At 42.0% G+C, this 136,828-nt stretch overlaps 4 protein-coding genes and 55 non-coding genes across 73 annotated transcripts; 2 read left to right on the plus strand and 57 right to left on the minus strand.

The window, feature by feature from the left end:
* The first annotated feature begins 18,986 nt into the window (after positions 1-18,986).
* On the plus strand, positions 18,987-29,385 carry LOC115107639 (5'-nucleotidase-like). The gene is made up of 9 exons (XM_029631103.2): positions 18,987-19,416; positions 20,530-20,752; positions 21,024-21,212; positions 22,264-22,461; positions 23,184-23,338; positions 23,429-23,537; positions 23,724-23,873; positions 25,800-26,000; positions 26,279-29,385. Exons 1-9 carry the CDS (start codon positions 19,087-19,089, stop codon positions 26,443-26,445), a joined length of 1,722 nt encoding a protein of 573 aa, XP_029486963.1. The 5' UTR covers positions 18,987-19,086; the 3' UTR covers positions 26,446-29,385.
* LOC115107638 (sorting nexin-14-like) lies at positions 28,417-49,089 on the minus strand. Of its 6 annotated transcripts, none has more exons than XM_029631099.2 (30): positions 48,910-49,089; positions 48,579-48,729; positions 48,234-48,354; positions 47,855-47,928; positions 47,545-47,623; positions 47,375-47,418; positions 47,165-47,252; positions 46,885-46,969; positions 46,595-46,751; positions 46,300-46,375; positions 45,972-46,016; positions 45,803-45,883; positions 45,327-45,441; positions 44,895-45,050; positions 44,650-44,774; positions 42,588-42,646; positions 42,178-42,204; positions 41,055-41,184; positions 40,518-40,704; positions 40,184-40,267; positions 39,920-40,020; positions 39,289-39,400; positions 38,774-38,814; positions 38,473-38,589; positions 33,474-33,594; positions 32,218-32,382; positions 31,812-31,907; positions 31,435-31,526; positions 31,266-31,322; positions 28,417-28,735 (listed from the first exon to the last, which is right to left on the minus strand). In XM_029631099.2, the coding sequence occupies exons 2-30, from the start codon at positions 48,713-48,715 to the stop codon at positions 28,697-28,699; spliced, it is 2,811 nt and encodes a 936-aa protein (XP_029486959.1). In that variant the 5' UTR covers positions 48,716-48,729; positions 48,910-49,089; the 3' UTR covers positions 28,417-28,696. The 6 variants fall into 6 exon arrangements, with proteins under 6 accessions (XP_029486959.1, XP_029486958.1, XP_029486957.1 ...); XM_029631098.2 differs by having other exon boundaries at positions 40,184-40,264; positions 47,138-47,252; XM_029631097.2 differs by having other exon boundaries at positions 47,138-47,252.
* Positions 49,090-49,494: 405 nt separating this feature from the next.
* LOC115107640 (heterogeneous nuclear ribonucleoprotein Q-like) lies at positions 49,495-59,379 on the minus strand. Of its 7 annotated transcripts, none has more exons than XM_029631111.2 (12): positions 59,238-59,379; positions 58,294-58,486; positions 57,410-57,528; positions 57,213-57,320; positions 56,849-56,962; positions 56,394-56,570; positions 55,020-55,155; positions 54,645-54,850; positions 54,084-54,233; positions 53,856-53,977; positions 53,298-53,679; positions 49,495-51,725 (listed from the first exon to the last, which is right to left on the minus strand). In XM_029631111.2, exons 1-12 carry the CDS (start codon positions 59,238-59,240, stop codon positions 51,693-51,695), a joined length of 1,743 nt encoding a protein of 580 aa, XP_029486971.1. In that variant the 5' UTR covers positions 59,241-59,379; the 3' UTR covers positions 49,495-51,692. The 7 variants fall into 7 exon arrangements, with proteins under 7 accessions (XP_029486971.1, XP_029486970.1, XP_029486969.1 ...); XM_029631110.2 differs by having other exon boundaries at positions 49,495-51,728; XM_029631109.2 differs by having other exon boundaries at positions 53,156-53,679.
* Positions 59,380-64,070: 4,691 nt separating this feature from the next.
* LOC115108803 (small nucleolar RNA SNORD50) lies at positions 64,071-64,142 on the minus strand. Its single transcript, XR_003860394.2, has one exon. It is a non-coding gene; the product is annotated as a small nucleolar RNA SNORD50 (small nucleolar RNA).
* A 177-nt stretch (positions 64,143-64,319) lies between these two features.
* LOC135564423 (small nucleolar RNA SNORD50) lies at positions 64,320-64,391 on the minus strand. Its single transcript, XR_010461007.1, has one exon. It is a non-coding gene; the product is annotated as a small nucleolar RNA SNORD50 (small nucleolar RNA).
* Positions 64,392-64,560: 169 nt separating this feature from the next.
* Positions 64,561-64,632, minus strand: LOC135564445 (small nucleolar RNA SNORD50). The gene has a single exon (XR_010461031.1). It is a non-coding gene; the product is annotated as a small nucleolar RNA SNORD50 (small nucleolar RNA).
* Positions 64,633-64,807: 175 nt separating this feature from the next.
* On the minus strand, positions 64,808-64,879 carry LOC135564440 (small nucleolar RNA SNORD50). The gene has a single exon (XR_010461026.1). It is a non-coding gene; the product is annotated as a small nucleolar RNA SNORD50 (small nucleolar RNA).
* Positions 64,880-65,060: 181 nt separating this feature from the next.
* On the minus strand, positions 65,061-65,132 carry LOC135564463 (small nucleolar RNA SNORD50). Its single transcript, XR_010461048.1, has one exon. It is a non-coding gene; the product is annotated as a small nucleolar RNA SNORD50 (small nucleolar RNA).
* Positions 65,133-65,301: 169 nt separating this feature from the next.
* LOC135564464 (small nucleolar RNA SNORD50) lies at positions 65,302-65,373 on the minus strand. The gene has a single exon (XR_010461049.1). It is a non-coding gene; the product is annotated as a small nucleolar RNA SNORD50 (small nucleolar RNA).
* Positions 65,374-65,540: 167 nt separating this feature from the next.
* LOC135564424 (small nucleolar RNA SNORD50) lies at positions 65,541-65,612 on the minus strand. The gene has a single exon (XR_010461008.1). It is a non-coding gene; the product is annotated as a small nucleolar RNA SNORD50 (small nucleolar RNA).
* Positions 65,613-65,788: 176 nt separating this feature from the next.
* Positions 65,789-65,860, minus strand: LOC135564425 (small nucleolar RNA SNORD50). Its single transcript, XR_010461010.1, has one exon. It is a non-coding gene; the product is annotated as a small nucleolar RNA SNORD50 (small nucleolar RNA).
* Positions 65,861-66,031: 171 nt separating this feature from the next.
* On the minus strand, positions 66,032-66,103 carry LOC135564465 (small nucleolar RNA SNORD50). The gene has a single exon (XR_010461050.1). It is a non-coding gene; the product is annotated as a small nucleolar RNA SNORD50 (small nucleolar RNA).
* Positions 66,104-66,272: 169 nt separating this feature from the next.
* LOC135564446 (small nucleolar RNA SNORD50) lies at positions 66,273-66,344 on the minus strand. Its single transcript, XR_010461032.1, has one exon. It is a non-coding gene; the product is annotated as a small nucleolar RNA SNORD50 (small nucleolar RNA).
* A 175-nt stretch (positions 66,345-66,519) lies between these two features.
* LOC135564441 (small nucleolar RNA SNORD50) lies at positions 66,520-66,591 on the minus strand. The gene has a single exon (XR_010461027.1). It is a non-coding gene; the product is annotated as a small nucleolar RNA SNORD50 (small nucleolar RNA).
* Positions 66,592-66,767: 176 nt separating this feature from the next.
* Positions 66,768-66,839, minus strand: LOC135564466 (small nucleolar RNA SNORD50). Its single transcript, XR_010461051.1, has one exon. It is a non-coding gene; the product is annotated as a small nucleolar RNA SNORD50 (small nucleolar RNA).
* A 169-nt stretch (positions 66,840-67,008) lies between these two features.
* LOC135564467 (small nucleolar RNA SNORD50) lies at positions 67,009-67,080 on the minus strand. Its single transcript, XR_010461052.1, has one exon. It is a non-coding gene; the product is annotated as a small nucleolar RNA SNORD50 (small nucleolar RNA).
* Positions 67,081-67,247: 167 nt separating this feature from the next.
* Positions 67,248-67,319, minus strand: LOC135564426 (small nucleolar RNA SNORD50). Its single transcript, XR_010461011.1, has one exon. It is a non-coding gene; the product is annotated as a small nucleolar RNA SNORD50 (small nucleolar RNA).
* A 171-nt stretch (positions 67,320-67,490) lies between these two features.
* LOC135564468 (small nucleolar RNA SNORD50) lies at positions 67,491-67,562 on the minus strand. The gene has a single exon (XR_010461053.1). It is a non-coding gene; the product is annotated as a small nucleolar RNA SNORD50 (small nucleolar RNA).
* Positions 67,563-67,731: 169 nt separating this feature from the next.
* On the minus strand, positions 67,732-67,803 carry LOC135564447 (small nucleolar RNA SNORD50). Its single transcript, XR_010461033.1, has one exon. It is a non-coding gene; the product is annotated as a small nucleolar RNA SNORD50 (small nucleolar RNA).
* Positions 67,804-67,980: 177 nt separating this feature from the next.
* LOC135564432 (small nucleolar RNA SNORD50) lies at positions 67,981-68,052 on the minus strand. Its single transcript, XR_010461017.1, has one exon. It is a non-coding gene; the product is annotated as a small nucleolar RNA SNORD50 (small nucleolar RNA).
* A 171-nt stretch (positions 68,053-68,223) lies between these two features.
* LOC135564448 (small nucleolar RNA SNORD50) lies at positions 68,224-68,295 on the minus strand. Its single transcript, XR_010461034.1, has one exon. It is a non-coding gene; the product is annotated as a small nucleolar RNA SNORD50 (small nucleolar RNA).
* A 177-nt stretch (positions 68,296-68,472) lies between these two features.
* On the minus strand, positions 68,473-68,544 carry LOC135564427 (small nucleolar RNA SNORD50). Its single transcript, XR_010461012.1, has one exon. It is a non-coding gene; the product is annotated as a small nucleolar RNA SNORD50 (small nucleolar RNA).
* A 170-nt stretch (positions 68,545-68,714) lies between these two features.
* Positions 68,715-68,786, minus strand: LOC135564449 (small nucleolar RNA SNORD50). Its single transcript, XR_010461035.1, has one exon. It is a non-coding gene; the product is annotated as a small nucleolar RNA SNORD50 (small nucleolar RNA).
* Positions 68,787-68,963: 177 nt separating this feature from the next.
* LOC135564428 (small nucleolar RNA SNORD50) lies at positions 68,964-69,035 on the minus strand. The gene has a single exon (XR_010461013.1). It is a non-coding gene; the product is annotated as a small nucleolar RNA SNORD50 (small nucleolar RNA).
* A 169-nt stretch (positions 69,036-69,204) lies between these two features.
* LOC135564460 (small nucleolar RNA SNORD50) lies at positions 69,205-69,276 on the minus strand. Its single transcript, XR_010461045.1, has one exon. It is a non-coding gene; the product is annotated as a small nucleolar RNA SNORD50 (small nucleolar RNA).
* Positions 69,277-69,456: 180 nt separating this feature from the next.
* Positions 69,457-69,528, minus strand: LOC135564469 (small nucleolar RNA SNORD50). The gene has a single exon (XR_010461054.1). It is a non-coding gene; the product is annotated as a small nucleolar RNA SNORD50 (small nucleolar RNA).
* Positions 69,529-69,697: 169 nt separating this feature from the next.
* Positions 69,698-69,769, minus strand: LOC135564450 (small nucleolar RNA SNORD50). Its single transcript, XR_010461036.1, has one exon. It is a non-coding gene; the product is annotated as a small nucleolar RNA SNORD50 (small nucleolar RNA).
* Positions 69,770-69,936: 167 nt separating this feature from the next.
* LOC135564433 (small nucleolar RNA SNORD50) lies at positions 69,937-70,008 on the minus strand. Its single transcript, XR_010461018.1, has one exon. It is a non-coding gene; the product is annotated as a small nucleolar RNA SNORD50 (small nucleolar RNA).
* A 171-nt stretch (positions 70,009-70,179) lies between these two features.
* LOC135564451 (small nucleolar RNA SNORD50) lies at positions 70,180-70,251 on the minus strand. Its single transcript, XR_010461037.1, has one exon. It is a non-coding gene; the product is annotated as a small nucleolar RNA SNORD50 (small nucleolar RNA).
* A 177-nt stretch (positions 70,252-70,428) lies between these two features.
* LOC135564429 (small nucleolar RNA SNORD50) lies at positions 70,429-70,500 on the minus strand. The gene has a single exon (XR_010461014.1). It is a non-coding gene; the product is annotated as a small nucleolar RNA SNORD50 (small nucleolar RNA).
* Positions 70,501-70,669: 169 nt separating this feature from the next.
* Positions 70,670-70,741, minus strand: LOC135564452 (small nucleolar RNA SNORD50). The gene has a single exon (XR_010461038.1). It is a non-coding gene; the product is annotated as a small nucleolar RNA SNORD50 (small nucleolar RNA).
* Positions 70,742-70,918: 177 nt separating this feature from the next.
* Positions 70,919-70,990, minus strand: LOC135564430 (small nucleolar RNA SNORD50). The gene has a single exon (XR_010461015.1). It is a non-coding gene; the product is annotated as a small nucleolar RNA SNORD50 (small nucleolar RNA).
* A 169-nt stretch (positions 70,991-71,159) lies between these two features.
* LOC135564461 (small nucleolar RNA SNORD50) lies at positions 71,160-71,231 on the minus strand. Its single transcript, XR_010461046.1, has one exon. It is a non-coding gene; the product is annotated as a small nucleolar RNA SNORD50 (small nucleolar RNA).
* A 181-nt stretch (positions 71,232-71,412) lies between these two features.
* LOC135564470 (small nucleolar RNA SNORD50) lies at positions 71,413-71,484 on the minus strand. Its single transcript, XR_010461055.1, has one exon. It is a non-coding gene; the product is annotated as a small nucleolar RNA SNORD50 (small nucleolar RNA).
* Positions 71,485-71,653: 169 nt separating this feature from the next.
* On the minus strand, positions 71,654-71,725 carry LOC135564453 (small nucleolar RNA SNORD50). The gene has a single exon (XR_010461039.1). It is a non-coding gene; the product is annotated as a small nucleolar RNA SNORD50 (small nucleolar RNA).
* A 167-nt stretch (positions 71,726-71,892) lies between these two features.
* Positions 71,893-71,964, minus strand: LOC135564438 (small nucleolar RNA SNORD50). Its single transcript, XR_010461024.1, has one exon. It is a non-coding gene; the product is annotated as a small nucleolar RNA SNORD50 (small nucleolar RNA).
* A 171-nt stretch (positions 71,965-72,135) lies between these two features.
* LOC135564436 (small nucleolar RNA SNORD50) lies at positions 72,136-72,207 on the minus strand. Its single transcript, XR_010461022.1, has one exon. It is a non-coding gene; the product is annotated as a small nucleolar RNA SNORD50 (small nucleolar RNA).
* A 185-nt stretch (positions 72,208-72,392) lies between these two features.
* On the minus strand, positions 72,393-72,464 carry LOC135564443 (small nucleolar RNA SNORD50). Its single transcript, XR_010461029.1, has one exon. It is a non-coding gene; the product is annotated as a small nucleolar RNA SNORD50 (small nucleolar RNA).
* Positions 72,465-72,633: 169 nt separating this feature from the next.
* Positions 72,634-72,705, minus strand: LOC135564454 (small nucleolar RNA SNORD50). Its single transcript, XR_010461040.1, has one exon. It is a non-coding gene; the product is annotated as a small nucleolar RNA SNORD50 (small nucleolar RNA).
* A 175-nt stretch (positions 72,706-72,880) lies between these two features.
* On the minus strand, positions 72,881-72,952 carry LOC135564442 (small nucleolar RNA SNORD50). Its single transcript, XR_010461028.1, has one exon. It is a non-coding gene; the product is annotated as a small nucleolar RNA SNORD50 (small nucleolar RNA).
* Positions 72,953-73,133: 181 nt separating this feature from the next.
* Positions 73,134-73,205, minus strand: LOC135564471 (small nucleolar RNA SNORD50). Its single transcript, XR_010461056.1, has one exon. It is a non-coding gene; the product is annotated as a small nucleolar RNA SNORD50 (small nucleolar RNA).
* A 169-nt stretch (positions 73,206-73,374) lies between these two features.
* LOC135564472 (small nucleolar RNA SNORD50) lies at positions 73,375-73,446 on the minus strand. The gene has a single exon (XR_010461057.1). It is a non-coding gene; the product is annotated as a small nucleolar RNA SNORD50 (small nucleolar RNA).
* Positions 73,447-73,613: 167 nt separating this feature from the next.
* LOC135564431 (small nucleolar RNA SNORD50) lies at positions 73,614-73,685 on the minus strand. The gene has a single exon (XR_010461016.1). It is a non-coding gene; the product is annotated as a small nucleolar RNA SNORD50 (small nucleolar RNA).
* Positions 73,686-73,856: 171 nt separating this feature from the next.
* On the minus strand, positions 73,857-73,928 carry LOC135564473 (small nucleolar RNA SNORD50). The gene has a single exon (XR_010461058.1). It is a non-coding gene; the product is annotated as a small nucleolar RNA SNORD50 (small nucleolar RNA).
* Positions 73,929-74,097: 169 nt separating this feature from the next.
* On the minus strand, positions 74,098-74,169 carry LOC135564455 (small nucleolar RNA SNORD50). Its single transcript, XR_010461041.1, has one exon. It is a non-coding gene; the product is annotated as a small nucleolar RNA SNORD50 (small nucleolar RNA).
* Positions 74,170-74,346: 177 nt separating this feature from the next.
* LOC135564434 (small nucleolar RNA SNORD50) lies at positions 74,347-74,418 on the minus strand. The gene has a single exon (XR_010461020.1). It is a non-coding gene; the product is annotated as a small nucleolar RNA SNORD50 (small nucleolar RNA).
* A 169-nt stretch (positions 74,419-74,587) lies between these two features.
* On the minus strand, positions 74,588-74,659 carry LOC135564462 (small nucleolar RNA SNORD50). Its single transcript, XR_010461047.1, has one exon. It is a non-coding gene; the product is annotated as a small nucleolar RNA SNORD50 (small nucleolar RNA).
* A 180-nt stretch (positions 74,660-74,839) lies between these two features.
* On the minus strand, positions 74,840-74,911 carry LOC135564474 (small nucleolar RNA SNORD50). Its single transcript, XR_010461059.1, has one exon. It is a non-coding gene; the product is annotated as a small nucleolar RNA SNORD50 (small nucleolar RNA).
* Positions 74,912-75,080: 169 nt separating this feature from the next.
* On the minus strand, positions 75,081-75,152 carry LOC135564421 (small nucleolar RNA SNORD50). The gene has a single exon (XR_010461005.1). It is a non-coding gene; the product is annotated as a small nucleolar RNA SNORD50 (small nucleolar RNA).
* A 177-nt stretch (positions 75,153-75,329) lies between these two features.
* Positions 75,330-75,401, minus strand: LOC135564435 (small nucleolar RNA SNORD50). Its single transcript, XR_010461021.1, has one exon. It is a non-coding gene; the product is annotated as a small nucleolar RNA SNORD50 (small nucleolar RNA).
* Positions 75,402-75,572: 171 nt separating this feature from the next.
* Positions 75,573-75,644, minus strand: LOC135564456 (small nucleolar RNA SNORD50). The gene has a single exon (XR_010461042.1). It is a non-coding gene; the product is annotated as a small nucleolar RNA SNORD50 (small nucleolar RNA).
* A 180-nt stretch (positions 75,645-75,824) lies between these two features.
* Positions 75,825-75,896, minus strand: LOC135564422 (small nucleolar RNA SNORD50). Its single transcript, XR_010461006.1, has one exon. It is a non-coding gene; the product is annotated as a small nucleolar RNA SNORD50 (small nucleolar RNA).
* A 169-nt stretch (positions 75,897-76,065) lies between these two features.
* On the minus strand, positions 76,066-76,137 carry LOC135564457 (small nucleolar RNA SNORD50). The gene has a single exon (XR_010461043.1). It is a non-coding gene; the product is annotated as a small nucleolar RNA SNORD50 (small nucleolar RNA).
* Positions 76,138-76,304: 167 nt separating this feature from the next.
* On the minus strand, positions 76,305-76,376 carry LOC135564439 (small nucleolar RNA SNORD50). Its single transcript, XR_010461025.1, has one exon. It is a non-coding gene; the product is annotated as a small nucleolar RNA SNORD50 (small nucleolar RNA).
* Positions 76,377-76,547: 171 nt separating this feature from the next.
* On the minus strand, positions 76,548-76,619 carry LOC135564437 (small nucleolar RNA SNORD50). Its single transcript, XR_010461023.1, has one exon. It is a non-coding gene; the product is annotated as a small nucleolar RNA SNORD50 (small nucleolar RNA).
* A 179-nt stretch (positions 76,620-76,798) lies between these two features.
* LOC135564444 (small nucleolar RNA SNORD50) lies at positions 76,799-76,870 on the minus strand. The gene has a single exon (XR_010461030.1). It is a non-coding gene; the product is annotated as a small nucleolar RNA SNORD50 (small nucleolar RNA).
* A 171-nt stretch (positions 76,871-77,041) lies between these two features.
* Positions 77,042-77,113, minus strand: LOC135564459 (small nucleolar RNA SNORD50). Its single transcript, XR_010461044.1, has one exon. It is a non-coding gene; the product is annotated as a small nucleolar RNA SNORD50 (small nucleolar RNA).
* A 169-nt stretch (positions 77,114-77,282) lies between these two features.
* Positions 77,283-77,354, minus strand: LOC115108804 (small nucleolar RNA SNORD50). The gene has a single exon (XR_003860395.1). It is a non-coding gene; the product is annotated as a small nucleolar RNA SNORD50 (small nucleolar RNA).
* Positions 77,355-81,845: 4,491 nt separating this feature from the next.
* Positions 81,846-90,084, plus strand: LOC115107641 (mitotic checkpoint serine/threonine-protein kinase BUB1-like). Of its 4 annotated transcripts, XM_029631112.2 has the most exons (23): positions 81,847-82,037; positions 82,237-82,296; positions 82,690-83,028; positions 83,101-83,144; positions 83,251-83,330; positions 83,443-83,489; positions 83,583-83,767; positions 83,998-84,134; positions 84,231-84,760; positions 84,960-85,006; positions 85,119-85,238; positions 85,466-85,582; positions 85,820-85,901; positions 86,011-86,086; positions 86,218-86,386; positions 86,595-86,664; positions 86,828-87,747; positions 87,856-87,956; positions 88,159-88,320; positions 88,639-88,796; positions 89,012-89,189; positions 89,279-89,385; positions 89,547-90,084. In XM_029631112.2, exons 1-23 carry the CDS (start codon positions 82,015-82,017, stop codon positions 89,740-89,742), a joined length of 3,948 nt encoding a protein of 1,315 aa, XP_029486972.1. In that variant the 5' UTR covers positions 81,847-82,014; the 3' UTR covers positions 89,743-90,084. The 4 variants fall into 4 exon arrangements, with proteins under 4 accessions (XP_029486974.1, XP_029486975.1, XP_029486972.1 ...); XM_029631114.2 differs by lacking the exon at positions 89,279-89,385 and having other exon boundaries at positions 81,846-82,037; positions 89,547-89,660; XM_029631115.1 differs by lacking the exon at positions 89,547-90,084 and having other exon boundaries at positions 81,846-82,037; positions 89,283-89,379.
* The last annotated feature ends 46,744 nt before the right edge of the window (positions 90,085-136,828 follow it).

Consider the following 136,828-nt stretch of genomic DNA (forward strand, 5'->3'; position numbering starts at 1 on the left):
TGGAGGTCATCATGATTAAAATAGTAAAAGTCACATTTAAGTAAGAGCTCTCTGCAGCTTTATCACACAATTTTAAGTTAATTTGAAATTGTGCTCATTTGCTACATGTGATTGGCCATGCTGTGGTGGCACTAAATATTTAAAGGACCCCCAATAGGAAGTTGACGCCACTATTTCAACGTATTTTCTAGTCCGAGAAGGGAAATTCACGTTTATGTTCCACCCACGAAGAATGACGAAGGCTACTTATACATATTCACAAATTGGGTGTGGGGAATTTCCACGTGGAGTTGATAAACATCAACAAATAAGACACTGACAGCTGTCAGTGTCGCTAGCTATCATGCTAACATTATCTAGCTAGCTATCTTGCTAACCTTATCTAGCTAGTTATCCTTCTGACCTTATCTAGATAGCTAATGTTATTTGTTGTTGCTGTTTTTTTTTTACTACCCCGTATTGAAAAGATTAGTCAGTTGGCTCTATCGCTGTTTCTGGAGCTGGATTTGTCATCAACATTGATTTAGGGAAAACTTTGCCACAGATGGAACCCACTGGCATATCTTTGACTTTGCCATCTATTGCTATGTCCAAAGTTATGGCATTTCCATATATTGCAGCCACAAATCCGCCATGGAAAAATACTGAACAAAAATATAAACGCAACATGGAAAGTCTTGGTCCCATGTTTCATGAGCTGAAATAAAAGACCCCAGAAATGTTCCATATGCACAAAATAATATTATTTCTCTCAATTCTTTCAGCACAATTTTTTTTACATCCATGAGCATTTCTTCTTTGCCAAGATAATCCATCCACCTGACAGGTGTGGCATATCAAGAAGCTGATTAAACAGCTTCTTCACCTGAGGGACCGTCTGAGACCAGCCAGCCGGACAGCTGGTGAAACTGTGGATTTGCACAACTGAAAAATTTCTGCACGACAGAAACAGAAACCGTCTCAGGGAAGCTCATCTGGGTGCTCCTCGTCCTCACCAGGGTCTTGACCTAACTGCAGTTTGGACTCGTAACTGACTTCAGTGGGCAAATCTTCATCTTCGAGAGATACTGTACAGAGATACTGTGATGAGATCCTGAGGCCCATTCTTGTGCCATTCATCCGCTGCCATCACCTCATGTTTCAGCATGACAATGCACGGCACCGTGTCGCAAGGATCTGTACACAATTACTGGAAGCTGAAAATGTCCCAGTTCTTCCATGGCCTGCATAATCACCAGACATGTCACCCATTGATCATATGTGGGATGCTCTGGATCGACGTGTACGACAGCATGTTCCAGTTCCCGCCAATAATCAGTAGCTTCACACAGCCATTGAAGAGGAGTGGGACCACATTCCACAGCCTGATCAACTCTATGTGAAGGAGATGTGTTGCGCTGCATGATGCAAATGATGGTCACACCAGATACTGACTGGTTTTCTGATCCACACCCCTACCTTTTTTTTAAGGTATCTGTATTTCCAGTCATGTGAAATCCATAGATTAGGGCCTAATTTATTCATTTCAATTAACTGATTTCTTGATATGAATTGTAACTCAGTAAAATCTTTGAAATTGCTGCATATTTTTCTTCAATGTAGTTAGAAAAAATATGAAGCTCCGGTAATATGGATAACTATTGAAAGATAGCTGATATGTGTTTTTCTACATTGTAATGGACACGATGCTTTAGCTGCGGAACAGCAAAGCCAAGTCAGCCCATGCTCGTGGTTCTCACAGGGGAAGTGAAATGATAGGCTACAATAACTTTGCTCATGATCATGCATCCCGCAAATGACATGTATCGAACTTCCTTGAATTTTCTTTCACCTTTTCATTATCTGGTTTGTAGCTAACGTTACACCAGTCAAAACTTTAGCTGTCAAAACCCTTCATCTTGGGGTGACGGGGGGAGCGGGTTTGCAAAGTGCTATCATATCACACAATTATTCTAGTTATATATTTAAAAAAAAAATATATATATATATATATATATATATATATACACAGACTAGCTCAAAAACAAGTGGAAATTGCTAAATTATCCAATGGATTATGATACTTTTCAGGTCAAAAAAAAGTGGAGTTGCAAAACGTTAGCAGCCCTTGTTTTAATTTACTCCATGGCCCAGGCTACCAAGTGGACACAAGGCTGTTTGACTCATCTGTTTTGCAGAAAGGAATAAGTTTGCGGCTGTTTCTGATTAGCCCTGAAATTAAATGTAGGCTGAACATATCATGTAGGAAAAGATTCACTCAGATTTGCACGAAGTGGGCATTTCAAATTTGTCACTTCAAGCCCAAATATGTCATACTTTGACTAAAATGATGACTTATTGACTTAAATTGTGTGCAACATCATGGGTATGCTCTGGCCATCGCTCAAAAAAGTGGATTTCTACTGGGGTGTGTGTTTAAGGAAAAGTTAACATGAAACATTGATAGCCTGAGAGGACGTGACCTTATTTCCCCTCCTCCTGAAGCAGTGACCAAATTGAAATGACCTTTCTCCGGTTTTCCAAATGGGCCACAAATATATTGACAACATTAAGAAAAAGTAACTTCCTCAAAGTGATGAATAAAGTGCCGAGGTGTGGCTCTCTATTGAGTGGAATGTAAGACGGGCATCATATTGGGGATTGAATCAGTAGCTGACTGCTAATTAGCCTCTCATTTCCCATTGGAGATATGGACTGGGGTAGTTGGACACAGATGGCCACTGAGGCGTAGCAGACTGAAGGAAGGAGCCGCCTAGTGTAGCTAGGAGCAGGGACCGGGAAATTGCAGTCAATCAGAGCATAGCCCAGGCGTCCGACTTAACGAGGCTCGGTCTGTCATGTTCAAGCGGCATCACTACAACTAGAGGCCTTACCTCTCTGTGTTCTCTGGACTGTGTCCTAAATAGCACCTTTGCATTCCTTCTATATTGCACACTAGTGTCCTCGTCAAAAGTAATGCACTTTATAGGGAATAGGATGCCATTTGGGACGCACACTGAGTCTGTCACTGTATAGAGGCATCACAACTAGACACCTTCCCTCTCTGTGTTTACTGGGTCTCCAGTGCTGTCAGGGTCTGCTGAGCAGTGAGACAAGCGTTTAAGCTGTTTAAGACCGAGGGACAGCCCTGTTTTAGGACGCTCCCTCATTAAGTAGTGGACCTTTATACCCTCCTCTCTGATATTGGCTTTCTCCACAAATCACCTTTTCAATCAGGTTGGAGGATAGTTGTATCACATCAATCATAACCGGTATAACCGACACATCATAACCGGTATAACCGACACATTCCATTTGTTTGGTGCCTCCCCATTAAGGCTGAGTAGCAGACTAGCAGTGTATACAGTACCTCTGGGTGTGAGTAGGGCTCAAAGTGGTATGTTTGAAATGACTGATTTCATTCTGAAGTGCTCATTATTAAGGTTAAGGGACTCTATCATTCCAATCTCTCTCCTTATCCTTAATCTCTGTATGTGGGCCAGTAGAAAATAAGTCAAGTAGTGTCACCTTGGACTCCACACATACCAAGGCAAAATGATTGTAAAAACCTTCAAAACATCTAATGGGGCATGAAACAGAGATGGTATTGTTTCACTGGTTTGATCATTTGGTTTATTGTTTTGCTGGTTTTTGTCCTTTGGAAATGGCAATGCAAACATTTGGCCCATGGAGAGAGTGTGTATGACAGAGTGGACAGAATTTAGAGTGTTCCAAACTCTGCGGTCTTCTCCACATACTGTAGAAAAGGTATTTTTATCCACCATGCTCTCATAAAAGCATGCCTCGTAGGACTAAAGAAGTAGCCTACATTTATGACTATAGTAGAGCTGATGTCAAAATAACAGTAAAAAGAGATGATTCAACAACAAATCTGTAGATTTCCATCTCTGTAGATCCGAGAGTCATGGAAGTGCACGTTTCAATTTCATGACAGAATGTAAGATCTGAGCTACTCTTATATCAACAGTTTTCTATATAACTAAGGTTAAACAATTCTATAGATTTTTTTTGTTCAAGCATCTATCTTTCGACTGTTATTTTGACATCAGTCTCAAAGTTAAGTCAACATACGTTTACTACTACCAGACTATCCTATATACAGAATAGGAACATGGAGTGTGTGAGGGGTTGTCACTCATCCACTCTAACCAACATCAAACAGAAGAAGAATTACATCCTTGATTAATCGGTGCAATTACTGGCATGGGTAGATTGATGGGTCTTGTGAAGAATTTAATTTGGCTGTAGGAGTGCTTCAAAGATTCATGAGGGGGGAAAGGGCTGGGGACTATCTCTATTGAAGCAGACTCTTAGTATTCCAGCCACATCCAGCCAGAGGAGAGGAGGCAGAGCCAGCACCCACCCATATGAGGACAGCAAGCTCTTCTGGTGAGCTCAGCCGAGCGCCTGAACTCTTAAATCTGGGCTAAATCTCCTGGCCTCCACACAGGTCAGTCGCTCGCTAGGGGATGGGATGGCCTTGGTGACAACAAGTATTTTTGAAGATCACCTGAAAAAGCAACCTGGTCTCAGAACATTTAGTATTATTCATTATGTAAATCCAAGACACTCCATTTACTATGATATGTTATGTTTTGTATGATATGTATTAATTTGTGGATGTTCAGCACCCATTATGTTACAAATTACAAATCGTATTATATGTTACGAATTTGCAAAATGTACAATATGTTATGAATTAGCTAAATGTACAATATGTTATGAATTTGCAAATGTATGATATGTTACGAATTCTAGCTAGATGGCTAGGTGCTAACGTTAGTTAGCTCGCTAACATTAGCAAGGCTAGAGGTTTGGGTTAGGGTTAAGTTTAGGGGTTAGGTTAAAAAGGGTTAAGGTTAGGCTTATATGAAGGGTCAGCTAAAATAATTAAGGTTAGGGTTAGGGGAGGGTTTAGCTAACATGCTAAGGAGTTTCAAAGTAGCTAAAAAGTAGTAAGTAGTTGAAAACTTGCTAATTGGCTAAAATGCTAAAGTTGTTCGTGAGATTCAAACTCGCAAACTTTAGATTGCTAGACGTACGCGTTATACGCCCACCCATCAACCCCAACCAAACACCCTAAGTAACCATCTGTCTTATGTAATCATACCAAAGGTAACATATCATACTAAATGGAATGTCTCGGATTTACGTACAGAACAATATGTAATGATCTGAGACCAGGTTGGAAAAGGATGCAACTAGGATGCTGCTTTCAGTGGCTGATAGGTAAAATGAGACAGATTGAGACATGAATGGTTTTGGTTTTGAACTATCTCTCCCCTACTTTTCCTGACGCTGACTTTTAGGAGTCCTGAAATGTTCCACTTTTATTCTTAGCATCGTTCTTTTATTAACCACTTTTATTAACCTCTTTATTAACCTATTTAAAGGGATCTGGTCATGTAATTCTGACTGTGGTAATAGGCCAATTCTGCAATAAATACATTTTCCTAAGAATCCCACGTACTCTCAGTTTTTGTGTTTATTTTGTGTTTTTCAGTTTGTAATTATGTAATCTCTCGTGGGAAGATCTATGTTAACATAACTGGTACCATATCTGTCTGGAAATAATTTGGGATGCGTGGGGTAACGAGCAGCAGTAGTTCCAAGGTTTGGGTTTGTCATTTGGACAAATCACGTGTTAGCATCTTTCGAATTTGGGAATGGGAGGGGACATTTGGCCGATCACTTGCCCGTAACTTGCAAAGCGAGACGGTCGCATCTCTTAAATCCTTCTCTTAACAAGTAGGAACCCAGAACATAATCGAGCAGCTGACCAATTACTTAAGACTTTAGTTCTGGGTTTACCGATTCGTATGTATGTGCTCCCTATTGCCTCCTGCCAAATGAATAGCTTCTAGTACCTCAGAGGTTGATTGAAGTAGCAGTGTTTGAGAAACATTGAGAAACAGTTTCATAACACTCTGTTTGATTCAGTGTTGATGTACACCCACTTCTTCATGGAGAAACAACATACAATCCTTCTTTCGTGTATCCATCCCTGTTTATAATTGAATGGGCGACCCCGAGCTAACATCAAACAGAGCAAAGGGAAATGCAATAAACAGTGCTGTGGTGAATGACGCAGTGGTGGGCTGAGTGGAGCGGCTATCTGGACAGCTCAGGCCTGGCTGGCACAAACAGGGAGTGTTTGATTGCCATACTCTTTTGATGGCTCTGTCCATCACTCTCCAGATGGACTCAGTCGTCTTGATAAATAGAGAAGCAGAGAGGCAGTCAGAGGAGAGGCTCTTCCATCACACAGGACTGGAGGTCTCTGGGGCCGAGGAGATGTGGATGACTCAGAGGGAGGGGGGGTAAGGACATCTTGTCTGTGTGGCTTGTACGGGGTCTGAATACACACCAGGCACCCAAGGAGTTACAATCAAGTGTTTGATGTTTTTCCTCATGCTAAGAGATTCTATTCACCGGTTCATAGTTTAATCAGTGAGTAATGGCACCGGAGTGGATGCCTGCCATTTTATGGGCTCTTAACCAACCGTGCTATTTTGTTTGTTTTTTCGCATTGTTTGTAACAGATTTTATACATAATGTTGCTGCTACTGTCTCTTATGACCGAAAAGAGCTTCTGGACATCAGAACAGTGATTACTCACCTTGAATTTGACAAATAATTTTTCTTTAATGAGTTGGACGAGAGGGATTTATGCCACAACTTTGTCCCTGACCTGTTTGGCGAGCTCTTTGGACTTCATAGTGCCACTTCCTTGGTGGTGCCCCTTGTTTAGAACACCAGTCTCAATGTCAACAGTGAAGAGGCGGCTCCGGGATGCTGGCCTTCTAGGCAGGGTTGCGAAGAAAAAGGCATATCTCAGACTGGCCAATAAAAATAAAAGATTAAGATGGGGAAAAGAACACAGACACTGGACAGAGGAACTCTGCCTAGAAGGCCAGCATCCTGGAGTTGCCTCTTCACTGTTGACGTTGAGACTGGTGTTCTAAACAAGGGGCACCACCAAGGAAGTGGCACTATGAAGTCCAAAGAGCTCGCCAAACAGGTCAGGGACAAAGTTGTGGCACCACAACAAACCTGCCAAGAGAGGGCCACCCACCAAAACTCACAGACCAGGCAAGAAGGGCATTAATCAGAGAGGCAACAAAGAGACCAAAGATAACCCTGAAGGAGCTGCAAAGCTCCACAGCGGAGATTGGAGTATCTGTCCATAGGACCACTTTAAGCTGTACACTCCACAGAGCTGGGCTTTACGGAAGAGTGGCCAGAAAAAAGCCATTGCTTAAAGAAAAAAAAGAAAACATGTTTGGTGTTTGCCAAAAGACATGTGGGGGACTCCCCAAACATACGGAAGAAGGTACTCTGGTCAGATGAGTAAGATTTAGCTTTTTGGCCATCAAGGAAAATGTTATGTCTGGCGCAAACCCAACACCTCTCATCACCCCGAGAACTTCAGTCCCTGCCGATGAAAACATCCCCACAGCATGATACTGCCACCACCATGCTTCACTGGGGATGTTTTTCATCGGCAGGGACTGGGAAACGCATCAGAATTGAAGGAATGATGGATGGCGCTAAATACAGGGAAGTTCTTGAGGGAAACCAGTTTCAGACTTACAGAGATTTGAGACTGGGACGGAGGTTCACCTTCCAGCACGACAATGACCTTAAGCATACTGCTGAAGCAACACTTGAGTGGTTTAAGGGGAAACATTTGTCTTGGAATGGCCTAGTCAAAGCCCAGATCTCAATCCAATTGAGAATATGTGGTATGACTTAAATATTGCTATAGACCAGCGGAATCCTTCCAACTTGAAGGAGCTGGAGCAGTTTTGCCTTGTGGCTAGATGTGCCAAGCTTATAGAGACACCCAAAGAGACTTGCAGCTGTAATTGCTGCAATAGGTGACTCTACAAAGTATTGACTTTGGGGGGGTGAATAGTTATGCATACTCAGGTTTTCTGTTTTTTTGGTCTAATTTCTTGTTTGTTTCACAATAAAAAATATTTTTTATCTCCAAATTGGTGGGCATGTTGTGTAAATCAAGTGATACAAACCCCCCAAAAATAAATGTTAATTCCAGGTTGTAAGGCAACAAAATAGAGAAAATGCCAAGGGTGGTGAATACTTTCGCAAGCCACTGTAACACTGAAACATGCGTGAGAGCATCAGCTGTTCCGGACAACTGTGTGATCATGCTCTCCATAGCCGATGTGATTAAGAACTTTAAACAGGTAAACATTCACAAGGCAGCAGGGCCAGACAGATTACCAGGATGTGTACTCCGAGTATGCAATGACCAACTGGCAAGTGTCTTCACTGACATTTCCAACCTCTCCCTGTCTGAGTCTGTAATACCAACATGTTTCAAGCAGACCACCATAGTCCCTGTGCCCAAGAACACTAAGGTAACCTGCCTAAATGACTACCAACTCGTAGCACTCACGTCTGTAGCCATGAAGTGCTTTGAAAGGCTGGTCATGTCATGGCTCACATCAACACCATTATACCAGACACCCTAGACCCACTCCAATTTGCATACCACCCCAACAGATCCACAGATGATGCAATCTCCACACTGCCCTTTCCCACCTGGACAAAAGGAACACCTATGTGAGAATGCTATTCATTGACTTCAGCTCAACACCATAGTTCCCTCAAAGCTCATCACTAAGCTAAGGACCCTGGGACTAAACACCTCCCTCTGCAACTGGATCCTGGACTTCCTGATGGGCCGCCCCCAGGTGGTAAGGGTAGGTAACAACACATCCGTCATGCTGATCCTCAACACAGGGGCACCTCAGGGGTGCGTGCTCAGTCCCCTCCTATACTCCATGTTCACTCATGACTGCACAGCCAGGCACGACTCCAACACCATCATTACATTTGCAGATGACACAACAATGGTAGGCCTGATCACCGACTACGACGAGACAGCCTGTAGGGAAGGGGTCAGAGACCTGGCTGTGTGGTGCCAGGACAACAACCTCTCCCTTAACGTGATCAAGACAAAGGAGATGATTGTGGGCTGCAGGAAAAGGAGGACCCAGCACACCCCCATTCTCAGCTACTGGGCTGTAGTGGAGCAGGTTGAGAGTTTCAAGTTCCTTGGTGTCCAAATCACCAACAAACTAACATGGTCCAAGCACACCAAGACAGTCATGAAGAGGGCATGACAAAACATATTCCCCCTCATGAGACTGAACATATTTGGCATGGGTCCTCGGATCCTCAAAAGGTTCTACAGCTGCACCATCGAGAGCATCCTGACTAGTTGTATCATTGCCTGGTATGGCAACTGCTCGGCCTCAGACCACAAGGCACTACAAAGGGTAGTGCGTTTGGCCCAGTACATCACTGGGGCCAAGCTTCCTGCCATCCAGGACCTCTATTCCAGGCGGTGTCAGAGGAAGGACCGGAAAATTGTCAAAGACTCCAGCCACCCTAGTCATAGACTGTTCTCTCTGCTACCGCAAGGCAAGCAGTACCGGAGCACTAAGTCTAGGTCCAAGAGGGTTCTAAACAGCTTCTATCCCGAAGCCATAAGACTCCCGAACATCTAATCAAATGGCTACCCAGACTATTTGCATTGCCCCCCCTCTTTTACGGTGCTGCTACTCTCTGTTTATTATCTATGCATAGTCACTTTAATAACTCTACCTACAGTATATGTATATATTACCCCAATTACCTCAACTAACTGGTGCACATTGACTCTGTACCGGTACCCCCTGTATATAGCCTCGCTATTGTTATTTTACTGCTGCTCTTTAAATATTTGTTACTTTTATTTCTTACTTTTTAGGTATTTTCTTAAAACTGAATTGTTAGTTAAGGGCTTGTAAGTAAGCATTTCACTGTTGTATTCGGCGCATATGACAAATAACATTTGCTTTGATTTAATAATTTAGTCAAAGTAAGTCTGAGGAAAGAGTCAGATGTGGGAGGGTTTCTAATGCAACTGACTCTTTAAGTATCACTAGTCACCTGGCTGAGTGCTGAAATGTTGAACGATGCAGAATCATTTGGGCACTATGTGCTAATCTTACCTCCTGTCATACAGTCAGCCCCTATAAAAGACAAGTTAATGGATTTCTGTAATTGTTTCTATCTTGACTCTCTGACACCGCAGCACTTACATCTCACAATTAAAATATATCAATGTTCTCCACACATGTGCAGCGACAAGTACAGATGGTCCCAGTCAAAAGTGTATGCTTTTTCCTGCTCCTTTTAAAATGTGTAGTGTAGCTCCTAGAGTCTAGAACTAGCTATGATGAAAACACAGGTATTTCTTTACTGATATACTGAACAAAAATATCAACGCAACATTTAAAGTGTTGGTCCAATGTTTCATGAGTTGAAATCAGAGATCCCAGAAATGTTCCATACTCACAAAAAGCTTATTTCTCTCAAATGTTGTGCACAAATTTGTTTACATCCCTGTTAGTGAGCATTTCTCCTTTGCCAAGATAATCCATCCACCTGACAGGTGTGGCATATCAAAAAGCTGATTAAACAGCATGATTATTACACAGGTACAGATACAACTTGTGCGAGGGACAATAAAAGGCAACTCTAAAATGTTTTAAGGGAACGAGCAATTGGCATGCTGACTACAGGAATGTCTACCAGAGCTGTTGCCAGATAATTAAATGTTCATTTCTCTACCATAAGCCGCCTCCAACTTAATTTTAGAGAATTTGGCAGTATGTCCAACCGGCCTCACAACAGCAGACCACATGTAACCACGCCAGCCCAGGACCACCACATCTGGCTTCTTCACCTGTGGGATCGTCTGAGACCAGCCCCCCGGACAGGTGAAGAAACTGTGAGTTTGCACAACCAAATAATTTCTGTACAGCCTGTCAGAAGCTCATCGTCCTCACTAGGGTCTTGACCTGACTGCAGAGTGGCATCGTAACTGACTTCAGTGGGAAAATTCTCACCTTTGATGGCCACTGGCACACTGGAGAAGTGTGCTCTTCACGGATGAATCCCGGTTTCAACTGTACCGGGCAGCGGTTTGCTGATGTCAATGTTGTGGACAGCGTGCCCCATGCAGGCGTAAGCTACGGACAATGAACACAATTTCATTTTATCGATGGCAATTTGAATGCACGGAGATATCTTGACGAGATCCTGAGGGCCATTGTCATGCCATTCATCCGCCGCCATAACCTCATGTTTCAGTAAAATCTTTGAAATTGTTGCATGTTGTTATATTTTTGTTCAGTGTACTTAAGCTCTCAAGGAGAGTGACACGGGGGTTAGGAGAAACACTTTAAAGTGACACCATCTCTACCATGCTGAATAGGTGGATAGAACCATAGAATTAGAATGAATAGAACTTAGAAGTGAATCAGACAGGGGATATGGAACTCCCAAGCCTGATAATGAGATGCATAGAGTGAGAGAGAAATTCCATTTCTCTTCTCTTTTAGGAAATGAGGTAAGGCTATATCTGATAACATTTCATTCAACATGAAATGAAATGATCCCCTCCGACTTCATATGAACTTTTGTGATTTGGTTCTGGGGGGTTCGGTTTTATGCTCGCATAGAAATTAATATGAATCAACATTGTAATAGGACTTTGTATCAATCCTCATGTGTACTGCTTTCTGCTTAGAATTGTTTTAAATGTTGATGACATTGTCTCACCTTTAATTCAGATACTGATATGTAATATGTGCCGGGCGGATAGGATAGTGCCGTTCCACTGGAGTTCTGAATCCTTTTCCATCACAGAACTCATGAGTCTCAGCTTTTATCTCCTATTCAACCATTTCATTCAAATATAATTAAACAAAATCTCCATTGATTACAAAATACGCATTTGAGATCTCAGTTAGTTTGCAGCCCACTGAGAACCTTATTTTTCAGACCATTTATGTTCTACTAGTTAATTTCTGCTAATAACTTTTATATTTTTCAGAGTAGCATCTGTGTACCAGTCACTGATTCATGCTGCTACCCACGAGGGTGCTAGTGGCTTAATAGTTGGCAAGAAGATCAGGCAAGGCAAGAGGGCTAGTTTCCCACACCACCACCCCCATGTTCTGTAGTTGTGATGATGCCAAAATCACTGCTTACTTTCTCCCCTTTTTTGATGTATATAAAACATATAGTATCCCCATGGTGACAGTCTTACTGGGGCCCGACACATAATGAAAAAGACATTACAGACAAAATGTACATACATTTAAAACATTAGCATGTGGTGTGTGTGCATCTATCAATTACACATACATGTCAGTACATACACACAACAAGTAGGTCACATGGGGGAGAGGCGTTGTACCGTGAGGTGTTGCTTTAGTCAAACAGTAAAAGTCTCAACTCAGTTAGTGATTTGAGAGGTTCAAAATCCCAAATCATAAAAAGCTGTATACAATTATATCATCCATCATTTTGTGACCATTTCAAATTAGGCTAGTAACTGATATCACTGAACTTCTCCACATGGCCAAAAGTTATTTATCCCCAACATGTGTTCATTAAATCACGGAATGATCACGGAATCAAACAAAACACAAGTTCTTCAGCTGGAAAGCTGTGATGAGGTGTCTTGAAGTCACAGCTGGCAGGTTGAAAACATATCTTCAAAATGCCTTTCATGAAGAAACGGCACTAAATTCACTCCATTTCAATTCACCTCGGAAAATAAAATCACAGCAGATCTTTAGAAAAGGACGCCATCTGGCATTTAAGACTTCATTGAGAGGGAGCTATAGTCTTTTGAGAAAGTTATTGTGTCAAAACTGTGCATACATTTTTTTCAGTCTTTATGGAGAAAATTACAGCAATGCAAAAAATGACTTCTCTCTTTGAATTTAGAGGGTCTTAGAACAAATTGTAAAATAACAGCTTTGGTTTCCCTTTGACGACATGTTCCTTTTCAACTCCTGTCTCAATCTCACACCCTTATAGCCCCTCCAGCTATAATTTCTGACAGTCAGAACCTCATCACTCTATCATTCCTCCAACCCCTTTACCTTTTGGAGAGTTCTGTTTCATCCTCCCTTTCCACCCACCCAGGTCTGGATGGGGGACAAGAACAAGAACGTGCAGTAATGCACAGCAGGTAATTTCATCACTCTATTTCAACCCATAGTTCCCTAGGAGCCCAGCAACAATTTCATTCCTCACCAAGTGCTCTTCGTCCTGTGGTCTCATCAATCATCATTCATATCGAGCAGGTCCTCTTCCTCACCTATTCAGAACAAGGCTTATGGGCCCTGGTCAAAAGTAGTGCACTTAAAAGGTATATGGTGCCATTTGGGAAGCACACCATGTCAAACAACATGGGGTTCATCTTCGACTGAGGACATGGACAGGTACGTGAGGATAACAGGCCTGCTCTTGACTGGTAAACCCATTCATGATTGGCTACAGGGCCTTGTATGAAATGCCATGGTCATTCATTCATTGTTTGTAAGATTGGACCACTGACCCTTATCACCAACACTATCATTATAGGTAGTCATATTAAGGCTGGTGTATGAGAGGGTTGGCCAATGGCCATCAGTACGAAGTGGAGTTACTTCTAATGGAAGGACTCCCTCTCCACATAGTGCCTCCACTCTCTCTTTCTCTCTCAGTCTCAGCCTAAAGTGAAACGTACTCGTGCAGGTCTTTGGGTTTTTCATTTGTCATTTGTGTTGAATGTGAAGTGGGAAGGTGAGAGAGACTGTCAGTGTGCAAGCCCACACACACAGATCATCATTCATTTGGTGAGCAGCTGTTATAGAAAAACAGGGACTCTTGGGAAGCTGTCAGATGTTCTGTGAATTGTTTCAGCCATTACATTTGTCATCTAACATCAGGCTTGACTTTCATTTCAAATATCCAGTGAAGTAGTAGTCTCTATTATTTGAACGGTCACCATATCTGGTGGTATCTGGTGGTGGAAGGTGCTGGTACGACACGGTTGTTAGCCCTGTAACACATCAAAACAGTCCCACATGCAGCGTACCTCATCTCTGGGTAAAGCTACATATCTCCATGAATTAATGTTTACTGCCACCTTGTGCGTCAAAGGTGCCCCTGCAGTATGTCTAACTAATAACACTATCATTTCTCTACGATTTTCATAGTATTGGAACATACCAAATAACGGTTTAGTTAATGTGTAATAAATAGCCACAGAAGAGGTACTGGTGACGGATAATGGGACCAAAATGATCTTAAAACACAGGATTATTATGGAAACAATGATGTGTTTCCGGTTTCCAAGACATAGATTAAGCCTAGTCCTGAACTGATAAGAATGTCCAATGGAGAATCTCTATTGAAAGTGTCATGGTAATTGACCCTAAAGGTCTACAACATGAAAAAAGAGCCATTCCACTGGAACCATTAACAGCAGAGATCCACATAGCACGTTGGGGGCGATGAAACAACAGAAGCCCATTCATTTTAAATTAAGGAAGCCAAGTGGGTGGGGGGGGGCCGTTGGGCCATGCGAGCATGTGCGAGGGACTAAGGTTGGAGAAAGTTTAACTTTATTAAAATATTCTGCAACATCGTGTCTGGTTGCAGTCAAGGTCACTACAGCTTCCAGCCCCTACTGGGCTGGCTGTTTCCACTGGGCACAGACGTCAGTTCTATCATTCAGCCTACAGTAGCAGCCAAGTGTGGTGTTCAATGTATGCCTACATTCCATGAGACTTTTTTTTTTAAACATGCAGGGCTTGACATTAACCTGTTGACGAACCAGACTTGTGGAGGTCTACAATTATTTTTACTGAGGTTTAGTTCTTCAGACAAGGAGGTGACTGAAAATGTTGCTGTGTTGTTTGATGCAAAAAACCACTTTACAAAATAAAATGCATTATTATTACCATACCATTATTACAGAGAATTCGACAAGTTATGCTACCCTCTGCCTATTGGCTACTTGGCTTATTCAAGCCTGTCTCAAAATACAACAGTGCCCCTTTAGACAAAAAAAAAACTCTACCCAACTCGCTTTTCAAAGATGTCTAGAAATGTACACATTTTGTGCTCTTGTAGGAAGCAATCACTCCCCTATTACTGACTACAAATTATCTATAACTGGGCTAATAACTCACTAACAAGCAAAGGATATGAACAAATATGCACAGGCGCATCTACTCACAACCGCTCATGCTGTAAACAGTCCAGTTCAAAGTGAATGGCACAGATCCATATATGGCAATGGTCTATTTGCATATGGGTCTGATTGGTTATGCCGCACCGGTCTGTGTATGTGTGTCAATGCAATAGAATTTTCCTTCGATGTGTTCTGCCAACAACAAAATGTCTTGCATTGTTAGTTTTGCATACTAAATCTTGCATAATTAATTTTATTTTGGTATGTTCATTGAAAGTGGCTAATACTGCGTTGATTCAATCATAATTCCCACCTTAAAGGGAAACGTTGATAGTGTTAACTAAGGCGGAAAACTCTAGCGTAGCTTAGAGGGAACATTGGTCCCAAATGGGCCCTGGTCAAATGTAGTGTACTACATAGGGAATAGAGTGCCATTTGGAACGCATCCACCCCTGCTACTTCTTATTCACTGATAGAAAAAACCTTTTGTGTTACCCTACTCATCAGCACATACTGTAGCCAACTCTCCTGTTATGATATCACCTCAAGCCCAAGACAAACTATTACTGGTAGTTCTGGTCCATGTACATGATATGCCTCTGTCAGCAGACATAAGAGAGAAAATGTGTTTGTGAGCAATAATTGTAGCAATACAGCAGCATGCAAGGAGTATGATTATAGCCTCCACCGTTTGTGGTGATGAGTTTGCAGACTTTGTTATTTTTAACTACGTGGCACTGAGTATCTGGTATTTAAACATAAATATTTATTGGGAGTTGTACATTTTTTTAAAAGTGACTCTCCCTGTACAGCAGTGGTATTCAAACTTTTTCAGCGGGGACCACATTTTTTCCACCAGAATATATATTTTTACATCAATAAATAACCTTCAATTCATCAAATGTTAATCTCTTATCAAAATGAAAAGAAACCTTTTTTTTAACTCAATAACCCCACTGCAGTTCCTCTAGGGGGATACGACCCCGACTTTCAAATACCACTGCTGTATTTAACAAATTAAGCAATAAGGCTTGAGGGGGTGTGGTATATGAACAATATACCACCACTAAGGGCTGTTCTTATGCACGTTGTTGTTAAATGCGGAAGACACATTTCAGTTGAATACATTCCGTTGGACAACTGACTAGGTATCCCCCTTTCCCTTTATATTGGCCATATACCACAAACTCCCAAAGTGCCTTATTGCTATTATAAACTGGTTACCAACAATAGAACAGTAAAAAAAAAAGTTTTGTAATACACGCGGTATTTGGTCTGATATACCACGTATATCAGCCAATCAACATTCAGAGCTCGACCGCCCAGTATATAATGTTTAATCTATTATTCTAAATGAGTATACCAGTAGCAGCCCACACATACAGTTGAAGTTGGAAGTTTACATACACCTTAGCCAAATACCTTTAAACTCAGTTTTCATAAATCCTGACATTTAATCCTGGTAAGAATTCCCTGTCTTAGGTTAGGATCACCACTTTATTTTAAGAATGTGAAATGTCAGAATAATAGAAGAGCGAATGATTTATTTCAGCTTTAATTTCTTTCATCACATTCCCAGTGGGTCAGAAGTTTACATGCACTCAATTAGTATTTGGTAGCATTGCCTTTAAATTGTTTTAACTTGGGTCAAACGTTTTGGGAAGCCTTCCACAAGCTTCCCACAATAAGTTGGGTGAATTTTGGCCCATTCCTCCTGACAGAGCTGGGTCAGGTTTGTAGGCATCCTTGCTTGCACACACTTTTTCAGTTCTGCCCATATATTTTCTATAGGATTGAGGTCAGGGCTTTGTGATGGCCACTCCAAAACCTTAACTTTGTTTTCCTTAAGCCATTTTGCCACAACTTTGGAAGTATGCTTGGGGTCATTGTCCATTTGGAAGACCCATTTGCAACCAAGCTTTAACTTCCTGACTGTTGTCTTGAGATGTTGCTTCAATATATCCACATAATGTTCCTCCCTCATGATGCCATCTATTTTGTGAAGTGCACCAGTCCCTCCTGTAGTAAAGCACCGGCACAACATGCTGCCACCCCCGTGCTTCACAGTTGGGATGGTGTTCTTCGGCTTGCAAGACTCCCCCTTTTTCCTCCAAACATATCGATGGTCATTATGGCCAAACAGTTCTATTTTTGTTTCATCAGACCAGAGGACATTTCTCCAAAAGGTACGATCTTTGTCCCCATGTGCAGTTGCAAACCGTAGTCTGACTTTTTTTTATTTTATAGAAAAAAACCTTGTTTTCTCCCCAATTTCATGGTATCCAATTGTTTAGTAGCTACTATCTTGTCTCATCGCTACAACTCCCGTACGGGCTCGGGAGAGACGAAGGTTGAAAGTCATGCGTCATCCGATACACAACCCAACAAAGCCGCACTGCTTCTTAACACAGCGCGCATCCAACCCGGAAGCCAGCCGCACCAATGTGTCGGAGGAAACACCGTGCACCTGGCAACCTTGGTTCGCGCGCACTGCGCCCGGCCCGCCACAGGAGTCGCTGGTGCGCGATGAGACAAGGATATCCCTACCGGCCAACCCCTCCCTAACCCGGACGACGCTAGGCCAATTGTGCGTCGCCCCACGGACCTCCAGGTCGCGGCCAGTTACGACAGAGCCTGGGCGTGAACCCAGAGTCTCTGGTGGCACAGCTGGCGCTGCAGTACAGCGCCCTTAACCACTGCGCCACACGAGAGGCCAGTCTGGCTTTTTTAATGGCGGTTTTAAAGCAGTGGCTTTTTCCTTGCTGAGCGGCCTTTCAGGTTATGTCGATATAGGACTCTTTTTTACTGTGGATATAGATACTTTTGTACTTGTTTCCTCCAGCATCTTCACAACGTCCTTTGCTGTTGTTCTGGGATTGATTTGCACATTTCGCACCAAAGTACGTTCATCTCTAGGAGACAGAACGCATCTCTTTCCAGAGCGGTATGATGGCTGCATGGTGTTTATACTCGCATACTATTGTTTGTACAGATGAACGTGGAACCTTCAGGCGTTTGGAAATTGCTCCCAAGGATGAACCAGACTTGTGGAGGTCTACAGGTTTTGGCTGATTTATTTTGATTTTCCCATGATGTCAAGCAAAGGGGCACTGAGTTAGAAGGTAGGCCTTGAAATACATCCACAGGTACACCTCCAATTGACTCAAATTATGTCAATTATGTCAATTATCAGAAGCTTCTAAAGCCATGATATCATTTTCTGGAATTTTCCAAGCTGTTTAAAGGCACTGTCAACTGAGTGTATGTAAACTTCTGACCCACAGGAATTGTGATACAGTGAATCACAAGTGAAATAATCTGTCTGTAAACAATTGTTGGAAGAATTACTTGTGTCATGCACAAAGTTGCCAAAACTATAGTTTGTTAACAATAAATTTGTTGAGGTGTTGAAAAACAAGTTTTAATGACTCCAACCTAAGTGTTTGTAAACTTCTGACTTCAACTGTAAACATATACTGGTTAGGGGAGGGAGAAAGTGGAGTGACTGCAAAGAGGAGTGGTGCATGTCTAAATGTCTGCTTAGTGTGCTTAATCTTTATGCTGTAATGCATGGCAGCTGGAAGATGTTTTGGGGTGGGGGTGCTGTCGATTGTTTGGGGTGGGGGGAATTTTTGTCAATTAGTATTTTTCTCTGCTCATAATGGCCTAGTGCAGTAATTTGGTGAGAACATTTTTTATGTTAAATTGTGATCTATCAGGGGGTGCTTCAGCACCCCTACATTCTGCAGCTATGCCATAATTCAGTGTGTGGGTGGTGATTGAATTGAACAATTCAGATAGCGAGAAATGTTTTTTATATGCTGTATACACCTCTGTGGTAAAAGACACTACAATATTATAACTTTAGAATGTGTAAATGGAAAGGCACAATATTTTGCCCAAATTACTCTCTCTCTCTCTTAAATGCTACGATTGGAGAAGAACAGTGCCCACGCCTTCTGGTGCAGTCACTGAAAGTAGGGGGATAACTTCGGTGTTCTAATACACTGCGCGGGCAACGAGCAGATAAAATGGGAGTGCGTGAGCAGGCGAAGAGCATTTTATTATACCTCTGCATCTGTAGTCATGTTTGTACTGAAGAGTGGGAACTCACGCTGCTTCATACCAACGATGTCCACGCACGGGTTGAGGAGACAAGCAAGGACTCCGGCAAATGCACCAAGCCTCCGTGTTTTGCCGGGGTGGCACGGAGATTTACGAAAATAAAGGAGATCCGGAACCGAGAGAAAAATGTGATGCTGCTGGACGCAGGCGATCAATTTCAAGGAACCGTTTGGTTTAATGTCTATAAGGGAGCAGAGGCTGCACATTTTATGAACAAACTTGGCTACGATGCAATGGTAAGCCGTTTAGTCCTAGTTGGGTAAGAATTAATATAAATATGGGCTAGTGTTGGGGTATTCAACTACTATTTGAGAAAGTCCGGTCACACACATTTCCTAGGTGGCAAAGGTCCTGATAGATATTGTAATGTATCGGTGTAGTAACTTATGATACCTGAGTGACAGAATCAATGGGGGCCCCCTGCCAGTCGAGGCCTCTGGGCACATAATCTGGCAATGATAACTACAAGATTTAGATAGCTAGTTAGAATAACCAGCTAACATGGGCTGGTAGTTGATCCACTGGACATTTCTGACAGTTTATGAAAAGCTCTCTAAGTTCTATCAGTGAATGAGATAGCAAAACTGCCCATATACTACCACATTTGGTCATTTTACCTTGTGCATTCTACAATACAACTCTCAATAGCAGTAGCCTAAATTGAAAGCCCCCCCATCAACAAGAAAATATACAGGTACAACGGGGACATCTGTGATGTACAAGGGACGGGTAACCTGGAGTAAGGTGTCAATGAGGTAGTGGGTAAAACTAGTCCTGACAAAGGACTACTATTCCCAGTGTGACACTGGCCCGGGAATAATTCCAGGCATCTTCATATTATGTTTAGGAAGCCAACCCCAGGATATGTCCAATCACAGAGATGTTTTTAATTCCATCAGTTGTTACTAGACATGTAGCCTCTACTCCTATACTCCACTAACCGGGGGAGGTGACAGCCTGTGGCAGAGGCTAGTAGACATTAGATGAAGACAAATATTACTTTTGATTCGATTCGATTAGATATACTAATCTAAAAATATGTTTATTGGTTTTCTAAGATGAACTTGGCAGCACAATAACTACTGAACATTATGGCTGATTTGTTGCACACTTTGTTAACAGGTGAAATATTGGGGATGACTTTTACCTTTGTTTTGATTACACAGGAGGTTGGTGGCACCTTAATTGGGGTGGATGAGCTTGTGGTAATGGCTGGAGCGGAATAGATGGAATGGTATCAAACACATGGTTTTCATGTGTTTGATGCCATTCCATTTACTCCGTTTCAGACAATATTATGAGCCTTCCTCCCGTAAGCAGCCTCCTGTGGTTTTGAACTATCTTTATAGGCTCTGGGGAATCATGAGTTTGACAATAAAGTGGAGGGACTTATCAAGCCGTTTCTCCAGGAGGTGAAGTGCACAGTCCTCAGTGCTAACATCAAAGCAGACGACACACTAGCACCTCGCATCAGTGGCCTTTATTTCCCTTATAAGGTATTTGATGTGGACTCTAAGAAAGTGGGCGTGGTGGGATACACATCAAAGGAGACGCCTGCTCTGTCACAAACAGGTACAATTGATTGAAGTTCTAGCTCTTCATCTGTCTTCCTCTCTTAAAATCTCTTTCTCTTTTCCTCAATCCCTCTATTGAGCTTCACTTAATACATTGTTATTCATATTCAGGCATTGTCTCCTCACAATAATCCATATTGATCACTTTGTCCAGGTTGCTTCATATTTGCTTCCTATTATTGTCTTGGAGCAAATCTGATTTTGAGATGCCTTTCCATACGTAGCTACATTTGAGGATGACCCTGGTGTAAAACCATTTTTTGTTCCAGGACCTAACTTAGTGTTTGAGGATGAGATTGATGCTCTCCAGCTCCAGGTTGACAAACTAATCACTTTGGGGGTCAACAAGATTATCGCCCTTGGTCACTCTGGCTTCGTTACAGACAAAGAAATAGCCAGAAGGGTAAAGGGTGTGGATGTGGTCATCGGAGGACATAGTAACACCTTTCTGTACACAGGTATGCATAATGTTTGCTATAGGCTACTTTTCTTATTTACAATCATAGTAGCTAGCCACTGTAATTCTTCAGAACACCATCTGGTAAACTGTCATCGTTTTTGTAAGGAGCCTACAGTTGATTTATTCCAGAACTGAACATGTGTCCCTTGCTGTCTTCGCAGTTTTCAAATCAAATCAAACTTTACTTGTCACATGCGCCGAATACAACAAGTGTAGACTTTAACGTGAAATGCTTACTTATACAAGCCCTTAACCAACAGTGCAGTTCAAGAAGAGAAGTGATCCAAGAGTGAAATCAAGTAACAACAACAGACTGGAAATGTAAATGAACGTGCCAGAGGTTTCCTTCTAACCTCAGCACCATAGAAAGTCCAAAACAACGTAGCATGTTTTATGTCCAATCAAAAGGACATAAATTATTCTTCCAGTCCTGTCAAGGAAGTAGGTCCACTAATAGCTCAGCCAACACACTAACCATGCTGTTTCTGCCACACATGCAGTAGATGTTTGTACTTTATGCCTCAGCAGCTCCTGGCTGTGACCATCTCATCCTTAGTGCGATTTCAAAAAGCTGAAACGATGAGTATCTGCCACCTGCCTTACCTGTTCTCCGGTGATGCCAATCATAGCCTTACTCTTTGTTAACTTGAGCTGTGCTAATAACTGATTTTTCCACAGCAGCAGCCATGATTAATGTTGGAATGTTTTGTTAAACTGTCTGGTTCCCACACCTGCACGTTCAATAAACTGGAGGGGAGAGTGGGTTAAGTTGAGCCAGAGAGGACTAAGTGACTAAGGGAGGGACTAAGAGTGATTAAGTGATTGCTACAAGGTTTCCCTTTGAACGGAGGCCTATACAGTTCACTTATGTGGTGGGAAAGCACAGAAATTAGCAATGCAAGAAGACTGCATTGAATCTTTATTCACCCCACGGTCATTTAGGCGTTGTATAAATTGCAACACTGTTTTCGTACGCATGACTACAATGCAACTGATGACTGATATTAACAATGTTAATCAATTCAATGGTTTACATTCACCGTTTCTAGGAAAACAGCCTTCCTCTGAGGTCCCGGCAGGTCCCTACCCGGTCATAGTAAGGTCAGAGGGTGGGCGTGACGTCCCTGTGGTGCAGGCCTTTGCCTTTGGGAAATATCTGGGTTACCTCAAGGTGACGTTTGACGAAGCTGGCAACGTGCTCCAGTCCACAGGCAACCCCATCCTTCTGGACAGCTCTGTACCAGAGGGTGAGTACAGTACTGCTGAGTAAAATGAGGGGAAGTTGACAGTAAGTGCATCCCAAATGGCACCCTATTTCCTATATAGTGCACTACTTTTGACCAGGACCCATACGCAACCTTTCTTCAGAACACTTGCATCTGGTAAAACTGTCATATGTTTTTGTAAGGAATTATGGAGCCTAGAGTGGATTTATTCCAGAACTTAACATGAAAGCAACAACAACAGGCTGGAAATGTAATTGAAAGCGCCAGAGGTTTCCCTCTAACCTCCGCACCATAGAAACTCCATAACAACGTAGCCTGTTTCTTGTCCAATCAAAGCACATCAATTCTACCTCTAGTCCTGTCAAGGATGGAGTTCTGGTCAAAAGTAGTGCACTATATAGGGAATAGGATGCCATTTGGGACGTAAACAGTGAAATGGACTTCAGATTCCATCAGCAGTGAGTGCATGGTGATATACAGTAGTTGTATACTTGTAGTGCATGGTGATATACAGTAGTTGTATACTTGTAGTGCATGGTGATATTTTATTTATACTGTAATATATCAGTAGTATGTCTCTTTGTCCACTGTCACTGTATCTTAATACAATGATAAGCATGAGTTCACCATGAAAACGTCCACACTGTTATTATCACTATCAGGATCATTATAATCTACACACGCATTAGAATTCTTATATTGTATGGAGTATATAGGAAGTGTATATGATTCCGTCTTGTCAGATCCCAGTATTCTGGCTGAAGTAAATGAGTGGAAAAAGGCCCTGGCAAATTACTCCTCCCAGTATGTGGGGGAGACCCTGGTGTATCTCAATGGAACGTTTGAAGAGTGCAGGTTCCGAGAGTGCAACCTGGGAAACCTAATCTGTGACGCTATGGTAAGTTAGTAGTATTCAGAAAAGCTAACCAAAGGAGGTACCTTTGGGCCAGTCTGTAACCTACTGAAATCCTCTGTTTTTTCGCTGTAGGTACACCACAACATTAAATATGCAGATGAGCTTCAATGGAACCATGTTAGCTCCTGCATCCTCCAAGGGGGATCGATACGGTCATCCATAGATGAGAGGAGTCGAAACGGTGTGTGTGCCTTTATGGGTCCGTTTCCTGGACACAGATTAAGCATAATCTTGGACTTAAAAAAAACATTTTCAATTTCTCCAGGACTAGTCTTAATCTGTGTCCAGGAAACCGGCCCTGTGTGTTTAAGAGAGAGAATAAACTCCCGCAAATGCTGAGGAAACTGAGTGAAATGTCTTTTGTTAGGTTCCATCACGATGGAGGACCTCATTGCTGTTTTGCCGTTTGGAGGCACCTATGATCTGGTTCAGCTGAAGGGATCTACTCTGAGGAAGACTTTTGAGCACTCCGTCAGGAGATATGGAGGGAACACAGGGGAATTCCTTCAAGTATCAGGTATCAGACACTGTTTTATTTGAATTGGTACAGAGGGTCACAATATGACATCATGCAGGGGCAGTTACGCTGAGTGTACAAAACATTAGGAACATCTTCCTAATATTGAGTTGCACCCCCCTTTGCCCTCAGAACAGCCTCATTCGTCTGGGAATAGACTACAAATGGTCGAAAGCATTCCACAGGGATGCTGGCCAATGTTGACTCCAATAACTGATGCTACTGAGCCAGATGTCTATGTGTCAGGGCAGAAGCTCCAGGTGGTATCTGATTTTAAGTACCTTGGTATCATACTTGATTCCAACCTCTCTATTAAAAAGCAGGTGAAAAAGGTCATTCAAATAACCAAATTCAACCTAGCTCATTTATGATTTATACTTTTTTTTTTACTACAGAGGTAGCAAAACTGTACTTCAAATCTATGATACTCCACCACTTAACATACTGCTTGACTAGTTGGGCCCAAGCTTGCTGTACAACATTAAAACCCATTCAGTCTGTCTACAAAAAGGCTCTCAAAGTGCTTGATAGGAAGCCCAATAGCCATCATCACTGTTACATCCTCAGAAAGCATGAGCTCCTGAGTTGGAAAAATCTTGTGCAATATACCGATGCATGTCTTGTATTCAAGATCGGAAATGGCCTGGCTCCCCCTCCACTCAGTACTTTTGTTAAACAGAAAACCCAAACATATGGCTGCAGATCCACAAGGTCTGCCATGAGAGGTGACTGTATAGTTCCCTTAAGGAAAAGCACCTTTAGTCAATCTGTTTTCTCTGTGAGAGCTTCCCATGTCTGGAATACACTGCCATCAGACACACATAACTGCACCACCTATCACACTTTCACAAAAAACATGAAGACATGGCTAAAGGTCAATCAGATTTATGAATATTATCCCTAGTTGTGTATTGTCGCTTTCCATGTTGTCTGTAGCTTATGAGGTGTGGAAACACTTTGTTGCTTTTATGGATTTTGTCTTGTTGCTTTTTGTGCTATTTTGCTCTGTCTACATCTTGCTTGTCCTATGTTGCTCTGCATGTGCTCAATGATTGTCTGTATTATTGTAATTGTAAATGTTTTTAATAACCTGCCCAGGGACTGCGGTTGAAAATTTCCCGGCTGGCTAAAACCGGCACTTTTACTGAAACGTTGATTAATGTGCACTGTCCCTGTAAAAATAAACTCAACTCAATACTTCCCACAGTTGTGTCAAGTTGGCTGGATGTCCTTTGGGTGGTGGACCAATCTTTTTTTTTTTTATCTTAAAAACATACAATCTACCCGCAGTGAAGCAGCTCAACATTTACATTACATTCAGTCATCTAGCAGACGCTCCCATCAGAAGCAATCCACAGGAGCAACCAGGGTCAAGTGCCCCGCCCATAGGCAAATCGACAGATCCCCCCCACTTTGTCAAATCGGAGACCTGAACCTTCCAAGATCCCCCCACAGTTCCCTGTGAGAGCTACCCCTCAACGATCCAAGACTCCCCCACAGATCATTCTTGATACACACAGGAAACTGTTGAACATTATAAGTTGACACAAACCGGTGTGCCTGGCACTTACTACGATACCCCATTCAAAGGCACTTAAGTCTGTCTTGATCATTCACCCTCTGAATGGCACATATACACAATCCATGTCTCAATTGTCTCAAGCCCTAAAAATCCTTCTTTAACTTGTCTCTTCCCCTTCATCTACACTGATTGAAGTGGAACACTCAGTGTGTCTCTAATAGTTGTCTATCCCCAAGAGCCTGTGCACCTTTATTGAATTTAGTTTTTGTTACATATTGGTTACATATAAGTTAGGACCAGCAACAGATTGAGGAACCTACATGAGGAAGAGGAATGAGGACAGGTGTTTGGTCTCCCGCTGTGTTTTGGACTGATTTTATTTCACTCTTGTACAATCTCAATAGGATTTCATGTAGAGTATGATATGTCGAGGCCCCCTGGGGAGCGTGCTAGGAGTATTAGTGTGCTCTGTACGGACTGCCGGGTGCCAGTCTATGAGCCTCTGGACGACAGAAGGCTATACAAGGTGGTCCTGCCCTCATACATGGTGGAAGGAGGAGACGGATTCTCCATGATTAAAGAGGAGAACCTGAAACATGACAGCGGTGAGCTCACAGAACTGAACAGATTACAACACAATGGTTATGTCCTAAATGGTACCCTATTCCCTGTATAGTGCACTACTTTTGACCAGCGTCCCAGTCAAAGGTAGTGAACTACATAGGGCACAGGAAGGAAAGAGTACCATTTGCGACACAGACAATCTATCGCTATGGGTTGTACAACCATTACAGACCAAGCAATGTTGGTGAACTGTTGCCTGAGGGTTGAAAATTAAAATGTTCTTGACGTCACAAAGAATCTGTGTCTGTTTCTCTTTCAGGTGACATGGACATATCGGTGGTGGCCAGCTACATTGCTGAGAGGAAGAAGGTGCACCCGGCTATAGAGGGACGTATCAAGATTTACAACTCAGCTTCAGGGGGGCCTGGTCACATGGCTCTGTTAATCATGCTGGGGCTAGTGATGGCTCTGTTTGGGAGACTATGAGCGATCCCTGGCTGCAATCATGATGCAAAGCTCACCATTGGATATGTTCTTCTCACCAACAGCATTCAAGGGAAGAGCTCAACTCTAGTTAGTCTATTGAGTACAAATTGAACAGGGATATATATGGTGAATGGATATTTCACCAATGCTCTCAGATTTTTCTTTCTAAATACTGCAGTTTGATATGAAATTCGCTATTGAAACTTCAGGGAAAATACTGTAAATGTATTATCCTATGGCTAAAACTAGAAATGATGCACTGGTAAGTCTCGTGTACAGTCGCTGCTGTCAAGCTCTTGGTCTGCGATCCAGTTTGAGCATAAACATACATTTGCTTATGTACTCTAACAGATGGAAACAGATGACCGGTGCTTGTTTAAGTGTGTGCCCCTGGCAGAGCCTGCTTAACCAGCATTAGGACTGAAGCGTTACAGGTTTTGGGTCATTTCCGATTGAGCCGACATATGCAGTCTCCGCTAACGGGGGACATTGCCTTTAAATATCAATCACGCTGTAACACCGAATGTCCATTATACGGATAGAATATACTTTGTTTATGAGATAGGGTGTCCAAACACAGAGCTCCGGATAGTTGTCAATATTTTGAAGCTCTTTTAGAAATATAATCTCTCAAGGTGGGATAAACAAGTAGTGATCAACCTTTTGTAAACATTTAGAGAACTCTATTTACAGGACATACCCACTCAAAGTAACGAGGTAGCAGGAAACCGATACACTTGGTATTCTTGATTCACACAGGAAACTGTTGAGTGAAAAACCCAGCAGCGTGGCAGTATTTGACACAAACTGGTGCGCCCAGCACCCTATTACCATACCCCGTTCAAAGGCACTGAAATATTTTGTCTTGATCATTCAGATTGAAGTGGATTTAACAAGTGACATCAATAAGGGATCCTAGCTTTCACCTGATCATGGAACAGGTGTTCTTAATGTTTTGTACACCAAAGAGGGAATGTTTTTCTCTGAGTTGTAATTCCTAAATAGCCTATGATAAATTGTGACCTAACATTTTAGATTTGGTGTTGTGATATTGCAACAAGGTTGGTAATAGTACAATATACTGATGATATGTACCTAAAGCCTGAAGGTTATACAGGTAAATGAACAAATTGTTCTCCTTACTGTTTTTTGAACGTCTAGCAGCCATTTCTGCATATACAAACTAGTCACCAACTGTAACAATTCAACAGTAAAAATACCAATAAATTGTCATGACCAAAAAAAAAAAAGAGCTCATCTTAAACTCGTTAAAAACAAAGAAAAACACATGAACTATGAAATGCCGCCCAGGCGTAATTCCATTGAATGTAGTATTTCTCAAAGGAAAGAATTACATAACATCCCTCACAGTTACTCTTTAACTTGTGAGTGGTGTAACCTTGAGCTTTGCTGCTCTCACTATTCATCAGATCTCTGTCAGGGCCACGGGGTAGAGTAGTATTCTGAGGACAAGGACCATTCTGTCTCTGGATTGCTCACAGAAACACAAGCTTTATTGTTCACAGGGGCCAGCTATTAGTCTCCACTGATGGCTCTGACCCAGCTGGCTCTGACCAGTGGGAATGTACATGGTGTTGCCAATTACCACATCCACGGAACACTGCATGGAAAGTATCTCCTTTTCACAGTGGACTAAAACATTATCAGGGCAGAAATGAGTCTCCAAGGAGGGAAGGGAGATGGAAATCACATTAGGTCATATGCAGGACACAAAACAAAACAGGTCTTAGTGCTCAGCTTATTGCTCCAACCTGCTTCTCAGCTGTAAAATGACACAAATGAACCTACAGTTACCATACAAAATACAGAGACTGTTTAAAGACTAATTGAATCTGCCATCTCACTTGGAGAAGGGAAGACATCAAAATTGACACATCTAACTAAAGATGGACCAGTTTGCAGGCAGCAAGGCATTATTATATCCAATAAGTAAAATATTTGACCACCCAGTAAAATCTATAAATATATTTTTATTAATGCATTATTATACATTGGAATGTTGATATATGCTCACAGAGACATTGGAATGTTGATATATGCTCACAGAGACATTGGAATGTTGATATATGCTCACAGAGACATTGGAATGTTGATATATGCTCACAGAGACATTGGAATGTTGATATATGCTCACAGAGACATTGGAATGTTGATATATGCTCACAGAGACATTGGAATTTGCTGTATTGCACTTTGGCTCCAGGAAAAGGAAGCAAGCTGTTCTCTAAATTCACTGGTTACTGTCTGCCGACGGCTCCCCTTGTCCCTTCTGAAGAGACAACATACAGTATCAGCAGGGAGGTACACAACCTACATCCTGTTACCGTTCTACTTTCACTTAATTTATAAATGTCTAAATAGTTTGGAAAAGACATCCGGTTGATTACCCCCTAGTTGAAACACAAAGTGAGTGTTTACTTTCAGGGGCCCTATGGCAGAGAGATGCTTAAGTTAAATACAATATACAGTGCCTTGCTAAAGTATTCAGACCCCTTGGATTTCATTGTGTTACAAAGTGGGATTAAAACAGATATAATTATATTATTTTTGTCAACAATATACACAAAATGTAAGGAACATTTTATTTCTTTATTTTTTATTAATAAAAAATATATATAACTAACAGTTGTATCAATCTGCTTGAAACACTATGGCAACACTTGAATTGCTGTCTAGCCATGATCCCCAACATCTTGACGGAGTATGAAGAATATTTATAAGGAAAAATAAAATAGGCAAATATTGAACAATCGTGGTGTGCAAAGCTCTTAGACACTTACCCAAGAAGACTCACAGCTGTTATCGCTCCTTAAGAGTTTCTAACATGTATGGACTCAGGGAGCTGAATACTTATGAAATTACTATATTTTATTTATTACATTTTTATTAATCAAAAATAAAGTTTGTATTTTTCAGACACTGACAGAGTATTGTGTAGATTGTTGAAAAAATATATAATTAAATCAGTTTTAATTACACTTTGTAACGCAATAAAATGTGAAGAAATCCAAGGGGTCTGAATACTTTTGCAAGACACTATCTAAAGCTGTGTTTGGTAACTTTACATTTATTTGTGTAATACAAGCAAATACACAGTAACGTCATTAACAGAATCTGGCCAGTTTACTTTTAAGAACACAGCTAAGGTGAACGTATACAGCACAATAATTGCATTGTAGTAAGTAGGCATACATATTATGACAAACGTATTACGAATGGTTGCCCTGCATACAGTGGCTTGCAAAAGTATTCACCCCCCTTGGCATTTTTCATATTTTGTTGCCTTACAACCTGGAATTGAAATATTTTTTTTTGGGGGGTTGTATCATTTGATTTACACAACATGCCTACCACTTTGAAGATGGAAAATATTTTTGGTGAAACAAACAAGAAATAAGACAAAAAACTGAAAACTTGAGCTTGCGTAACTTTTCACCCCCCCCAAAGTCAATACTTTGTAGAGCCACCTTATGCAGCAATTACAGCTGCAAGTCTCTTGGGGTATGTCTCTATAAGCTTGGAACATCAAGCCACTGGGATTTTTGCCCATTCTTCAAGCTCCAGCTCCTTGAAGTTGGATGGGTTCTGCTGGTGTACAGCAATCTTTAAGTCATACTTCAGATTCTCAATTGGATTAAGGTCTGGGCTTTGACTAGGCCATTCCAAGACATTTAAATGTTTCCCCTTAAACCACTCGAGTGTTACTTTGGCAGTATGCTTAGGGTCATTGTCCTCCGTCCCAAGTGAACCTCCGTCCCAGTCTCAGGTTTCCCTAAAGAATTTCCCTGTATTTAGCGCCATCCATCATTCCTTAATTCTGACCAGTTTCCCAGTTCGTGCCAATGAAAAACATCCCCACAGCATGATGTTGCCACCACCATACTTCACTGTAGGGATGGTGTTCTCGGGTGATGAGAGGTGTTGGGTTTGCGCCAGACATAGCGTTTTCCTTGATGGCCAAAAACCTATATTTTAGTCTCATCTGATCAGAGTACCTTCTTCAATGTTTGGGGAGTCTCCCACATGCCTTTGGCGAACACCAATTTATTTCTTTAAGCAATGGCCACTCTTCCGTAAAGCCCAGCTCTGTGGAGTGTAAGGCTTAAGGCGGTCCAACAAATACTCCAATCTCCACTGTGTAGCTTTGCAGCTCCGTCAGGGTTATCTTTGGTCTCTTTGTTGACTCTCTGATTGATGCCCTCCTTGCCTGGTCTGTGAGTTTTGGTGGGCGGCCCTCTCTTGGAAGGTTTGTTGTGCCATATTCTTTCCATTTTTTTTTATAATGGATTTAATTGTGCTCTGTGGGATGTTCAACGATTCTGATATTTTTTTATAACCCAACTCTTATCTGTACTTCTCCACAACTTTGTCCCTGACCTGTTTGGAGAGCTCCTTGGTCGTCATAGTGCAGCTTGCCTGGTGGTGCCTATTGCTTACTGGTGTTACAGACTCTGGGCCCTTTCAGAACAGGTGTGTGTATACTGAGATCATGTGACACAGATTGCACACAGGTGGACTTTAACTAACCATGTGACTTCTGAAGGTAATTGGTTGCACCAGGTCTTATTTAGGGGCTTCATAGCAAAGGGGGTGAATACATACACACACCACTTTTACATTTAAAAAAATAAGTACTTTTTTTCACTTCGCCAATTTGGACTATGTTGTGTCTGTCCAATACATGAAATCCAAATACAAATCTATTTAAATTACAGGTTGTAATGCAACAAAATAGGAATAATGCCAAGGGGGATGAATACTTTTGCAAGGCTCTGTATAGCTGATTCTCAGAAGTTTACCTTGCCGAGTTCTGGAAACAGTTCTTCGACAGCAATATCCATCAGAACGTAAGTCATCTTAGGGGAGCCAAAAGACAGAAACAAGAGGAGAGAAAACAGTTAATATCGCCATGAGACCTTGGCTGCAGAGAAGCTGTTACTCGTCTTCATGTTTGCCTTTTAGCTTTACCTGCTTGTTGAGAAGTGGCTGCTGGAAGCCGTCAAAGAGAAGTCGGATGCCCTCGTACTTGGCCTCCTGTCCAATGCACTTTTCCATAAAGTCTACAAGGTGAAAAGACAGACACAGCAATACTGCACAGCTGAACTGAGGCCAATGTTATCTGCCTTTGCCATTAATGGGACTGATTGGGGAAACTGGAATGTTTCTACAATGGAAAATATCTGGGATAAGAGGAATCTCTAGGATGATCCCAGAGTTTCCGACTTGCAATTCCGTGTTGGATGATCGCTCAAAACAAATTTTTCCCACTCAGAGCAGGTGAATATGGAAAAAGAAAACTACTGAGTAGAGATAATATTAATAGTCAGCCAAAGCCTGGGTCTAACCTGGCAGATAATTCATCATCTCTTCAAATGCCTTCTTGGCTCTTCTCTGCTTGTCTCCTGTGGTGCGTTCCTCACTGTTCTCGCAGAACACAGCATCTGAAATTTGGCAGAAAATGTAATTATGAGTTTAGGAGAGCTGGATTAAGTAGGGCAGGGCAATCCCAGACCTCAATGGACATGGGATAACAAACAATATCATGGTGATTGGATTTGGATGAGCACTGAAGTGAAACAGCACATCTACAGTGATTGTATGCTACTCTTAAACTTTGGTTGAGCCTTAGGAAGGAAATAGGAGGGGTTGGGGGAGAATGTCAACAAAATAGGATGCGTTACTGAAGGAACATACACAAGCGACCGCACGCACAAACACACACACGGAGAGAGACCAACACACACACAGTACCTCTGAGCATGGTGACGAGAGACACCACACGGTGCTCCTGCAGGATCATCTCTAGTTTGTGTTGAATGTAGCTATCCATGTAGGCCTCAAATGTGTTCTTGAGCAAGATCCGCCCCCCTGACAGGATGTGATGCAACCAGTCTGGCATGTGGAACACGACTCGACCTGTCCATCAAACACAACACCAAACACAATGAAAAGAATCATGACTGGGCAACAGGTGTGTGTCTGACAGTCAGGATAAGCAAACCATCCTAAAAACTTTCTATCATGACAAACACTGTGGTGGCCATCACTGGTAGTGCTAAAACTCTGGATTAACTTGCACAAGATGAGCGTTGGACCGAAAGGTCACTGGTTTGAATCCCCGAGCCGACTAGTTGAAAAATATGTCAATGTGCCCTTGAGCAAGTCACTCTGGATAAGAGAGTCTGCTAAATCAGTGTTTCCCAACTCCAGTACCCCCAACAGCACACATTTTTGTTGTAGCCCTGGACAAACACCTGATTCGGCTCATTGGGGGCTTGAGGATTAGTTGACAGGTTGAATCAGGTGAGTTTGTCCGAGGCTACAACAAAAATGTGTGCTGTTGGGGGTATTGGAGGACTAGAGTTGGGAAACACTATGCTAAATGAGTAAAATGTAAAAATAAAAAGTCTATTGGCTGAATCCTATAACAGTTAGTCATATGTTACAAGCTTTGGCTTTTCCATTTATGTTTTGAGGTTGGTCTTTAGCTCTTTATCACGTAGGGCGCACCAATTGCTGTCACCTCGTTAGTCAGTATGTGTTACACTTGTGTTGGTTTCCATCTTGTTAGTGGGAAGGTGTTTCACCTGTGCTGGCCCAAGTGCTATTTAAGAGTGGCTGGCCCAGTGCTCCAGTTGTCTTGATAGATGCGGAGGGTTAACACCTTTAGTTGACGCTCTCTATTTTGATTTTTAGACAAACAATCCGTTATCTGACTTTGTTTCACACCATTAGTTTGGTGTGGGTTTTTCTTTTGTTAGCTTTTTCTTAGGCAAATTTAGTGGGCACTCATGGTGGGTCTCTTAGGTTCCAGTTGTTGTTGCTAGTCAACTTTCTGTGGACACCCCCATGAGTGTCTTTCAGAACCCCTCCCAAAACCCCACTTGTTTTGGTTGTTGTCAGTGACTCATTGTTTGTTCTCCCTTCTGTTTGAGTGCTGGGGAACGTACCACATAGTTCAGTTCTTCTCTATGAAAGGGAACTACTACTTGTGCCTGGTCACTTACCCATAAACATCATGTAGTCATACATCCCTTCTACCGAGATCATCTCCATAAAGTAGTTCCGGTTATGCGTCTCCAGGGTCTCAAACAGATTAGCATCGTTTTTGTAGAGGTCATTGGAGAACTAGGGAGATCGGAAGGGACACTATTTTATTGACAGAATGAAAAATACAACTGTCAAGCCATCTTCTAACATCTTTAATTAGTGGCTTGCAAAAGTATTCATCCCCTTGGCACTTTTCCTATTTTGTTGTCTTACAACCTGGTATTAAAATTGATTTGTTAGGGGTTTGTCTCATTTGATTTACACAACATACCTACCACTTTGTAGAAGCAAAATATATGTTTTTATTGTGATACAAACGAGACAAAAAAACTTAAGCGTGCATGACTATTCACCCCCCCAAAATCAATACTTTGTAGAGCCACCTTTTGCAGCAATTACTGCTGCAAGTCTCTTGGGGTATTTGACTCTAAGCTTGGAACATCTAGTCACTGGGATTTTTGCCCATTCTTCAAGGCAAAACTGCTCCAGCTCCTTCAAGTTGGATGGGAATGTACAGCAATATTTAAGTCATACCACAGATTCTCAATTGGATTGAGGTCTGGCCTTTGGCTAGGCCATTACAAGACATTTAAATGTTTACCCGTAGGCCACTCAAGTGTTGAGTCATTGTCCTGCTGGAAGGTGAACCTCCGTCACAGTCTCAAATCTCTGGAAGACCCGAAACAAGTTTGCCTCAAGAATTCCCCTGTATTTAGCGCCATCCATCATTCCTTCAATTCTGACCAGTTTCCCAGTCCCTGCTGATGAAAAACACCCCCGCAGCATGATGCTGCCACGACCATGCTTCACTGTGGGGATGATATTCTCGGGGTGATAAGGTGTTGGGTTTGCACCAGACATAGCGTTTTCCTTGATGGACAAAAATCTAAATTTTAGTCTCATCTGACCAGAGTACCTTCTTCCATATATTTGGGGAGTCTCCGACATGTCTTTTGGCAAACACCAAATGTGTTTGCTTAAAGAAAAAAATAAGCAATGGCTTTTTTCTGGCCACTCTTCCGTAAAGCCCAGCTCTGTGGAGTGTATGGCTTAAACTGGTCCTGTGGACAGATACTCCAATCTCCGCTGTGGAGCTTTGCAGCTCCTTCAGGGTTATCTTTGGTCTCTTTGTTGTCTCTCTGATTGATGACCACCTTGCCTGGTCTGTGAGTTTTGGTGGGCGGCCCTCTCTTTGCAAGTTTGTTGTTGTGGTGCCATATTCTTTCAATTTTTTTTTTTTAAACAATGGATTTTAATTGTGTTCTGTGGGATGTTCAAAGTTTGATATTTTTTTATAACACAACCCTGATCTGTACTTCTCCACAACTTTGTCCCTGACCTGTTTGGAGAGCTCCTTGGTCGTCATAGTGCTGCTTGCTTGGTGGTGCCTCTTGCTTAGTGGTGTTGTAGACTCTGGGGACTTTCAGAACAGATGTATGTATACTGATGTGACAGATCATGTGACACTTAGATTGCACACAGGTGGACTTGAACTAACCATGTGACTTCTGAAAGTAATTGGTTGCACCAGATCTTATTTAGGGGCTTCATAGCAAAGGGGTGAATCCATATGCACGCACCACTTTTAAATTTTTCAGGGATTAAGGTCTGGGGAGTTTCTTGGCAATGGACCCAAAATATCGATGTTTTGTTCCCCGAGCCACTTAGTTATCACTTTTGCCTTATGGCAAGGTGCTCCATCATGCTGGAAAAGGCATTGTTCGTCACCAAACTGTTCCTGGATGGTTGGGAGAAGTTGCTCTTGGAGGATGTGTTGGTACCATTCTTTATTCATGGCTGTGTTCTTATGCAAAATTGTGAGTGAGCCCACTCCCTTGGCTGGCTGAGAAGCAACCCCACACATGAATGGTCTCAGGATGCTTCACAGTTGGCATGACACAGGACTGATGGTAGCGCTCAGCTTGTCTTCTCTGGACAAGCTTTTTTCCAGATGCCCCAAACAATCGGTAAGAGGATTCATCAGAGAAAATGACTTTACCCCAGTCTTCAGCAGTCAAATCCCTGTACCTTTTGCAGAATATCAGTCTGTCCCTGATGTTTTTCCTGGAGAAAAGTGGCTTCTTTGCTGCCCTTCTTGACACCAGGCCATCCTCAAAGTCTTCACCTCACTGTGCATGCAGATGCACTCACACCTGCCTGCTGCCATTCCTGAGCAAACTCTGTACTGGTGGTGCCCCGGTCCCGCAGTGGAATCAACTTTAGGAGACAGGCTTGGCGCTTGCTGGACTTTCTTGGGCGCCCTGAAGCCTTCTTCACAATAATTGAACCGCTCTCCTTGAAGTTCTTGATGATCCGATAAATGGTTGATTTAGGTGCAATCTTACTGGCAATAATATCCTTGCCTGTGAAGCCCTTTTTGTGCAAAGCAATGATGACGGCATGTGTTTCCTTGCAGGTAACCATGGTTGACAGAGGAAGAACAATGATTCCAAACACCACCCTCCTTTTGAAGCTTCCAGTCTGTTATTTGAACTCAATCAGCATGACAGAGTGATCTCCAGCCTTGTCCTCATCAACACTCACACCTGTGTTAACGAGAGAATCACTGACATGATGTCAGCTGGTCCTTTTGTGGCAGGGCTGAAATGCAGTGGAAATGTTTTTGGGGGGATTCAGTTCATTTGCATGGCAAAGAGGGACTTTGCAATAAATTGCAATTCATCTTATCACTCTTCATAACATTCTGGAATATATGCAATTTGCCATCATACAAACTGAGGCAGCAGACTTTGAAAATTAATATTTGTGTGTCATTCTAAACTTTTGGCCACGACTGTACATATCAAAAGTCTGTTTTTTATATGCAGTTTCAGTGGAAAATGTTCTTCTTCCAAAAGTGATAAACCCTGGAATGACCGGAACAGTCATGGTTTATGTTTTTGGGAAGGAGTATGTAAAGATTTATCGTTCTGACATACATTTGAAGTCGGAAGTTAACATACACTTAGGTTAGAGTCATTAAAACTTGTTTTTCAACCACTCCACAAATGTCTTGTTAACAAACTATAGTTTTGGCAAGTCGGTTAGGACATCTACTTTGTGCATGACACAAGTCATTTTTACAACAATTGTTTAACAGAGATTATTTAATGTATAATTCACTGTATCACAATTCCAGTGGGTCAGAAGTTTACATACACTAAGTTGACTGTGCCTTTAAACAGCTTGGAAAATTGCAGAAAATGATGGCATGGCTTTAGAAGCTTCTGGTAGGCTAATTGTCATAATTTGAGTCAATTGGCGGTGTACCTGTGGATGTATTTCAAGGCCTATCTTCGAACTTTGCTTGACATCATGGGAAATCAAAAGAAATCAGGCAAGACCTTAGAAAATAAATTGTAGACCTCCACAAGTCTGGTTCATGGGAGCAATTTCCAAATGCCTGAAGGTACCACGTTCATCTGTACAAACAATAGTTCAGAAGTATAAACACCATGGGACCACGCAGTCGTCATACTGCTCAGGAAGGAGACGTGTTCTGTCTCCTAGAGATGAACATACTTTGGTGTGAAAAGTGCAAATCAATCCCAGAACAACAGCGAAGGACCTTGAAGATGCTGGAGGAAATAGGTACAAAAGTATCTATATCCACAGTAAAACGAGTCCTATATCGACATAACCTGAAAGGCCGCTCAGCAAGGAAGAAGCCACTGCTCTATAACCACCATAAAAAAAAGCCAGACTACAGTTTGCAACTGCACATGGGGACAAAGATCGTACTTTTTGGAGAAATGTCCTCTGGTCTGATGAAACTAAAATAGAACTGTTTGGCCATAATGAACATTGTTATGTTTGGAGGAAAAGGGGGATGCTTGCAAGCTGAAGAACACCATCCCAACCGTGAAGCACGGGGTGGCAGCATCATGTTGTGGGGTGCTTTGCTACAGGAGGGACTGGTGCACTTCACAAAATAGATGGCATCATGAGGAACGGAAATTATGTGGATATATTGAATCAACATCTCAAGACATCAGTCAGTAAGTTAAAACTTGGTCGCAAATGGGTCTTCCAAATGGACAATGACCCAAAGCATACTTCCAAAGTTGTGGCAAAATGGCTTAAGGACAACGAAGTCATGGTATTTGAGTGGCCATCACAAAGCCCTGACCTCAATCCTATAGAAGATTTGTGGGCAGAACTGAAAAAGCATGTGCGAGCAAGGAGGCCTACAAACCTGACTCAGTTACATCAGCTCTGTCAGGAGGAATGGGCCAAAATTCACCCAACTTTATTGTGGGAAGCTTGTGGAAGGCTACCCAAAACGTTTGACCCAAGTTTAAATTGTTTAAGGCAATGCTACCAAATACTAATTGAGTGTCTGTAAACTTCTGACCCACTGGGAATGTGATGAAAGAAATTAAAGCTGAAATAAATCACTCTACTATTATTCTGACATTTCACATTCTTAAAATAAAGTGGTGATCCTAACTGACCTAAGACAGGGATTCTTACAAGGATTAAATGTCAGGAATTGTGAAAAACTGAGTTTAAATGTATTTGGCTGAGGTGTATGTAAACTTCCAACTTCAGGCAGGGTAGCCTAGTGGTTAGAGCGTTGGACTAGTAACCGGAAGGTTGCAAGTTCAAACCCCCGAGCTGGCAAGGTACAAATCTGTCGTTCTGCCCCTGAACACTGTTCCTAGGCAGTCATTGAAAATAAGAATTTGTTGCCTTGTTAAAATAAAAGGTAAAATAAAGTGAGAACATCCTGGCAGAGAGCAGGGGTAAGGAGATAATCAGTGATTAAGGCTGTCCACTCAGGCAGGATATATCCATACATATAGCTAAGCTGGATGGGAGGGGTTTACATAGTGTTTCCACTGTGAAGTATGTATAGGCCAAGTGGACAGATGGGGAGTTTTGCACAGTGATTTTAACTTAGGTAAAACCAGGGAATTTGGGGAAAGTTTTGGGAATTTTGCAACCGTAGCTGACCTTGTTGTACTCAGCAGTAGAGCTGAGGGTGGTCAGCTCAGGTCTGCTGGGTTTGACTTTGGGAGATTCACAAGAGTTGAAGAAGGACTGGATGAAAGGCTCTAGGTTCTGTCCTTTCTGGCAGGCAGAGGAAACAGACACAACATCATGATTAATATCACACCACTGAGCTGGGAGGTCTGCAACACCATTGTCTGATCATATATTCTTTATTTAAGAGTGAAATAATTTCAGTGACTAACTACAGTATATCCCAAGAGATATTCTACTATTAAAATCCCATTGGATAAATGCCTCTTACCTCTTTTATAATTTTTCCAGGGACAGACCTGAATATTTTACCTGAGAAGGAACAAAATCAATTTGTCAACACAGCTACACATGATGCTACATAGCTAATCAACAATGAATTTCTCCTATATTTCTCTATGGCATCTTTAGGCCTCCTTGTATGAATGTGTGGGTTTTTAAGGATTGCATCCCAATTGGCACCCTATTCCCTACACATTGCACACCTATTATGCTCTGGTCAAAAGTAGTGTACTATATGGGAAATAGGGTGCCATTTGGGATACACTAGGCAGGGTAGCCTAGCGGTTAGAGCGTTGGACTGGTAACCGGAAGGTTGCAAGATCAAATCCCCCAGCTGACAAGGTAAAAATCTGTCGTTCTGCCCCTGAACAGGCACTGTTCCTAGGCCGTCATTGAAAATAAGAATTTGTTCTTAATTGACTTGCCTAGTTAAATAAAGGTCAAATAAAAATGATTTTTTAGTGCTCCTTGTGTTATACATAAGTGTTATTTGATGCTCCATACCCAGGTTTACATCAGGCATCATCTTGTCCATGAACTGAGTCTCCATGCTGTGAGGTGACAGGAAGTCTGCCAACAGCTGACTGTTACTCAACTCTGGGTGCTGCAGCAGTCTCTGTTTACAACACAGACATGTATTATAGTAGTTTCGATTTCATAGAACTGTATAGGTACTACAGTTACTGTACACTACAGAGCAATAGGCCTACGTACACAGTGTACATAACATTAAGAACTGCTTCCTAATATTGAGATGCACCCCCCTTTGCCCTCAGAACAGTCTCAATTCATCAGGGCATGGACTCGACAAGGTGTCGAAAGCGTTCCACAGGGATGCTGGCCCATGTTGACTACAATGCTTCCCACATTTGTGTCAAGTCAGCTGGATGTCCTTTGGGTGGTGGACCATTCTTGATACACACAGGAAACTGTTGAAAAACCTAGCAGCGTTGCAGGTCTTGGCACAAACAGGTGCACCTGGCACCTACTACCATAGCCTTCTTTAACCGGTCTCCTCCCCTTCATCTACACTGATCGAAGTAGATTTAACAGGTGACATCAATAAGGGATCATAGCTTTTACCTGGTCAGTCTATATCATGGAAAGAGCCGTTCATAATGTTTTGTAGGAATACCTGCAAATACTCCTCAAATTCTTCCCTCTTTGATGATAGGAACTCATAGTTCTTTGGTCCTATAATTCTTTTCGAAGGGAGCTGTGCATCTGCAAATGAGCCTGTGCAACAAAAAAAGTTAAAAACTACCAGTGACACATAACAAATGTGAAAAAAGGTAACGGAAGCTCACATCTACTAACCACAGGACTTCAGAGATGACAAAGCCAAACAGGTATACTTCCTCTGAAGAAATGTGTGAGAAATTACACAATGTCGTCTTACCGTGGAACTCTGTGAGTTTATTTTCTAGAACGTAGAATTCCATGTATCGTCTGAAGATGGACCAGTCCTCTGTGTCATGTCCTACTGAAACAGAAAAAAAATCACTCAAGAATCAACACAATTGAAAAACAACATCAATACTGCAGTTTTATCTTTCCCCAATTCCCACACACATAATTCATAGAACACATATATAGTGCATCCTAAATGGCACCCTATTCCGTACAAAGTACACTACTTTTGACCAGGGCCCTCTGATCAAAAGTAGTGCACTGTGTAGGGAATAGGGTGGCATTTGGGACTTTAACATAAACAGCTCTAGCCGTGCCCTCACCTTCCTTCATGTCATTGCGTTCCACGTCGATGCAGAACACGGGGACCCTCTCCTTCTTCACCTCGTCATCGTAGAAGTCAATGTAGGGGATGGTGATGCTCCAGGCTGACAAGTTCCTCAGGACACCTGGAGTACTAGCTGCCTCCACATGGGAGTCATCCTCCATCACCATAGTTGCTTCCTCAACCTGCAACACAACATGGGATGTCAAAAAGGCACTTCATATAATAAATTAAAATTCCTTTATTTGTATGGCATGTTCAATGATGTGTTAGTGTGTGTAAATTCAAGAACGATATTGGAATTGGAAATAATTGTTGTGTGATACTTTAAAGTGTCATCCCCAGTGTATTTTTTGAAAACTGTACTTACTACTAAAGTAACTGACAATTCAATCAAAATCACTATTGAAACCCAGCCTGTGGTTGCAATATGCAGGAATAGAAATCCCCCATTCATATGCATGGTGGAGGATGGGGATGTGATTGATCATAGTTTCGGTGTCAGTGTTCGTTTTGGGCGGGGGGGGGTTCTCACCGCTTCATCTTCAGCGTCGACCATGGAGTACGGCAGCATCGCCCCCTCCATGGTGGTGCTCTTGAAGACGCCTTTGATTTTGCTGCCGATCCGGCTGATCCCAAACGTCTCCCCTCGTTTTGAGACATTCCTTCACAGGCACACACGAATACAGAAGTGAACACACACTAGGAAATTGAATGCCAGACAGGCAGCTGTGTGAAACTGCATGTGTTGTTGCTGTCAACAGTTGATGCCACTTATCCAAACATCTGAATGCAGCGATGCCCGAAATGGTGCTATGCAGATCAAAATAATTCAAAATGCTGCAAAGATGTTGAAACTATAAGTCCAAAGTCAAAATGCCATGCTGAGGTCCAAATCCAAACATGAACACACAAAGAGAGCACACATTATGAAACGTTGCACATTCTACTAATGCCAAGCAGACAGATGAGAACAGATGCACTCAAGCAATGAGAGGTAGTTTGTAGTTGTGTACAGGAGTCCATGCTTACAGACTGAGGCTCACATCTAGCCATATGTCAGTAAAGGTGGTTTGAATGTTGGATGGGCAACTTAGTGCAGACCAAATATTAGGGACAAGAAGGGAAGGTTGAAGAGGTGAAATTGAGGCCCTCCAACGCTGTCCCGACAAGGAGATCTGGCGTCCATTATACACAAGAGAACTATGGGTGCTCACACAAGACATGGATAGACCATTAGAGAAACAGTATGAGAGGAGATTAGTTATGGGGCCATGGGAAACCCCATATTTCTCCTCTTCCTCAATTCTGTGGCTCGAGTTCAACGCCAAAACTAGAAGTTAAATACTATTCAAAGCACCTGCTACCTTGAATGTTCAACAATTATTCAACTGAATAAAAACAATTACATATAACCCCAACTCTTGTTCAGTTACAGCAATACAAGGTAAAGAGCAAGTCTTAACAAAAACAACAAACGCTAGCTTGCAAAAGCCTACTGAAGAAAAGTGCTTATTGCCCCACAATGCTTTTTCTACAGCACATTTTGGTTCCATTCACTGCAGTCTGGGCTAATTATATCTGGCATGCAGCAAACTCAATGGCAGTCGGCAGCAGGACATTAACCTGGTCTGCATCATTCCCAAACACATACTCACCTCATATCATCCACACTCAGACTATTCCTGGAATAACAGCAAGATAAACAGCATAAGCCCACAGCTACAGGCTTCAAATAGTACAATATAGCTTCAGTGCCATCGTTTGTGGTGGGCGTAAACAGGCCTGTGTTTGTGGTGGGCGTAAACAGGCCTATGTTAACAAGACGCCACCCTAATGTGGAGTCTTGGCTGAGAAGTAAAGATGCACGGTGTAGAAATAGCCATTGAAACTACAAAACACTTCTGTTATGAAGAAGATGAAAGCTCTCCAATAAAGTCTCTATTTAGATGCAAATAGAAAATGTGTGTATATGTGTGAGTGAAAATAAAGAACACTAAAGACTTCAGCTTAGAAGAATATTACACCTCTTTCTAATGTCACAGTCATTGCCATCAGGAGCACAAACCTGTTCATTCTGGAGTCCCTTTTTGGAGACTCTGCCCCCATCAGCAGGTGTGTGAAATACTGCAGAGATAGAGTTATGAATGGGAAAAATATTATCAGTTAGTCAACTTGCTTTTGTATATTGAAACGTTCACGTTGTCATTGTATCATGTTCTGGCTCGCTGTAGGATAATTCCATTGAAGGCGATTAGATATGGGTGTATGATTTATGTCCACATAGAAAGTACAGGTTGCGTCCCAATAATCTATATTTTTCCAGAAATGTGCACTTGTTCACTTCCCTTGATGGATTAGAAAGGAAAATGACAGGTACAGTTGAAGTCCGAAGTTTACATATAGCCAAATACATTTAAACTCAGTTTTTCACAATTCCTGACATTTAATCCTAGTAAAAATTCCCTGTCTTAGGTCAGTTAGGATCACCACTTTATTTTAAGAATGTGAAATGTCAGAATAATAGTAGAGAGAATTATTTATTTCAGCTTTAATTTCTTTCATCACATTCCCAGTGGGTCAGAAGTTTACATACACTCAATTAGTATTCGGTAGCATTGCCTTTAAATTGTTTAACTTGGGTCAAACGTTTTGGGTAGCCTTCCACAAGCTTCCCACAGTAAGTTGGGTGAATTTTGGCCCATTCCTCCTGTAACCGAGTCAGGTTTGTAGGCATCCTTGCTCGCACACGCTTTTTCAGTTCTACCCACAAATGTTCTATGGGATTGAGGTCAGGGCTTTGTGATGGCCACTCAAACACCTAGACTTTGTTGTCCTTAAGCCATTTTTCCACAACTTTGGAAGTATGCTTGGGGTCATTGTCCATTTGGAAGACCCATTTGCAACCAAGCTTTAACTTACTGACTGGTGTCTTGAGACGTTGATTCAATATATCCACATAATTTCCGTTCCTCATGATGCCATCTATTTTGAGAAGTGCACCAGTCCCTCCTGCAGAAAAGCACCCCCACAACACGATGCTGCCACCCCCGCGCTTCACGGTTGGGATGGTGTTCTTCGGCTTGCAAGCCTCCACCTTTTTCCTCCAAATATAACGATGGTCATTTGGGCCAAACAGTTCTACTTTTGTTTCATCAGACCAGAGGACATTTATACAAAAAATATGATCTTTGTCCCCATATGCAGTTGCAAACCATAGTCCATTTTGGAGCAGTGGCTTCTTCCTTGCTGAGCGGCCTTTCAGGTTATGTCGATATAGGACTCGTTTTACTGTGGATAAAGATACTTTTGTACCTGTTTTCTCCAGCATCTTCACAAGGTCGTTTGCTGTTGTTCTGGGATTGAGTTGCACTTTTCGCATCAAAGTATATTCATCTCTAGGAGACAGAACACGTCTCCATCCTGAGCGGTATGAAGGTTGCGTGGTCCCATGGTGTTATTACTTGCATACTATTGTTTGTACAGATGAACGTGGCACCTTCAGGCGTTTGGAAATTGCTCCCAAGGATGAACCAGACTTGCGCAGGTCTACAATTTTTTTCTGAGGTCTGGCTGATTTCTTTTGATTTTCCCATGATGTCAACCAAAGTGGGACTGAGTTTGAAGGTAGGCCTTGATATACACCCACAGGTACTTGAAATATATCCTCCTTTTGACTCAAATTATGTCAATTAGCCTATCAGAAGCTAAATCCATGAGGTCATTTTCTGGAATTTTCCAAGCCGTTTATAGGCACAGTAAACTTAGTGTATGTAAACTTCTGACCCACTGAAATTGTAATACAGTGAATTATAAGTGAAATAATCTGTTTAAACAATTGTTGGAAAAATTACTTGTGTCATGCACAAAGTAGATGTCCTAACAGACTTGCCAAAACTATAGATTGTTAACAAGAAATTTGCGGAGTGTTTGGAAAAAAATAGTTTTAATGACTCCAACCTAAGTGTATGTAAACTTTCGAGATGGAAACTCCCTCTAGCCGAAGCCTACTTGACCATTACAATGTTTTAAAATGTGTGGGCAGTAGTGAACGAGCGCAAACTTCAGGAAGTAGGTGAGATTATTGGGATTCAACCAGAGAGTAGTGTCAGTGCATGGCTGGGGCTCACCCCATCGCTGTGGCAGAACATGGGGGTGAAGACACTCTCCAGCAGGGACAGAACATGCTCGTAGGCCTCAAACAGGCAGCGCATAGTCTGCAGCTTCACCACTCCCTCGTACGGCCCCTCTGCAACTAAAACAAGATACATGTTTTTAAAGGTTTATGGACTTCCAGAAAAGAGCACATCTCACATCACACTGTGTTAAATTATTGTGGTAAAATTGTGAGCACCAAGTCACTACCACAGCTTACTGTTTCGTATTTCCTCAACGATGAAGCGGTCAAAACTGATCTTGTCGATACTCTCCTCCAAGCAGTAGGTCTCGTAGACGTGCTGCACCTCACCATGCAGACGCTGCAGCTCAGCTTCACTCAGCTCTGGACACAGGATCTTATCATTGAACTCCTCTGTAATACCATGAAGGAGAAGTGGATGAATGCTGTTAGTGTTACCAGATTGATCTATGCTTTATAAAACTTTCAAATTCAAAAACTTAACTGAAAGTAAGTGGGGTTGAGTAGTACCTCTCTAAATATCACTGGCTTGACTATGGTTATTTTACATGTCCTCCTGGACTTACATTAAAAGAATCTTTGATGAATTTATATAAAAGCCTCTCAATAGAGCAGTATGCAGGAAAGACCTTACAGCCTCGTATGAGGTTCTATGAGATTTGTCCTTACCCACGGTGAGTAAGAACTGGAGCACGTGCACGGCTCCCTCCTGCTTTAGGAAGTTCATGAAGCGGAACAGAAGGTCCTGCTGCTCCCGAATCTCCTTCAGCTCCAGCTTCAGCACCTGGGAAACCAGATGGCAGGAGGAAAGACAGAGTTCAGCAGCTGTGTGTGCTCCCTAAATGGCACCCTGTTCCCTTTATAGTCAACTACTTTTGAACAGGGCCCATAGAGCCCATAGTAATGCACTATATAGGGAATAGGAGGCCATTTGGAACACATCCTGTGTTTGTCCATGCAAAACTCTTCCAATATTTCATTTATCAATCTCTTCTCTTTTTTTTTGTATTCTGTATAAGTTCATTAACTACCTTTCTCATTGTGCTTGTAATGGCTGATAGGGTACTGTACAGACAATTAATTGGTCAGTGGACTGGATATGTGGGTAACAAGGGCTTTCTGTGCCCATAGGTCTAAGTACTTACAGATGTCTTCTTGGTACGAGGGTCAGCGTATTTCTGCAGGAATGGAACCAGGCTAGATGGTGGCTCCATGGCCGGCTCAAACTGGGAAAACAATTTGAGGAATGAATCACAAATGCACGACTGCATGATGCTTCCACTAGAAGATTGGTAAAATGTGCAATTTCCTTACTGGAGTGTCATCAACGAATATTAGCACCATGTGGTTCACAGTATCCTGAAAAGCAACAGGAGGAATGCATCAGTATGATGGAATGTGTCAACCACCACAGTTACATTGCTAAAATTCCAGTTCTAAAATGTTCTGCTCGTTCATGCATTTCATTGATACAATCTTAATGCAGAGAGTTCTGAGTTTGTATAATTGGCCCATTCACTTGATTCTGCTCCTTTGAAAAACAAGGCTTGCTCAGCGCAAAGCTGTTCTTGCACGAGTCATGTGAATGGCCTTTAGCTTCTACACCCTCTATCACTAAGCACACATACATCATCATACTTACAGGATCAGCCATGAAGTCCATGATGGGGAGGAACACAGAGCCTACCAGGATCTCTTGCATCAGCACAGCTAGAGATCTGACAAAGAGTAAGACACAGGATTCCAATTGCCTTGGTTCAAAAATAAATGTTTTCCTTTCCCTTCAACAGGTACACGGTCTCTGGCTGTGTTCCAAATGGCACCCTTTTCCCTTTATATGACACTACTTTTGCCCTATGGGCCCTGGTAAAAAGTAGTGCACAATACAGGGGGTAGGGTGCCATTTGGGATGTAACTGTCTGGTTGATTTGGCCTACCTGCAGTCAGTGGCTTTGGGAGGCATGAGATAGGCAAATAGCATCTTTGTCACCTTCCTGAGATAACGCAGCTCATCTTTGCGACTATGCAGGGCAAAATGTAAGTCAGGGCCATACTCAACCAGAGCAGCCTGTTGCAATCCCTCAGTGTTCTTCACTGAAACACACACAAACACACACACACAGTATTAAACCTTGCACAGTCAGTGCACATTTAGTTCTCTACTGAACAACATCTTGCAGTGCAGAAACTTACTGCAATTTGTGTTACCAATCTACAGAAAATAAACCTTTTTGCTTGGCCTTTGCAATTATTTCAACGTGCTTCATGGCTGCTTTCATCATTTTGCCAGAAATAACTGAGGGGACATCAACCTGTATGAAACATTTTCACAGTTAGTGTAAAGCCCGAGTACATTAACAATGTATTAACCATAATCAGCAATATGTGGACCCTTGAAAAAGAGAGACTCTGGGTCTCAATGGTCTTTTCCTGGTTAAATAAAGGTTCAAAACAAAAAGAAAGAAAAAGGCATACATAACTTGAATCGACTGAGAGATATGCATCACCTTCTGAGCGCGTCGAACTAACACAGATGCAAAGAACCGAAAGGTCATTCTCAGTTCATCTACACATGCCTCATCATCTGTGATGTTCCTGTCATGTAAAGAAAAGCATAATGAAATATGCATTCACACTTCCCTCTCCAGAGAACAGGGAAGTCTGTTCAAAATTGTTCAACTGTTCCACAGTTCAAAACTGTGGTAGAATCTACTCACCGGTACCAGGGATATACAAAATTCTCCAGAACCAACTCGAGCACCTACGGGCCAAACGATAATACAAAATGGATTTCCTGATTTGGACAATAAAGACATTGACTGATTGACAATCTGTTATAATTGTGATTTCTTAACAAAAACCTATTTAAAATGACCCATTGCAATACCTCAGACATGGAAGCATCCACTTTGGAGTAGACTTTCAAGTCCAACCATGGCTGATAGTTTTCTAGGAGTAATGTTGGTCTGCGAAGGACAACATATTTCAATAGTGATGTGAAAGAGAAGCACCGACTCAGTGTCCACTAGGTGGCAGATTAACTCTGCCAAATCCTTCTTTGACTTTTACTAATCAATCAATGCCACTGCTGTTCATTGATGCTCAATACAAGCTTCCATTCATTCGCCATACATGTAAGCGTGACATTTGGTCTGTTCTCCATTTGTGCTAGGCTTATATTGAGTGGTCTGACATACCTGTGACGTTTGCACTTTACTTTCCCACACACTGCACAGCTGTGTCCCAATGGAAACAGCTCCTGTTGCTCTTGCTGGTGGAAGAATAGATAGGGAGACCCTGTAGCTACAACACTTGTCACTTACTTTTGGATATCTGACTGATGAGAAATTACCAACTGTTTACAGAAACATAATAAGCAACTCTATTACAAAACACGGCATTGCCCTCTGACTATTGGGTCATATTAATTATGGCACACTGAAGGAAAACATTTGCAACAGAAAACTAAAACGAGTGTTTAGTTCAGGAGGTTGTCCCTCCGTTTCAATCCGTATTCTTCCATTTGGTGCATAGTGAACATGACCCTTGTACTTCAGGTTTTTGGAATGTGCTTACTTTGTTCTTGGGCTTTATGGTGTACAGGATGTTGGGCAGGAGTGATTCTGGACCGAGGGAGCAATAGAACGTAATCACTCCAGCCAGGAAGGACCAAAACACCATCAGAATGTGAAGATACCTAGAATAACCAGGTCAGACACATAGATGTCTAATACCTCAACTGAAAAAAATGAAATATTCTGAAAGAATGAGTATAGACAGGATGCTATACTGACTTTACCCCGACAGTTCTGAATTGAGCAAGATAACCGTTTTAACTACTTCATATTACATGAGCATAAGGTATAACATTTGTCATTTATTCAAAAATAGACATCCACCTTGTTTGTTCACAAAACCTACCTATTAAGAAGTATAGTTAATGACAGCATGAAAACCAGAAGAAAGCAAAAGACAGGATATTGACGTCCAACTTCCCTCAAGACATCAATTTGCAGTCCTTGCTTCAGGCTCTCCAGATAAACTCGAATACATTCCATTTTACAAATGGGATCTGTTGAAGATGTGAACATTGTATTTACTCACGCTTGCGTGAAAGATGTAGCTAGCAAGTTAGTTACATGGATAGCCTACTATTTGAAGTAATAACGTTACCAGCAAAAAGTAACAGCACACCAGCTACAATTTACTAAATTATCAAGGGGCAGGCGACATTAACCAGCTGGCTACTTACAAATGAGTAATCCAGGCAGCTAGTTCTACTTCAGACAGCGAACCATGTTATACTTTTGTGTCCGTTTCAGATAGAAGAAAGTATAGCTAACTATGTCTTAATTTGAATTGTAGCTAGCTGGCGGTATTTACTATGTCAGAAAGTGTTGTTTATTTCCTTGACAGATCGACTGTTTCCTTAATCCTACAGTCGTCACTTCCGGCTCTAATCCTCGCCACTAGTAGAAAGGCGCAGCAGAACAGGGATCGAAGGATAGGAGATGCGACTGGGAAATCTTTAGTACCAGTAGTCTTTAGTTGTATTAGCGTTCATATTTTATGTAACGTTTGTTAATATACCCCTTATTATTGATAGTGAAAATTCTGCCATTTCCAATTAAACTCGTAGTTTTAATAGTGACATGATCAGTAAACAAAATCAAATCTGTATTTGCCTATTGCTGTAAATTCCAGAAAAAGGGCAGTGAATGTAGTGTACTAATTCAACTCAAACATGCTGATTATCAGTCTTTCCACCAATTACCATTACATCTATACACATGTTAGATGGATAAAGTCATACACATGGATACAGTAGCAAGAGCACTACAATCAAATCAAGACCTTTATTTTTTTTAAATAAATTACTCACCTCAATTTACAGTATAAAACAATTTATTTGCAAGACTGCAAAAAAAAAAAAAAAAACTTGTTAGCCAGCCAACAATATTTTAACACGGGTATTTTCAAAGGTTGTCTAATGATAGACTTACTGAGGGAGTCAACTGTGTAAAAAACCTGATCAAGTTGTTCAGTATCCTTTATGCAATTTTTAAAAAGCTGCCGCATCCTTTTTGAACTGGATAAAACCAGTCATATCCAGCTAACTCCGCTACTAATCATATATTCAACATGATGCAGATTGAAGACACTTGTCAAATGTGACAAAAAGGCAGCTGGTTGGATGTCTGATCAATGCTCAAGTTGTACAACATGATAAGGCAAATATCTGTACACAAAGTAGGTGGATGGCTTTCAAACATTAGTGTACGCAACCTTACAAAAGGGATGCGATTATATACAAAAGTTAGACTTCCTATCCCATTGAGCAAAGGGACACTTTAAAGCTTGAAAAATGTTGTTTGTCTGGTGTTCAAGCTTTTACAAAAGTAACATTTTCCTAAACTATAATACAACCAGTAAGTAACTACATTATCTGAAGAAGCACACCGCAAATTCAGTTCAGCCTAGATGAAAGCAAGGCTTGTTCATTCAGGCTCATTACATGAGATTATTTAACATGCAGCGTTTGACTGTTCGCAGTGTCGGACAAATAGCATGCAGCACCTATAATAAAACTACATGTGCTCTGCTGTTGCTCTTGTGCATATTTAGTAGGGCCGGGATGATACCAGTATCGCGAAACTCGTATTGTGGCAAGGAAACAAAACCCTAAAGTTGGAAAAAACATTATGGTGTCATCCAGTCACATGTATTTACTTTCCAAGCTATAGCACACAATACTTTACATACAGTAGATGTTTAAAGTAACAAAGAGTTGTCTGCTTCGTGTTGTTATTTTTGCCATGGGAAAAAAATTTTTGTGCGATACTGGTACCTTCACAGTCCTAATATTTAGTGGGTGAACAAGCCCTTCTTTCATCAATGAAGTTTTCCTATTTACAGTAAAAACAGGGCAGTTGAATCCTCTGTACAGAGGTAGTTAACCAGTGGTGTAAAGTACTTAAGTAGTACTTAAAAGTATTTTTACTTTAGTCAATTTTTTGCTTATCTGTACTTTACTATTTTTGACAACTTTTTCTTCACTACATTCCGAAATAAAATTATGTACTTTTTTACTCCACACATTTTCTGACACCCAAAACTACTTCTTACATTTTGAATGCTTAGCAGGAGAGGAAAATGGTCCAATTCACACACTTATCAAGAGAACATCCCTGGTCATCCCTACTGCCGCTGATCTGGCGGAATCACTAAACACAAATGCTTCGTTTAAATTATGTCTGAGTGTTGGAGTGTGCCCCTGGCTATCCGTAAATAAATAAAAATACAAGAACATGGTGCCGTGTGGCTTGCTTAATAAGGAATTTGAAATGTAGACTTTTGATACTGAATTACATGTTATCAATTACTTTTTATAAATATATTTAAAAACCAAATACTTACTTTTACTCAAGTAGTATTTTACTGGGTGACTCACTTTTATTTGAGTCATTTTCTAATTAACATATCTTTACTTTTACTCAAGTATGACAATTCAGTACTTTTTTCACCACTGTAGTTAACCAACCCTTTAAAATAAATTCTGAAAATAACCACCTTCCTGGAATGCCTGACTATTTACGCCAGGGGATTACGCCTTAAAACATTCTCTTAAAACCAATCCAAATCAAAACATGTCTATTCCAGCATAAAGCTGCATTAACCACACAAATGTACATTAGCATCAAGCTTCTCTGAGCCACTTCAAACTTAGACAAAGTGCAAATACATAATTACATTTCATTTCAGGATGAAGAGTCCCCTGGGAAATCTCAACATCTTCAGTCATTTAAAATGGCATACTCTTTGGGGATATGGGGGAAGGTGACAGGTTAATATAAAAAAGTCCAAGCAAGTGATTTGAGTTCTCTTTTGATCATCTTCTCCTGTAGCAGTTCTGGGAGATATGCTGCTTTAAGGCTGGAATATCATTGGACCATTGAGTTGACCTTACCATCACTTCCATTGGCAGCTTCCTGGTGTAACCCCCACATACAGTAAGTAGCAGGTCAGTCTTCATAGTTACAGGTCAGGACCGGCCTCGACCTCTTTTCCCTGCTAGTCAGGTAACAAAAGGATGCAATTAGAAGATAGACCACAACAGAAGACCACATAACATCTACACATATGTAACTACAGAAAATGGGCTACTGCACATTAAAGACAAAAACTCTTGTAAGCATTCATCGACTTCCACACCTTTCAACGTCACATGCAACAAGTCTATGCCTTTAGGAAAAGGTCAAGCAGAACAGTGGTGTTGCTGTGTTCTTTAAAAGGAGACAAGTTAAGTAGTAGGGATGAAAGATTAGGGGTTATGGCCAAACTACAAGCTCTACAGACAGTCCATGCATGACAATTATTTCCCACCATTACTCAATTAGGAATTTGAGAAACATGCAAGATCAGTGAAGGCTACCAATGACTATATAGATCTTTCTAAGACACAAAAAGCTTCACAAATTGTGCTTTCTTAATAGTCCAAGGGACAGATTTGAAGTGGCCACCAGAGAAAGATTTCACACTTGTTTTCAGGGCATGTCTTTAATGAAAATCCATTTAAATTTGGGCTACAAAAAAAAGTTAAATCAAATAGACAATGTTTGAGATATGGCGATTCATTTTTTTTAATGCTCTGATGGGGTGTCTCCACACATACGTAAAACTTGAATTGTGGAAAGATGCCGACTGCTGAACTAGGTGATAAATTTGATGGCATGCAAAAGTGACGTTGCAGCATGTGGCTAACATTGGCAAACCTTTAGTCTTTCTCTTCCACAAGGAGCCTTAAATTTGAAGGCAATTTAAAGAGAATTTGCCAAAACATGAATTTGCAACACAATTTGAAGTTTTGTACACTTGTGTGTGTATGTTTATTAAAGCAGACAAACAGCAAAGAATACAAGCCAAAATGTAAAGGCAAAAAATAGGACTAGTCCCCCCTTTTTTTCCTTCTTTTTTTTTTTACAAGACAAGCTACTTCCTAGAATTACCTTGTGTAACATACAAATTGTAATTTCATTTGTTTTAAAAAGCGAGACTACATATTTAAGAGACATAAGCGTTGTTGCTGTTACCTACTTAAGACATGGAGATCAGAATTGCTAAAAACATACATAATACTACCATAGCCAAATAGAGAGCTGGAGCACATGATTGCAAATTTAAAAATGTCAAAACATTATGGAAATCACAATCAACTTTATAAAAAAAATGTACCAGTTCGCCAGAAGCAGGCGGGATTGTGTCTACGATTCAAATCCAAGCGGATTATTAAAATATATACAAGACAAAACTTGCCAGATGTTACCAAATTGGAAAAAAGGGAGGCGACCGTATGGATTTACAACTAATCAGATCAAGCCTCTAAAAAAAATTATTTGAAATCATAGCCCTAAAGTTCTACTTCCACTGTTGCCCAAAAGAATCCTGATAAAACTCCTGGTTGTCAGATTTGTAACCATAGTTACCAGAACGATCACCACCTTGGAGCGGTTGCTGAGTAATGGGTTGAGAGCCCCAGTTCTGATTATTGGTCTGGCGCCGCTTGGAATCTGGCTGGTTGTACCCATCAGCTTTGCGCTTTCCTCCTACATTTCCACCGCGGCCACCCCTTGCACCACGTACCCCGCCGCGGCCTCTCTGCTGCACACCTCCTCTGGCACCTCGTACACCTCCTCTGCTTGATCCTGGACCGCCACGCGGTGAGAAGCCACCTCTGCCCCTGAAAGCACCTGCACCGCCTCGGCCTCTGGCTGGTGATGGCCCCCAGGCACTTCTGCCCCCTCTTCCTCTTGCGGGAGCCTGATAGTCATCATAGCCGTAGTAGGGGTCCTCGTATCCGTCACGGTAATTGTGGTAGTCATAACCATAATAATCGTAGTAATCCTCATAGCCATAATAGTCAGGGGGGTAAGCATACCCTCCCCTACCACCACCTCTACTTCTTCCACCTCTTGTGGGAGGGGGCAACTGAGGGGGGCCGTAGTTGTAATAATAATCATCATACCTATGTGGGAAAAACAAGCAGAACCATGCAAAAATGTTCAAGGCACTATACACATATGGACTTATTACTGTTCTTACGGGATTAGAACTTTGAAATGGTTGCATGACCAATTCAATTTGGGCTTTGAAAAGTGGAGCCTTTTGTAAAGAGGTGTAACATTTGGGAAGACTTCTTACATGTTAGTTTTGGCTGCTTGTCTCTGAGCTTTGCGTTCTTTCCTCTTCTGATCGGGGGGCTTTGCAAAGACTATGTCAATGTGCTCTCCCTCTAGATCTTTGCCATTCATTTCAGCCAATGCCTGTGGAGATGGTGGCAAACTACAGTCATCATACAATTACACACCTATGCACCGTCATGTACTTACAGCAGTGTATTCTCATTATATTATCACTCAACGTTAGTACCTTGACTGCACTGTCCCTCTCATCAAAGTGAATGAACGCGTAATCTTTCAGCTTTTTCACTCGCTCCAGTCTACCAAACTTGCCGAATGATTTTTCCAGTATTTCTTCCGTAACACTGTTCGCAAGGTTTCGGACAAACAAAACTTTGACCTGTGGATTGAAATGCATGAAAGGAAACCTGTTATGAATTTCAAGTACATGGTTTCCACAAAGACTTCAGTGTGATCTCCACCCAGTTAAAGACTAGCTGTTGCGTTTTGTTAAATGCAAGACTTGAGGTTGATACATTTTCAACTGCAAGCCTATGAAGCAAGACTTCAGGTGGGAAACCAACCAATGTACATCCCCTGTCCTTCAACAGAGGGATTTTTATACCCGAGATAAAGTTAAATAGGCAACATTCAGAAACCCCGGCGGCATCCCAAATGACACCCTATATAGTGCACTACTTCTGCACAGGTCCAATGGCCCCTAGTCAAAAGTAGTGCACTATATAGGGAATAGGGTATCATTAGGGATTTATCCAGTGTTTCATCACTTTGTAATAATCAGATCACCTACCTTGGCCATGACCTCCGAATCGGGTTCCTCGATGGGGTCTGCCCATTCCACAGTAACCACATTCCCCCAGACTTTCACCTTGCCACTCATCAACCTGCGTCTGGCCTGAGCAGCAGTTTTATGGTCCTCGTATTCCAAAAAGCAAAAACCTCGGTTCTTCTTTTTGTCATCCGGCTGATGGTACAGTATGACATCATTAAGACCCTCTGTTGGAAAAAGAAAAAAGTCAGTTCAGGTTTGAAGTGCATTAAATATCACATTCTCATAGCTAAAGCAAATCTGCTCTTGATGTAGTTAGCTACAACCAGAAGACATGTCATTAACTTAATAAAACGAAGAGCCCTAATCTCACCCAGCAGCAAATATGTTTCTTACCTGTGACTTTAGCAAACTCCTCAACCATCTGCTCTTTCGTTTTACTCTTGGGGATGGAGCCGACGAACAGCCGGTTATTGGCAACAGATATACACACTCCAATGTGTTTGCCGGGGCGTATTTCATGATTATTACACTACGGAAAGAGAGGAACTCGTCAACCAGGGTGACAAGCATAAATATGAAACCACCATGGCACAGAAGGTTAATATTTTAAAATTTATTAAACCGATGAAGCCTGAAAACAAATTTGAGGAATACCATAGAGCTGGGTTCTCCAACCTTTTCTAGCATGAGCTACTTATAGGCACATTTTCCTCCCTCCCCTGCAACTCTTCCCCAGGTCCTTACTGTACAAGAGAAAGTAGTGCACTGCGTTTTCAGTAAACATACCAGGTAAAATCATGGTTAATAAACAAAGGATTTTTTCTCTCTCCAAATGATGTTGTATATTTCCCAAAATTGTGTTCTCAATTTTATTTTTCCTGGTTTTAGATTTGTTTTGAAATCAAAAATTCAATTGTTCAAAGAAAAACCAAATGTGATTTTCTGAGTCTATGACAATGCTTTAAATCACACCTGAAGACCATTTTTAAAAGTCTGGAAGAAAATGAAGACATTTAGATTTTTTTGTGTAATTCTACCTTTAATTGTGCATCTGGCAGATGAGGAATATGCCATCTGATGTGCCGTTCTAGTGATGGTTCTGTATGGCTGCTGCTCAGATTTCATGGCAACGTTTGCAGGTAACAAATAATAGATACAAATAATATACTTCTGCCAGGTTAGCCTACTTTGCAGATAACATTTAATTGAGACGGCTTTGGGGAAAGCATTTCTGTCAACCCACAAGACTTATCACATCAACTAGCTACACACGGAGCGATAGAAACGCGTGCACAACACAGACAGGTGCAATATTGCTGCAAATTAACTGGCAGATATTGTGTTAGATTTAGCTTTTTAAGCCAATAGTGGCTAACCAGGGATTGAGATAATGTCAGTGTCGGGTTGATTAGATCTTAGCAGATACTGGTGAAATTTGTTTATCACAGTTTGCAGTGGAACATATAGAAATTGCATGTACTTTCAGAATTGTTTGGCGAGCTACTCATATGTGGGCTGCGAGTTACTAGTAGCTCGCGATCGACCTGTTGGAGATCCCTGCTGTAGAGGATGCCATAACTGGAGTGTCAAGGTTGGTGTTGCAAAATTCCCGGGTATTCCTGAAATCCCGGTTGGAGGATTCCTGGAATCAGGAGCAAATAATTATGAAATGTGGAATCCTACAATCAGGATTTCTGGAAAACCATGGAATTCATTTAAAGTTCCTGGAATTCTGCAACCCTCGTCAAGGCACAAAGACACACTCACCAGGTTTACTGCCTCTGAGGCAGCCTCTTTAGTGCAGAAAGTGACAAAGGCGTACCCCCTGTTCAGGCCACTAAGTGGGTCCATCATTAGACGTAGATCCCAGATAGGTCCCGCCTTCTCAAAGAGCGGCACCAGCTCGTCCTCAAACAAGTCTCGAGGAATTTTCCCAACAAATATCTGGAAAGGGAGGGAACATGTCATGAAGAAACATCTGAGCAGATGCGAAAGTGCCCGGTTATGGAAATAAATACACAAAAATTATGGAAATCAAAAGGCACGAGAAGTTTTATTTATTTATTACACTTTAGTGTTTTAAGTTTCAGCCCAGTCAGATCTTGACAGTAAGCTCTCAGAGTCTCTCCAGAACTACAAATATAATTCGGACAAACAGCAACTTGAAGATGTTTGATGGTCTCATTCATGTGCGTTTGTTCACTGAAAGGTAAAGACCTTACCTCTGTTCCAATAGTGGGTTGAGAACCTGAATACACAGACTCTGGGGGGGGGCCTCCATACTTGCGCTGACCCGTTGTCACATCAAGTGTATAGCTGGTTCTATCAAGCAGAGCCTGACATAATCAAAATGAATAGATTAAATGTTGCAACTACACAAAAACAATGCTTGATTGTCACAAATAACCAAAATATTCACAGAATTTTGGAACCTTGGTATAATACTCTTGACAAGCTAAGTGGAGTCTAGTCTGCCAGCAAATGTCCAACTACTACAATAATGCCAAGGCAGTGGGAAGAGATTGGAACAGAAATATTTCATTTCTACAAAGAGCATGGATAGTTAAGTTCCTGGTGTTGACATACCTTTATTTTTGCCTCATCTGGTCCCTTTGTGGAATCTGAAACTTTGGTCCCTTGCTTCTCCCTCTGTCTGTAAGTCTTCATTACTCCACAGAGAAATGCACTTTTGTTCTGCATGGGAACATTGGAGCTTTTATGTCCTCCGTGTTTGACTAAATCAGAAAAACATCCTCAACCAAGAGTAACGCTGCCCCACTTACTTGCACGTGCGACAGATCACTTTCCTTAAACTGAAGCAGGACTTGCAGAGCACCTTCTTCATTAAATTCTTTCAACGCTTCAATAGCCCTTTCATCTAGGTCACTGTGTGCTACCAGTCCTGTAGATGAGACATTCCAAATATAACCATTTTGTTCACCAATGACATCACAATAAGACATGGCATTATGTCCAATCAGATCTTAGCGGTAAAACATCACAGCAATGTTGAGTTGCTCTGGGATTTGAGTAATAGATATCATGTGGACAAGCAACACAAAGTAGTCAATATTGCTAGAAAAGCTTGGGTTTGTAGTGAAAACATGAATAAGGATAACAGAAACTTAAGGAAATTAACAAACATGCAGCTTATCAGAAGAGGAAGAATATCTCACTATCTGCACCCATAAGCAAGCACCACACTGTAAAACCCAAGTCAGTCAGCTGTACTTGTACAAGTAAATACAGATGTCTTAAGAGGCCTGTTATGCTTTTCTTTATATTGTCCACATTGTGCTTCTGGGGGACATCACTTCTGGGGGACATCACTTGTCCCAGTCCAGGCAGCTGGTGCCATTGTTCCTGCATATGCCATGGCCTCAGATTCCCCTTGAGACCATATCAAGACAACCCTCCCCCATCCACTCCAGTTTCAACATTTACACTAATCCACAATAGGTTTCCATCCATATTAAGCAATAGCTTCTCTACTCTGTCTTGACACATTTCATTAAAATTCCCACTCAGAAATACAGTTTTTTGGGTAGGGTGAGGATAGCTTTGTTTGTACCCATTTTGCAAATAAATCAGACAAAGTTTGTGTGGTAAATACAAACTGGTAATAGATAGAACTAAAAAGGCAGACAATTACTGTAGTTGCGCTCACCTGCTACGTAAATTGCATCTAATTTTTCAGCAATTTTCTGTGGTAAACCAGCGTCTAATAAAGTCTGGAAATGGTCTGAATGTTTAACTTCTGCTGCAGTTGTGTCCACTGCAGTTGTGTCCACTGTAGTTGTGTCCATTGGTTCTTCTGTACCATTTCCATTTACTTGATCAGTCACCATGTCTCCAGACATCTGTGTAATGCAATGAGTCAAATAAATTAGACGGGGAAATGTAGTATAGCAACAACCCTTTTATGATCATGCTAATCATTAAACTCCTGCAACGAAGAGACATGTTTTACGATGGTCTTGTTTTAGCAAGCAAACAGTGCCTTAAAAAAAAACTAAATTCCAGAGGTACCCGAATTTATACTGAACTTCGGAAATTAAGATAACCGTTAAATATAACTAACGTTAGCTACAGTATGTAGCTAACATTTGGGTGTGTTTTTTGACTCATTTAGGAACCAGCAAACTAGCGTTACACGTGTTTTGTGCGCACTGACGGCACTGCTGTAGTAGGCTTGTTTATGCATTGTAAATGCATTGTAAAGTAGCCAGTAAACTAATACCACAGATATAACTAATCCTCATTGTTCTACAATTAACGCATTTGCTAATACATTAGCTAATGTTAACCCCTTCTTCAGGAATGTGTCTAAAATATTTTCCCCCGGTTCGCTAGTAACATTAGTGAAACTAACATAGCTAGCTACTCCGTGGCCCCGGCCTGGTGTCCAGCCGCCAAATAACTAGCTAGTTAAGTTAGCGGTCTAGCTAACGACATTAGCTCTGGAATCCATTTTCAAAATGCCGGGTAGGAGTAGCTAGCTTGCTAGTTAGCTAACGTTAACCACGTTACACATTGTTTGAAAACACTACAAGAACAAACCGCTTCACCTATCCCTAGCTTGACCAGTTGGCACATCAGGCAAATATTTACCATTTGATAGTTCACTAAGGTGCACGGTGTTGATTTTGTCTGATTTCAGGGTGTTACAAAAAAAAAGAAAAAAAAATCTACGATTCCCGGGGTAGGTCGGGTTTTCACTCCTGTCCCGATAATGTAAAATGGCGGCTAGTTTACGCCGCGAGTGCTTCAACATATATGGGGTTTCTGCAGCTGCAAACCACGGGCTGGTGCATTTTGACGATGTAGACTCGAAAAGGAAGAGAGTGGGCCAACTCGGTGGGAACTCTGTCTCCCTCCAGCAGATGGCGATTTGTCGTTCTTTCGCTAACCAAAAAGCAAGGAGTTTTTGTATGGTCAGTGTCGAAATTGGTCAACAAGCAAATTAATGGCTTATTTGTAACGTGAAGTTTACTTGATCGAATATACGTTTTGTAATGCTTAAGTTCTTAAGAGTGTAATGATATACACTATATATGCAAAAGTAGGACACCCCTTCAAATTAGTGGATTCTGCTTTTTCAATCACACCCATTGATGATAGGCGTATAAAATCGAGCACATAGCCATGCAATCTCCATAGGCAAAACAATGGCCTTACTGAAGAGCTCAGTGACTTTCGATGTGGTACTGTCATAGGATGCCACCTTTCCCAGAAGTCAGCTGGTCAAATTTCTGCTCTGGTCAACTGTAAGTGCTGTTATTGTGAAGTGAAAACATTTAGGAGCAACAACAGCTCAGCCACGAAGTGGTAGGCCACACAAGCTCACAGAATGTGTGCTGAAGGCGTAACGTGTAAAAAATAGTCTGTCCTCGGTTGCAACAGTCACTACAGAGTTCCAAAGTGCCTCTGGAAGCAATGTCAGCACAGTAACTGTTTGTAGGGAGATGCATGAAATGGGTTTCCATGGCCAAACAGCTGCACAAGCCTAAGATTACCATGCACAATGCCAAGCGAAGGCTGGTGTAAAGTTCGCCACCATTGTACTGTGGAGCATTGGAAACACGTTCTCTGGAGTGATGAATCATGCTTCACCACCTGGGTTTGGTTGATGCCAGAAGAACACTACCTGCCACAAACAGAGTGCCCGACTGTAAAGTTTGGAGAAGGGACAATGGTCTGGGGCTGTTTTTCATGGTTTGGGCTTGGCCCCTTAGTTCCAGTGATGGGAAATGTTAATGCTACAGCATACAATGGATGCAGTTATAGCAGCAAAGGGCTTATTAATGCCCATGATTTTGGAATGAAATGTTCGACGAGCAGGTGTCCACATACTTTTGGTCAATGAGTGTAAGTAGGATACGTAACATCCCGGAAACTTTGAGAAAAAACACGTTATATCGGAGTTGTCGCGAGGTGGCTATGTTAAACGAGATGTATCCACCAATCCAAAGAAAGGTTAGGCGGGAGCGAGATAGCTCGCTGTGTTGTTTTGTGGACGACTCCCCACACTGTTAGGACCGGGAGCCATCTTGTCAGTATATCCATAATATTTTATAGCCAACAGTTTATTAATGTGACTGGGACTACTGGTAGCCCAATAATGGACCAAATGAGCCAGACGTTACTTCCTATAGTCCAAGGACCTTACATGTTCTGAATGTTTAAAGGTGAATTGGCTCTGGAGGACAAAACAGCCATATACTCAACCTAAACGTGAATCGATTCTCAATTGCTGTACGGTTCTAGAACCATAAATCGCTCTACTTTCATATCACATGAAAATAATTTCACACGTCTTCCGTTTACACACAGGTTTTAGGAGACGTTTTCCGTTAACCCTAACCCTATAAAAAAGTGTATACATTTAACATAGTTTTTTGTCAATTATTTATCGCTGATAAAGATATGTCCTTCCAAAACCTTACTGCAAGTGATGTGTGTTCTGACCAAGTGTTGGGGCTCTTAAGGTTAACAACTTCCCATACAGAAGACGCCTTGTCCAAGCGCTACGGCTACTAAGTGCTTTTGGCACATAACATAAGCAGTGGCCTAGTGACATTGTCCAGAACAAACAGGGAGGCATTTTTATAGGTGTTAGATATTTCAGGCATCATAGCTATATTCTTCATATGCCATCTTCATCCCTTTGTCATGTCCTATAAATGAGTTCTCACAAGAAAAGTTAAGGGCATTATCAAATCAAATTTTATCGGTCACATGCATATGTTTAGCAATGTTATTGCGGGTGTAGCGAAATGCTTGTATGGACCCAAATAAAAGTGCATGTGGACCTGTAATCTTTAGAACAGCCAGGTAAATAATCATTTCAAAAGCAATATTTTCCAAGGCTTCACAGTATTTTATGCATCATTTCATGAAGAAATCTATATTATCCTGGATGACGACCATAATTAATTATTACATTTTGCAGTGCTAGGACTGATCTTTAGCAGTCATTTCTATGAATGTGTTTCAAGTTTATGAATCAGGCTCTGGTTCAGATTAATCGGATTCAGATGAGTCATACAATTCAGATGGAGATTCAGTTATGTTAGTCTAGTCAGACGAAGAGTCAAGCAAAGCCAACAATGTATCCAATTCGGAATCCCTTTCAGACTCTGTCCCAGATAAAGAGATCCTGGCCCTTGCTTCTGCTCGATGGTGGTTGGCTTGTGGTCCTCTAGGCTTCTGACAACCAGTGCAGTTCTAGAAGCATGTTCAGGTGCATCCTCCTTTACAATTTGCACCAGTCTTTCAAGATAAATTCCTAGTAAATTACCAGTATGCTACTTTCACCCCTTCAGGGCATCAATTCCATTTTACCAGCACCTAAATTATACAATTTGAAAAACACGTTGGGGTGTTTTATAGTCCGGGATTAGAATTAATCTTTGTCCAGAAAACCAGTCCTTAAAATTGGAAGCTAATAAAGCGAAAATTGATTTATTTTAAATTGGAACCTGTGGTGAAAAACAGACCAACATCAACAGGTTGTTCCTGAGTAGGTTCTGCCTGATGCAGGTCTTGCATCCTCTGGGTGACTTCAGTCACACACCCTCTGCATGCCACTACCTAGGTATGAGCATTGCATTGCTTCAGTTGTGTTACAGTACAGGGAAAAACATACATTGCAAAGAGTCAGAGGCTCCATTTCCATTTGTCTCATCTCAATGGTCCCTCCACTCAGACCTTTTCCTATGGCTTTTGAGGATTGGACATATTGAGGAAAGATGAATTGAGAATGGGGCAAAGGTATTACCTTTGTTACATCTCTCCTCTAGCTCCATGGGAACTCTTTGAACCCACTATCACATCATTCCTGCACTTCATGACCACTTGCTCCAAGTGCAACACCATCTCCTCCAAAGTTAATTATTTAACTAGGCAAGTCAGTTAAGAACAAATTATTATTTACAATGACGGCCAGGCAAAAGGCCTCCAGAGGGGACTGGGGCTGGGATTAAGAATAAAAATGAATTAAAAATAAAACATCACAACACTACATAAAGAGAGACCTAAGACGACAACATAGCATGGTAGCAGCACAAAACAGGGTACAAACATTATTGGGCACAGACAACGGCAAGAAGGTAGAGACAAATATACATCACACCAAGCAGCCACAACTGTCAGTAAGTGTCCATGATTGAGTCTTTGAATGAAGAGATCGAGATAAAACTGTCCAGTTTGAGTGTTTGTTGCAGCTTGTTCCAGTCGCTAATGGTAAGGTCCTCGGTGGAGGTGATAGGACAAATGCACCCATAACAAATAGTCTGTCTTATGGATCTCCATGTTGTGGGCAGTAAGCCATGCTGTGGGAAACTTTCACCCGTTTAACATGTTTTGATTGTTAAGGTCCATGTTGAGAAAGCCACATGCAAAGTATTTTACATCTAACGTTACTCAAAGTTGTTAGACCTTACCTCAACAGAGCAGTCTTACTCCGTTCTCTCAAATGATAAAATTACTTAAATGAGGCCAAATTCATTAGAGCACAGGGCGGCGCAAAATTGGCCCAGCGTCGTACGTGTAGGGTTTGGCCGGGATAGGCCGTCATTGTAAACAAGAATTGGTTCCTGACTTACCAAGTGAAAACATTATTATTATTTTTAAATAGCTGCTGTCATACCACTAAGAAATTGAACATGCAGCTTTTCTTAGAAAATAAGATCTAATCTTTAGATAATTGATATTTAAAAATAAATATTTAACAATGACTGATACTGTGATTATGAGATCTGACATTATGACGCATTAGATTCCACAGGCCATCATTCACACCCAAATGAGTTGGGACAAAAGCTTATGCAGTGAAATAAAAACGAAAGACTGAATGCATTTAAATTATCTTTATTAAATTCAAACATCCAGTTACTCCACAAATCAATACAGTCCTAGGGTAGCACAGTTCCAATTTAGAGCGTTGTAAATGAAAAGGCAATAATGCGGTCTCCACATTGGTAGTGATGGCCAGCTCCATTGTATGATAAAGATCACAATGACCCTTGCGAAGACAGTCACTAGGAATTAAATAAATTAAAGAAAACACATTGTTACAACCTTTATAAAGCTATTCTCCCCATAATCCTGCTAACACATTTGGTTGCAAATTGCATTTCAGCAGTCAGGTCTGACAGTGTTGTTAATCATGTTCGGGATAGTGTCATCCTAAATACAATCTTGCAACAACTTCACAAAATGCAAGTGTAACACTGTGTCCTTTTCTGGTCTGCTGTCCCCCAACCTTGAAGCCCAGGCGTCCCTAGTCAACGAGACAATTTGGAAGAATGGAGTCACGACTAGCAGTGCCCTGAAAGACAACCAGGAAAATTATTTAACAATACACCCTTTTGCATGTCAAAATATTAACATGAAGTTTGTGCATGCATGTTCAAATGTATCATGATCAATTATGCTAATTGTATTTCAGAAGTCAGATCCGACAGTGTTGTCAATCTTACAGGAATCAGGTTCGGGATAGGTTCATCCTAAATACAATCTTTGCAAAAAACTAGGAGTAGACAACAGATTCTTACAGGCGTTACAGGAGGCCATGTTCTGGTGTAGAGGATTCCATTTCTGATCTGCATATCTAAAAAAACGGTAAGATGAACAGTTTCATATTAAACCCTGGTCCATATTCAACTGTGGTATCAGAAATCTGCAAATGGTATTTCAGAAGTCAGATCCAATAGAGTTGTCAATCTTACAGGAATCAGGTTCGGGATAGGTTCATCCTTAATACAATCTTGCAACGAGTTTGCACAAAACTAACAGATACTTACAGCTAGCTACAAGTTGTACTTTCCCCATCCATTCTGGTCTGCAGTTCCCTGAAAGACAGTAGTCAAAATATTAACATGAAGTTTGTGCATGCATGTTCAAATGTACCATGATCAATTATGCTAATTGTATTTCAGAAGTCAGATCCGACAGTGTTGTCAATCTTACAGGAATCAGGTTCGGGATAGGTTCATCCTTAATACAATCTTGCAACGAGTTTGCACAAAACTAGCAGACACTTACAGTTGTTAGCGACAGACTGTATTTTTCTCATCCATGTCTGGTCTGCAGTTACCTGAAAGACAGTACAGTCAAAATATTAACATGAAGTTTGTGCATGCACGTTCAAATGTATCATGATCAATTATGCTAATTGTATTTCAGAAGTCAGATCCGACAGCGTTGTCAATCTTACAGGAATCAGGTTCGGGATAGGTTCATCCTTAGTACAATCTTGCAACGAGTTTGCACAAAACTAGCAGACACTTACAGTTGTTAGCGACAGACTGTATTTTTCTCATCCATGTCTGGTCTGCAGTTACCTGAAAGACAGTAAGGTAAAAAAAAAAATACCATTAACTTTATTGTGCATGGATGTTCAAATGTATCATGATCAATTATGCCAATTGTATTTCAGAAGTCAGATCCGACAGGGTTGTCAATCTTACAGGAATCAGGTTCGGGATAGGTTCATCCTTAATACAATCTTGCAACGAGTTTGCACAAAACTAACAGATACTTACAGCTAGCTACAAGTTGTACTTTCCCCATCCATTCTGGTCTGCAGTTCCCTGAAAGACAGTAGTCAAAATATTAACATGAAGTTTGTGCATGCATGTTCAAATGTACCATGATCAATTATGCTAATTGTATTTCAGAAGTCAGATCCGACAGGGTTGTCAATCTTACAGGAATCAGGTTCGGGATAGGTTCATCCTTAATACAATCTTTGCAAAAAACTAGGAGTAGACAACAGATTCTTACAGGAAGCCATGTTCTGGTGTAGAGGATTCCATTTCTGGTCTGCATATCTAAAAAACGGTAAGATGAACAGTTTCACATTAAACCCTGGTGCATGTTCAACTGTGGTATCAGAAATCTGCAAATGGTATTTCAGAAGTCAGATCCAATAGAGTTGTCAATCTTACAGGAATCAGGTTCGGGATAGGTTCATCCTTAATACAATCTTTGCAAAAAACTACGAGTAGACAACAGATTCTTACAGGCGTTACAGGAAGCCATGTTCTGGTGTAGAGGATTCCATTTCTGGTCTGCATATCTAAAAAACGGTAAGATGAACAGTTTCACATTAAACCCTGGTCCATATTGAACTGTGGTATCAGAAATCTGCAAATGGTATTTCAGAAGTCAGATCCAATAGAGTTGTCAATCTTACAGGAATCAGGTTCGGGATAGGTTCATCCTTAATACAATCTTGCAACGAGTTTGCACAAAACTAACAGATACTTACAGCTAGCTACACAATGTACTTTCCCCATCCATTCTGGTCTGCAGTTACCTGAAAGACAGTACAGTCAAAATATTAACATGAAGTTTGTGCCTGCACGTTCAAATGTATCATGATCAATTATGCCAATTGTATTTCAGAAGTCAGATCCGACAGGGTTGTCAATCTTACAGGAATCAGGTTCGGGATAGGTTCATCCTTAATACAATCTTGCAACGAGTTTGCACAAAACTAACAGATACTTACAGCTAGCTACAAGTTGTACTTTCCCCATCCATTCTGGTCTGCAGTTCCCTGAAAGACAGTAGTCAAAATATTAACATGAAGTTTGTGCATGCATGTTCAAATGTACCATGATCAATTATGCTAATTGTATTTCAGAAGTCAGATCCGACAGTGTTGTCAATCTTACAGGAATCAGGTTCGGGATAGGTTCATCCTTAATACAATCTTGCAACGAGTTTGCACAAAACTAGCAGACACTTACAGTTGTTAGCGACAGACTGTATTTTTCTCATCCATGTCTGGTCTGCAGTTACCTGAAAGACAGTACAGTCAAAATATTAACATGAAGTTTGTGCATGCACGTTCAAATGTATCATGATCAATTATGCTAATTGTATTTCAGAAGTCAGATCCGACAGCGTTGTCAATCTTACAGGAATCAGGTTCGGGATAGGTTCATCCTTAGTACAATCTTGCAACGAAACAAAACTAGCAGACACTTACAGTTGTTAGCGACAGACTGTATTTTTCTCATCCATGTCTGGTCTGCAGTTACCTGAAAGACAGTAAGGTAAAAAAAAAAATACCATTAACTTTATTGTGCATGGATGTTCAAATGTATCATGATCAATTATGCCAATTGTATTTCAGAAGTCAGATCCGACAGGGTTGTCAATCTTACAGGAATCAGGTTCGGGATAGGTTCATCCTTAATACAATCTTGCAACGAGTTTGCACAAAACTAACAGATACTTACAGCTAGCTACAAGTTGTACTTTCCCCATCCATTCTGGTCTGCAGTTCCCTGAAAGACAGTAGTCAAAATATTAACATGAAGTTTGTGCATGCATGTTCAAATGTACCATGATCAATTATGCTAATTGTATTTCAGAAGTCAGATCCGACAGGGTTGTCAATCTTACAGGAATCAGGTTCGGGATAGGTTCATCCTTAATACAATCTTTGCAAAAAACTAGGAGTAGACAACAGATTCTTACAGGAAGCCATGTTCTGGTGTAGAGGATTCCATTTCTGGTCTGCATATCTAAAAAACGGTAAGATGAACAGTTTCACATTAAACCCTGGTCCATATTGAACTGTGGTATCAGAAATCTGCAAATGGTATTTCAGAAGTCAGATCCAATAGAGTTGTCAATCTTACAGGAATCAGGTTCGGGATAGGTTCATCCTTAATACAATCTTGCAACGAGTTTGCACAAAACTAACAGATACTTACAGCTAGCTACACAATGTACTTTCCCCATCCATTCTGGTCTGCAGTTACCTGAAAGACAGTACAGTCAAAATATTAACATGAAGTTTGTGCCTGCACGTTCAAATGTATCATGATCAATTATGCCAATTGTATTTCAGAAGTCAGATCCGACAGGGTTGTCAATCTTACAGGAATCAGGTTCGGGATAGGTTCATCCTTAATACAATCTTGCAACGAGTTTGCACAAAACTAACAGATACTTACAGCTAGCTACAAGATGTACTTTCCCCATCCATTCTGGTCTGCAGTTCCCTGAAAGACAGTAGTCAAAATATTAACATGAAGTTTGTGCATGCATGTTCAAATGTATCATGATCAATTATGCTAATTGTATTTCAGAAGTCAGATCCGACAGTGTTGTCAATCTTACAGGAATCAGGTTCGGGATAGGTTCATCCTTAATACAATCTTTGCAAAAAACTAGGAGTAGACAAACAGATTCTTACAGGCGTTACAGGAAGCCATGTTCTGGTGTAGAGGATCCCATTTCTGGCCTGCATATCTAAAAAACGGTAAGATGAACAGTTTCACATTAAACCCTGATGCATGTTCAACTGTGGTATCAGAAATCTGCAAATGGTATTTCAGAAGTCAGATCCAATAGGGTTGTCAATCTTACAGGAATCAGGTTCGGGATAGGTTCATCCTTAATACAATCTTGCAATGAGTTTGCACAAAACTAACAGATACTTACAGCTAGCTACACAATGTACTTTCCCCATCCATTCTGGTCTGCAGTTACCTGAAAGACAGTACAGTCAAAATATTAACATGAAGTTTGTGCCTGCACGTTCAAATGTATCATGATCAATTATGCTAATTGTATTTCAGAAGTCAGATCCGACAGTGTTGTCAATCTTACAGGAATCAGGTTCGGGATAGGTTCATCCTTAATACAATCTTTGCAAAAAACTAGGAGTAGACAACAGATTCTTACAGGCGTTACAGGAGGCCATGTTCTGGTGTAGAGGATTCCATTTCTGATCTGCATATCTAAAAAAACGGTAAGATGAACAGTTTCATATTAAACCCTGGTCCATATTCAACTGTGGTATCAGAAATCTGCAAATGGTATTTCAGAAGTCAGATCCAATAGAGTTGTCAATCTTACAGGAATCAGGTTCGGGATAGGTTCATCCTTAATACAATCTTGCAAAAAAGTTTGCACAAAACTAACAGATACTTACAGCTAGCTACAAGTTGTACTTTCCCCATCCATTCTGGTCTGCAGTTCCCTGAAAGACAGTAGTCAAAATATTAACATGAAGTTTGTGCATGCATGTTCAAATGTACCATGATCAATTATGCTAATTGTATTTCAGAAGTCAGATCCGACAGTGTTGTCAATCTTACAGGAATCAGGTTCGGGATAGGTTCATCCTTAATACAATCTTTGCAAAAAACTAGGAGTAGACAACAGATTCTTACAGGCGTTACAGGAAGCCATGTTCTGGTGTAGAGGATTCCATTTCTGGTCTGCATATCTAAAAAAACGGTAAGATTAACAGTTTCACATTAAACCCTGGTCCATATTCAACTGTGGTATCAGAAATCTGCAAATGGTATTTCAGAAGTCAGATCCAATAGAGTTGTCAATCTTACAGGAATCAGGTTCGGGATAGGTTCATCCTTAATACAATCTTGCAACGAGTTTGCACAAAACTAACAGATACTTACAGCTAGCTACACAATGTACTTTCCCCATCCATTCTGGTCTGCAGTTCCCTGAAAGACAGTAGTCAAAATATTAACATGAAGTTTGTGCATGCATGTTCAAATGTACCATGATCAATTATGCTAATTGTATTTCAGAAGTCAGATCCGACAGTGATGTCAATCTTACAGGAATCAGGTTCGGGATAGGTTCATCCTTAATACAATCTTGCAACGAGTTTGCACAAAACTAGCAGACACTTACAGTTGTTAGCGACAGACTGTATTTTTCTCATCCATGTCTGGTCTGCAGTTACCTGAAAGACAGTATGGTAAAAAAAAAATACCATTAACTTTATTGTGCATGGATGTTCAAATGTATCATGATCAATTATGCCAATTGTATTTCAGAAGTCAGATCCGACAGGGTTGTCAATCTTACAGGAATCAGGTTCGGGATAGGTTCATCCTTAATACAATCTTGCAACGAGTTTGCACAAAACTAACAGATACTTACAGCTAGCTACAAGATGTACTTTCCCCATCCATTCTGGTCTGCAGTTCCCTGAAAGACAGTAGTCAAAATATTAACATGAAGTTTGTGCATGCATGTTCAAATGTATCATGATCAATTATGCTAATTGTATTTCAGAAGTCAGATCCGACAGTGTTGTCAATCTTACAGGAATCAGGTTCGGGATAGGTTCATCCTTAATACAATCTTTGCAAAAAACTAGGAGTAGACAACAGATTCTTACAGGAAGCCATGTTCTGGTGTAGAGGATTCCATTTCTGGTCTGCATATCTAAAAAACGGTAAGATGAACAGTTTCACATTAAACCCTGATGCATGTTCAACTGTGGTATCAGAAATCTGCAAATGGTATTTCAGAAGTCAGATCCAATAGGGTTGTCAATCTTACAGGAATCAGGTTCGGGATAGGTTCATCCTTAATACAATCTTGCAATGAGTTTGCACAAAACTAACAGATACTTACAGCTAGCTACACAATGTACTTTCCCCATCCATTCTGGTCTGCAGTTACCTGAAAGACAGTACAGTCAAAATATTAACATGAAGTTTGTGCCTGCACGTTCAAATGTATCATGATCAATTATGCTAATTGTATTTCAGAAGTCAGATCCGACAGTGTTGTCAATCTTACAGGAATCAGGTTCGGGATAGGTTCATCCTTAATACAATCTTTGCAAAAAACTAGGAGTAGACAACAGATTCTTACAGGCGTTACAGGAGGCCATGTTCTGGTGTAGAGGATTCCATTTCTGATCTGCATATCTAAAAAAACGGTAAGATGAACAGTTTCATATTAAACCCTGGTCCATATTCAACTGTGGTATCAGAAATCTGCAAATGGTATTTCAGAAGTCAGATCCAATAGAGTTGTCAATCTTACAGGAATCAGGTTCGGGATAGGTTCATCCTTAATACAATCTTGCAACGAGTTTGCACAAAACTAACAGATACTTACAGCTAGCTACAAGTTGTACTTTCCCCATCCATTCTGGTCTGCAGTTCCCTGAAAGACAGTAGTCAAAATATTAACATGAAGTTTGTGCATGCATGTTCAAATGTACCATGATCAATTATGCTAATTGTATTTCAGAAGTCAGATCCGACAGTGTTGTCAATCTTACAGGAATCAGGTTCGGGATAGGTTCATCCTTAATACAATCTTTGCAAAAAACTAGGAGTAGACAACAGATTCTTACAGGCGTTACAGGAAGCCATGTTCTGGTGTAGAGGATTCCATTTCTGGTCTGCATATCTAAAAAAACGGTAAGATTAACAGTTTCACATTAAACCCTGGTCCATATTCAACTGTGGTATCAGAAATCTGCAAATGGTATTTCAGAAGTCAGATCCAATAGAGTTGTCAATCTTACAGGAATCAGGTTCGGGATAGGTTCATCCTTAATACAATCTTGCAACGAGTTTGCACAAAACTAACAGATACTTACAGCTAGCTACACAATGTACTTTCCCCATCCATTCTGGTCTGCAGTTCCCTGAAAGACAGTAGTCAAAATATTAACATGAAGTTTGTGCATGCATGTTCAAATGTACCATGATCAATTATGCTAATTGTATTTCAGAAGTCAGATCCGACAGTGATGTCAATCTTACAGGAATCAGGTTCGGGATAGGTTCATCCTTAATACAATCTTGCAACGAGTTTGCACAAAACTAGCAGACACTTACAGTTGTTAGCGACAGACTGTATTTTTCTCATCCATGTCTGGTCTGCAGTTACCTGAAAGACAGTATGGTAAAAAAAAAAAAACCATTAACTTTATTGTGCATGGATGTTCAAATGTATCATGATCAATTATGCCAATTGTATTTCAGAAGTCAGATCCGACAGGGTTGTCAATCTTACAGGAATCAGGTTCGGGATAGGTTCATCCTTAATACAATCTTGCAACGAGTTTGCACAAAACTAACAGATACTTACAGCTAGCTACAAGATGTACTTTCCCCATCCATTCTGGTCTGCAGTTCCCTGAAAGACAGTAGTCAAAATATTAACATGAAGTTTGTGCATGCATGTTCAAATGTATCATGATCAATTATGCTAATTGTATTTCAGAAGTCAGATCCGACAGTGTTGTCAATCTTACAGGAATCAGGTTCGGGATAGGTTCATCCTTAATACAATCTTTGCAAAAAACTAGGAGTAGACAACAGATTCTTACAGGAAGCCATGTTCTGGTGTAGAGGATTCCATTTCTGGTCTGCATATCTAAAAAACGGTAAGATGAACAGTTTCACATTAAACCCTGGTGCATGTTCAACTGTGGTATCAGAAATCTGCAAATGGTATTTCAGAAGTCAGATCCAATAGGGTTGTCAATCTTACAGGAATCAGGTTCCGGATAGGTTCATCCTTAATACAATCTTGCAACGAGTTTGCACAAAACTAACAGATACTTACAGCTAGCTACACGATGTACTTTCCCCATCCATTCTGGTCTGCAGTTACCTGAAAGACAGTACAGTCAAAATATTAACATGAAGTTTGTGCATGCACGTTCAAATGTATCATGATCAATTATGCTAATTGTATTTCAGAAGTCAGATCCGACAGTGTTGTCAATCTTACAGGAATCAGGTTCGGGATAGGTTCATCCTTAGTACAATCTTTGCAAAAAACGAGTTTGCACAAAACTAGCAGACACTTACAGTTGTTAGCTACAGACTGTATTTTTCTCATCCATGTCTGGTCTGCAGTTACCTGAAAGACAGTATGGTAAAAAAAAAATACCATTAACTTTATTGTGCATGGATGTTCAAATGTATCATGATCAATTATGCCAATTGTATTTCAGAAGTCAGATCCGAAAGGGTTGTCAATCTTACAGGAATCAGGTTCGGGATAGGTTCATCCTTAATACAATCTTGCAACGAGTTTGCACAAAACTAACAGATACTTACAGCTAGCTACAAGTTGTACTTTCCCCATCCATTCTGGTCTGCAGTTCCCTGAAAGACAGTAGTCAAAATATTAACATGAAGTTTGTGCATGCATGTTCAAATGTACCATGATCAATTATGCTAATTGTATTTCAGAAGTCAGATCCGACAGTGTTGTCAATCTTACAGGAATCAGGTTCGGGATAGGTTCATCCTTAATACAATCTTGCAAAAAGTTTGCACAAAACTAGCAGACACTTACAGTTGTTAGCGACAGACTGTATTTTTCTCATCCATGTCTGGTCTGCAGTTACCTGAAAGACAGTACAGTCAAAATATTAACATGAAGTTTGTGCATGCACGTTCAAATGTATCATGATCAATTATGCTAATTGTATTTCAGAAGTCAGATCCGACAGCGTTGTCAATCTTACAGGAATCAGGTTCGGGATAGGTTCATCCTTAGTACAATCTTGCAACGAGTTTGCACAAAACTAGCAGACACTTACAGTTGTTAGCGACAGACTGTATTTTTCTCATCCATGTCTGGTCTGCAGTTACCTGAAAGACAGTAAGGTAAAAAAAAAAATACCATTAACTTTATTGTGCATGGATGTTCAAATGTATCATGATCAATTATGCCAATTGTATTTCAGAAGTCAGATCCGACAGGGTTGTCAATCTTACAGGAATCAGGTTCGGGATAGGTTCATCCTTAATACAATCTTGCAACGAGTTTGCACAAAACTAACAGATACTTACAGCTAGCTACAAGTTGTACTTTCCCCATCCATTCTGGTCTGCAGTTCCCTGAAAGACAGTAGTCAAAATATTAACATGAAGTTTGTGCATGCATGTTCAAATGTACCATGATCAATTATGCTAATTGTATTTCAGAAGTCAGATCCGACAGGGTTGTCAATCTTACAGGAATCAGGTTCGGGATAGGTTCATCCTTAATACAATCTTTGCAAAAAACTAGGAGTAGACAACAGATTCTTACAGGAAGCCATGTTCTGGTGTAGAGGATTCCATTTCTGGTCTGCATATCTAAAAAACGGTAAGATGAACAGTTTCACATTAAACCCTGGTCCATATTGAACTGTGGTATCAGAAATCTGCAAATGGTATTTCAGAAGTCAGATCCAATAGAGTTGTCAATCTTACAGGAATCAGGTTCGGGATAGGTTCATCCTTAATACAATCTTGCAACGAGTTTGCACAAAACTAACAGATACTTACAGCTAGCTACACAATGTACTTTCCCCATCCATTCTGGTCTGCAGTTACCTGAAAGACAGTACAGTCAAAATATTAACATGAAGTTTGTGCCTGCACGTTCAAATGTATCATGATCAATTATGCCAATTGTATTTCAGAAGTCAGATCCGACAGGGTTGTCAATCTTACAGGAATCAGGTTCGGGATAGGTTCATCCTTAATACAATCTTGCAACGAGTTTGCACAAAACTAACAGATACTTACAGCTAGCTACAAGATGTACTTTCCCCATCCATTCTGGTCTGCAGTTCCCTGAAAGACAGTAGTCAAAATATTAACATGAAGTTTGTGCATGCATGTTCAAATGTATCATGATCAATTATGCTAATTGTATTTCAGAAGTCAGATCCGACAGTGTTGTCAATCTTACAGGAATCAGGTTCGGGATAGGTTCATCCTTAATACAATCTTTGCAAAAAACTAGGAGTAGACAAACAGATTCTTACAGGCGTTACAGGAAGCCATGTTCTGGTGTAGAGGATCCCATTTCTGGCCTGCATATCTAAAAAACGGTAAGATGAACAGTTTCACATTAAACCCTGATGCATGTTCAACTGTGGTATCAGAAATCTGCAAATGGTATTTCAGAAGTCAGATCCAATAGGGTTGTCAATCTTACAGGAATCAGGTTCGGGATAGGTTCATCCTTAATACAATCTTGCAATGAGTTTGCACAAAACTAACAGATACTTACAGCTAGCTACAAGTTGTACTTTCCCCATCCATTCTGGTCTGCAGTTCCCTGAAAGACAGTAGTCAAAATATTAACATGAAGTTTGTGCATGCATGTTCAAATGTACCATGATCAATTATGCTAATTGTATTTCAGAAGTCAGATCCGACAGTGATGTCAATCTTACAGGAATCAGGTTCGGGATAGGTTCATCCTTAATACAATCTTGCAACGAGTTTGCACAAAACTAGCAGACACTTACAGTTGTTAGCGACAGACTGTATTTTTCTCATCCATGTCTGGTCTGCAGTTACCTGAAAGACAGTATGGTAAAAAAAAAATACCATTAACTTTATTGTGCATGGATGTTCAAATGTATCATGATCAATTATGCCAATTGTATTTCAGAAGTCAGATCCGACAGGGTTGTCAATCTTACAGGAATCAGGTTCGGGATAGGTTCATCCTTAATACAATCTTACAACGAGTTTGCACAAAACTAACAGATACTTACAGCTAGCTACAAGATGTACTTTCCCCATCCATTCTGGTCTGCAGTTCCCTGAAAGACAGTAGTCAAAATATTAACATGAAGTTTGTGCATGCATGTTCAAATGTATCATGATCAATTATGCCAATTGTATTTCAGAAGTCAGATCCGACAGGGTTGTCAATCTTACAGGAATCAGGTTCGGGATAGGTTCATCCTTAATACAATCTTTGCAAAAAACTAGGAGTAGACAAACAGATTCTTACAGGCGTTACAGGAAGCCATGTTCTGGTGTAGAGGATCCCATTTCTGGCCTGCATATCTAAAAAACGGTAAGATGAACAGTTTCACATTAAACCCTGATGCATGTTCAACTGTGGTATCAGAAATCTGCAAATGGTATTTCAGAAGTCAGATCCAATAGGGTTGTCAATCTTACAGGAATCAGGTTCGGGATAGGTTCATCCTTAATACAATCTTGCAATGAGTTTGCACAAAACTAACAGATACTTACAGCTAGCTACACAATGTACTTTCCCCATCCATTCTGGTCTGCAGTTACCTGAAAGACAGTACAGTCAAAATATTAACATGAAGTTTGTGCCTGCACGTTCAAATGTATCATGATCAATTATGCTAATTGTATTTCAGAAGTCAGATCCGACAGTGTTGTCAATCTTACAGGAATCAGGTTCGGGATAGGTTCATCCTTAATACAATCTTGCAACGAGTTTGCACAAAACTAGCAGACACTTACAGTTGTTAGCGACAGACTGTATTTTTCTCATCCATGTCTGGTCTGCAGTTACCTGAAAGACAGTATGGTAAAAAAAAAATACCATTAACTTTATTGTGCATGGATGTTCAAATGTATCATGATCAATTATGCCAATTGTATTTCAGAAGTCAGATCCGACAGGGTTGTCAATCTTACAGGAATCAGGTTCGGGATAGGTTCATCCTTAATACAATCTTGCAACGAGTTTGCACAAAACTAACAGATACTTACAGCTAGCTACAAGATGTACTTTCCCCATCCATTCTGGTCTGCAGTTCCCTGAAAGACAGTAGTCAAAATATTAACATGAAGTTTGTGCATGCATGTTCAAATGTATCATGATCAATTATGCTAATTGTATTTCAGAAGTCAGATCCGACAGTGTTGTCAATCTTACAGGAATCAGGTTCGGGATAGGTTCATCCTTAATACAATCTTTGCAAAAAACTAGGAGTAGACAACAGATTCTTACAGGAAGCCATGTTCTGGTGTAGAGGATTCCATTTCTGGTCTGCATATCTAAAAAACGGTAAGATGAACAGTTTCACATTAAACCCTGGTGCATGTTCAACTGTGGTATCAGAAATCTGCAAATGGTATTTCAGAAGTCAGATCCAATAGGGTTGTCAATCTTACAGGAATCAGGTTCCGGATAGGTTCATCCTTAATACAATCTTGCAACGAGTTTGCACAAAACTAACAGATACTTACAGCTAGCTACACGATGTACTTTCCCCATCCATTCTGGTCTGCAGTTACCTGAAAGACAGTACAGTCAAAATATTAACATGAAGTTTGTGCATGCACGTTCAAATGTATCATGATCAATTATGCTAATTGTATTTCAGAAGTCAGATCCGACAGTGTTGTCAATCTTACAGGAATCAGGTTCGGGATAGGTTCATCCTTAGTACAATCTTGCAACGAGTTTGCACAAAACTAGCAGACACTTACAGTTGTTAGCTACAGACTGTATTTTTCTCATCCATGTCTGGTCTGCAGTTACCTGAAAGACAGTATGGTAAAAAAAAATACCATTAACTTTATTGTGCATGGATGTTCAAATGTATCATGATCAATTATGCCAATTGTATTTCAGAAGTCAGATCCGAAAGGGTTGTCAATCTTACAGGAATCAGGTTCGGGATAGGTTCATCCTTAATACAATCTTGCAATGAGTTTGCACAAAACTAACAGATACTTACAGCTAGCTACACAATGTACTTTCCCCATCCATTCTGGTCTGCAGTTACCTGAAAGACAGTACAGTCAAAATATTAACATGAAGTTTGTGCCTGCACGTTCAAATGTATCATGATCAATTATGCTAATTGTATTTCAGAAGTCAGATCCGACAGTGTTGTCAATCTTACAGGAATCAGGTTCGGGATAGGTTCATCCTTAATACAATCTTGCAAAGAGTTTGCACAAAACTAGCAGACACTTACAGCTAGCTACAAGATGTACTTTCCCCAACCATTCTGGTCTGCAGTTCCCTGAAAGACAGTAGTCAAAATATTAACATGAAGTTTGTGCATGCATGTTCAAATGTATCATGATCAATTATGCTAATTGTATTTCAGAAGTCAGATCCGACAGTGTTGTCAATCTTACAGGAATCAGGTTCGGGATAGGTTCATCCTTAATACAATCTTGCAACAACTTTATTGTGCATGGATGTGTAGTGCAATTGTTAAGTATTCAGACACTGACTTTTTCTACATTCGGTTAGGGTACAGAATTATTCTAAAATGCATAAAATAATCTACACACAATATCCCATAATGACAAAGCAAAAACAGTTTTTATTTTAACTTGGCAAAAAATTAAAACACCCTGAAATATCTCATTTACATAAGTAATCCAACCCTTACTCAGTTTTTTATTTTATTTCCCCTTTATTTAAGCAGGTAGGCTAGTTGAGAACAATTTCTCATTTACAACTGCGACCTGGCCAAGATAAAAGCAAAGCAGCGCTACACAAACACCACAAGAGTTACACTTGGAATAAACAAATAAACAGTTAATAATACAATAGAAAAAGTCTATATACATTGTGGGCAAATGAGGTAGGATAAGGGAGGTAGGCAATTAATAAGCCGTCGTGGCGAAATAATTACAATTTAGCAATTAAACACTGGAGTGATAGATGTGCAGAAGATGAATGTGCAAGTGGAGACACTGGGCTGCAAAGGAGCAAAATAAATAACATTATGGGGAAGAGGTAGCTTGGATGGGCTATTTACAGATGGGCTATGTACAGTTGCAGTGATCTGTGAGCTGCTCCGACAGCTGGTGCTTAAATTTAGTAAGGCAGATACGAGTCTCCAGCTTCAGTGATTTTTGTTTTTTCCAGTCATTGGCAGCAGAGAACTGGAAGGAAAGGCAGCCAAAGGAGGAATTGGCTTTGGGGGTGACTAGTGAAATATACCTACTGGAGCACGTGCTACTATGGTGACAAATGAGCTGAGATAAGGCGGGGCTTTACCTAGCAAAGCAAAATGACTTGGAGCCAGTGGGTTTAGCAACGAATATAAAGTGAGGGCCAGCCAGTGAGAGCATACAGGTCGCAGTGGTGGGTAGTATATGGGGCTTTGGTGACAAAACGGACGGCACTGTGATAGACAGCATCCAATTTGCTGAGTAGAGTGTTTGAGGCTATTTTGTAAATTACATTGCCAAAGTCAAGGATCGGTAGGATAGTCAGTTTTACGAGGGTGTTTGCCAGCATGAGTGAAGGATGCTTTGTTGCGAAATAGGGAGCCGATTCTAGATTTAATTTTGGATTGGAGATGCGTAATGTGAGTCTGGAAGGAGAGTTTACAGTCTAACCAGACGCCTAGGTATTTGTAGATGTCCACATATTAAGTCAGAAACGTCCAGAGTAGTGATGATGGACGGGCGGGCAGATGCTGGTAGAGATCGGTTGAAGAGCATGCATTTAGTTTTACTTGCATTTCAGAACCGTTGGAGGCCACGGAAGGAGAGTTGTATGGCGTTGAAGCTCGTCTGGAGGTTAGGTAACAGTGTCCAAAGAAGGGCCAGAAGTATACAGAATGGTGTCGTCCGCGTAGAGGTCAGAGAATCACCAGCTGCAAGAGCGACATCATTGATGTATACAGAGAAGAGAGTCGAGAATTGAACCCTGTGGCACCCCATAGAGACTGCCAGAGGTCCGGACAACAGGCCCTCCGATTTGACACACTGAACTACTCAAGTAGTTGGTGCACCAGGCGAGGCAGTCATTTGAGAAACCAAGGCTGTTGAGTCATCCGATAAGAATGTGTTGATTGACTGAGTCGAAAGCCTTGGCCAGGTCGATGAATACAGCTGAACAGTATTGTACTTTGTTGGAAGTACCTTTGGCAGCAATTACAGCCTTGAGTCTTCTTGGGTATAATGCTACAAGCTTGGCACCTGTATTTGGAATGTTTTCCCATTATTCTCTGCAGATCCTCTCAAGCTCTGTCAGGTTGCATGGGGAGCATCGATGCACAGCTATTTTCGGGTCTTTCCAGAGATGTTCGATCGGGTTCACGTCCGGGCTCTGGCTGGGCCACTCAAGGACATTCAGAAACTTCTCCTGAAGCCACTGCTGCGTTGTCTTGGCTGTTTGCTTATGGTTGTTGTCCTGTTGGAAGGTGAACCTTTGCCTCAGTCTGAGCTCCTGAGCGCCCTGAAGCAGGTTGTCATCAAGTATCTCTCTGTACTTTGTTCTGCTCATCTTTCCCTTGATCCTGACTAGTCTCCCAGTCCCTGCCGCTGAAAAACTTCCCCACATGTTGCTGCCACCACAATGCTTCACCGTAGGGATGATGCCAGGTTTCCTCCAGACATGACTCTTGGCATTCAGGCCAAAGAGTTCAATCTTAGTTTCATCAGACCAAATAATCTTGTTTCTTATGGTCCGATAGTCCTTTAGGTGCCTTTTAGCAAACTCCAAACTGGCTGTCATGTGCCTTTTACTGAGGATGGGCTTCCATCTGGCCACTCTACAACAAAGGCCTGACTGATGGAGGCCACTGTGTTCTTGGGGACCTTCAATGCTGAATACATTTGTGTGTACCCTTCCCCAGATCTGTGCTTCGACACAATCCTGTCTTCGAGCTCTACAGACAATTCTTCCAACCTCACGGCTTGTTTTTACTCTGACATGCACTGTCAACTGTGGGACATTATACAGACAGATGTGTGACTTTCCAAATAATGTAGAAACATCAAGGACGATCAATGGAAACAGGATGCACCTGAGCTCAATTTCGAGTCTCATAGCAAAGGGTCTGAATATGTAAACAATTTCATTTTTAAAATTAATACATTTGCAAAAAAAAACCTGTTCTTGCTTTGCCATTATGGGGTATTGTGTGTAGATTGAGTTATTTATTCTAAAATGGATTTAAAAAATGAGACTAACGTAACAAAACGGGGGGGAAACTAAGGGGTCTGAACACTTTCCGGGAATGCACTGTACTTAATTGTAATGCATATATAATTGCAATTAGTAATATTAGCTAGCAACAATATATAAATACTCTATTTTCATATTTCACAAACTGAAGGTTGACAATGTTTTTAAAAATGTAAAAAAATATATAAAAAACGAAATAAATGGAAAGTTATGTAAACTGATGTACAATATTCATTCGTATTACAGGTATTTTTCAACCATTTCAAAATTATGCCAAAGTTAGAATACCTCTAATTGTTTAAATATTGTATTCAATAGTGGTATTGCTTTCCACCCTCTTATGCTTCATTCAACGCAGTTAGGTCAGCATTTTTTTAATCATAATGTAACACCATCAAATGTCATGCATATTTTTGTGCTAGCGTGTAATGATAGAAGGGGTCGACTAAAAATAATGTTGACAAAATTCTATTGTTATTCTTGTTTGGAAAAATTGGAGTGCCAATAAAGCACTGGTTCTGAAAATAACACATTTCACTCGATCATTGTTTTATACTGACTTCAATAAAACAATGAATATGATAAGAGTAAGCCAAATTTGAGGTCTTAGACATTTGCAGCTAGTTGTGCGTCTCTAACAGGGTGGAAATACCTCAAGGTCCACGTGTGAACAATCCGCCTATAAATATTAGGATTCAGGTGCTTGACCAATGTTTTTCTTAAAGTCAAACATGTCCTTTCTGTGATAGAATACTAAGAAAATAAAACAAATATGAACTTTTACCCCAAAAGTTACGAGGACCAAAAGACAATGGAATGCCCATTGACCACAAATTATTATATTTCCACTTGTATTCCATTTTGGCACTAGAATACATGTTTGACTCATATCGATGCCGTTTTCAAAACGTTAAGTTGCTTTTAGGAGCAGTCGCTCTTTTTTAATACAATCTTGAACAAAACTAGCAGCTGTTAAAATACAGTATATTCTTACAGGTTGTCTTGTTTTTGCATACAGACTTTAATGGTATGCCACACTATTTCACAAAACTAGCAGCAGTTAAATTGACTTACAGGAGTTGCATTTTTTTTTCTCCATTTCTGCAGTCCCCTGAAAGACATTCAGACAAGAATAGCCTGTTAACATGTACATTTATTGTGCATGTTCAAATATAACATAGCTAGCTAGCTAATGTAATGTAAATTGTATTTCAGTAGTCAGATACGACAGTGTTGTCGAATTTCAGAAGTCAGATTCGTCAGTGTCTACAATTTTGCACAAACCTAGCAGCAGTTAATTCATACAGCCGTTAATTTTTCCTTCGAGTTAATGTTTCTGGGTTGCAAAAGGTGCTTGGAGCGCAAGCAAACTTCGCTAACACGCGGTGTTCTACTTATGCTTAACATTATTTCACATATCATTTTTAAAAGTGATGATTGACAACTAATGTCAATAGCTATCTGTCGTGCTATCTAGGTTATAACTGCAGATGTATTGCTAATAGTCTTACTTCCAGTGAACTTCGCCAGCAAGCTAACTGAGTTAACAAGTTGGAAATTGCAGATAAAAGAGATCCCGTAAGCGTTTCGTGAAGTACTTATATTCAAATTCATCACACGATTCAAAACAGCCGATTCGAGCATTGGCGAAAATACCATTGAAATTGCGTTTTTCTCGCTCCAAAGGCGCTGATTGGCTCCATTCGGATTTGTCGCGGTGCTTTACTGATGACGTACCAGCTAAACGCGCAATTTGAAATGTACCAGCTAATCTAACTAGCCAGCTGTGAATGAATCTAGCGGAGCCATTTTTTAAAATTAATTTAGCCAATTAATTAATTTAACTTGCTTGTAAATTGCTCGTATTTGTATTGTTATAAAATTTGTTGTTCAGTACACCATGGATGTTGGTTCACATTTACAGTAAGTTCCGATTTTAGTTAGCGAACTAGCTACGCGTTAACTGTTGATTTCCCCAACCAACTAACGCAAATGATTGACAATAAGATAACTACCTAACTAAGTAATGATTTCTCCCCCAAAAAATTGAATAATATTACCTTTGATAGTTATAGATGTTTCTTTGATACCAGGGTTGTAAACAAATGTTTTGGTTTTACAGGAGTTTTGAGCAAAGCTTAAACAACTATACCGGAGACGACCCACTCGATCCATGGGACAGGTAACTTGTCAATGCATTGTGCAATATGTGTAACCATTTATTTAATTATTACATCTTCTTACTTACAATGACGGCCTGCCGGGGAACAGTGTTCAACAGAACAAGAGATTTTTAACTTTTCAGCTCGGGGTTTCGATCCAGCAACATTTTGTTATTGGCCCTTCAGGGGGGGGGACACCAACGAAAAGTAGACAATGAATGGTTATTCATCTGGCATTGATTTGACATTTTCACATGCATATCGCACTTGGTTTGAGAGGAATATAACATTGTAAAAAAAAACTAAATCAAAGTACTGATGAAGCAAGCAATTGATTGTGATTAATCATCTATGTTTTTATGGCCAGCTTAAATTTGTTGGTGTATAACTCTTTACCATTTACATTATTTCAGGTTTATAAAATATCTAGAGAAGAGACTACCTGCTGAAGACTCCATTGCGATGTCTCTTGTGCTAGATCGTCTAGTACAAAGATTTCTCCAAGAAGAGCGTTATACCAATGACATCCGATACGTAAACTACTGCATTAAATGTGCAAGTTATTACAATGAGCCCATCGAACTATACAGCCACATATACAGTAAGGGCATTGGCACCAGAGATGCAGTCCTCTATGTGGCGTGGGCTCAACAGTTTGAGCAGCAGGGCCTGCTTCAACAGGCTGACGCCGTGTACCAGAGAGCCATTGAAAACCAAGCTAAGCCAACTGACACTGTCCTTCAGCAATACAGGTAACTTGAAGTATTGTGTTTACCTTTCCATGTTGATTTTTCTATTGTTGATACATTTTAATGTATTCACAGAATGTTCCAAACCAGGACTTCTGGAAGTGGGGCAGGGGCTTCAGGTGAGACTTTTGTGTGCATTTCTTCCTTCTGTACCAGATCTTTGGTTGTGGAAATTATCAAAGGAAACTAATGTATCCACTATCTAACCTGTGTTTATGAAAACAGAAGCTGTACGGAATCCTCTTCAGAATTCCAACTTGGTAAATCAGCTGCATACCCACAGAGTGCCCAGCCCACAGTGCAAGGTGAGTTACTAACAGTTTTTGTAGCTTCAAACTTGGTATACATTGGTTAGTGGCCGTTTCTCATGTGTTGTTCATAGAAAGTGATCAATATGATTTTTTTTTTTTGCCACAGGACCCTGAACGTCTGTTCCAACTCCCTACAGACAGAACTGTTCGCATGTAAGTCACTAGACAGAATACCAATTCTTCTTATTGTCCCTTATTTTCGGAACATTACATTATATTACCTCTAATGAAATTACTCTACCACAGAATCTCCCGGTCTGAAAATGTGGTGGTAAATAAACCCAATCAAGGCCCGGTTGTGAGCCTGCAGACAGTGTCGATGTACCGTACGGAAGACCTCGTCTGCGATGGGTCTGAACTATGCTTCGAGGAGGTCAGAGCCAGACGATACTTTGTGAGACGCAAGCAAGAGAAGAAACGGAGAGAGTTTGGTAGGATCATATGACTTCTTAACCCAGCGCTGTTCCATCACACTCCTCTAAAGAGAAGAAATGTATGGCTGGATTTTAGTGTAGTCAAAGACATCGATATGAACAAGCCACATGATATCCTTTAGACACCCTTCATCTAAATCAACTGCATTAACAACTGGTTGCATAGCTCACTACCACAGGGCTAATTGTGGGTTTGGACCAATGTTTTCTTTGTGTTCTGTTACCAGAGGAACATCAGAGTTTGGTTAGAGAGCAGGAGGAGGAGGTAATGAGGATGAACCGGCTGTTGGAGAAGCTGGAGAGTAATCTCTGTGTGAGCTCTACAGGCCAGGGAAGCACCGCCAGTGTTCTACCAGTGCAGCAGGTGAGAGAAAACACATTGCCTTTTTATCTTTAGTCGTTTCTGTTATAGTTTTCCTCGTACACTTAAAAAAAACATTGGTATACACTTCTGTTTCAGACACTCTGCACACCTGCAACAGACCTGAATCCTGAGTTCCTCCAACATTCCTTAAGGCAACCTCTACTCTCGAGCAACCTCGGCATCAAACTCACTCTAGGCTTTAGACTGAACAGTGGACAGGACCCCAGACAAGGCATGGTTAGGGAATCTGAGACACACCTTCAGTGTGACAATCTCAGGGCTCCCATTACAAACACTCTGCGCTCACAGAGATCCGTTTCCTCATCTGGACAGTTGGAGGAGGTAAACACCTCCCATAGACGCTCCCTCCACATGCCAGAAGCAGCAATGGGTCACTTGTGTGAATGTACAAAAGCTCCAAAACCATTTGCAGTCGCTTCCCAGGCATATTCTCTACAAGCTTCTCTAGTTCAGCCCCAACCAGAACAAAACCTTAAGCCATTTGGGTCGGCCCCACAGAAGCCAGCAGCCTACAGATCTGACGTGCAGCTTGGTGGAGTTCCAAATCAGGGTGGTCACTCTCACCTTAGCAGCATTTTCCAGCAGCACAACGGCAGCAATCATCAGTAAGTGATAATGAGTCCTCATGTCTCCAGATTGGTTCTGGTTTTTCAGATGTGTAATTGTTCCCAACCAGACTTAATTACATATCTTATGCTGCTGCTTAGTCAGAGTGAAACGCCTCAGAGATTAAGCTAATTAATTTGTTTTTAATTAATTTGCCGCTCATCATCTCCAAGCTATTCTCTTCTTTGTTTTTTCTAGTGAGGTGTCTGTCAGTGACGCTCCTGAGTCGGAGGTGAAATTAGATGGTGAGTAAAGGATCGTAACCTGGGCCCGTTATCCCCTTCATTGGAATCCGCATGGGAATTAAAAGATTGTTTAATCACACCGTCCCTCACTCACTCCTATTATCTTTGGCAGTGTCACAGGGAGGGTCTGGAAACGTGTCCCATATCACTCCTAACACTTCTCTGGGACTGGTGCAAGCCACCCCGTCCAGGGTGCTCCCATCCCCCACAGTCAACACACGGGAGGCACTTGGTGATAAATGCATACTTTTATTGATGACTCAGTCATAAACCATGTTGTGTTTACATATTGGTGATTTAGATGTCTAAAATGCAGAAAAACCACTGTGGTGCTATCTACTACACCCAGTCCCTTTTCTTGGTGGATATATTCTAATGTATTACCATACCTGTGTATGGGAAAGACGCTACAACCAATGGAGTCCTTAGTATCTCACCGCTCTTTACCCTCACCTCCAGATGCTATCATGGACATGTTCCAGGCTCCAACCCTCCTGCAGGAGGACCAGTTCCGCAGCATGCCAATGCATCCACATCAGGCAGAGAACAGCTTTGATGCTGGCTACCAGAGAACGGGTAATTCAATTCCCATCTGATTGGAACTTCTCAAAACCTTTGTTTCAGACTGTAGGTCAAAGTGCATGTAAAAAAAATCGCATCACATTTTACAGTAAAACAAATAAATAAAATAAGAGGTAAAAGCCAATAACAGACAATAAAAGCGGCACATAATGGCGGGTCTCCCTTTTTGATTTTACATACAGTGATTAAATGGTATTTCTATAAATGTTTTTGTTGTATTATGTAATGGAGGCGACGCTTCATTCAGCAAGCCCCACAATGCAGTCCCTTTCGCCATCTTTCAGGATGAGAATGACATAAAGGAGAAATGCAGGTGAAGCATTGCATTTATTCGCCTGCATCCCTTTCTCTTTGCCGTCTCTTTAATTCAACATAGGATATTTATTAACAATGCATTATTGTTCCTCTCCTGCTCCATTTAGTGCTGCTATGGTGGACAATGCAAAGCCACCAAGGGCCCTAGCAGAAATCCCTGTATCTAAACCAGAGAAACAAAATGTAAGTGCACAATTACATGGTGATTCAACAAGGACTCAATGTTGTTGATGGTTGGGTTATTTTAAGTTGAGTACACAATGCAAACCTTTATCGTTTCGTGTGTTTGCTCGTTTACATTTTTTTTAAATCAGGAATCTCCTTTGGAATTGATACCAGATGAGAGCACTATGTGGGAAGCACGCTACAACTCCCTGGCCGCCTGCCCCAACAGCACCAGAGACTTTTCACTGTCGGCTCACCTGGTCTCCACGCCCTTCCAAAACAAAGCTCCTTACTCCTGGGACTTTGATCAGGATCAAGGTAGCCCTCTGTCTGAGCTTATACAGGATGCATCCCAACGGGTATCATAGGGCTCTGGTCAAAAGTAGTGCACTATATAGGGGAATAGGGTGCCATTTGGCAGTTCAGAAATCAAATGCCCTCACCTGGCAAAACGTGTCTGTAGTTCAGAACAACAATGCTGTCTATAGCAAGTACTTTACTTTTCTTTTCTTTTTTCTCCCTCTAGAAAATGATCAACCCAGAGGCTTTGGGGGTCTGGAAGAAGTACCTTTCCTACGACAACCCACAAAACTCAGGTACTTAACAGTAACCCCCTATTGTAGACTACCGGTAAACTGCAGTGTACTGTATGTGTTCACGTTGAATGTTTGTTGGTCCACGTTTTTGATGTGTAGTCAAGAGTGAGGATCAAACCATTGTAGTTGCCTCCATGGCGGTGATAATGACCTCCTTCCTCAGCCCTATCATAGAGCAGAGCCCACCTGATGGGTTACCTGAGACTGGCACGGAGTGCTGTATGAGAGCTCAGGGCTTTGCTGAGCAGGGCACCATCGTGGGAGAAGGGCTAGCCCTGGCCCAGCGAAGCCTGGCTACCTGCTCCATGACTGAAGTGCAGCATCATGCCCCGGCCGCACTGTCCTTCAGAGACCAGACTGCCCCCCTGACCCATGCTGAGGTGGCAGTGGCCAAAAGCCCTCCTTCCAAGGCCTCAAAGCCAGACTGGGATGTCTATGTGAGCCCAGAGCAGTCCTCAAAGCCAGCTTTTCCTCTCCCACAGCGTGCACCTGTGGCAGAAGCATTAATTTCAAAGAGGCAGATCTATGCCCTCAAATCCAACTTTGATGTTCCAACTTGTCCAAAGAAAGCCCCAACGGCTGCCTTTGATATCCCCATGAGTCCGGAGTGTGCATCCAAGTCAGACTGGTTAGTGGTCAAAAGCCCAGAGGTTGTGGTTGAACCTGACTTGGATGCCTTCATGAGTGCCCGTCAGGGTCAGAGAACAGTCGGCATCCTTCTGGAGACCGTGGACATCCCCATGAGTCCAGATCCACCTAAATTTGGCTCGGATGTGACCATGAGTCCATTCCAGTCGTCATCAAAGTTCAGAATGGATATTCCTATGAGCCCAACTCCAGAGGTGAGGTTTGGCATGGATATTCTTATGAGCCCAGACCAAGGTTCAAAGGTGAACATGGATGTTCCCATGAGTCCAGCAGCTCAAGGGGCAGCGGCTGTAGAGCTGGTCTCCGACCCCTGGGATGAGGAGCTGATTTCCTCCCTGCTCTCCAAGCTGTCCACACCACTCACCTCACAGCCTAACTTCATCACCTGGCAGTGCAAAGTCCCCAGCATTGCACCCAAGATGACCATCAAGATCGGTAAGAAAGTCGTCTATCTTTGTGTTTACAAGCAGTGACATTTAACCCCCCCCCCCCCCCCCACAAAAAAAATGACATCTGAAAATGGCTTTGATGGTCGTCACACAGGTGAAGGCTCCTTACGGGTTGACTGTGTACTTGGACAGGGTGCCTTTGCCACAGTCTACCAGGCAACTGACCTTAACACCTCGGAGAAGATGATTTTAAAGGTAAGATGGATCTTGACTTTATATTAATTTAAAACAGTTGACTCCCTTGACCCTTCAATGAAATTAGTAGTAATTATTTTGCCTCTGCCATTACTAAGGCCAGAGAACATGGCATGTTTTTATGGAGCTGGCCCTCACAATGAATGCGCTCCTATTGGGTGATTGATTCTCAATGCTTGAATGTGTCTTTCTTGATCTATAGGTGCAGAAACCTGCCAATCCGTGGGAGTTTTACATCAATTCTCAGCTGAATGTCCGGCTGCAGCCCAGCGTGCGCCACCTCTTTAATAACATCCACTCTGCCCACCTCTTCCAGAACGGTAGTGTGCTATTGGGCGAGCTCTACAACTGTGGCACCCTATTGGTGGGTAGTAACCCCTCTTCATCACCCACCAGACTTTGTCAATCAATTAAAGATCAAGGATACTTCCCAATTATATCCCATTCTTCCCAAAGTGTGTAATGTTTCACTTCCATTCACTGATTTGAAAGGACTGGTATAAAAAATATAGTGGAAACTCACTCTAGCCCATGCCTGTATCAATCTAATGCTTTTAGATTTGTGGGAAGTGGTGAACAAGTTTACACTATAGGAGAAAGGAGATCTTATTGGGATGCACCCAAGGAGAGGCCACAGCAGAGCACTGAAAGGAATTAAACATGTTTTATTATTCCCCTCTAGAATGCTGTAAACCTGTACAAGAACCTTAGTGACAAGGTGATTCCCCAGCCTCTGGTGATCTACTTCACTGTCTGCATCCTGCACATGGTGGAACAGCTGCACAATATCCACATCGTTCACGCTGACATCAAACCAGACAACTTCCTGCTGGGAGAGAGGTAGTGACGTCCCTGAGTGTGTAAAGGAGACCGATAGGAATCCTGTATCAAATGCTAAACTTAATATGTTCAACTGTGTCATTTCAGTGAGGAACATCTTTTTTTATTTGAGTATTTTCCTTCCAATCATTTAGTAGTGGGTAGATGCAGTACTCTACCAGGGATTTCCAATGTCTCCTCTTAACTGTTTTAATTGTTTGCCTGTTGTTCTTTAGGTTCCTGGAGAAAAAGTCTTTTGACCAAGAATATCTGGATCATGGCCTCTCCCTAATTGACCTGGTTCAGAGCATTGACATGACTCTGTTCCCAGAGGGCACGGCTTTCAACGCCAAGTGTATGACCTCTGGCTTCCAGTGTACAGAGATGCAGAGTGGGAGACCATGGAACTACCAGGTAAAGATTGCTTGTTTGTGTGCGTGCTCCTGTAATGATGGTGGATGTCTGATAATACCTGTTGAGGATATTAAGTTTCTTTGTTTTAGACAGACTACTTTGGTATAGCTGGAACTGTGTACTGCATGATTTTTGGAACATATATGCAAGTGACACAGGAGGGTGGCGTGTGGAAGACAAATGCAGTATTTAGAAGGTAACCCTTTTAGTAGGAGTTTTTTTACACAACCCACAACTTATTTTTTGCTCTCAAACTTGTTGACTATATTTGTTGTAATTTTGAAAACATCTCTCCACTCCACCGCAAATAGTTAAAATTCACACTATATTACCTTTCCCCTTGTCTGTCTCCTCCAGAAATCCCCACAGTGATCTGTGGACAGAGTTCTTCCACACTCTGCTGAATGTACCTGACTGCAGCTCCCTGCCCTGCCTGCGGAGCCTGCGCAGTAGACTGAGCACTGTGCTCCAACAGAACTACAGCAACAAGCTGCCGTCACTGAAGACGCGCCTGGTTATCCAGCTGTTAGAGAGCAGGACGACACGGAGATAGAACTCCCTGAGAACCTTTCTACTCCTGGGTCCTGTTCAGTAGGTATACAATTAAAGAAAGCGGTCTGAAACTGAGTGGAACTTGGGAGATACTATCTGGACTTTATGAACAACCCTAATGAACACGACCCTGGATGGATACTACTGCGATGTCGAATTTCTAGTCCATTTGTAAATACAAAAGATTGACCTTAAATTGGGTCCGGTCACTGTGAATAACCGTTTATGCATTTTAATGTTTTTTAGTGATAACCATTTGTCCATTTAAATAACAGAAATTGTGAGGTTGGTGATGTTATGGTGTGTTTAAATTTGTAAAGAATAAATAAACATTTTAACATTTCTGTCTTGCAAGTGTAGTTTATCATGGCCTTTGAATTTATTTTGGCTCTAACTTCATGCAGAAATATGTCACTAGGTGTCACCCTTGTTCAAGAAGTTGAGCAACATGCTCTAGTTTGTGAATTTACTGTGTAATTTTAAGGACAGTATTTGATATTAACACAGTATATAGTTGTGTATTCCCTTGATACTACAATGCGAGATAAATGAAGGCGAGGAAATTATTTATGTTTCAGTACCTATTGCCAGATGTTTGATGATAGTAGCTATGTTAATGCACCAGCAGAATATAGCAATCAAAAATGACTTTTCATCCAGAACAACAGATCAAAACAAATTAAGGAGGTGATGTACGAAATTAGCACAAAATGCTTGACTGGTTCCAAGCGTCGGAGCAATTCAGTTTCGAGTCATACCAAAGACTTAAAATGGAACCCGATGCCTCTGGCGCTCGGCATTAAGGACATGGATTGGGTGATGAACCCCTGTGATAGGCTAGTGTCCTGCCCAGGAGGTGTCCTGTGATCTGTTCTGGTTTGGACAAGGCTTTCTTACAATTCAGTTTGGATCCAGGCTACATATGCAATTACCACAATCTGTGCCTCTACAGTACAGTTCCCTCAGAGGTGCCTCTAGTTTTGCCACTGTCTATTCCATTGCTAGGCACCCTGTTTGACTCCCACTTTAACAGCTCTGCCCTCTGATGTCCTCAGCATTATTAATGAGCTTTTTGTTTGGTCACAGTTTTTCTGACCCCAATGGTACCCTAATTCCCTTGTGGGCCCTGGTCAAAAGTAGTGCACGGGAGAGGGAATGGGGTGCCATTTGGGACATTAGCATTGTCAATCAGAAGCCTGTGATATGAAAAGAGAGGGCGCAGCAGAGATTTGAGATTTCCCCGCAGCTGGAACGGTGATGCTGAAACAGACCAGACTTTTAGGGTGGACGCTAGAGTAAACCTCTCAAAGGGTGTTAACGATAGAAGCGTGTCTCAATCTGTTTTTCCTTTACCATCCCCTCAGGCGAGAGTGATATCAGAGACCATCAATACTAGCCTGGCTGACACGACCCATGATCAGGCCACTGATCTGACACCTTGTAATGAGAACCTAGACACCCTAATGAATAGGGAGGATTTACACATAGAACAAACCTCATAACATTGAATATGAATCGAGGCAATTACTTTTTTATTTGGTGTATTCCGGTGTGTGAGATATTAAATGTCACAAACTGAAAATTGAGTGTAGTTGTGTGGTGGCCTTAACATGCACTGTTTACGATAACACAATTTACTAGCTATCTGCTATCTGCTTTTTTATTTATTTTTATATTGAGTGAGATATCCATGGGGTATATCGTCACATTAAGGACACTTCATTACTTTCCTACATAAATCCAACATAAAAAATAACTCTGAGGTGACTAATTCAGACTGAACAGTTTGATTATTTCACAAATTCAATCTGATGCTTGCAGGTGATTATTATTTGTTATAAGAAGCTTCCATGAGGAGAACAGCCAGCAAACCTGTTCATACTACAAGCGTCAATGTCTGTCTTTTTGACTAGAGCCCATTATCCCCTTATATTCAGGTTAGTTGAACATCCATTGCTGTGACAGCAGCAGTTACAGCCCATCCATAGGGTGCCATGCACAGTGGTGGGAGAAACCACTGGTCTTCAGCAGTCCCAGTTGGGCTCTCAGCAGCCATCTAAACACCCATTTAACCCTGCAGAGCTCCACCTTGTGGAGTGCAGCAGGCATCATCCTGTCTGACAGTGTCAGCCTCATTGTCTGCCAGAGAAGAATCTGTAACTGTGACACGGCTGGGGAGGTCAAATAAAAATGTATTTGTCACCTACTTTGTAAAAAACAGGTGTGGACTAACAGTAAAATGCTTACATACGGACTCTCCCCAACAACGGAGAGAGCAATAAAATAGAGAAATAATAGATAAGTAAAAAACATAATGACAGGTACACATTGAGTAACAATAACTTGGCTATATACACGGGGGTACGAGATAGTTAACAATAGCAGCATATGCGATGTGTCAAGTGCAAAAAAGGGTCAATACATACAGCCCAGGTTGCTTTTTGGTTAACTATTTAAACAGCTATTTAGCTGTCTTATGACTTAAGTAAAATATGTTCAGGGTACTGTTGGTTTCAGACTTTGGTACCGCTTGCCGTGCGGTAGCAGAGAACAGTCTATGACTTGTGGCTGGAGTCTTTGACCATTTTTAGGGTCTTCCTCTGACACCGCCTGGTATAGAGGTCCTGGATGGCAGGGTGTTCCACCCCAGTGATGTATTAGGCCATCCGCACCACCCCCTGTAGCGCCTTGCGGTCGGAGGCAAAGCAGTTGCCATAAAAAGCAGTGATGCAGCCAGGGGCCCTGGTTAAAAAGCAGTGATGCAGCCAGGGGCCCTGGTTAAAAAGCAGTGATGCAGCCAGGGGCCCTGGTTAAAAAGTAGCGCACTATAAAACAAATAGGGTGCAATTTTGGGATGCATCCTGACTATTTATAGTAACACCCCAATTATAGTGTTCAGGTATAATTTAGCACGTGCTCCTCTCTTCCTTCCTGTATTGCTCCATGTGCCTGACATGTAGTATAATGTAGGGCTATGCGTCAGTGCGTGGGAGTATAGCTCTGTATCTCTGCTCTCCCCGTCTCCAAGGTAGTCTCGCTTTCTTCTGACATCTAGAGGAATCCGCAAGCATAGATAGACTGAAAAATAGCACAGGGGAATGAATCTACAAGTGTCATTCCCATAGGCTAACTGGGGAAAGGCCTCTGCAATGGAAATGTAAGCAGCAGTAATATTTCAAGAGGCACCACCTCAGACCAAAATAGCTCAACATGTCAGTTTGTTACTGTAAAGTGTATTATAGCATCAACATCCCTGCCATTTCACCTCCATTCAGCTGTGTTTCGCTTGTGTCTGTTCTAAGACATGTTTTGACATTGTGTATTTTAAACAGTGCACCATGATATTTACTTTTTTTCTGTAGCCTAAACTATGCATGTTGTATTTAAAACAAACCCAAATTAATAAGCCCAAACCAATAGGCATACCAAATGTATTCATTAGGAACAGACACATACTGTACTCATAGAACAAACAGAGTCAAATCATGTGAAATGCAAAACAATGTATTTGGTAGAAAGAATACATACTATTCACTTCTGAATACATCTTTAGGTAAAATATGCAGAAATAAAATGAGAGGGAAGCCTAATCAAAGGAGGCAGAGGGAGCCCGCTGGAGCTTTGGTCCTCAGTGTTGGATGATACTGCAGAATCAGCTGGTCCGGATACCACCTTGGCTGTGGCTGAGCTAGGTTTCACCTCGTGCTGTTGTGGAGCCAGCAGGGTCTTGAGCTCCACGAAGCCTCCTTCCAAACCATTCATCAGCATCAGCTGTTTAATGAGGGCAGGATGGGGTTGTGAGACAGTAGCTGTGTGGGTCGAGGTCTCTAGAGCCAGGCTGTGTGAGCTTTGCACGTGGGCCGAGGCGGTGGTCACTCCCTGGGTGTGGGCCGAGGGTGCTGAGGCGGTGGTCACTCCCTGGGTGTGGGCCGAGGGGGCCGAGGCGGTGGTCACTCCCTGGGAGTGGGCCGAGGGGGCCGAGGCGGTGGTCACTCCCTGGGTGTGGGCCGAGGGGGCAGAGGCGGTGGTCACTCCCTGGGTGTGGGCCGAGGGGGCCGAGGCGGTGGTCACTGCCTGGGAGTGGGCCGAGGGGTCCGATGCGGTGGTCACTCCCTGGGTGTGGGCCGAGGGGGCCGAGGCGGTGGTCACTCCCTGGGTGTGGGCCGAGGCGGTGGTCACTCCCTGGGAGTGGGCCGAGGGGGCCAATGCGGTGGTCACTCCCTGGGAGTGAGCCGAGGGGGCCGATGCGGTGGTCACTCCCTGGGAGTGGGCCAATGCGGTGGTCACTCCCTGGGAGTGGGCCGAGGGGGCCGATGCGGTGGTCACTCCCTGGGAGTGGGCCGAGGGGGACGATGCGGTGGTCACTCCCTGGGTGTGGGCCGAGGGGGCCGAGGCAGTCGTCACTCCCTGCCTCTGAAGGTGCTCCATGTGTTTCATGATCAGGTTGTCCTCCAGGTGCCTGAGCTCCTCCTGGCCCATGAACAACACCTTATCCCGCCGTCTGAGTGGGGCAGTGCGTTTCAGAACAACAGCGGGGGCTCCTGCCACCTGGGTGGGTTTCCTAGTTGGCTGGCTGGTTGCCGAAGCAAGGGCGGAGTGGTATGACTGGGCCACCATGCCGGGAAAGTGTTTGAGCTTCACCTCCATACACTTACTCCTCACCTTCTCCTCCAGCCAGCATCTCTCCGGGGTCAAGCTCCTCACAGGGGATGTCTGATTCAGAGAGTGTCTGGTCTGGGAGGGTTTGGTAGCGTGGGTCTCGGCTGGCTGGAGCACGGTGCTGGTGGTAGTCTTCTCCACAGGTCTGGTGGCTGGTGAGCTGTCCTTCGCTACGGCTGCAGTAGCCTGTGGCTCCTCCGCTGGCCTTGAAGTCTTATTCTTCAACCTGAACTCTGTGTTGCGGTGCGCTCGTCCAGAGAACACCGCCTGATGGTCGGTCACATTGCCCATAATCTTCCCGTCACCTGCGCTGCCGGAGGTAGGGAGCTGCTGGAGCGCAAGGTTGCCCACGTACCTGGTGACCAGCTTCGGGAAGCCCCAGAGGAGCTGGCTCTGCTTGCGGCAAACATGAGACTCAAGCTTCTCTCGGACCTCCTGGCAAATGAAGGGGATCCTGGCGCCCTGAGCGTACATCATGATGGACTTGGATTTACCCTCTAACCCTGGAGACTGGCATGGAGCCTTGGAGGGAGATGGAGGGTTGGCACCCTGAGGGCAGAAAGCTGGAACACTGGCAGTTTTCCTGGTGATCTTTGATCCTTTCTTGGCCTGAGAGGTGGTAGTGGTGGTGGTAGTGGTGGTGGTCGGGGTGGACGCAGAGGTGGAGGTTGAGCTGGTGGTGCCTCCCCTCTTCAGTCTCTCTGGGATCAACCACCTAACGATGGAGATCATCAGCACGGCAATCCTCCAGCGCTTGCGGGCCACCTTAGATTATAGATTAAATTAGATGAATTCAACTCCAAGGAGGAAATTAGACAGACAAACACCTAACCAGCAACTCATCAACTAGACATTTAACAGAAGTGGATGTCTCAAATGACACTCTATATCTTATATAGTGCACTATGTAGGAAATAGGATCAGTAAAAATGATTTTCTTTTACAGACCTTCTGTGTCACGTTGAGTTCCAAGTGTCTGCGGTGCCAGCGGCACAGGACGGCCGGGTCTCCATTCCTCGGCACAACCTCAAACAGCTGTCTCACCATTTGAATATGTCTCACAGTCGGAGTCCTGGAGAGGTCTGTGCGGCCGGCAGCTCTGTCTTTACAGCCAGTGACAGTAGAAGCAGCAGCAACAGGCACAGCGACAGGAGAGTCCAGTTTGGCCTCCATCAGAGTCCAGTTTAGCCTCCAACCAATAGCAGTACGCTGACAAGGGCAGGGCTGGTATTCAAGAGGTTGAGGGGAGCCAGAAGGAGTCACATACCTAGAGGAGCTGCAGGAGGAGCTACAGGAGGCACATGTGGAGCCATTGTGACTGTCCTTAACATCACCATCTCCTGGTAGCTTGAGGCAGGGCTTAGCCAGTGGGCTGGGACTACTTGAAGAACAGCGACTATCTGGACCACCGCCTTTCAGGAATTTAAACCTGTCAGGTGGATGCCGTTTCCGCCGTTTATTGCAGACTCGGCATGTGCTGCAGTCACTAAATCTGGAGGATCTAGAAGATCTAGAATGTGATCTAGAATGTGATCTAGAAGATGATCTGGATGAGCATGAGTCAAAGCACGATTGGGGGTCAGAGCAGGATTCCAGGTCCACCTCAGAGGTGAGGTCCTCCATATGTAACGTTAGTTCCTCCAGTCGTTGGAGGTAGCTGTAGTAGAGATGAACTCCCTCTGTGAAGTTATTGACCAGCGCTCTGCAAAAGAACATTTAAGACTGGGTTAAAATGAAGTTACATATGGGTAAAGACTGGGTAAAAATTAAGCCCAAAAAATTCAGCCATTTTCATGATTTTTACAAAAGTTTTAACCACATGAAAGATCTCTTTGAAATCCCAATGAATTATGAAGGATGAAACTTACTGGTCAATGTCGCCGAAGACATCATCCTGTTAAAAAAAAATAATAATGTATACGATAAGGATTTTGAAATATATATAAATTGTAAATTCTGTACAATGACACATTGCAAACAATGGCAAAATTAGGAAGTTAAGATGGCCGACCTTCAGCACCACTGAATGGAGAGCACTCGTGTATACTGTATATACAGTACCAGTCAAAAATTTGGACACACCTAATCTTTATTTTTACTAAAGTCTACAAAAGTCTACATTGTAGAATAATGTAAATCAAAATGATTAAATAACACATATGGAATCATGTAGTAACCAAAAAAGTGTTAAACAAATAAACATTTATTTTATATTTCAGATTTTTCTAAGTAGCCACTCTTTGTCCTGAAGACAGTTTTGCACACTCTTGGAATTCTCTCAACCAGCTTCATGAGGTAGTCACCTGGAATGCATTTCAATTAACAGGTGTGCCTTGTTAAACATTAATTTGTGGAATTTCTTTCCTTCTTAATGTGTTTGAGCTAATCAGTTGTGTTGTAACAAGGTAGGGGTGGTATACAGAAGATAGCCCTATTTGGTAAAATACCAAGTCCATATTATGACAAGAACAGCTCAAATAAGCTAAGAGAAATGACAGTCCATCATTACTTTAAAACATGAAAGTCAGTCAATCCGGAACATTTCAAGAACTTTCTTCAAGTGCAGTCGTATAAACCATAATGCGCTATGATGAAACTGGCTGTAAATGTGGACCGCCACAGGAAGGGAAGACCCAGAGTTACCTCTGCTGCAAAGGATAACTTCATTAGAGTTAGTTGCACCTCAGATTGCAGCCTAAATAAATGTTTCACAAGTAACAGACACATCTCAACATCAACTGTTCAGAGGAGACTGTGTGAATCAGACCTTCGTGGTCAAATTGCAGCAAAGAAACCTCTACTAAAGGACACCAATAATAAGAAGAGACTTGCTTGGGCCAAGAAACATGAGCAATGGACATTAGACTGGTGGAAATGTGTCCTTTGGTCTGATGAGTCCAAATGACGGCACACCCCAGAGGTGCCATCACTATTATAAACTGGTCACCAACCTAATTTGAGCAGTAAAAATAAATGCCCGTGGTCTGATGGTGGTATATGTGGTCTGATATACCTACTACGGCATTCAGCCAATCAGCATTCAGGGCTCCAACCCACCTGCTTTATAAATAGTGGTAGTCACTCTGCAGTGCTGAATGGACAGCGCCACTGTCTAGCCAGCTATAGAGTTTTAGTTTGTGGCAGGCCCATGTATTTAGAGAGTTGGGCCAGTGCGGTTTCTGCATTATGGTGCATTTACATAACACTTCAACATTCTATGGCAGCAATGTTAGCTCCCCATTAAAATTATATGGGGGATATTTTAAAAACACCTGTGTAACTGAATGTCTAGAATATTCAAAATTCTCTAAATATATAGCCCTGGTTTGTGGGCAGTTTGTCACACCCTGACACTTTGTCACACACGCGTCAAACACAATTAGACTATATAAAGAAGTAACTTCTCCCTACTGGTGGCGCGCACTTACATCGGATTCCTTACACAAATGGATGACCCAGAACAGGAGCAGGAGAATGGAGAGGAGAATCAGGAAAAGGTGAAGCCTGATGACCCCGTCAGAACCGAACTCCTCCTCGGATACTTGTAGGAGCCTGGGCACACAGAGGCCCATGTAACTTACTGCAGTGGCAAACATGTTAAAATCTTCCTTCTTCAGTCACACATCGCCATGATGACCACCCTAACGTTATTTAATGCTCTACCGCGAAACCACGAATGTAGCTTCGATCCATTTCTGTTCTGGCGGTTGCGCGTTCCAAGAGCAAACGTGGGGTTGAAGCCACATTACAATGTTACTGCTCTGCCTGATTGATAAAGTGTATCTGACCGTTACAGGTTGTTGTGAACCATATAAGCGGCATGTGTGCGTCACGCTATTATGACTCAATCATGGTGTGTAGTGCGTCACACAATCAAAGTAAACAGTTGCGAGGTACCACGAAGCATCCGTAATCGAAATCTCTATGGCCCAATATGCCTCAAAGACAAGTTCCCGTGCTCTGTCCCTCTATATGCCACTCTAATTAACCCTATGGACAATGTATGTCCCTAAGAACACACAGCAATAGTCTATATTTTGTTGTCGTGGGGTTTGAGAATTCTACAAGTTAAAGCAAAACATCACCAACCTAGAATGTTTTTTTTTCAGCTTGGGGTTTGCTAGGCTACCCAGTCTGATTTGGAAGATTGTTGACATAGGTCATCTCCCACAGGCCACACATTGTTTTATTGGACCCTCGTTGCTTTTCAAAACCCTTCAAACAACTGCAGAAACATTTTCATATTCATGCTTCCTAACTTACTAGAGAGGTGTGTTTAAGTCACAATCGTATTTGTTCCACCTCTGCATTTCATTTCCAAACTAATAATCTCTTTCAATAGTTTGTTTACCACCCCGCTGCGATCACAAAACAGATTAAGATGCTGCTCACACCTGATCTGCAATGCAGAATAAAAAGTCTGCCGTTAAAACTAAGTGGGCTGAGGGGTTTGTTTGGGTAAAGAGTAAATAAAGAGGTGAGGTGCCACAGAATATTAATTAAATGTTATGATATCATCCCCAATGTCATTTAAAGAAAAAAGAGGAGCCCCCTAAAAGAGGAGAGAATTGTAAGGTAATGCATATTAACTGATTTATCCATTAAGGAACACACACATCTATTCTCACTAACAGTACCTCTCAGTGTGAAAAACTGGTTAAAATGTTGTCATTTCCTCTGACAATCACAGTAGAATAATAAATCAAGTGCTGTTATTAAAATGTCAATATATAATATATATGTATACATATACATTATATATTGACATGTAATAATAATGTCAGAATAGCCTCAATTCGTTGGGTCATGGACTCTACAAGGTGTCGAAAGCATTCCACGGGGATGCTGGCCCATGTTGACTCCAATGCTTCCCACAGTTGTGTCAAGTTCTCTGGATGTCCTTTGGGTGGTGGATCATTCTTGATACACAGGGGAATCTATTGCTGCTCATTGGACTCTATGATCACTCTGCTACACAGCTGATGCCTGCTGGACTGTTCATTAACACGGTACTTCATTTTGTTTATCTTTTGGGCCCAGCCTCGAACTCAGGCTCTGTGTGTAGCTAACTCACCCTCTCTGCCCATTTATCGCCATTTACCCGTTGATCTTGTCTTAGCTGTTTACCCATTGTTGTCTCACACGTTGTTGTCTTAGCTCTCCCAAGCAACACCTGTGATTGCTTTATGCCTCTCTCTAATGTCAATATGCCTTGTATACTGTTGTTTAGGGCAGCTCTCGTTGTGTTATTTTACTGCGGAGCACCTAGTCCTGCTCAACATGCCTCAGATAGCCCCCATGTCTCACCCCCGACACATGCAGAGACCGCATCTAGCTTAACTGGCGCCTCCAGAGATGCAACCTCTCTCATCGTCACTCAATACCTGGGTTTACCCCCACTGTACTCGCAGCCTACCATACTTGTCTGTACACTATGCCCTGAATCTATACTACCACGCCCAGAAATCTGTTCATTTTATTCTCTGTTCCCAAAGCACTAGACGACCAGTTCTTACAACCTTTAGCTGTACCCTCATCCTACTCCTCCTCTGTTCCTCTGGTGATGTAGAGGCTAACCCAGGCCCTGTGTGTTCCCAGGCGCTCTCATTTGCTGACTTCTGCAACCGTAAAAGCCTTGGGTTCATGCATGTTAACATCAGAGCCTCCTCCCTAAGTTTGCTTTATTCACTGCTTTAGCACACTCCGCCAACCCTGATGTCCTAGCCGTGTCTGAATCCTGGCTTAGGAAGGCCACCAAAAATCCGGAAATTTCCATGCCCAATTACAACGTTTTCCGTCAAGACAGAACTGCTAAAGGGGGCGGAATTGCAATCTACTCTAGAGATGGCCTGCAGAGTTCTGTCATACTATCCAGGTCTATGCCAAAACAGTTCGAGCTTCTACTTTTAAAGATCCATCTCTCAATAAATAAGTCCGTCACTGTTGCCTCTTGTTATAGACCCCCCCTCAGCTCCCAGCTGTGCCCTGGACACCATATGTGAATTGATTGCCCCCCCATCTATCGTTAGAGTTCGTACTGATAGGTGACCTAAATTGGGATATGCTTAACACCCCGACCATCCTACAATCTAAACTAGATGCCCTCAATCTCACACAAATTATCAAAGAACCTACCAGGTACAACCACAAATCCGTAAACATGGGCACGCTCATAGATATCATCCTGACCAACTTGCCCTCTAAATACACCTCTGCTGTTTTCAACCAGGATCTCAGCGATCACTGCCTCATTGCCTGTGTCCGGTATGGGTCCGTGGTCAAACGACCACCTCTAATCACAGTCAAACGCTCCCTAAAACACTTGTGCGAGCAGACCTTTCTAATCGACCTGGCCCGGGTATCCTGGAAGGAGATTGACCTCATCCCGTCAGTAGAGGATGCCTGGTTGTTCATTAAAAGTGCTTTCCTCACCATCTTAAATAAGCATGCCCCTTTAAAAAATAAATAAACTAAGAACAGATATAGCCCTTGGTTCACACGAGACTTGATTGCCCTTGACCAGCACAAAAACATCCTGTGGCGTACTGCACTAGCATCGAATAGTGCCCGCGATATGCAACTTTTCAGGGAAGTCAGGAACCAATACACAGTCAGTTAGGAAAGCAAAGGCTAGCTTTTTCAAATAGAAATGTGCATCCTGCAGCACTAACTCCTAAAAGTTTTGTGACACTATAAATTCCATGGAGAATAAGAGTACCTCCTCCCAGCTGCCCACTGTACTGAGACTAGGAAACACTGTCACCACTGATAAATCCACGATAATGGAGAATTTCAAGAAGCATTTCTCTACGGCTGGACATACTCTCCACCTGGCTACCCCAACCAACCCCGGCCAACAGCTCTGCACCCCCCCAATCTCTGCCGAGCCCGTACGGGAGTTGTAGCGATGAGACAAGATAGTAGCTACTACAACAATTGGATACCACGAAATTGGGGAGAAAAAAGGGTATTTTTTTAAATATATTTTTTAAATGATGTCGCTCTTGCTGCGGGTGATTTTTTGATCCACCTCTACGCAGACGACACCATTCTGTATACATCCGGCCCTTCTTTGGAAACTGTTAACAATCCTCCAAACGAGCTTCAACGCCATACAACTCTCCTTCCGTGGCCTCCAACTGCTCTTAAATGCAAGTAAAACGAAATGCATGCTCTTCAACCGATCGCTGCCCGCATCCGCCCGCCCGACTAGCATCACTACTCTGGACAGTTCTGACTTGTATGTGGAGAACTATAAATACCTAGGTGTCTGGCTAGACTGTAAACTCTCCTTCCAGACTCACATTAAGCATCTCCAATCCAAAGTTAAATCTAGAATCAGCTTCCTATTTTGCAAGAAAGCCTCCCTCACTCATGCTGCCAAACTTCTCTCGTAAAACTGACTATCCTACCAATCCTTGACTTCAGCAATGTAATTTACAAATTAGCCTCCAACACTCTATTCAGCAAATTGGATGCAGTCTATCACAGTGCCATCTGTTTTGTCACCAAAGCCCCATATACTACCCACCACTGCGACCTGTATGCTCTCGTTGGCTGGTCCTCGCTACGTATTCGTTGCCAAACCCACTGGCTCCAGGTCATTTATAAGTCTTTGCTAGGTATAGCTCCGCCTTTTTTCAGCTCACTGGTCACCATAGCAGCACCCACCCGTAGCACGTGCTCCAGCAGGTATATTTCACTGGTCATCCCCAAAGCCAACACCTCTTTGGCAGCCTTTCCTTCCAGTTCTCTGCTGCCAATGACTGGAACGAATTGTAAAAATAACTGGCGTTGGAGACTTATATCTCCCTCACTAACTTTAAGCGTCAGCTGTCAGAGCATCTTACCGATCGCTGCAGATATAAGCCCATCTGTAAATAGCCCATCCATCCAACTACCAACCTCATCCCCATATTTGTTTTTGTTTTTCTGCTCTTTTGCACACCAGTATTTCTACTTGCACATCCTCATATGCACATATATCTCTCCAGTGTAAATTGCTCAATTGCAATTACTTCGCAACATTTAGCCTATTTACGACCTTACCTCCTTACTTTCTTTGCACACACTGTATACAGATTTTCTATTGTGTTATTGACTGTACGTTTGTTTATGTGTAACTCTGTGTTGTTGTTTTTGTCGCACTGCTTTGCTTTATCTTGGCCAGGTCACAGTTGTAAATGAGAACTTGTTCTCAACTGGCCTACCTGGTTAAATAAAGGTGAAATAAAAAAATAAATACAAATAAAAACTGTTGAGTGAGAAAACCCCAGCAGCATTGCAGTTCTTGACACACTCAAGCCGGATACCTGCCACCATACCCCGTTCAGAGCCACTTAATTATTTTGTCTTGCCCATTCACCCTCTGAATGGCACACATACACAATCCATGTATCAATGCTTAAAAATCCTTTAACCTATCTCCTCCCCTTCATCTACACTGATTGAAGTAACATCAATAAGGGATCATAGCTTTCACCTTGATTCACCTAGTCAGTCTACTGTATGTCATGGAAAAAGCAGGTGTTCCTAATGTTTTGTATTAATGCAATACAATTGGTCCCTTCAAATAAATAAATGGTAATGCATCACTTGAGATTAACAACTTTTTATATCACAGCAACACATGTGTTATTAATCTATCAACAACCTTCATGAAATTATCAAATGATACAGGTTTAACCAAGATAAATATTATTGGAATATCATGCTTGAAACTGAATATCATGCTTGAAACGGTGAAGTGGGTCAGAGGTGAAGTATGGGTGAAGTGGGTGAGGGTAGTCAAATTCTGTTCTAAAGGTCATGACCTTAATAGTTTTGTGTTACAGAGGAGAAACTAACTAAAAACCATTTGTGCTATCCCAAATGGCACACTATTCCATATATAGTGCATTACTTTTGACCAGAGCCCTATGGAAATAGGGTGCCACTTGGGATGCAACCATAATCATTGTAACACCCACTAAAATCTCCATTTATCCTGGCATGCTGCGAGGATACTTTTTAGCATTGTATTTATGGACTATAGAGTTGAATGTCGATAAATACATTAAAGTGCAAATGTAACAAAAAGTCAAACATGCTTCCCAAGCTCACTTTAACCTTTTGCTCTAAGAGCAGATGCAAACTGATTATAGTAAAAGCCTACTGTATGCAGGAACCAAACCTGAGGCTGTTTGAGCTGCAGAATCACAGCAAAGAAATCTCCCTCTTGTACATTACATGCAATGCCTTCTGCATATGGAGAATTTAGAACTCTATTTTACAGGAAAGTGTGTTATTTGTCATAATGAGTTGACTAAGGTCAAGCAAGAACTTTTCAGCTTGCCTGTTTTCCAAATTGTTTGTGAACTAGTGTGCACCATGAAGCGTTTGCATATCTATTCCCCTAGCACTTCTGTCTTCAGACTTGTTTTGCTTCGTCACCTGTGAGTCTGAGGCAGTGGAGGCTCCTCAGAGGAGGAAGGGGAGGACTTGACCTCAATACAAAACCTAGGGGGCTCATGGTTCTCACCCCCTTCCATAAACTTATACAGTAATTATGACAACTTCTGAAGAACGTCCTCCAACTTCAACATCATTGCACTTCCGGGTTGGAGCGAGCGGTCGCATCTGCACTCGGTCCGCAGGTAGTATTACATTTCATTACATTTCATTATAGTACAACGGTTTGATTTGTCTAATCTTATCAATTTCTTCTTAGCTAGCTACACAGCCGTCTTTGTTTCATAGATAATTGCGTAATTATCGTATTTCGTCGTCCTAACGCAGTCTACACTGCCCTGCAGCTAGCCAGCTAGCTAACGTCCACCGTTAGCTAGTCCACCGTCTACCGATTAGCAGCACAACTATTACACTCAACTGAACGACTTGATTAGTGTAGTGTTAGCTAGCTACATAGTTGTCTTTGCTGTCTTCGTACCCAAGATAATTGTGTAGGTGTGTAGTTTTATGTCGTCCTTAACATAGGAGACTCTGCTAGCTAGCCAACAGCTAGCCAACGCTCTACCGAACAGAACTTCTGCACTCAACAATCTGGTCGCATTTCGCTCGCTCCACAGGTAGTATCACATTTTTCATTTCATTTCATTACAGTACAACGGCTTGATTTGTTTGATCGTAGCTAGCTACATAGCTAGCTACACAGCCGTCTTTGTATCAAAGATAATTGTGTAGTCTAGAGCGACTTCCTAGGTTAGTTAGCCAGCTATTGTCGTTCTTTAACGCAACGTAACGTAATCAACACTGCTAGCTAGCCAGCTAGCCCCGAATAGCAGCACAGTAGAAACTATTACACTCAACGGAACGACTTGATTAGTGTAGTGTCAACAACGCAGCCAATGCCAACTAGCCTACTTAGTCAACAACGCAGCCTCTGCCAGCTAGCCTACTTCAGCAGTACTGTATCATTTTAATCATTTTAGTCAATAAGATTCTTGCTACGTAAGCTTCCAGGTCTCCGGTAGCCTCTGAACTGCCGATCTGCGGCCAACAAGGCAGAGTTCATCTCCGCCTATGTCTCCCTCCAGTCCCTCGACTTCTTGGCACTGACGGAAACATGGATCACCACAGACAACACTGCTACTCCTACTGCTCTCTTCGTCTGCCCACGTGTTCTCGCACACCCCGAGAGCTTCTGGTCAGCGGGTGGTGGCACCGGGATCCTCATCTCTCCCAAGTGGTCATTCTCTTTTCTCCCCCTTACCCATCTGTCTATCGCCTCCTTTGAATTCCATGCTGTCACAGTTACCAGCCCTTTCAAGCTTAACATCCTTATCATTTATCGCCCTCCAGGTTCCCTCGGAGAGTTCATCAATGAGCTTGATGCCTTGATAAGCTCCTTTCCTGAGGACGGCTCACCTCTCACAGTTCTGGGCGACTTTAACCTCCCCACGCCTACCTTTGACTCATTCCTCTCTGCCTCCTTCTTTCCACTCCTCTCCTCTTTTGACCTCACCCTCTCACCTTCCCCCTACTCACAAGGCAGGAAATACGCTCGACCTCATCTTTACTAGATGCTGTTCTTCCACTAACCTCATTGCAACTCCTCCAAGTCTCCGACCACTACCTTGTATCCTTTTCCCTCTCGCTCTCATCCAACACTTCCCACACTGCCCCTACTGGATGGTATCGCGCCGTCCCCCAACCTTCGCTTCTCTCTCCCCATCCCCCGCTACTCTCTCCTCTTCCATCCTATCATCTCTTCCCTCTGCTCAAACCTTCTCCAACCATCTCCTGATTCTGCCTCCTCAACCCTCCTCTCCTCCCTTTCTGCATCCTTTGACTCTCTATGTCCCCTATCCTCCAGGCCGGCTCGGTCCTCCCTCCCGCTCCGTGGCTCGACGACTCATTGCGAGCTCACAGAACAGGGCTCCGGGCAGCCGAGCGGAAATGGAGGAAAACCCGCCTCCCTGCGGACCTGACATCCTTTCACTCCCTCCTCTCTACATTTTCCTCTTCTCTCTGCTGCTAAAGCCACTTTCTACCACTCTAAATTCCAAGCATCTGCCTCTAACCCTAGGAAGCTCTTTGCAACCTTCTCCTCCCTCCTGAATCCTCCTCCCCCCCCCCCCTCCTCCTCTCTGCAGATGACTTCACAACCATTTTGAAAAGAAGGTCGACGACATCCGATCCTCGCTTGCTAAGTCAAACGACACCGCTGGTTCTGCTCACACTGCCCTACCCTGTGCTCTGACCTCTTTCTCCCCTCTCTCTCCAGATGAAATCTCGCGTCTTGTGACGGCCGGCGCCCAACAACCTGCCCGCTTGACCCTATCCCCTCCTCTCTTCTCCAGACCATTTCCGGAGACCTTCTCCCTACCTCACCTCGCTCATCAACTCATCCCTGACCGCTGGCTACGTCCCTTCCGTCTTCAAGAGAGCGAGAGTTGCACCCTTCTGAAAAAACCTACACTCGATCCCTCCGATGTCAACAACTACAGACCAGTATCCCTTCTTTCTTTTCTCTCCAAAACTCTTGAACGTGCCGTCCTTGGCCAGCTCTCCCGCTATCTCTCTCAGAATGACCTTCTTGATCCAAATCAGTCAGGTTTCAAGACTAGTCATTCAACTGAGACTGCTCTTCTCTGTATCACGGAGGCGCTCCGCACTGCTAAAGCTAACTCTCTCTCCTCTGCTCTCATCCTTCTAGACCTATCGGCTGCCTTCGATACTGTGAACCATCAGATCCTCCTCTCCACCCTCTCCGAGTTGGGCATCTCCGGCGCGCCACGCTTGGATTGCGTCCTACCTGACAGGTCGCTCCTACCAGGTGGCGTGGCGAGAATCCGTCTCCACACCACGTGCTCTCACCACTGGTGTCCCCAGGGCTCTGTTCTAGGCCCTCTCCTATTCTCGCTATACACCAAGTCACTTGGCTCTGTCATAACCTCACATGGTCTCTCCTATCATTGCTATGCAGACGACACACAATTAATCTTCTCCTTTCCCCTTCTGATGACCAGGTGGCGAATCGCATCTCTGCATGTCTGGCAGACATATCCGTGTGGATGACGGATCACCACCTCAAGCTGAACCTCGGCAAGACGGAGCTGCTCTTCCTCCCGGGAAGGACTGCCCGCTCCATGATCTCGCCATCACGGTTGACAACTCCATTGTGTCCTCCTCCCAGAGCGCTAAGAACCTTGGCGTGATCCTGGACAACACCCTGTCGTTCTCAACTAACATCAAGGCGGTGGCCCGTTCCTGTAGGTTCATGCTCTACAACATCCGCAGAGTACGACCCTGCCTCACACAGGAAGCGGCGCAGGTCCTAATCCAGGCACTTGTCATCTCCCGTCTGGATTACTGCAACTCGCTGTTGGCTGGGCTCCCTGCCTGTGCCATTAAACCCCTACAACTCATCCAGAACGCCGCAGCCCGTCTGGTGTTCAACCTTCCCAAGTTCTCTCACGTCACCCCCGCTCCTCCGCTCCCTCCACTGGCTTCCAGTTGAAGCTCGCATCCGCTACAAGACCATGGTGCTTGCCTACGGAGCTGTGAGGGGAACGGCACCTCAGTACCTCCAGGCTCTGATCAGGCCCTACACCCAAACAAGGGCACTGCGTTCATCCACCTCTGGCCTGCTCGCCTCCCTACCACTGAGGAAGTACAGTTCCCGCTCAGCCCAGTCAAAACTGTTCGCTGCTCTGGCCCCCAATGGTGGAACAAACTCCCTCACGACGCCAGGACAGCGGAAATACCTAGGATAGGATAAAGTAATCCCTCTCACCCCCTCCCCTGAAAAGATTTAGATGCACTACTGTTCCACTGGAGGTCATAAGGTGAATGCACCAATTTGTAAGTCGCTCTGGATAAGAGCGTCTGCTAAATGACTTAAATGTAATGTAATGTAAACTTATCAGAGCTCTTGCAGCATGAACACATGTTGTATACCCAATCAAACGATCAGAAAATTAATCTAGTACTGAAAGCATAAGCTACAGCTAGCTAGCACTGCAGTGCACAAGATGTGGTGAGTAGTTGACTCAAAGAGAGAGAAAGACAATAGTTTAAACGTTTTTACGCTTACTGACTGTACACTGTACTGCATGATTGCAGCAGGTTTACTAACGCGTGAGTTCCATTAGCTATGCTGACTATGATGTTACTTTAGCTAATATGGTAACAACAATGTAGGCTGTGTGTTGCTAGCTCACATAAGTTGCTAGCTCACATCAAATTTCTCAAACTAAATACATACTGCAATTCCAACCACAAATTCTCTCAGCTTCAATTTTAAGCTTAAAAAATACAACAGCTTTCTTAGCTACAGCTAAATGTTTGTTTTTGACTTTGTTTGACTTTGTTTTGATTAATTCTAATTATATTTTCGAGGTTTGGCATGTTGTAATGGCATTATTTATGTTTAACAACCAATAAGTGCTCATGCACAAAATCCAGCTGCAGATTGAACTTTGATTTTAAGCCTTAAAATACAACAAGGGATTTGTTTCGATGTAAAATGATTGGATGATGGATCATGACCCTTTAAAGCTATTGTTGGAACAATGACAAAGCAGGCACTCTGCCTCTGTTTTGGTAAATAGCTGAGGTATAGGCCTGAAGAAATGTAACCACTCGTAAATTCATAGACAGAGTGGATGCAAGGACTGACTATCATCATTACAGTTTTAACCATGTTTGAGGCTATACAGTATTTGTTTACATTGACTTTGTTTTACAAACTTAAAACAAGCTTCTATTTTGGGTTCTGATGGGATATGACAGTTGAACTTTGCTCATGGGGCATTTCTAAGTGATATTCTTCAAGAATCAATGGGTTTCATCATTTTTTATTTTAAAAAATGGATGTAGCAGCTAATGATTCTTGCGTGACCATTCGTGCTCATTAGCCCCCAAGGCCCAAGCCACCAACCCAAAGCATGACATCAGTCATGGATCGACTGGATCACCAAGAGGAAAGCCTAACCAACAACGCACACTTTTAAAATGTACACTGCAGGTCTCAAACAGTAATAGAGTAAACTAATATGACAGTTGGGACCTAATGTCAGAGAAAAAAAGCATAATTAAATTGTTGCCAGCAGCACAGTTACAGTCACCAACGCTCTGGATAACAGGAAAACCAGCTCTGCTAGTGCTAGTAAAATCGTCAGAGTGAGGTGTTCTCTCATTTGTGTCTGGAAGTAGATAGCAAGCTTGCCAACATTAGCCAGTTAGCTTGGGTGCTTGACTGCCGTTGTGTTGTCAGAACACTCAGATCAACCATATTCCTCAGCCAGAGCGTCCAATGTGCCCTCTTAATGCTCCGAGAGTGAAACGCTCATAATTTACAAATGGACAATCTGACAATGCTCGGAATTTACAAACGGCAAGAGTGCACTCTAGCACTCCAGATTGAATTTACAAACACACCCTTGATCATTTAATATATCCCCTGGCTTTTGCTTGAGTCTCTCATCATCTCTGGAATGAGCTACCTCAATCTAGGCGAGGGCCTTGGCTCGAACACATCTTGAAGACAGGACAACTCGTTTGCTGTACTGTGACTGTAATGTTTGTTTTGCTCACTTGTACTTGACTTTATCGTGTAGGATATAGGCCTACTACATGAGTGTGTTTCATGTTGTGGGTAAAAAATGTTAGACCTGTCAAATCATTGAATTCCCAAGGGAAAGCAAGTTCCATGATCCCAGGGGAAATTTGGGACAAAGTTCACCCGGAATTTAGAATATCAGCATCCTGATTCCAAATTAGTTTAAGAGGATAAACAACACAGTTTGATTATCAGATTCTGTGATAGTTACTGCACTGTCGGTTCTCAAAGATGAAATTGCATTGAATCAAATATTTTTTTGCAAAAGATGGTAAAACATTTTAGAGCCACAACATCAAATGGCATAGTAACGGTCATACTGTTAATGTCTGTTTGGGGACATTATTCTTTGCTCTTGGAGGAGAACTTGAAGTCAGAATTGGAAGGAAACTCATGGAAGTGGGCTGCAAAGAGGTTGTTAATATCATCGATCCATAACGCTTTTCTACTGCCAATTTCTGAATGGATCATTTAACACAGGCTAATTCAATTTTGGACAAAACCCCATATCTGGATGAGCCAATTATTCAGTGTTGTTAAATTCAGGATCTTTACTCATTTGGCTCTGTAAGACAGTATTTTATTACATAGATCTAAATCCTTTGTGTGATTGCCTCATTTTGTCCTCACAAGCTCTGGAATCAAGGATAATTCATGGGGGTTTGAATAAACAGAATGAGTGTAAAATCCAGCAGAAACCAGACAAAAAGATGGAGGCAAAATGAGAAATGTTAAACTTGCATACATTTTACATATGGGTGGTCCCAGGAATCAAACCCACTATCATGGTGTTGCAAGCGCCATGCTCTACCTACTGAGCTACAGAGGACCGCTATACCACTGTTTAGAACTTCCTTTCTCTGCTTCTTTTTCCTCTAAATACCATGTGGTGTTGTATGCATCAAACCACACATCCCTGTATTGTTACAGAAAGTATATATGTGCAAAGCTATAGGGACAGGGTCCCGTAGAACAAATGTAAAGCCAACAGATTCAACCTCTAAATGAGACTTAAATCGTTCTTCTAAGATGACGCACAATTCAGTGTGTCATCAGCCGCGTTTACACAGCCAGCCCAATTCGTATAATTTGCCCAATTATTACACAACCAGCCCAAAAGCATCTTAAAGGTAAGTTCATGGTTAGAATTGGCTCGCAAGGTGTTGGTTGGAGTCTGTGCAGATCGATCTCGACAAACCATTTCTGTACGGCGCTCTCTTTGTGCACAGGGACACTGTCATGCTTCCCCAAACTATAGGCACAAAGAATTGTCTAGAATGTCATTGTATGCTGTAGCATTAAGATTTCCCTTCACTGGAACTAAGGGTCCTAGCCTGAACCATGAAAAACAGCCCAAGTCCATTATTCCTCCTTCACCAAACTTTACGGTTGGCACTATTGATTCAGGCTGGAAAATTATTCTGGTATCCGCCAAACCCAGATTCATCCATCGGACTGCCAGATGGTGAAGCGTAATTCATCTCTTCAGATGCATTTCCAATGCTCCAGAGTCCAATGACGGCAGGCTTTACACCACACCAGCCAAAGCTTGACATTGCGCATGGTGATCTTATGCTTGTTCGGCCATAGAAACCCATTTCATGAAGCACCCGACAAACAGTTTTTGTGCTGATATTGCTTCCAGAGACAGTTTGGAACTCGGTAGTGAGTGTTGCAACCGAGGACAGACGATTTTTACATGCTACGCGCTTCAGCACTTGGCGGTCCAGTTCTGTGAGCTTGTGTGGCCTACCACTTTGCGGCTGAGCCATTGTTGCTCCTAGACATTTCCACTTCACAAAAACAGCACTTACAGTGCAGCTCTAGCGGGGCAGAAATGTAATGAACTGACTTGTTGAAAAGATGGCATCCAATGACGGTGCCACGTTGAACGTTACTGAGCTTTTCAGTAAGGCCATTCTTCTGCCAATGTTTGTCTATGGAGATTGCATGGCTGTGTGCTCGATTTTATACACCTGTCAGCAACGGGTGTGGCAGAAATAGCCAAATACACAAATTTGAAGGGGTTTCCACATACTTTTGTATATATAGTGTATGTTTAATTCTGGGAAAGGAGCTTTTGAAATTCACTTTTTTACTTGTGGTTGGATTGTTAGGAATTATTTAGTGTGTGAACTGAAAAATAATGCTCAAGAATATTTTGCGTAGGTAGATTTGAAAGAGAGACTTCTAAAACAATGATCTCTGAGAACTTGTTATTCTATTGCCTCTCACACCTTTCAGTTTGTAAATAACACAACATATATATTACCAATATTTACATAAATCAATCCACTGAACTGAAAATGGACAAGATGATTGGCACTCCTTAAACATAATCACGGCACTTTTCCTCTTTTTTGCACTGTCTGACTTACAGAAATGTCTATATTTAGCTGACTGTTGACTCCCTCTCCAGGTCCCCTGAGACAGAGCCTAATCAGCCTGCTGAAGCATTCCTCAGAGATGCAGCCCATATGGCCCTGGTCAAAATAAGTGCACTACATAAAGTGCACTATATAGGGAATAAGTTGTCATTTGAGACGCACACGGTGTGAAAACTACACAAAGATGACAGACTAGGCCTCTAATTACCTTCTTAGGCCCGTCATCACTGTAACAGTGGGTGTGACCACCTTTAGCTGTGGCAGCCTGGCAGACTCCCTTCTCTGGGCACAGCCAGAGGTCTAAGATACTGTATGTCAGACATGTGATTCAGAAATGAACATCCCCTGCCTCCTGCCTGGCCTTCTGTGGCCGCTTTCAGTGATGACGGATCCGGGAGCAGACAGAGTCCCAGTCACAGGACTGCAGCCAGTTTGGAACATTAGCTGCAGTAGACATAAACTCAACACCTTTAATAAGCAGGGGCTATTGCTGTTCCCTGACGGGCGCTGTCTTAGCTAGTTACTGTTAGCACGTTATCACATTCTCGCTGTAGTCACAAGTTCCTCTCTACTCTGAGGTCATATTATCCAAACATAATATGGAAAACATATCCCTAAGGAATGTTTTCATCTTCAATGCAGTGAAGATGAAAGGTTTGTGCCTAACAATGCTTATGCAGAACCACATATTTAGATCTAAATTCATGGCTCTGTGCCTATGGAATGTTTCAAAATGCTAAATGTGAGGATCCACTTTCTGAAACCACATTTCATCCCCCATTATTCTGCTCAGACAGTAATGATGAAATGTCTTCCTTTTCTGCTTTGTTAAGAAAAATAGTTGCACCCCCCCAACAAAAAATATATATTTGTCACAAGAACTTAGCTCCCTGTTATACAGAAAATACACAAGCCCTTAAGCCCTAATCTTCCAGAAAATTGGAACGGAAATGGCGCTCCACCAAACTGCAAGTCTTCCGACTAGCTTCGAAAGACACTACCATGCAATATCAAAGAGCCCTCACTGCTGCTCGATCAGCCTAGTTTTCCAACCTAATTGAGGAGAATCTTTTTGATACTGTTGCAAAGATAACTAAAAAGCAACATTCCCCAAGAGAGGATGAAGTGATGAATTCATGAAAGTGATGAAAAATCATGATTATTAGAAAGCAAATTAAAGACTTCTCTTTGAATCTGCATATTTCTCCAAAGCTCAGATGTCCTGAGTCTGCACAGAACTGCCAGGACCTAGGATTAATGAAGACACCCTAGGTTTTTAATCGTGTATCTCTTGACACATTCACAAAAATATTGATGGACTCTAAACCTTCCAGCTGCATACTGGACCTGTTCCAACTAAACTCTTGAAAGAGTTGCTTCCTGTGCTTGGCCCTCCTATGGTGAACATGATAAACGGCTCCCTATCCTCTGGATGTGTACCAAACTCACTAAAAGTGCCAGTAATAAAGCCTCTCTAGAAAAAGCTAAACCTTGATCCGGAAATGTTAAAAACTATTGGCCTATATCAAATCTCCCAATCCTCTCAAAAATGTTATAAAAAGAAGTTATGCAGCAACTCACTGCCTTCCCGAAGACAAATATTATAAATGAAACGCTTCAGTCTGGTTTTAGACCCCATCATAGTACTTAGACTGCACTCGGGAAGGTGGTAAATTACCTTTTAATGGCATCAGACCAAGGCTCTGCATCTGTCCTCCTGCTCCTAGACCTTAGTGAAGCTTTTACATCATTGATCACCACATTATTTTGGAGAAATTTGGAACCCTAATTGGTCTACACGGACAAGTTCGTGCCTGGTTTAGATCTTATCTGTCGGAAATATATCAGTCTCTTTGGATGATTTGTTTTGATGTTCCTCAAGGTGACGTTTTAGGACCACTTATTTTCACGATATATTCTACCTCTTGGTGATGTCATTCAGAAACAACTGTCACTGCTATGCGGACAACATACATGTTGAAGTCCCAAAATATGCCTACCCTGGAATCCTGTGTTTCAGACATAATAAAGTGGATGGTGGCAAATGTTTTACTTTTAAACTCTGACAAAACAGGGATGCTCGTTTTAGGTCCCAAAAAACAAAAAGATCTGCTGTTTGATCTGACAATTAATCTTGATATCAAGTCACAAGGCGAGACCCAGATGCAGACACAGGAGGCAGATGATTGGAGTCTTACAATGTTTAATAATCCAAAGGGGTAGGCAAGAGAATAGTCGTGGACAGGCAAAAGGTCAAAACCAGATCAGAGTCCAGGAGGTACAGAGTGGAAGACAGGGGCGTGGTCAAGGCAGGCAGAATGGTCAGGCAGGCGGGAACAGAGTCCAGAAACAGGCAGGAGGTACAGTGGAAACAGGGGCCAGATGGTCAGAGTCCAGGGCAGGTAAAACAGAGAGTCCAGGAGGTAAGACAGGGGCGTGGTCAAGGCACGCAGGTACAGAGTCCAGAAACAGGCAGGGGTCAAAACCGGGAGGACTGGAAAAAGGAGAATAGCAAAAGGACTACGGGAAAAACACGCTGGTTGACTTGACAAAACATACAAGACGAACTGGCACAGAGAGACAGGAAACACAGGGATAAATACACCGGGGAAAATAAGCGACACCTGAAGGAGGTGGAGACAATCACAGGAACAGGTGAAACAGATCAGGGCGTGACACTTGATGGTTGTACAGTCGTCTCAAATAAAATCATGAAGGACCTCTGCATTACTCTAGACCCTGATCTCTCTTTGACGAAGGTATCAAGAATATTTAAAGGGCAGCTTATTTTCATCTTCGTAACGTTGCAAAAAATATGCGCTAAATAAACTTCAGTTAGTGCTAGATACGGCTGATCATATTACTCCAGTGTTAGCCTCTCTACACTGGCTTCCTGTTAAGGCTTCTGGTGATTTCAAGGTGTTACTGCTAACCTATAAAGCATTTCATGGACTTGCTCCTACCTATCTCTCCGATTTGGTCCTGTCGTACATATCTACACGTACACTACGGTCACAAGACGCAGGCCTCCCTATTGTTCCTAGAATTTCTAAGCAAACAGCTGAAGGCAGGGCTTTCTCCTATATAACAAAATTTTATGCAATGGTCTGCTTATCCATGTGAGAGACGCAGATTATTTCTCGACTTTTAAGTCTTTAATGAAAACTCATGTCTTCAGTAGGTCTGGCCCAGGTGTGTGAAGGTAAAGGGCAAGGCACTGGAATGACGAACTGCCCTTACTGTCTCTGTCTGGCCGGCTACCCTCTCTCCATTGGGATTTTCTGTCTCTGACCCTATTACGGGGGCTGAGTCACTGCCTTACTGGTGCTCTTCAATGACGTCTCTAGGAGGGGTGCGTCACGTCGTGCCTGGCATTTTTTGTACTATACTCGACTTGAGTGGGTTGACTCACTGATGTGATCTTCCTGTCCAATTGTGGGCTATACTCAACCTTGTCTCAGAGTAGCAAGTTGGTGGTCTGTTGATATCCCTCTAGTGGTGTGGGGGCTGTGCTTTGGCAAAGTGGGTGGGGTTATATCCTGCCTGGTTGGCCCTGTCCGGGGGTATGGTCAGACTGGGCCACAGTGTCCCCGGACCCCCCTGTCTCAGGAGAATTACACCAGATATAACAGACCCACCCTTCCCACCTGGCACATATACTATTGCAGCATAGATACTGGAGGCTGTCTTATCTGGTGTCCTGTATGAACTTACAGTAAGTACGCTCCCTCTAATCCTCGCTCTCTCTCTCTTTTTCCCTCCCCCCGGAGGACCTGAGCCCTAGGCGACGACCATGCCTCAAGACTACCTGGCCTGATGACTCCTGGCTGTCCTCAGTCAACCTGGTTGTGCTGCTGCTCCAGTTTCAGCTGTTCTGCCTGTGGCTATGGAACTCTGACCTTTTCACCTTGTCCCGGACCTGCTGTTTTCAACTATTTTCTTCCAAGGTACATGCTTTTCTAGGGAGTTTTTCCTAGCCACCGTGCTTCTACATCTGCATTGCTTGTATACTATAGTAATTAATGTTGTGTTTTTGCAGATTGTAGTATACTCTAGTATTTGCTTTAGTGTATTTGTGGACTGTACTATACTGTAGTGTATTTGTGGACTACACTATACTGTAGTATTTACTGTAGTGTTTTGTTTATTATCTTTCACATAGAAACATACTGGAGAAATACTAAAAGATCAAATGTTCCATAACCTGTACATAGATAGGTCTGGCATCTGAACAGATAGTTCAGAGCTTCTGCTCTTTTCTATAAGCTGTAGGAACACAATATATGGACTATATTCAGCATGCAGGTTTCTAGCTTACAGGTGGCACAAATTGTGATATGGGGAGGGGAATGGGTATATGGGGCAGCAGGGTAGCCTAGTGGTTAGAGCGTTGGACTAGTAACCAGAAGTTTGCAAGTTCAAACCCCCGAGCTGTCATTCTACCCCTGAACAGGCAGTTTACCCACTGTTTCTAGGCCGTCATTGAAAATAAGAACTTGTTCTTAACTGACTTGCCTAGTTAAATAAAGGTAAATTAAAAAATATGCAAATCTAATACTGTAGTTTTTACTATTGTTAAAAAAGGGTGTAGTGTTTTTGCAGACATTAGTGTACAGTATTTTTTGTGTAGATAATACTGTAGTATTTACTATAGTATTTTACAGTATACTACAACATTCTATAGTAAGTACTACACATGATTGAGGGACACTACAGTGTGTAGTGTGGTATTCTACAGTATACAACAGTTTACTATATAATTTTATAGTAAGTACCGTAGTATTCTATAGTAAACTGTAGAATCTTTCCACGTGGCTAGGCCCTAATGAGTTCTGGGCAAGATATGGGGATGTGGAGATGTACAGTAGCATGGCCCTGGGATACATCCCAAATGGTTCGCTATTCCCTATGTAGTGCCCTACTTTTGAACAGGGCCTATAGGGCTCTAATCAAAAGTAGTGCACTATATTGGGAATAGTGTGCCCTTTGGGATAGATTCTTGGAGTCTAAGGACCCTGCACAGCTCAGCGGTTTAAAGTTTGGGGATAAACAGAGCCAGAGAACCCCTGCAGATAAACATGTGGGGAAACACTGCTGCTGTATTGCAAAGCTACTGTGCTTCTGTCATACATAATTTGCTCAAAATATGTTAACAAGGACAGAGAGGTCGTATGGTGTAATGCTTTTTTTGGCATAGTTTCAACATGCTATAAAAAGAGACCCACTCTGAATTTTACTCTGCAATCTGTTTATTTATTTTTTATCTCCCAAAGTATAGCACTCTCAGGCCTAACGTGTGAGTAATTATGATTTTCTGAAATTAAGTCTGGAAGATGATGTTTGGCTGCCAAAAACAATGTTTCTCATTCCAATAATAATTTAGAGCACAAATTAAACAGGTAAAAACATTTTAATAAAAAATAAATACCTAATTGTCTGTTTGTTGAGCTGAGCAATCAGAGACAGATTTGTTTTACCTGCTGAACCTGCCAAAACAAATCTACCAAGGCTACGTCCCAAATGGCAACCTATTCCCTATATAGTGCACTACAGTACAACCTATTTAATTCACTTCTTTTGGTCCCTGGACAAACGTAGTGCATTATATAAAGAATAGGGTGCCATTTGGGACACATTCTCTGCCTTCATAACGCTGCCAACTTGGACAACTGATCATCTGATGACCTTGGGCAAAGTTTGGAGTGAAACAGACTGCTTGTATAGATGTGTCACGTTCTGACCTTTATTTCCTGTGTTTTGTATTAGTTAGTATGGTCAGGGCGTGAGTTGGGTGGGCAGTCTATGTTTGTTTTTCTATGATTTGAGTATTTCTATGTTTCGGCCTAGTATGGTTCTCAATCAGAGGCAGGTGTCATTAGTTGTCTCTGATTGAGAATCATACTTAGGTAGCCTGGGTTTCACTGTGTGTTTGTGGGTGATTATTCCTGTCTCTGTGTTTGCACCAGATAGGACTGTTTTGAGTTTCACATTTCTTGTTTGTTGTAGTCAGTTGTTCATGTGTATCTTAACGTATTAAAAAAGAACCATGGACACCTACCACGCCGCATATTGGTCCTCTGATCCGTTTCACCTCTCCTCTTCGGAAGAAGAGGAGGAAATTCATTACAAGATGCTTGAGAACTTTTGTTTTGACAATCTTATTGTATTACTCTGAGGGTAGGGTATGCCTCCTCTCATGATAATCTGATGTCTAGAAATCCCATGGACAGTACATGAAGGTAAATTAATCTGACATCACAGGGGACTGGTTATAAACAGTGAGGATGACCTCATCCGCACCTCATCCTGTTCAGCAGTAGCCATTTATTGCGGGTTGCATCCCAAATGGAACCCAATTCCTGGTGCTATATCCTATTAAGAAAAAAAGGTGCATATCTAGAACCAAAAAGGGTTCTTCGTCTGTCCCCACAGGAGGGGTTCTACCAAAAGGGTTCTCATATGAGGACAGCCACAGGACCCTTTTTTCTAGAGTATGTTTTTGACAGGGCCCTGGTCAAAAGTAGGGCACTAAAAAAAGGAATAGGGTGCCATTTGGGGTTCAGCCAGTGTCATGGCACTCAGCCTCCTGTCCTGTCCATCCTGACCAAGGCTCTTGCTCACTTATCATCGCTGCAGAGCTTCCATCCAACAGCACAGTCAGCAACTTTAGTGAGGTGCCTTCAGAAGTATTTATACCCAATGACTTATTCCACATTTTGTTGTGTTACAGCCTGAATTCAACATTTCTATTTCTCACCCATCAAACAATCCCTCAATGCTAAAATGAAAAATGTTTTTAGAAATGTTTGAATATTTATTGAAAATTAAAAAATATATATATTTGACCTTCATTTAACTAGGCAAGTCAGTTAAGAACAAATGTTTACTTTCAATGACAGCCTAAAAACAGTGGGTTAACTGCCTTGTTCATAGACAAGATTTTTAACTTGTCAGCTCGGGGACTCGATCTTGCAACCTTTCGGTTACTAGTCCAATAACCACTAGGCTACCTGCCGCCCCATACAGAAATATCTAATTTACATAAGTATTTACACCCCTGAGTCAATACTCTGTAGAAGAGGCGATTACAGCTTTGAGTCATTTTGGGTATGTCTGCATCAGCTTTGCATATCTGGATTTGGGGATTTTCTCCCATTCTTCCTTGCAGATTTTCTCAAACTCTAAGATATACTGAACAAAAAAATGAAAAACAACATGTAGAGTGTTGGTCCCATGTTTCATGAGATTAAATAAAACATTGATGGTCATTTGAATGTACAGAGATACCGTGACAAGATCTGTCGTGCCATTCACGTCATGTTATAGACTGATAACGCACAGCCCTACCTCACAAGGATCTGTACACAATTCCTGGAAGCTGAAAATGTCCCAGGTCTTCTATGGCTTGCATACTCACCAGCCATGTCACCCATTGAGCAAGTTTGGGATGCTCTGGATCTGTATTCCCATTCATGTGAAATCCATAGATAAGGGCCTAATTAAGTTATTTTTATTGCCTAATTTTCTTATATGAACTGTAACATCTTTGAAATTGTTGCACGTTGCGTTTATATTTTTGTTCAGTGTAGATGGGGAGCAGCTGTGAACACCAGTCTTCAAGTCTTGGGCTTTGGCTGGTCCGCTCAAGCACTTTCACATTCTTGTTCTGAAGCCATCCCAGCTTTGCTTTGGCTGTATGCTTAGGGTCATTGTCCTGTTGGAACGTAAAATCTTTGCCCACCCAGTCTAAGAGTGCTTGCACTACGAAGCAGGTTCTGATCAAGGATTTGCCTGTATTTGCCTCCATTCATTGTTCCCTCTATGGTTTACCAGTCTTCCAGTCCCTGCAGCTGAAAGTATCCCCCATAGTATGATGCTGACACCACCATGCTTCACGGTAGGGATGGGTGATGAGCTGTGCCTGGTTTTCTCCAGACATAACGCTTTGCATTGAGGCCAAAGAGTAAACACTTTGTCTCATCAGACCACAGAATATTTTGCCTTATGCTCTCCGTCTTTCACGTGCCTTTTTTTCAAACTGCAGGCGTGCTGTCATGTGCCTTTTTCTCATGAGTGGCTTCCGTTTGGCCACTCTCCCATAAAGCCCAGATTGGTGAAGTGCTGTAGAGACTGTTGTTCTTCTGGCAGGTTCTCCCATCTCAGCCAAGGAACTCTGTAGTTCTGTCAGAGTGGTCATTGGGTTCTTGGTCACTTCCTTGATCAAGGTCCTTCCTGCCCGGTTGCTCAGTTTGGTCAGGAGGTCAGCTCTAAGCAGAGTCTGGTTAGATCCATTTTTTCTTCTTCAATGATGGAGATTGCTGTGCTCTTGGAAACTTTTAACACTTTCACATGCCTCATCACAATTCAAATCTCTGAGCTCTACGAACTGTTCCTTGGACTTCATGGTATTGTCCCTGCTAAGACATGCACTGTCCAAACAATTGAATTGGCCACAGGTGGACTCCAATCAATCATCTCAGGTGTAGTGACATTCAATTTGGAGTGTCAAGGATGAATCAAAGATTTAATTTTCAAATTGTTTCTGATGCACTTTCAGTTCAGCTTTTTTTTTTTTTTTAATAAGTCAAGTCTAAATGAAATATGTCTAAATGAAATATGTCTACACAATGAATGAATGGACTGCATATGAGGGCACAGTAAATACGATGACTCACTGAGCAGGTGACATCACTGAGACAATGCTGTTGCTTATCAAAGTCAAGTGTGTCAAAGCCATAGAAATAGATTGCTAGAATAATAGCATATAATCATTCAAATTCTTTGGTCATAGCTTTACTTGGTTTTTAAAGTGGTTATTTTATGCTCATAGATTTTGTCCTGCTTTACATAGAGATGCATTTTGAACTCATATGATTAATGTTTTCTCTTAACATCTATGAATTGCCCTTCTGCTACACTACATGAATATTGACCACTACCAACCTTTGTTTTCTATAAATTAATGTAGTGAATAAATTGTACACAGTCTAATGAACAGGACAATAGCAGACATATCAACCATTTTCTCTTTAGATTTTTCCACAACATTACCCGGTGCCCCAAACAATAGGAGGATTATATTTTGTGCTGTGGTGGTATATATCTCAGAACGGCATCATATTTCATCCCCACTGTGTTTTGCATGGCTCAGAGAGCTGTTAACAGATAAATACTTGAGCACATAATTCTCCCAGACTCCATTTCTTTAACAGGCAGGGACTGAATAGGGCCTTATTGTCTTTAAGCACATTCAATACATAGTAAATATCCAGGAAGCTATTGTTTTACCCACAATGCAGTGGGTCTGTGGAGATTGTTGACCTACTGCTTATTTTGTGTATTGCGTGTGTAGTGATCTTCTTCTTTGCATTCCTGGGAAGAGGACATACTACTCTATCAGGGTGAACCTACATGACCAAAGGTATATGGACACCTGCTCGTCGAACATCTCATTCCAAAGTCATGGGCAATAATATGGAGTTGGTCCTCCCCTTTGCTGATATAACAGCCTCCACTCTTCTGGGAAGGCTTTCCACTAGATGTTGGAACATTGCAGCGGGGACTTGTTTCCATTCAGCCACAAGAGCATTAGTTAGGTAGGGCACTGATGTTGGGCGATTAGGCCTGGCTCGAAGTCGGCATTCCAATTCATCCCAAAGGTGTTCGATGGGGTTGAGGTCAGGACTCTGTGCAGGCCAGTCAAGTTCTTCCACACCGATCTTGAGAAATAATTTCTATATAGACCTCGTTTTGTGTATGGGGGCATTGTCATGCTGAAACAGGAAAGGGCCTTCTCCAAACTGTTGCCACAAAGTTGGAAGCACATAATCGTCTAGAATGTCAGTGTATGCTGTAGCATAAGATCTCCATTCACTGGAATTAAGGGGCCTAGTCCGAACCATGAAAAATAGCCCCAGACTATTATTCCTCCTCCTCCAAACTTTACAGTTACACTATGCATTAGGGCAGGTAGCGTTCTCCTGGCATCCGCCAAAACCAGATTTGTCTGTCGGACTGCCAGATGGTGAAGTGTGATTCATCGCTCCAGAGAATGCATTTCCACGGCACCAGAGTCCAATGGTGGCGGGCTTCACACTACTCCAGCCAATGCATGGCACTGCGCATGATGATCTTTTGCTTGTGTGCGGCTCCTCGGCCATGAGAACCCATTTCATGAATCTCCCGACAAACAGTTCTTGTGCTGACGTTGCTTCCAGAGGCAGTTTGGAACTCGGTAGTGAGTGTTGTAACCGAGGACAGACCATTTTTACGAGCTATGCGCTTCAGCACTCGGCGGCCCCGTTCTGTGAGCTTGTGTGGCCTACCACTTCCCGCCATTGTTGCTCCTAGATGTTTCCACTTCACAAAAACAGCACTTACAGTTTTTTGACGAACTGACTTGCTGGAAAGGTGCATCCTATGACGGTGCCACTTTGAAAGTCACTGAGCTCTTCAGTAAAGCCCTTCTACTGCCAATGTTTGATTATGGAGATTGCATGGCTGTGTGCTCGATTTTATACACCTGTCAGCAACAGGTGTGGCTGAAATAGCCGAATCCACTCAGGGGTTTCCACATGCTTTTTAGTGTAGCATCTGTCTGATGCAGACTTCCATATCTAGACGAGTACTGATCCCCATTATGTTATCTGCTGAGGTCCTTGTACTGTGCTCATGCCTCTTTTCCTGATTTCCTTCCAACAGGTGGCTGATCAAGAGTTCCAAACCTCCCGTCTATCGAAAATATAACACAACATTTCTCATCTACTTGGAACTTTTCCTTTAAATGTTTTAGTAAGGAAATGTCATAGGTTCATATTAATTTCACACTCTGAGAAGTTGTGGGTCTAAAACTGTTCAAATAATTCAGCAACAATTACTAACTACATAGGTTCCTATTTGGGGCGGCAGGTAGCCTGGTGGTTAGAGCATTGGGCCAGTGTACCGAAAGGTTACTGGATTAAATCCTCAAGTTGACAAGGTAAAAATGTGTAGTTCTGTCCCTGAACAAGGCAGTTAACCCACTGTTCCTAGGCCATCGTTGTAAATAAGAATTTGTTCTTAACTGACTTCCCGAGTAAAATTAATATTATTTTCACACACTGAGAGGTCGTGGGTCTGAATCCATGTGAATAATGCAACAACATTTACTATGCTAACCTACTTATTATTTTTCTATCTGCATCTGAGGCACTTGTTAGATGTTCTACTCGCACACTGATCTATTCCACTGTCAAGTAGTGCCATGGTTTGTTGGTAATGACAGAAAAAGGGGGACTGTCAGACCTGTAACAGACCTGTAGCCTAATGACATATTCCCCCTGAGGAGCCAGAAGCTTATTAGTGATGGCCACAAGACAGAAGATAAATTAACTCAAAATATCTAAATGCATGATTTATATTAAAGACCCCTACTGTTCAAAACAAAGTTGGAGTTCTAAGGAAGCTGGGTGGAGCAGTCCTGGCACTCAAGGGCTCTAGTCTAGTAGAGCAGCTCTAGTCTAGTTGAGCAGCTCTAGTCTAGTTCCTGAGAGATAATCAAGGCAATACTTGTGCAATAGACAATGGGCTGTTTTGTTTAGCATGGTTGTGTTTAGATAATGTTACCATTATTGTGGTTTTGTTTTAGCCTGGTCATTCTTAATAGATTATCCTACACTGGATGTCCTGTTCTATGTAATGAGATCGTCGTAGATTTGGGTGATGCAAGGATACAGGAGGAGGTAGAGTAGAGAACAAGAGAACAGCCGATCAGATTTAGGATCAATTCAACTGAGGTTTTTAAAGATGAAGAAATGCCATGTTTAAACATCTTACATAATAATTATAGGTTAGGTAAGGGCTCTTCATGCACAAAATGACTAAAGCCAATAAAAAATAAGCTTGATCAGAGACCTTTACTTTGGTATGACTCAGTTGGCGGTGGACTTTTTGTAAAACCACAAATTAATTTGCATCAAATGCTGGTGATGTTGTCAGACAGTATTACTGTTTCAACTTCGAAATATAGTTTCATTCAATCTCCATGGAAACATGATGCATGGCAGCACCAATGATGACACAGTTGTGGCCACTGCTCTACATGTGACTTATTTTGATTAATCCTCAGCAGAGGAGGGTTACTAAAGACATAGAATTAGAGTAAATAGAACAGTTGTCCCCATTCAGGTCAACTATACCATAATGGTCAGAGGTTCCAAGCCTTTTCTACTCATTCTATGTCTATGCCTTAAGTATGTTCCTCTTCTGTTACATCACATCAATGTAAAGTATGGCCATTACATCATACATCATCATAAAACCAGACAAATTAAAGACGAGAATCGAAACAATCTAATCGATGTAATGAGCTCTCTTCAGCATGCCATCCCCGATGTGGAGTTAAGATCTGTATCCCAAATGGCACCCTATTCCCTACATAGTGCACTACTTTTGACCAGGGCCTTGGGCAGAAGTTATAGGGAATGCATAGGGAATAGGGTGCATTTTGGGACCCAGAAATGGGTTTAGATCACGCAATCACTCATGCACAGAGTGTGGTCTGATTGCCCTGCCAGAGGTTTATGGTTCTGTGGAATCCTTGCGATTGTTGACCCATGGATAACTGATTGAAACCTGCTGTCGACAGGTGGCATTTATCCCTATGTGGCCCTCCTGTCCCAAGTCACCCAATTAGACGCACAGAAACCTGTCGCTGACCTAATGAACCATAAAAAATAGCAATTCACTTGATAGGGATGGATGAGGGTCTACTTACAGCTTTTCTCAATTGCTAAAACACTAAAACCGATTGGCTGAACAAAGTTCTCAGTTGCCTGGACTCTCATTTAGCTAATTATGCAGTCTGTTGTCAATACCTTAAACCATTTCACATGGTAAAACACAATTTGCAGATCTCACTTAAACTTTTCAGCAAAACTCTAAACACATTCTCATTCTCAAAACACATTCTGCACTCTAATGCACATGTCATCCATACTGGTAAACACAAGTGGCAACAGTCAAATACAAATAGAAAACATATGTCATTGATTGAACACAACCACTCAAAATTGATTTAACCTGTTTCAAATGATTCGACATAACCAATATAAGCCAGTTCAGAGAGCAAACAGGTTGTTGAAGGTGGGAAGGAGAAAGTCTGATAATGGATACTGTAGTACAGTGCATTGTATGCTGTATACTGTATAATGGACAAATTTATGGCCCTGAACATTGTGCTTTCCATTTATTACAGTTTTTCTCAATTGCTAAAACACAATTTCTGAAACCTTGCTCCATTTCCTGAAAACATTCAACACAAAACGTCATCTTCAAGCACTTTTTACATAACCTCTGACTCCTCTTGCAAAATGAAACATTCGCCTCAAAACAGTTTTACCTGTGTTCAAAATCAAACACTGCTCTCAAATCATAAACAAAGTGATCAAAATGATATACACTCTCAAGCAGTCAGTAAACAATACACCGAAAAATAGAAAACACATTGTTCAAAACATACAATTCTCAGGGAGAAGTACATTTTTAATCTATTTTAAATATTTTTCCGTCAGTCTTTTGATGAATGAAAACATGTTCTATCATAGTAGCTCAAAATTGATCAGAAATTACTACTCTGCTTTGCTCTTTGCAATTTTGTTTTTTGTTCTTCCTCCTCCTTGTACCCCTATTTCTACAGTACTGTACCCTGCATCTCACAAACTTGTCCTTTGTCTCTGTAATACTGTAATTCTTGTCCTTTGTTGATATGAACCTGCAACCAGTCAAAATCTATTGGGCAGTCAGTACTGTTACTGTAATACAGTTTTTCTCAGTCGCTTTGGTGCATTTCTTAGATCAAAAGTGCACTTCTTGATACTATTTGTACAAATTCCAAATCATCTAGTCACTTGTGCACATCATTAAAGCAATTTCTTATTCATTTGAACAAATTGCAATTGATAATGTACAAGTGTCAGCTTTTTTCCACATTATCAATTGCTCATGTCATATTGATCAAAATATAGTAGATGGTTCTGTTGAATAGTCTTACCCCTCAAAACATCTAGGCATTAGTTCCTTGCATAAGCCATTACATGCAAAATTGTTGAACTATTTGTCATAAACTGTCAAGCATAGTTTTACACATTTCTATTAGACCTTTTGTACAAAAACGTGAATTAATGAATCGTGCAGGTGAAATTGACCCTCACTCACGAAGGAATGTAAACCAACAATCAACCAGTTGTCTAAATTGCTCAAAGGTGCATCTCATGAAGAATCAATTGGCAAGCATATATAGACAGACCACAACACAGAGTTGCAATTTTCCAATAATGGATGGACCAGGAAACAAACAGGGTCAACAGCCAAGAGGAGGAAGAAGAGGAGCAAGGATGTGTGGTGGAAGGCAAAATAGAGGAAGAGGCAGAAGAGGACATAGGCGCATATCTGATGACATAAGGGCCACTATTGTAGACCATGTTGTCAATCATGGCCTTACAATGGCTGAAGCGGGTCGAAGGGTGCAGCCGAATATTGGGAGATCAACCGTGTCCTCAATAGTTCAAACGTTTTGAAGAGAGAACAGGTATGTCCACCAATGTACAGTGCACTGTTACTGTATATAAGCAGTATACTGTATACTTCCTACAATGCTTCATATTACAGTAGTCCACTTGTATTTCACAGCATACAGAAATATACTCTATACAGATACATACTGCACCTTACATGCACCCACCTGTATGTTTTACAGTAAAATGTGTGTTTGTATAGTTTTTGTCTATGTGAAAGTGTGCGATGCATCACTGCATTTTTCCCCACATAGGACTGCAAGATTACCTCAAACCGGTGGCAGAGGACGCCTTTTCACACCTCAACAGGAGGAGGCTATTTGGACCATGGTCCGAGCAAACAATGCCATGAGACTCAGGGAAATACAAAGGACCATTATAGAAGACTACGATGTCTTTGAAAACATCCATACGGTTAGCATCTCAACCATCGACAGGGTGCTGCATAGAAACCAGATGAGTATGAAATAGCTGTACCGTGTACCATTCCAAAGGAATGAGGACAGAGTTCAGGAGCTACGGTACCAGTATGTACAGGTAAAACATATATCTATGTAACTACTTTACAGCAACATTTTATAGTGATACATAGTACAGTAAGCATAAACTGCACACATTTCCATTGCTGTGGAAGGAACATGCAATATATGTACATTTTATGTCACTCTTCCTTACCAAAACAAATTCAACTATGTGTTCTGGGATATAGCATATAATGGAGTTGGAATCAAGTGAACCCTCTCACAACTTTGTATACGTGGATGAGGCTGGCTTCAACCTGACCAAATGCAGAAGGCGGGGTCGGAATATCATTGGTCACAGAGCTACTGTGGATTTGCCAGGCCAACGGGGAGGAAATATCATCATGTGTGCTGCTATTTCGGAGCATGGTGTCCTAACCCATATCCCCCTTATAGGGCCATACAACACCCAGCATCTACTCAACTTTTTAGAGACTCTCTATGGGGCTCTCATCCCTTATGATGAGAGGGGTCTGTTTAGAGAGGATTTGCCAAAGTATGTGGTCATTTGTGATAATGTGAGTTTCCATCGATCAAACATCATAAGGCAATGGTTTGTGACCCACCCGAGGATGCTCATAGAATTCCTCCCACCTTATTCACCATTCCTTAACCCAATTGAGGAGTTCTTTTCAGCATGGAGGTGGAAGGTGTACGATCGTCAGCCACACACACAGATGACCCTGCTGGCTGCAATGGATGCAGCATGTGAGGACATCACAGTAGACGCCTGCAGAGGATGGATAAGGCATTACAAAAGATTATTTCCACGTTGCATTGGAAGGGAAAATATCCGGTGTGATGTGGATGAGAATATGTGGGCCGACAGACAGGAACGTCTGGATGTGTAGAGACAGCACAACAGTGCTGCGGGCAAAGTTGTGCCTTAGGGGTGGTTTCCTGTGTTTCTTTCTAATTTACTTTTTTTCCCTTTGTGCCCCTTGGGTTGTCCAGTCTCTTTCAATCAATAACCCACATACAGTCATATGTAAATAGTACTGTTGAAATTGATATATGCCATAGAAGTGCAGCCGTGTGCATTTTCAATACAGTAACTGTCATTCAAACTGTAGCCTAAGTTTACATCAGGTAATACTGTCAAAGTACACAGTTACATTGACAAAATGCCTAAACATTTTGACGACCTTGTTCGTGAACAATGACTGAATGACTTATCATTCTGATGACACTGACATGATCATTGGCATGAATATTTACTTTTGAGAGATGTTCTAAGGATTTTTAGTGACTGACTAGCTTTAGAAACATATCTATTGTTTATTTCAGTTTGTACAAATTGTTCTGAGAAATGCACTTATTATTTTGCACATGTTAGGGATGATGTGAAAAATGCACCAAAGCGACTGAGAAAAACTGTAAATGGAAAGCACAATGTTCAGGGCCATACAATTCATCCATTGTACAGTATACAGCCTACTGCACTGTACTACAGTATCCATTCCCAGACTTTCTCCTTCCCACCTTCAACAACCTGTTTGCTCTCTGAACTGGCTTATATTGGTTATGTCGTATCATTTGAAACAGGTTAAATCAATTTTGAATGGTTGTGTTCAATCAATGACATGTCTTCTCTATTTGTATTTGATTGTTGCCACTTGTGTTACCAGTATGGATGACATATGCATGAGAGTGCAGAATGTGTTTTGAATGTGTGTGTGGAGTTTTGCTGAAAAGTCTAAGTGAGATCTGCATATTGTGTTTTACCATGTGAAATGGTTTAAGGTATTGACAACAGACTGCATAATTAGCTAAATGAGTCCAGGCAACTGAGAACTTTGTTCAGCCAATGGGTTTTAGTGTTTTAGCAATTGAGAAAAACTGTAACATTACTGACTGCTCAATAGATTTTGACTGGTTGCAGGTTCATATCAACATAGAACAAGAATTACAGTATCACAGAGGCAAAGGACAAGTTTGTGAGATGCAGGGTACAGTACTGTAGAAATAGGGGTACAAGGAGGAGGAAGAACAAAAAACAAAAGAGCAAAGCAGAGTAGTAATTTCTGATCAATGTTGAGCTACTATGATAGAACATGTTTTCGTTCATCAAAAGGCAATGATGGAAAAATATGAATATTTTTTTAGATTAAAAATGTACTTCTCCCTGAGAATTGTATGTTTACTATTTTTCGGTGTATTGTTTACTGACTGCTTGAGAGTGTATATAATTTTGATCACTTTGTTTATGATTTGAGAGCAGTGTTTGATTTTGAACACAGGTAAAACTGTTTTGAGGCGAATGTTTCATTTTGCAAGAGGAGTCAGTGGTTATGTAAATAGTGCTTGAAGATGAGGTTTTGTGTTTAATGTTTTCAGGAAATGGAGCAAGGTTTCAGAAGTTGTGTTTTAGCAATTGAGAAAAACTGTCATGTCAGACTCGCTCTTTGTCAACGCTATTGCTACGAAGCACAAGCCCATTCCAAGCCCAAGCTCGTCATACACCCACTAGACCAGCTGGAGCACTAAAGGTGTCTGTCTGCTCCACTGGAACATCTCTCCATTCCATCTGGGCCACGTCAACTAGGACATGCTATGATCAGTCCTTTGTAGCTCAGTTGGTAGAACATGTTGCTCACATCAGGGCAGTGGGTTCAATTCCCGCGACCATCCATATGTAAAATGCATGCACTTATGACTGCAAGTTGCTTTGGATAAAGTGTCTGCTCACTAGCGTATATTATTTCTTAAGGGATCAAAGGCATCACTGCAGTCCGGTTCCAATGTGGACAACTAACTCCTCGCCTACTCTGTCCCCATATGAACTATTTCAAGATGAACAGTGACTTCTTAGACGACTGTTATTGAATACTTTGCAGCATATTTATTGTGTTCCAATTTTAATATCCAGTTTTGAAAGGGAAGTTAATATACATATTACTGTGAGAGAATTAAGATGCCATAAATTGACTTCCTGATACGGCTTTCCAATGAAAGTATCTCCCAAGGGATCTTATCACCAAGGTAATTCAACCATGCACATGCTGGTGGCACATAACACACATGGCCCCATGGGTAATGTATGCAAACCCAGATTTTTCAGTCCTCATATATTGTTTTACTTGGAAATAGGGATTCCTGGAGTCCCTCCAAGATGTGCTTCAATAAGCTTAATTGGATGGGGCTGAAGCAATTTTCTGGATCGAACCAGCTGGATCACTTTGATGCTTTTAAGAGTTTTTAAACCAAGATATTCATAACACCATTAACTTGTTTTTCCTTGACTGGATTGCATAATATGTGAAATATTGGGACATAATATAGCACTTTTCATTAGCAAAAGCCATCTTGCTTCAGATAATCACCAAGACATGATCATGATAATCTCATATGAGAGATGGACTAAGAGGGCTTTCTGCCTCTCCTCTCCTCTCCTCTCCTCTCCTCTCCTCTCCTCTCCTCTCCTCTCCTCCTCTCCTCTTCCATTGATTTTCAAATTACAGGGGGAAGCAGCATTTTCTTTTATTCACTTGAAAATACCTTTAAATCCTCATTTGCAATTGTAATCAGATGATGAAAAAGTTTACTGTTTAGTATTTCAACCAACATTTCCCACTGTCTCGTCTTTTTTGCGGCTTGAATATTTTCCTGCATCCTCTGCCCACACATGGGCTGTATCTTAATGGTAATACTGTAGGTAGAGGAAGTACCACAGATACACTTTAACTCACTAAGGTTGGTAAATAAGGAAACATGAGCTTTGCTTTGATTTGATTTGATTTGAGCTTTGCTTAGTCACTTCACACAATCTCAAGCTATTTCATTTTCACACTGTTAACACCCACTCATGTGAAGACCTGTTTAAAGATTATTTTTCAATAATGAGATGATGCCATGATATTAATAATGGTCTTCTTGTTTTGCTCCAATATTATCTCCCACCAGCTGTTGGTTAACTACTAGGCTGTTGCCGGATTAACATTTTCTATAAACCTACTGTGTTTCTAGATTCATTCATTTCAAAGACTTGGTCTAGAGCTTTGCTTCTCAGTAAATAAACATACAGTATGTGTTATTTTTGTTCCCCAGTGCCAAATAAATAAATCCTGGACAGTCTAATTAGCATGTTAAAGAGGAAAGTGTTATCAAAGGTCCTCCAGTGACAGGGCAATATTGAATGCCTATGGATGGACCACCTCGAAATTGTCACACTTTATCACATTATCAGCTAGTGAATGGGGATTGGTTTTTAACACCCGGCCTGCAGCACTAGACTAAAGGCAATGGTCATTTAAAAGGACATTGTGAAAATCTGAATTCATACCAAAATTCCTATATTTATAGTGCTGAATCAGAGTAGCAGGCAGTGTGTTGGCAGTGTCTGAACTGAGATACGTTGTTGTAGTATACATTAGTCTACATTCTGAACATCTGACTGAACCTGCCTCATGGCTGTTTGCTAAGCTTCAGACATAAATAATTATTGCAGAGCAAAGAGAGACATAACAGATTACAACTCTACCATCTGGAGGAATCTTTACTCAGTATGAGGCAGAGAGAGCCACACAGACACACACACACATACACCACCCAGCGGAAATATCCCTCTTATACCAGTCACAACTGATCCAATCAAGCTGACATGCCCCTGTCTCCAAGACTGCGTGACCCAGCCCAGTCACTGAAGATGTGTGCAAAAGTATTTGTTACCATGAGGCCTGACGGGGGTCTCATCTTCTCATAGCCAATTTGACCATCTGTCTGCAGTGAAGGTAGAGCAATCAGAATAAAAGCCCTTATCCTGAAACAGGGAGAAGAGAGAGGGCTCTCTGTAATGACAGATTCCTCACACAGGTTTTTTCAGGGGAAGCTAAATTGCTTCACAGACACCAATTTGCTGAAACAACTCCACAGCCTCAAGTAACCTAGCGAGCTTTGTCTTAGTACAGGAGTGGGGTGCACTACAGAAGCTACAGCCAACTAACGGTCTCTAAGAAAACCAGATTATTTAATGCCAAAATCCATGTCTCCGGTACACAGCTTTACTGCTCTGCTAATGATTGAAACTGTCTTAGTGTTGTTGTTGTTGTGGTATGTACAGGGCCGTGATGTGACATACAGTACACATCTTCTCAGCTAGCCTGGCATAGCATTCTACCCAGGACTGATGGGCAAAAGGCTGGCAGACGGCAGATCTTTATTTGTCCAATTATCTCTCTGTGCAGGGTGCCGTTTCACTGTTTCACACTCCGGCGACATGCCAGATGGCTTCATTAAGTTGGATGGGGGATGGCTCGCTGCCAGACACCTAAAGATGACTCGGTAGTCTCTAACAGTGCTGAGTAGAGGTTCTGATGACTGAACACCCTCCAGGCATTGTGTTAGAAATTGTTCCTCTTCGCACTCGCACTGTCTCATCTCTACATTCCCACAGTGGTTTGGTCGTAGCATCTCTCTCTCTTGCTGCTGTGTGTCTTTGACCTTGGGTAACCTATTAAATGGAGTCTCCTCACATCAGATATGTTACCCTTCAATGGTGACATGTTTGCTTCCAAGAATCGTTTGGTATTCAGTAAGCTGCTGCAGGGGTGCTGCACTGTGGTTGACCTTGTGCTCCAACCTATTTGTGGGGGTGGTGTATGTGTGTGTGTCTTGGTGAAGATGGTATACTGCAGAGAGGAACATTTACTTTTCCTGTGGACAACGGACAATAAAGTAATCTTCTATCTCCTCTCTGAATTGGAACTGAAAAATACAGATACTGGAGGAAAGTTCTTCTATTCTGAGTTGGATCTAGTGCCGTGTCAAATCGTTTGGGTCCTTTTAACCTTATTTCATAATCTGTGAAGAGTTACAATAGCTCAGTCCACATTCCAACCTGTAGCAGCCTGAAATGAATATCCTACTACACCAAACACACTTCTCTGGATAGCATCATATCATCCAATGTTACACAACATCGATTAATGGTGACAAGTCCCCTACTCCCCTGGCACTCCCAAGGGGATGTTTCCTGTTTGGAGCACTCAGCACACAGCCGCTACGCCACCGGGTCGGGTCACCAAGGTAGGATTAATGTGTTCTGATCTGATCCATGGCCCTGGTCTGCGTCCCAAATGGCACCCTATTCCCTACATAGTGTACTACTTTTGACCAGGGCCCAGGGGGAATAGAGTGCCATTTGGGACGCAAGCCTGGGATTTTAACGACCTGCTGGAACTCACTCACAACTTGTCGCCCTCAGCTCCCTCCCTTTCAGACCTCAAGGTACATCTCCCTTTCAGACCTTCATCTTTATGCGACGTCATTGCTGTAACAGCATTCATCAAAGTCATGTAGTAGTACAATGTCAGTTTCGAGCACCAATAACTTACGCAGTGCAAATACCTCCTGGAGCAGGAAGTATAATGGCAAGGCTGTTCCGGAGGAAGAGATGGCATAGTAGGTAGAGGGATTGTGTTAGATTGAAATTTCTACAGCCGGAGAGAGAATCTACTCAGTCTAGTCCATTGAACATCAGGAATGTTTTTCCACCTTCACTCCACAATGCCTAACCACTGTGATAAAGCACTTCTGGGAATTTAAAGTATGCAAGAAAGTTTTTCAATGTGTGTCACTGTACATGTACAATGTTTATAAAGTACTTCAACAAATTAAAGGGGAAACCTGAGTGGATCCACAGATGACGCAATCTCGATTGCACTCCACACTGCCCTTTCCCACCTAGACAAGAGGAACACCTACACTACATGACCAAAGGTATGTGGACACCTGCTCGTCGAACATCTCATTACAAAATTATGGGCATTAATATGGAGTTGGTCCCCCCTTTGCTGCTTTAACAGCCTCCACTCTTCTCTGAAGGCTTTCCACTAGATGTTGGAACATTGCTGTGGGGACTTGCTTCTATTCAGCCACAAGAGAGGTTGGGCAGTGATGTTGGGCGCAGTCGGCATTCCAATTCATCTGTGCAGGCCAATCAAGTTCTTCAACACCAATCTTGACAAACCATTTCTGTATAGACCTCACTTTGTGCATGGGGGCATTCCCCCTGAAACAGGAAAGGGCCTTCCCCAAACTGTTGTCACAAAGTTGGAAGCACAGAATCGTCTAGAATGTCATTGTATGCTGTTGCGTTAAGATTTCCCTTCACTGGAACAAAGGGGCCTAGCCCAAACCATGAAAAACAGCCCCAGACCAATATTCTTCCTCCACCAAACTTTGGAGCAGGTAGCGTTCTCCTGGCAACCGCCAAACCCAGATTCGTCCGTCAGACTGCCAGGTGGTGAAGCGTGATTCATCACTGCAGAGGTTAATGGCAGCGAGCTTTACACCACTGCATCCGGCGCTTGGCAGTTCGCATGGTGATATTAGGCTTGTTTGCGGCTCCTCGGCCATGAGAACCCATTACATGAAGCTCTTGATGAACAGTTCTTGTGCTGACTTTGCTTCCAGGGGCAGTTTGGAACTCGGTACTGAGTGATGCAACCGAGGACAGACAAGTTCTACGCGCTATGCGCTTCAGCACTCCACGGTCCCGTCTGGTCAGCTTGTGTAGCCTACCACTTCACGTCTGAGCCATTGTTGCTCCTAGATGTTTCCACTTCACAATAACAGTACTTACAGTTGATCGGGGAAGCTCTAGCATGGCAGAAATTTCACAAACCTATTTATTGGAAAGGTGGCAGCCTATGACGATGCCATGTTGAAAGTCACTGAGCTCTTAAGTAAGGCCATTCTACTGCCAATGTTAGTCCATGGAGATTGCATGGCTGTGTGCTCTGTTTTATAGACGTGTCAGCAATGACTGTGGTTGAAATCGCTAAACCCACTACTTTGAAGGGGTGTCCATATACTTTTGTATATATAGTGTATGGGAAAATGTTGTTAATTTACTACAGCTCAGCTTTCAACACCATAGTGCCCTTCAAGCTCATCACTAAGCTAAGGACCGTGAGACAGAACACCTCCCTCTGAAACTGTATCCTGGACTTCCTGACGGGCCGCCCACAAGTGGTGAGGGTAAGCCAATACACATCCGCCATGCTGATCCTCAACACGAAGGCCCCTCACGGGTGCGTGCTTAGTCCCCTCCAGTACGTCTTGTTCACCCACGACAGCGTGGTCACACACGACTCCAACAACATCATTAAGTTTGCCGACGACGCTTGTAGCTGCTTCCCGTGATGTATTGTTGTCTCTACCTTTTTGCCCTTTGTGCTGTTGTCTGTGCCTGACAATGATTGTACCATGTTTGTACCATGCTGCTATACCATGATTGTACCATGCTGCTAACATGTTGTTCTGCTGCCATGTTGTGTTGCTACCGTGTTGTTGTCATGTTGTTTTGCTACCATACTGTGTTGTCATGTGTTGCTGCCAGTGGTGGCTGCTAAGGGGAGGACAGCTCATAATAATGTCTGGAACAGAGTGAATGGAATGGCATCAAACACATGGTTTCCATGTATTTCATGTAGTTGATACCATTCCACTGATACCGCTCCAGTCATTACCAGGAGCCCACCCTCCCCAATCAAGGGGCCACCAACCTCCTGTGGTTGCTGCTATGTTGTGTTGTTGTCTTAGGTCTCTCGTTATGTATTGTTGTGGTGTCTCTCTTGTCGTGATGTGTGCTGATCGTGGACTACATGAAAGGGCGGGCCGAGCATGCCTCCATTCACATCAACGGGGCTGTTGTGCAGTGGGTCGAGAGCTTCAAGTTCCTTGGTGTCCACATCACTAAGGATCGATCATGGTCCACTCACACCAACACAGTCGTGAAGAGGGCACGACAACACCTCTTCCCCCTCAGGAACTGAAAAGATTTGGCATGGGCCCTCAGATCCTCAAAAAGTTTTACAGCTGCACCATTGAGAGCATCTTGACTGGTAGCATCACTGCTTGGTATGGCAACTGCTTGGCATCCGACTGCAAGGCGCGACAAAGGGTACTGCATATGGCCTAGTACATCAATGAGGCTGAGCTCCCTTGCAATCCAGGACCTCTGTACCAGGCAGTGTCAGAGGAAGAACATAAAATTGTCAAAGACTCCAGCCATAGATTGTTCTCTCTGCTATCTCATGGCAAACGGTACTGATGCAGTCTGGAACCAACAGGACCCTGAACAGCTTCTACCCCCAAGCCATAAGACTGCTAAATAGTTAGTAAAATAGTTAACCAAATAGCTACCCGGACTATCTTCTGTTGTGTCTTTGGCTATGCCGGATTAAGTGATATGACATGCTGTTCTATCAAATAATTTCTCCGTAATTAATATCACCTGATTGAGCTAATCATGTAAATGTAATTAACTAGAGTGTCGGGCACCACAAAATAATATTTATAGAGCTGTTATCTTCCGAATAAACTCTTAAAGACCTAGTAATATTTTACATCAATAGCAGTCAATATCAATCATCATCTTAATTCAGTCTCATCTGAAAGTTGTAAATTCTTGGTTATCTGCACGAACCCTGGCTAACAATTTGAATCAGCAATACAAAATTGGGTTTAATTATTTATTTACTAAATACCTAACTAATCACACAGATTTACACATACGTCCCTGATGGGCGGAACAGATATGACAGCTTGTTACACAAAGGAAAAGGACAGGGTTTGAGTGAAAGAAAGAGAAGAATGAGGGACACAGGGCGAAGCTGTGCTATCGTAAATAAATAAATACAATCAATCCCTATCCCAGTCTGTTGTTCCCACATGCTTCAAGAGGGCCACCATTGTTCCTGTTCCCAAGAAAGCTAAGGTAACTGAGCTAAACGACTACCGCCCCGTAGCACTCACTTCCGTCATCATGAAGTGCTTTGAGAGACTAGTCAAGAACCATATCACCTCCACCCTACCTGACACCCTAGACCCACTCCAATTTGCTTACCGCCCAAATAGGTCCACAGACGATGCAATGTCAACCACACTGCATACTGCCCTA

This window comes from Oncorhynchus nerka, linkage group LG24 (genome assembly GCF_034236695.1).
Source record: "Oncorhynchus nerka isolate Pitt River linkage group LG24, Oner_Uvic_2.0, whole genome shotgun sequence".
Lineage (NCBI taxonomy): Eukaryota > Metazoa > Chordata > Actinopteri > Salmoniformes > Salmonidae > Oncorhynchus > Oncorhynchus nerka.

Bases quoted from the DNA above. Each gene is read 5' to 3' on its own strand.
- LOC115107638 (XM_029631097.2), bottom strand. From the start codon at position 48,715: ATGGAATGTATTCGAGTTTATCTGGAGAGCCTGAAGCAAGGACTGCAA. The intron at 41,185-42,177 runs GTGAGTATGTGT...GTGCCTGTGAAG, and splicing joins CTGAGTGTGGATGATATGAG to GAATGTCTCAAAACGAGGGG. The intron at 38,815-39,288 runs GTATGGAGCATC...GTTCCTTCTCAG, and splicing joins GATGCCTGATGTAAACCTGG to GTAAAATATTCAGGTCTGTC.
- LOC115107639 (XM_029631103.2), top strand. From the start codon at position 19,087: ATGGGAGTGCGTGAGCAGGCGAAGAGCATTTTATTATACCTCTGCATC. The intron at 22,462-23,183 runs GTGAGTACAGTA...CCGTCTTGTCAG, and splicing joins GGACAGCTCTGTACCAGAGG to ATCCCAGTATTCTGGCTGAA. The intron at 23,874-25,799 runs GTATCAGACACT...CAATCTCAATAG, and splicing joins GGAATTCCTTCAAGTATCAG to GATTTCATGTAGAGTATGAT.
- LOC115107641 (XM_029631112.2), top strand. From the start codon at position 82,015: ATGGATGTTGGTTCACATTTACA. The intron at 84,135-84,230 runs GTGAGAGAAAAC...CTTCTGTTTCAG, and splicing joins GTGTTCTACCAGTGCAGCAG to ACACTCTGCACACCTGCAAC. The intron at 87,957-88,158 runs GTAAGATGGATC...CTTGATCTATAG, and splicing joins CGGAGAAGATGATTTTAAAG to GTGCAGAAACCTGCCAATCC.
- LOC115107640 (XM_029631104.2), bottom strand. The intron at 57,529-58,293 runs GTGAGCGCAACT...TCTCATCTACAG, and splicing joins AGATGCAATTTACGTAGCAG to GACTGGTAGCACACAGTGAC. The intron at 54,851-55,019 runs GTAAGAAACATA...TTTTTCCAACAG, and splicing joins GGAGTTTGCTAAAGTCACAG to AGGGTCTTAATGATGTCATA.